The following is a 113,327-nucleotide window of genomic DNA, read 5'->3' on the forward strand; positions in this document are numbered from 1 at the left end:
TACATCACAAAACTCATACAACACATACAACACTCAAAGTGTACCATGGTTATTTTCCACACGTAGGATATTACAGGACTTCTCGTTGATTTATGTATTAATGATTTGATATGTGTTAGTATTTGATGTCTGCATTTGCTAACATAACTATAAGAGGAAAAAAGATAATAAAATACAGGTGTTCAATAAACCAATTGCTTCCCCATGTTCTCTCCCACTGCTTCCCCTTCTGTTTCCTGGAGTCCAACCAAACAACATTCTCAGATTTTCTCACCAGGCTGGTGTATTAGTCACATTGTAGTAAGCTGTTTAACATAGAGACTCCCAAAAACAACACTGTAGAAGATATTTGTGTCTCTCCCACAACAACCTCTCCCTAGACAATTCGGAGGATCGGTAGCTCTGCTCCATGAAATCATCCAGGCACCCACATTTCTTTTCTATTCTTGTCCCTCTGTGTCCAAGGGTGCTGCCCTCATCTCCATTTTTAGAGCTGACTAACCTCACCATGGTCTGCAAGAAGGAGAAAGTCGAATAGCACATGTGACTTCTGTTCACATCCCTTCGGCCACAGGTTGGAGAACGTAGTCCCTACTTGGGCAGCCACTGTACCTACTGAAATTCGAGGATTCTTTAACTGAAGGAAGGAGAACTGATGGAGGGAATAGATACGGGGTGGGGAACAATTAGCAGCAGTCGATGCCAAATCCAGTTCAGACTTAGGCTTAGAGAATGCCAGGTTCACCCAGTCTAGGCACAAACATAACAGCATTTCTCACACCAGATCCTCGACAAACCCCTGCTACTGGTGCCATGTTGATACTGTCAACTGGAATCTTTTTAGGTCTCAAGCATTGTGCTGAATAATCTACATATATGCACTCATTTAACCCTCACAGCAAACAAATGAAGTGGCTACGTAGTCTTCATTTTAGAGAAAAGGGGAACTTAATTTAGAGAAATAAAGCAACTTTCCCAAGCTCAGAGAGCTAAGTGTCAGAATCCGAAGGACAGGGTAGAGGGAGGTGGTCACATGACTTCCACGTAAAGTTGAAGTAAACTAGACCATTGCACAAAGCTCTGAGCTAACAGAGATGAGATTTAAAGCTAGGTTCCCAGGAGGAACTAGAGTGAAGACGGAACCAGAAGGAGGGCAAGAAGGCTGTTTCGGACTGGACGATGCCAGAGTTGAATAGACGAGCCATGACCTCTGCTCACCAAGACACTAAGCGAAGAGTTTGTTCTCCCTGGGGCCCACCAAATCCTGAGTGTAGAGGTAACCTGCCATTTTCTGTCCCTCCTCACTGGAGGGGGATCTCCTGCACACTGCCATAATCAGTGTCTATGCTTTAGGGCTTGGAAGGGTCTCTGTCCATATTCAGTCACTAGCCACATACATTGTATACCATCATTTCGTCAGAAACCTCCTAGGCACTGGGAATATAGAGATGAACAGAAAATCATCCCTTCTCTTACAGAACACAAAGTCTAGCAGGGAAAACAGACATTAGATATTGTGCTCATAATAATGGGTAACAAATGTTGTAGTAGGGAAAGTACTGGCTGCTGAGGACCATGGTCAGCCTGATATAAAGAGGGAAAGGAGCCATTCACAACCAGGAGGGAGGGAGGAGCCCCATCATAACCAGGAGGAAAGGGCCCATTCTGCCCAGAGAAGTATCTCCATGTACACTATGGTACACAAGTATTGCTACTTTAAGCCTCTTTCTCATGGTTGCAAAAAGGTGGCATAAGAATTATAGAGAAAAGATAAGAAAAAAATAGAATCAGCTTATTTTATCAATGACTTTCTTCTCAGATTCTCATTTCCAAATACTGACTCTTATTTTTATTTTTTTTTTTAATGTTTATTTATTTTTAAGAGAGAGAGACACAGAGTGAGAGCAGAGGAGAGGCAGAGAGAGAGGGAGACACAGAATCTGAAGTAGGCTCCAGGCTCTGTGCTGTAGGCACAGAGCCCGATGCGGGGCTCGAACCCACGAACCATGAGATCATGACCTGAGCCAAAATCCGACTTGTAACCAACTGAGCCACCCAGGCGCCCAGGCGCCCCTCCTGACACTTATGTTAATTTGATCTTTATCAAGGACTATCTTTTCCGGGGGAGCCCCTTGCCTCCCTGGAATAGCAGTTCCCCCTTATCCGTAGGGGATACACGCCAAGAACCCACAGCGGATATCTGAAATGGGGGTAGTACCAAACCCTATATACACCGTTTTTTCCTATACATATATACCTGTGATAAAGTTTCATTTATAAATTAGGCGCAGTAAGAGATTAACAATAACACTAACACAAATTTCTCATCTGACTTCACAATTTCACGGAGATTTGTTCTTACCTTTGATCTTTGCAGCCTCAGCATTCGATGGTTTTTCTTTCCTTACGAAATTGAAAACTTTCACCTTTCCACTTAAGAGAGCTTTGTGGCTTCTCTCTGGCATATCCTAATTGCCACCATCACCGTTCTTGTGCCTTGGGACCATCACTGAGTAAAATGAAGGTTACTTGAACACAGGCACTACAATACTGGAGCAGTAGATCTGAAAACACAGGCGGGCGGGCAGCGTACACAGCTCGAACGCGCTGCAGGCAGAGGGACGATTCACTTCCCGGGCAGGATAGAGCAGATAGCGCGAGATTTCCACACGCTACTCAGAGCCACGCGCGCGTAATTTCAAACTTATGAATTGTTTAATTCCGGAATTTCCCATGTAATATTTTCGGACCATGGGTCACTGAAGCCACGGAAAACAAAACCGCAGACGAGTGGGGACTACTGTGTTAATGCTTTCATTAATCCTTTCAACTACACCCTTCTGACTCCCCTATCCTAAAGCTTTTCCCTGGGTATTTATGACGGACAACATCGTACAATAACCAGTTGCCACCAAATGTTAGTTACAGTCACTACTACTAATGAAAATAAAACGCCAGAATACTTGTATCACCAACCCAAATAGCGCACCCCTTAAACTCTTATAAGCTAAGGTACCTTTGGCAAGTGTTCATAGGATCAGAAACGTATACTATCATAAAAGAGAATGTGACTGATAATGAACAGTCCTGCTGTCATTATTCACACAAGCCAAGACTGGAACTCTTAGGTAAAGAATAGGGAAGGCTGAAAAAAAAAAAAAAAAAGAAGAAAGAAAGAAAGAGAGAGAGAGAGGAAGGAAGGAAGGAAGGAAGGAAGGAAGGAAGGAAGGAAGGAAGGAAGGAAAGAGAAAAGAAGGAAGGAAGGAAGGAAGGAAGGAAGGAAGGAAGGAAGGAAGGAAGGAAGGAAGGAAGGAAGAATAGGGAAGGCTGCTGAGTAGTTGTCCCTATAGTATAGACCCTCATGATTGATTAGATCCATAATTAATTCAGCTCAGAGCAACTATAAAAGGTAAATAACCCATTGGCATGGAATAAGAAAGAGTAAAGAATTCAGGAAGTAATGCTGGCATCTTCAGAGGGGTATGGTCTCCTTTTTTTGAGGTACATTGCATCCAGGATTGTGTTGCTGTATAAATCACAAATACTTCAGTCATTCCCCCAAATATTTATTGTGTGTGCTAAGTACTAAAAATGTCCAGTAAGACACAGTCCTTGCCATATGAATCAATGGACATACAAATAAAGCTGTGATTATAAACTGCTATAAATGTTATGGAGCAAAGTTAAAAGAGTTTGATGAACATTTTGAGAGGAGAGTAATTTAAATTAAGGGGCCAAGGAAAGTATTGCTAAAGAAGATATTTAAGTCCAAAACGAATAGGAATAGGCCATTAAAATGGCAGGAGATGAGAATGGCAACAGACGCTGAATGCAGAGGAGGATGGGATTTGAGAATCAAAGCCATATAAGTGGAAATCAATGCTCCTGTGTAAGCAGGGGCAGTGAAGTTACCTGTGTTCTGCAGTACCCCAGCTCCCCTGGCTAAGGCATGCTAAGAGCGTCATAAGATCTCTACCTCTCAACCTGGGTCATTAGACTCTTGGTGTTAGGTTGTCTTCTGTCTTTAGGATCAAGAAAGAACAGAAGTCGCAAACAGTTTGAACTCTGACTACTGAAGTTGTCACTGTGTCAATCCTTGAGCTTTCCAGGTAAAATTAATCACGGGCTCACATACTTTAACCACACTTTACAGGTTCACTGTTGCTGTATTATAATTAAATATATTACAACTTACAATTTTTGTAATTTTATGTAAATTGTAATATTTACAATTTTTCTCTCCTTCTAGCTTGTGAGATTATAGTGCACAGAAATGTTATATTTTTGTTTATATTACTAAAATCTAGCACACTGCCTAGAAAAGGGTAACTCCTCTATATATGTATATTTAAAAAATACGTGAAAAACATAAGTCAATTGATCAATCAGTCATTAGGTTCTGTAGGATTCTGTTGTAACTTAAGGAGATATGGGTTTATATACATTATGTATTTTTATATAGAAGCCTCTAAAAATAGTAATTGATAAGAAATAGTTTCTTTGTTTCATTGCATGATTCTCAAAATCTTAGTGAAAGAAAATAGGTGGAAAAATATGCTGACCCAGACATTAAGTATGCAACTATTTATTTTCTTATGAAAATGTCTGGGGCGCCTGGGTGGCTCAGCTGGTTAGGCGACCGACTGGCTCAGGTCATGATCTCGTGGTCTGTGAGTTCTAGCTCCGCATCGGGCTCTGTGCTGACAGCTCAGAGCCTGGAGCCTACTTCAGATTCTGTGTCTCCTCCTCTCTCTACCCCACCCCTGCTCGCGCTCTGTGTCTCTCTGTCTCTCAATAATAAATAAACGTTAAAAAAAAATTTGTTTTAAGAAAAAAAATGTCAATGCATTATGAAGGCTAGTTAGATGAAGATACAAAGCCTTCTACATCACTACTTGCTTGACTTCAAAAATGAATGCATTCATCCTCAAAAAAATGAGTCAGCACTGGGTTATTTTGTGCTCTCATTGAAAATGTGATGTTTTCGACTAAAAAAAGACTTATATTCCAAACTAATGTTATATGAATGCAATTATTCTCAAAATGTCTTATTTGGAATCACTACATCTTGTATAATAATGCCAAGCACCCAAAGTTGCTGAGAATCTTTCACCACTGACAATGGCTAGGTATCAAGTATAATAGGACCAGACGCAGCAAACAAATTAAAATGTGTGTCTTTGTCAAATGACACTGTTTCGAGGAGTGTAAGTGACATGGCAATTAATGTCTGTGAACAGCTGGTTTTAAAGATTAAAGAAAGTGATTATTTTGCCCTGCCAGTGGACAGATCCACCTAAATGTGCTGAAATGTTAGCATTTTAAGATACATTTCCCTGAAACACTATGGATAAGTTGTCCAGAAAAATTTAACCCAGTCTTACAACAGGAGAAGACCATTTTGAAGTATTTCAAGGGTAACCCAGAATTTCAATATATGAACCAGGAACTTTATGTTGCTGTTTCTATGGTCAAAACCGAATCATAGACTTATCAAAGTAGGAAATGATTTGATTACAAAGAATGATTCAGATTCTTCCTGGATATGCTGCCTCTTTTATTCCCATAATATTGGTCTTTAAAAAAATTTTTTTAAATATTTATTTATTTTTGAAAGAGAGAGACAGAGCATGAGCAGGTGAGGGGCAGAGAGAGAGGGAGACACAGAATCTGAAGCAGGCTCCAGGCTCTGAGCCGTCTATGGGGCTCAAAGTCATGAATCATGAGATCATGACCTGAGCAGAAGCTTAACCGACTGAGCCACCCAGGTGCCCCATATTGGTCTTTTAAAAAGAGGGGCAAAGGGAGAACATGTTTCCATGTATTTGGAGAACTATCATGAGTTTTAACAGGAATGTTCCTCAAAATGGCTATACAATCAGGAAGTCCCAAGGCCATGAAGACAAAGTGTTTATAAAGCCCAAGCATCATTTTTTCTTTAAGCCAAAATATCACCACTGGCTGATTGCCATGCTGAACACTAATTACCAAACCCAACACAGTAGAGGCTTGACATCCATATGGGATGTGTCCTGTGACCTTCCAGATCTTAAGAATATTCAGGAATAGTAAACACAGAACTGGCAATAGACTGTGTTTTGAAGGATATTTTCACAAAGTAACAACACTCTTATCACTCCAAGAGAGTCATTCCTTGGATGAAGCCAATTCATTCACATAGCAAATGTTTATCGAGGTCTTTCTTTCATAGCTCAGAAACCTCCAAATTAGTTTCACAATGTCCTTGACTTCCATTCTCACTTTAGCAAATCTACAAGTTGAGGAGTTACTTGCACATAGTCCATATAAAAATGTTAAATCTGCCAGTGCAAATATTATAATTTATTTAATATACACAACATTTTTATAAGATTTTTTTAAAGAGGTGATGACATACTCTAAACTTTCCTGAATTTTATTCCTTAATTGGGAAAAGATGACAAATACATTGCCTTGAGGCCCATCAAGACCAAATCTCAGACAGTGCGTCTCACTTTAACTCCCTAGTTAAGGGAGTTGTCCCTAGGACAACTGCTTTTTTTAGTTTCTAAAACAAATCAACTTTGCTTCTTCTCTTTCTACAGACACGTTTATCCTAGTATCTCAGAAGCCCAATAATAAATCCAAAACTTTCTTCAACACATCCCACAGGAGACTTAGGCTCCTTATGGAAATAAGTTTTCTTCTATTTACACAGTTATGTCAGATTTTGTAAGGTACACTTGTGAATGAGGCCCCACCCATGACCCTTGTTGCATAGGAAATTCATAAAAAACGCAAGTAAGTAATAAGTCATATTAAGTATTATGAACTATTTTTTTAATGTTTATTTATTTATTTTGAGAGAGAGTGCATGAGCAAGGAAAGGGCAGAAAGAGAGAGAGGGAGAAGAGAATCCCAAGCAGGCTCCACACCATCAGTGTCGATCCCGATGCGGGGCTTCACCTCATGAACTATGAGATCATGACCTGAGCTGAAACCAAGAGTCTGAGACTTAACCGACTGAGCCACCCAGGTGCCCCGACCTATTTTTTTTTTTTTAATTACTTATGTGAAGTGAATTAGTTAGGAATTAGGTCTTTGAGACAAAGTTATGACCTGGATCCTGAGGACAGTGTTGTAATACCTTGAAAAAAAGTAGGAACAAGCACCTCTTTATTGTAAGGCTCACCTGGAAAGGAGAGGCTGTGACTGAGAAGTGGCATGAATAGGTGGAGAGAAGACAAGATGGTTCCTACCCCTTTGTTTTAAGCAAAGGAATTTAGATTTGATTTGGCAGGTACACTTTTTTTTTAAGTTTATTTATTTTGAAAAAGAGAGTGCACAGGTGTGTGCACATAAGTGCAGGAAAGGCAGAGAGAGTGGGAGAGAGAGAATCCCACGCCAGGGTGCTCAACACAGGACTCGATCCCATGAACAAAACTGTGAAACCATGACCTGAGCCGAAATCAAGAGTCAGATGCTTAACCAACTGAGGAGAAGAATAGCAGACTAGTAATTATCTGGGAAAATGTGTCCTTTTAAAAATTGGTAGAAAATAAGTCAGAAAGAAACTGAGCTACCAGATTGTCTCAATAATTCAAATTATTGAATAATTATATTCAATGATGAGGGACAGGATGAGGTCCAGCTGTAGAAGCAATGAAAAAGAACCCAATTTAAGAGGCCCTGTAGATGGTGAATGATAAGGACCAGAGACTGATCAGACAGGAACCTGAAGCAGAATCTAGCATCAAAATAGCTCCAAAATGGTGAGCCTGGCAACATCTAATTGTGAAATGCTATTTAATTAATGAAGTCAACATATATTAATTGAGCAGCTATTTATATGACAGGCACTATTCTGGGTACTTGGAAACCAAAGAGACAAAACTCCTTGTCCTTAAGGAGTTTACATTCTACTGAGGTAAACACGAGGAGCTGTGAAATTAGATACAAAAGGAGGTTGAACCAGATAATCGCTAAGGTCCATTCCAACTCTTACTTTTGTGATTCCAAAAAAGATGGAAGAGGACCTCACATTTTTAAGAAACATGTAGGTCATCAAACTTCCTTCATTCTAAAAGTACTTACTGGGCACAAACTATATACAAGGCATTGTCCAAAGCCCTGAAAACACAATAGCAAACAAGACAGCTCCTTGTCTGATTGGGCCTGTATCTAAAGAGGATACATGCAAAAAAGTCACTGAAGGGCTTAAACTGAGATTGATCTGATCCAATTTATGTTTTAAGAAGGTCACTTTGCTGTCCTACAGAAAATGAGTTGAAGGGGATCATAGGCTAAAGAGGAAAGTTTTCTTCAAAGACAGATGGGAAGATGAAGGTGGTCTCATTGGACATGTAAAGGAGTTAATGTTAAGATATCCGATAGGGATATGACTGGACTGGATATGTGGTGAGGATAATGGTGGCATCATGGATACTGTTATGTTTCTGGTTTAAGCAATAAGAAGTCTGCGATGCCTTTTATTGTGACATGGGAAATTGGCAGGAGGAATAGAAATTAAAGGGAAAAAACAAACCTCTTAAGGAAAACTTTATTAGGGAATTTCTGACTGGGGGTGTAAGCAAGAAAAGGTATCTCAAATGTCAAGTAATAGAACTTCATCAGAGATTCCAGATGTATGGAATCCACCAGTGTAGGGTGGATATGAATATTTAGGGCTTTGATCTATTGGCTTTTTTTTGCATCCAAGTGCAAGTTTTAGGGGTTTCAGTGGGCAGGGAGAGAGCAAAGCTTGCAGACTGAAGCTGAGTAGATTCTTTGATATACACGCCAGAAAAAAACATTACAAAATATTTACCCATCATCAAGTAGCTTATTAGCACTGTTACACCACATATCACTGACAGTGAAGAGTCTAGGCAGGGATATTCTTTACCATCTTAGTGCCACAGGCAAGACTGAAAGGCAAACAGAAATGCTTTGTGGGGGAAAATTAAATGACTTCCCTGTAATAAATGAGACTGAATGGCAAAGTCAACATCCTGTCCCATAGCTCAGGTAATATAAAACCTTTATTTACAATGCTGGTCTCTGTTACTGTATTAATTGGTATCTAAAAGTCACCATCTCTGCCTTAATCCTTATTTAGAAACATCCAGTTGTGAAATACATTGGTGGTACCCAGAAGCAGCTAATCAATACTGCAGGGATTCTTTCTGACATGGAAAATCAGAACTTGGCAGGTAAATGGACTTTCTGTCCTGGCTCTCAAATCAATAGGTCAATTGGTTCTGGCTCCAAGTATTCAATATATATTTAACCTAAAAATAATAGACTCTTTTGAGCCAGTTCTATGAATCTCTATTAGTAAGTTATAGGTTATTGGGAAAAGACTTAAAAATAATTGACAGGATAATTCAATAGTGAAAAGGTAGGGAATCACTTTTGTATGGGATCTTAGTGATATCTCTGGTTCATTGTTTTTCTCTAAGAGCTACCCCTATAAGATTCTACCCCTATAAGAGCTCTCAGATCTTTCCCCTCCTCTCTTCTTACCCACTCTCATGATCTCACCCTCCAATGCTATTTAATTAATGTAGTCAACATATATTAATTGAGCAGCTATTTATATGGCATGCACTATTCTGGGTACTTGCGAACCAAACTTGCGAACCAAACAGACAAAAATCTTTGTCCTTAAGGAGTTTAAATTCTCCTGAGGTAAACACACAAACAAGAAACATGTATGTAAACAAATTATATAGTATGGTAGCAGGCGGTAAATGCTATGAAAAAAAAAAAAAAACAAAAAGACAAGGCAAAGTAAAGTAAGGAGGAATCAATATGGTAATAAGACAGGGATATCTGGTGAGGAAGTCGTCATGGAGAAGGTAAAATCTGAACAGACATTTGCCTGGTGAAGGAGGAGGAGCTGGTGAGGCAGGATCTGTGGGGAAACTGTTCCAGGCAGAGGAAACAGCCAGAGCAAGAGCCCAAGGCCAAAAATGCAAGGAGCCCTAGTTAGCTAAAATGGGTGAAGCAAGTGGTAGAAGTGACATTGGGTTCTTTTCTCTTCTCCTCAGCAGCAGGACTCAAGTCAGAAATGTAGGAGTTACCACAGACTTCTCTTCTCTTCCCATGGCCATCAACGCCATCATGGTATCATGTGGCTTTTCCCTCATAAATACCCCTCCAGTGTCTCTTCTGACTTATTTTACACTGTCATCATTCCTTATAGAGATAGATGAAGTAGGCCTTAGCTATCTTCCAATCCACTGGTTTTCAAACTGCATACCTGTGAGTATCAGGAATGCCTCAGAAGTGACCCAGGTTGTTCACTTCAGGAAAGTGGGGAGGACCCATTATCTCACTGATGATAAAGATATATCCAAGAATGTTTTCTAAAATGTTAACTGGGATTATCTCTGGGTGATAGGATTTTAAATGTTCTTTACCGTTTTGTTTTGTTTTGTTTTTTTTTTTTTTCGAGAGAGAGAGAGAGAGAGAGCATGAGCAGGGGGAGAGGGACTGAGGGAGAGAGAGAGAGAGAGAGAGAGAGAGACAGAGAGAGACAGAGAGAGAGAGAGAGAGAGAGAGAGAGAGAATCCCAAGCAGGCTCCACCCTCAGTTCAGAGCCCAAAGTGGGTCTCAATCGCACAACCCTAAAACCATGACCCTGAGCCAAAATCAAGAGTGGGATGCTCAACAGACTGAGCCACACAGGTGCCCCTGGTATTTACTTCTTTTTAGAACTTTTTGTATTACTTACTTTTTCTTTGGAAAAGTATATATTACATTTATAATAAATTTTTAAAAAATTTTAATGTTTATTCTTATTTTTGAGAGAGAGAGAGAGAGAGAGCCAGTGGGGCCGGGGCAGAGAGAGAGGGAGACACAGAATCTGAAGCAGACTCCAGGCTCTGAGCTGTCAGCATAGAGCCCGACATGGGGCTCGAACTCACCAACCGTGAGATCATGACTTGGGTCGAAGTCAGATGCTTAACCAACTGAGCCACCCAGACGCCCCAATAATATAAAAATTTTTAATAAAAATGTTAATAATAGGGGCACCTTGGTGGCTCAGTCAGTTGAACGTCCAACTTCAGCTCAGGTCATGATCTCACAGCTCATGAGTTCGAGCCTGGAGTCAGGTTCTGTGCTGACAGCTCGGAGCCTGGAGCCTAATTCGGATTCTGTGTCTCCCTTTCTCTCTGCCCCTCCCCTACTCATGCTCTGTCTCTCTCTCTCTCTCTCTCTCCCAAAAATAAATAAACATTAAAAAAAATTTTTTTTAATGTTAATAATAAACTCCTTCTGGGGATTATCTTATTTATTGACATGGGGAAATACATTGTTGAGTAAAAGTCAATATATAAGATGATACTGTAAAAAAGAGAGAGGCAAACCAAGAAGCTGACTGTTAACTATAGAGAGCCAAATGATAGTTACCAGAGGGGAGGTGGGTGGGAGAATGGGTTAAATTGGTGATGGGGATTAAGTATTTCATGGAAGTACTGAATAACTACATTGTACACCTGTAACTAATATTACACTGTATGTTAACTCGAATTTTTAAAAAATTTTTAAATGCCTATTTATTTTTGAGAGAGAAAGAGAGACAGAGTGCAAGCAGGGGAGGGGTGGAGAGAAAGGGAGACACATAATCCCAACCAAGCTCCAGGCTCTGAGCTGTCAGCACAGAGCCCGTCAAATTCACAAACAGCGAGGTTATGACCTGAGCCAAAGTTGGCCACTCAACCAAGTCACCCAGGTGCCCGAAAGAACTGTAATTTAAATAAAAATAAAATACAAATAAAATGCAAAATAAAATGAAATAAAGTAAAATAAAATAAAATAAAATAATAAAATAAAATAAAATAAAATAAAATAAAATAAAATAAAATAAAATAAATAAAAGGATACTGTGTCTCTGTCTTTACAGAATGGAGACTACGAGATACATGCCAGCATGTTAGTGATGGTTTTCTCTGAACACTGATGACAGGTGACTTTCCCTTTGTGTGTTTCTATACTGGTACATGTTTTACGCATTGAATAAATATACATTACATTTATAATTTTTTTAAATGACAATGTTGTTTTTATTCATTCCATACATTTTAGAAAAACTAGTATCTAGAAACTTGATTGTATATCATATTTACATTGAAAGTACTTTTGTTAATGCTAATTAAATCTCTTACCCATTATCACCTCTTGATGTGTATACTACTACCCTACTGACTTACTGCCACCTCTAGAAACCCAGGAAAAGAAGACGATGTTCATGCAATTGTTTCTCTTTGTGCGGCCCTAAGATAAGGGGAAATGACAGACAAATGGCTTTGGAGAGACTGCATAGGAAGACCTGCAGTTCTTCTAAACAGCAAATGGATAAGGGCTGGGACTATAAACACCAACCTGGGAATCCTCATCACATTTGTCTCCAGATTCCCACAACAATAATATTGTGTATTTATCTCGGTTGTTTAATCCCTGTCCTTTAACTTATATTTCGCAGATCTGAAAGCCCATTTTTTTCTCATGCTGAAATATGTGCAATATCATTTGAATCTCTCCCCTTCAGAACTGCATTCTCTTGGTCACATTCCAATCAGAAAGGGTTAAACTTATAGACCTTACATTACACTTGTTCCTAGAAATCCTGACCAGAAAAGCTCTCCTCAGTGAGCCCTCAGTGTCTTTATTTTATATATTTTATATCTAAGCCATCTTCCCAGTCAATGAACCTCCCTAAAAGATTAATGTAGTTTGAACTTTTATAGAGGAATATCATTTGTGTGCTGTCATATTTAGCACAAATGGTGCTTCAGTCACAGCTCAGTAATATTCCAGCATATTATTTCCATGGCATTTGAGAGTTTAAAGAATTATTGAAGGGCACGCTGTACTCATTTGGTAATAAGGCAGAGACCACTGCCGTCTACATATGATTTCAACAAATGGAATCACTACTAATTTCATTGCACGTAGCAAAATAGTTGTGATAATAATCCAGGTAAAATATCCCACTGGAGGAAATAGAGGAGATAGAGTCTTCTATAAGACCTCCAAGAAGCACTGAAGAGGAAGTCCTAGGAGTTGAGGGCAAAATGTGGAGAAATCATCTTCCCTCATGAATACATACCTTTGATGTTGTGGTTTTATCAGCCCTGGGTGTGAGGCCACGGACTTCACTGGCCGTTATTTTTCTGCAGAAGCTGCCACAGACAATATGCAGCATGATGGGAATGTTGGAGCCACTGAAGGGGAATGAAGGGGTTAATGTCTTTCAGGGGGAAATCCTAACCACACCAAAGCTCAGGTATTTGGTGAGAAAATTCCCTGATTTTTGGAGCTTTGCAAAGCACATAGGTGAGACTAGTTTGATCTTTTTTTTTTTTTAACATTTGAATTGACAGCTAAGTTTTAAGGAAAGGTCTTGCTTACTGTCAGGTGTCAGCAGAGTAGTTTAAAGGTTTCTGTATCTATGCTAAATCAGAAATAGAAAGAGAAACCTGCTGTCATGAAAGATCCTTTTCATATATACTATTCCAACCCTATTTGAGGTACTGACCTTTTTTTATTGAATTATCCTTTCCAAGCAACAACAGTATTTAAATCTCCAACCTGTGAGAATCCTGAGATCAGAGACAGACCTCATCTTCCATTCCCATACCAAGAAAGGGATAACTTTGCCATTTGGAGAACTGGCGTATTCACAACACAGTATAGTTTCTTCTGCCTATTAACAGTTATTCTTGGGACGCCTGGGTGGCTCAGTCAGTGAAGTGTCCGACTCCAGCTCAGGTCTCGTGGTTCGGATCGTGAGTTCAAGCCCCGCATTGGGCTCTGTGCTGACAGCTGGGAGCCTGGAGCCTGCTTGGGATTCTGTCTCTCTCTCTCTCTCTCTCTCTCTGCCCCTCCCCCGCTCATGCCCGCGTGCGTGTGTGTGCGCTCTCTCTCAAAAATAAACATTTTTTTAAAATGTCATTCTCTGCAATTAGCATTAACTTAATGAGACATTTTGAGAATACTGTTATTTGTATTAGTTTGAAAAAATCCAACTGTGAATTTAGACAAAAAATGGCTCCCCCTCCAGTTTTCTCCCATTGCTTCCCAGTCCCTCCTTTCCACCTGCCATGTCTTTAAGGAGTTTAAGCCTTTTAGGAAAATGCTCTTGGACTACCCTGAGGGCAGCATCTACCCATTATTTATTAAGGGAGTGTGAAATTATTTCAACAACCTTTTCGTATCTCTCAACCGTTGGGAATTATACTATCTATAAACTAGATAAAAACCATAAAAAATACACAATGCCAATAAATGGTACATCCAAATATAGCTAGAGTGACCGCATATATGCCAAAATTTTTTAAAATATAAAAAGAAGGTTTTTACAGATTTCCTCAAAACACAGATTGTAGGACACCTGGGTAACTCAGTCCTTAAGCATCTGACTTGGGCTCAGGTCATGATCTCATGGTTCATGAGTTCGAGTCCCACATTGGATGAGCTTGAGCCCCACTTTGGGTGAACACAAGCCCTGCTTAGGGTAAGCCCACTTCCCCCACTCCCCCCCTGCCCCTGGCTCACTTGTGCCCTTTTTCTCTCTCTCTAAAAAAATAACAAAAAACAAAACCAAAAACCAAACAAAAAACAGAGATTGTATTCACATAGCATTTGGTATCTTGCACATAATATCAGGATTTGTTTCCAAGCATCTTACTCCTCTCCAGGTATCCTATCTTGACGACAACACACCAATACGTTCCATTTCTCTATGTCACTGATCAGCAGTGGCCACGGACGTTACCCACATCCAGTACACATGGAATTCAGCATGTTGGCTCAGACCAGCTCTTTCTCCTACTGGATGTGAATGGTAACAGCACACTGTACTGAGTTGTTGCAAGTCACCTTAGAACCACGAGGGGGCATCAGACCTGGCATAAAGATCACGTATTAGCAGGTAAAGCGGAAAGGAAAAAACTGGCCCTTAATAACATTATTAAGCTCCAAATGAAGTCCCCAAGCCTGGATTACCCAATATTTTTCAGTGACAAAAAAAAAAAAAAATCAACCTCTTTTAATTTTAAGGGGGTTTGAGACAAATTTTCAGTTAGCCACAACAATAAAACAAGTACTGAAAAAAATGAATTATATTTATTAAAAATCTAAATCAGGAAGCACCAGGTCAAAAACTAAAGTGTTTTGGTCTAGAACTTTATACAATATTCATCACCAGGCCACCCAGGAGCTGTGACAAATGAGCAAGTGTGATCAGTTAGAATAAGACACCATACCATTTCTCAGTTCCTGCCTACAAAAGACGTCTTTTACTTTTTATTTTATTTTATTTTATTTTATTTTATTTTATTTTATTTTATTTTATTTATTTATTTATTTATTTATTGGTCTCTGAATAAAACTGGAATTGAAGATTAGATACAATTTTCTTTTTCATTCAAGGCCCAGATGGCAGCCTGCAAACACTTGATTTCTGGTCTGTTGGTAGAAATTTTAGGACCATCAGCTCTTAAGATTTTAAGTAATTCAGTCAAGTGACTACAGGCACTGTATGTTTGGGAGTTTTGCTGTCTTCAGTTTTGTTGTTTTGTTTTGTTTTTAGTAAGTGTAACATATCTTAATATTCATAACCCATCCTCAGAGAAACCCTGCAGGGTGCCTCCTGTGTCTGACAACATGGATTGTTTACAGGCCAAGGATCCACAAGGAGCAAGTTTTGAGCAGCTAGAGCTTCTGAGGACTCCGATGCAATGGAGTTCAGTGAGCATTTGGGAACATTTGGGAATTGCACCATGAGATGTTGCCTTGAGATAGGGTTGAAAATAGAACAATGACATGTGATAGTCAGACTGGGACAGAAAGAAATTGAGGTTGCCCATGGTACTCTGCAGAAGGCAGAGTTTATGGAGGGGAGGAGCGAGTGTAGGTAGGACCCTATGTGGCCCCCAAGATGCCCTGCCTCTTCCCTTCACCCCCACACCCACCCTGCATAATCTTCAGTACTATGAATCTGATGGCTTTTACTCCTGTGATTAGATTATGGTATATGACACAGGTGACTGTAAGAAAAGAGTATTATCAAGATGTCCATAACTTAATGACCTGAAACCTTTAAAAGCTTGGAGTTTTCTCCAGCTGGCAGCAGAAGAGGAAATCAGAGATTTGGAGTATGAGAACGATTCAACTCACTATTGCTGGCCTGAAGACAGAGGGACAATATGGGTGGGATATAGTTGCTAAAAGCAGGTGCCAGCTGACATCCAGCAAGTAGGCAGAAATAGTTTTTTTTAATGTTTATTTATTTTTGAGAGAGAGAGACAGAATGTGAAGAGGGGAGGGGCAGAGAGAAAGGGAGACAAAGAATCTGAAGCAGGCTCCAGGCCCCGAGCTGTCAGCACAGACCTTGTTCCAGGGCCCCAACTAACGTGAACCACAAGACCATGACCTGAGCTGAAGTGGGATGCTTAACTAAATGAGCCACCCAGGCACCCCAGATAGGCAGAAATCTTAGCCCTGCAACTGCAAATATCTGAATTCTGCCAACAATAAGCATGAACTTAGAAGCTGATTTTTTTCAGGGTGCCAGAGTTGCTCAGTCGGTTAAGCATCAGACTTTGGCTCAGATCATGATCTCACAGTTCCTTGGTTTGAGCCCTGCATTGGGCTCTGGGCTGACAGCTCAGAGCCTGGAGCCTGCTTTGGATTCTGTGGCTCCCTTTCTCTCTGCCCCTACCCCGCTTCTGCTCTGCCTCTCAAAAATAAATAAATAAACATTAAAAAAAAAAAAAAAAGTTGATTTTTCCCGGAGTCTCCAGACAAGAACTCAGTCCAGCTGACACTTTGATTTTAGCTTTGAGTTCACCCCAAACAGAGAACCCAGCTCCACTGTGTTGGACTTCTGACCTATAAAACTGTGGGTTAATTGGGGCATCTGGGTGGCTCAGTCAGTTAAGTGTCCGACTTTGGCTCAGGTCATGATCTCACGGCTCAGGTCATGATCTACCAGTTCACAGGTTCAAGTCCCATGTTGGGCTCTGTGCTGACAGCTCAGAGCCTGGAGCCTGCTTCAGATTCTGTGTCTCCCTCTCTCTGTACCCCCTCCCCACTCGCACTCTGTCTCTCTCCCAAAAATAAACATTAAAAAAATTTTTTTAACTGTGGGTTAATAAATCAGTGCTTTTTGAAGCACATTTTGAAATTTGTGATATTTTGTTACACAGTAGTAGATAACAAGTACATTTGTCAAATCAATTGGTAAGCAGAGAAAATTATTTTGGCAGGAACAGTGAAGAAAGAATGTAAGGAGGTGGAGCTGAAAGGAGGAATCCTACTGAAGAAAAGACTATTCACATACTAAGAGCAAGTGGCAAACAGTAACTGAGATTTGGGTAAGACAGATTATCAACACAGAAGATACACGAAAATCACATAGGAATGGACATAGACTTTATAACGTCTAAAACCCAGTCCTTCTGGAACACTGATAGCAACATTTGGCAATGAATAACTGTAGTGTATAATTACATTTATAACTCAGCTAAGTGAGTATGAATTTATAGGCAACGTATACGATTATGATATATATTTACATGGGACAAATATGTAAGGAGAACCTTATGACTTACTGCCAGAGCCTAGCAGAGCCCTAGCTCAGCAAATGGTCCAATACACGTGGGTTAAGAAATCTGAAATTGTAGGATAAGCTAAGTTTTATGTTTCCTGGTTTTCACACTAACCTGTATACCAATTGTTCAATATTTTTTAATTTTCATTGAGTGATTTTGAACTATTCTAACAACTAGGGAATTGACAGATTAAATGACAGATAGAGGTAGCTTTGTCATTTACTAAGAGTTGTATCTGCTTATGTACAACTTAATATGTGTGAATAGTGAAGTCCTTATATTAAAGAATAATGTGATTTTTTTTTTAAGGGGTGGGGGTTCCTGGCTGGTTCAGTTGGTAGAACATGTGACTCTTAATCTCAGGGTCATGAATTCAAGGCCCATGTTGGGCCTAGAGCTTACAGGAAAGAGAAAGAGAGGAAGGGAAGGGAAGGGAAGGGAAGACAAAAGAGAAGGGAACAGAAGGAAGCGTAGGAAGGAAGGGGAAGGAGGAAGGGAGGGAGGGAAGAAGGGAGGGAGGAGAGAGAGGAAGGGGGGAGGGGGGAGGGAGGGAGGGAGAAAGGGAGGGAGGAAGAAAGAAAGGAAGAGAGAGAGAGGGAGGGAGCAAAGGAGGAAAAAAGAAAGAAAGAAAGATGTGAAGCTATCACTTACAAAAGGTGTTTTTTAATAAACTTTATTTTTTAAGGCAGTTTTGGGTACACAGCAAAATTAAGTAGAAGGTACAGAGTTCCATACTCCCTTTCCTGGTATATACATAGCCTCTCCGACTATCAACATCCCCCACAAGAGTGACACATGTGTTACAATTGAAGAATCTACATTGACACATCATTATCACCCAAAGACCATAGTTATATTAGGGTTCATCCCCTGTTGGTATTGTACATTTTATGGGTTTGGACAAATGTAGTTTCTCTGTGTTCTGCTCATTATCTCACCTCCGCAAACCCCTGGCAACCTCTGATCTTTTTACTGTCTGCATAGTTTTGATTTTTCCAGAATGTCACATGGTTGGAACCATACAATATGCAGCTTTTTTAGACTGACTACTTTCACTTAGTGATACGCATTTTTAAGTTTCCTCCATGTCTTTTCATAGCTTGATAGCTCATTTCTTTTTAGTGCTGAATAACAGTCCACTGTCTGGTTGTACCACAACATATTTATTCATTCATCTACTGAAGGACATCTTGGTTGCTTCCAAATTTTGACAATTATGAATACAAGTGTTACAAACATCCATGTTCAGGTTTTTGTATGGACATACGTTTTCAACTCCTTTGGGTATATACCAAAGAGTATAATTACTGGATCATATGGTAAGAGTATGTTTAATTTTGCAAGAAACCACCAAACTGTCTTCTAAAGTGGCTGTACCGTGTTGCATTCCTACCAGTAATGAGACTTCCTATTAACTCCACATTCTCACCATCATTTACTGTTGTTGGTGTACTGGATTTGGGGCGTTCTAATAGGTATGTAGTGGTATCTTATTGTTGTGTTAACTTGCATTCCTGTGATGGCATATGATATGGAGCATCTTTTCATATGCATCATTGCCATCTGTATATCTTCTTTGCTGGGGTGTTTATTAAGGCCTCTGGCCAATTTTTAATTGGGTTATTTGTTCTCCTATTGTTGAGTTTTAAGTGTTCTCTGTATGTTTTGGACAACAGTCTTTGCAAATACTTCCTCCCAGTCTGTGGCTTTTTTTTTTTTCTTGACACTGTCTTTTGCAGAGCAGAAATTTTTAATTTTAATGAAATCCAGCTTATCAATTCTTCCATTCATTGATCATGCCTTCAGTGCTTTTATCTATAAAGTCATCACCCAAGGTCATCTAGATTTTTCTCCTATGTTATGTTCTAGGAGTTTAATAGTTTTACATTTCACATTTAGGTCCACAGTCCATTTTGAGTTACTTTTATGATGGATACAAGATCTGTATCTTTATTCATTTTTTAAACATCTGGATGCCCAGTTTTTTCTGCACCATTGATTGAAACACAAATAGTTTTATTCCCTTACAAACTAAAAAAAAATTTTTTTTTAACATTTATTCATTTTTGAGAGATGGAGAAACAGAGGATGAGTTGGGGAGGGGCAGAGAGAGAGGGAGACACAGAATCAGAAGAAGGCTCTAGGCTCTGAGCTGTCAGCACAGAGCCTGACACGGGGCTCAAATCAGCAGACTAGCAGATCATGACCTGAGCTGAAGTTGGACACTTAACTGACTGAGCCACCCAGGCACTCCATTCCCTACCAACTTTTAGTGAATGGTGCCTGGTAGTATGTTAATGTACATTTGTTTGTGACCATAATAATAAGTCTTGCTAAAAATCTAGGATGCAGGCATTTCATATAAAGACCCAACAATACTGTTGCTTTTATTCATTTCTCTCACAACTGCTCTGTGAGCTGGATTACTGGCATGACCTCATTTTACAGACAGAAAGGATGACATAGAGAGATAGCAGGAAAGCTGACTTACTTGCCCTAAGAAGCCCACAGCAGAGTGAGAATTCACATTGACTGTCTCTAGCTGTGTCCTGCTCACCAGAGTACCTGATGCATGAGCATTGCTCATTTTTACTCTGTCCTTCGTAAAGCAATAAAGAAGATGCACACTGGATTCTCTAAGGAATTCTTTAAGGAGACACCTAAGGGTAACATTTTTCAGAAATGATCTTTCTCTCACATTATAAGATAAATGTGAGGAGAAACCCTGAGTCACCCAATCCGAAGGACTATGAAAACCCCTTCTGATCAGGAAAGGAGGCATCTCACAGTTTCAGTCCTTTTACTACAAAAGTAAAAAATATTAAAACTTGTTCCCTTTCTTCTCTTTGGTAGTAATGCTAACAACAAAAAAACAATTTCCCAATTGTGAGCCTGAGTTATGGGTGAAGGGAAACATGAGGAGCCTGCCTTAAAATGTTATGCTCATTTCTCTGCAAATGATTCTTCAGAAAAGTTGTAACAAAATATAATTTGGGGATGTTGGGAAGTTGTGAGGACCAGAACACATCCGAATAATTTCAGAAGCAGAAAGAAGACGCTTATGTCAATCTCCAGCAGTCCTACCTGAAATATTACCCTTCCTAACTGAGCATTGCTACTGATTTTTGTGGTTACTTCACGTGTGAATGGCTGGCGGAAAGAAGTTATATGACAAATTCATTAGTTCCTCACATGAATACTCCAGAATTTTGTGAAACTTTGCACAGACCTTTTTTTCACTTTAGGGTCTAGCCTTCTTATTGACTTGCTTCATTTGCTGGCTGTTCCTGTTGCTCTGAATCAATGCTGCTGTCACAAGAAGATCCCATACTTCTGTCTGACATGCCTCGGGACAACTGTCCATGTGGTCACCAAGCACTTGTGTTTTTCGGAGTTGTTCAGATGTTGACTCTAACAACTGAATTTGAGAAACTATGACTCAGAAAAAGGACTCTTAAAAAAAAAAGGCAGTGTTTTTAACACATAGAAAGATTTTTTTTTTAATGTTTATTTTTGAGAGAGAGACAGAGACAGAGACAGAGACAGAGCACGAGTCGGGGAGGGGCAGAGAGAGAGGGAGACACAGAATCTGAAGCAGTCTCCAGGCTCTGAGCTGTCAGCACAGAGCCCGATGTGGGGCTTGAACTCACAGACCACGAGATCATGACCTGAGCCGAAGTCAGATGCTCAACCAACTGAGCCACCCAGGCGCCCCTATAGAAAGATTTTAATTAAAATCCAGATAACTGGATCTCCTGACATAATGTATTTTTTACGTGTGATATTACTTTTCCCCTTGTTCCTGATTAAGACTCAGTTTCTAATATCTCTATTGTTCTCCTTGCTGGTGGCATTCACTCCTCTTAGGACTTAAACTTCTTTTGCTCAATTGTACACTTTGCTTCTGCCCTAACTCATCGATCTCATACTATGTCAACATCTACATCTTTAGCTACACCCTGAAAAGACAAAAATGGGGTACCCTGGGAGTTAGGAAGATAACCTGTTGTAGTGGGGAGGCTATGGTCTATGGAGACAGTCTTATTTTTGTCACATATGAGCTGAGGGACTTTGGACAAGTTCATTCACACTAATGCCTACCCTATAGGTTCTGAGGGAGGATTAAATGAGACACTGCATGTAAAACACACAGTACTGTGCAAAGAACAGGAGTGGAATTAATAAGTGTCTATTTCAGTCAAGCCATTTAACTTCTTTGTCTCTGCTTTTTCATCTTTAAAATGGTAGTGGTAATACATAGAGTAGCAATAAAATGGAAGTAAGATAAAGCATGCAGAGTATGTGGGAAGCAGAGAGCACTCTGGGAATGTCAACCTCCCACCCATGATCAATACGGAAAAGACCATCTGGATGGAAGCTCCATGATTCTGTGACTTAAAATATATACTTTTAAATGGACTCTCTAGGTTAGGAAATACTGTGGCCATTGTTTTTCCTGTGAATTGATGCATCATATGTATGTTTATGATAATTGCAGAGATCCCCACACATAAACTGGTACTTTCTAAATGAGGCAAATGCCATTATTACCTCTGTTTTTCTAGATCAGTGTTTTCTCGGGTGTGTCCTGGAAAGCATTCATGGCACAGCATATTTAATTAAAAGTACATGATGAGGCAGTTCAATGGTCAAGTAAGTTTGGAAAACATGGGTGAAAAAGAGTTAAGCAGTTTCTTTTAATCTAGGAAAATCTAGATATTTTTTTAAAAAAACTTTTAAGTTTATTTATTTGTTTTGAGAGACAGCAGATGCGAGCTAGGGAGGGGTAGGGAGAGAGGGAAGAGCGAGAATCCCAAGCAGGCTCCACACTGCCAGCCCAGAACCCAACGTGGGGCTTGAACTCACAAACCTGTGAGATCATGACCTGAGCCAAAGTCAGGCAGTTAACCCACTAAGCCATTCAGGTGCCCCAACTTAGAGCTTTTAATGTGCAAATATCCATCATGACCCTCCAAAAAAGTAATGTACTATGCATTGTTTTGCAAAGGTCATCAAACTGGTGTGGGCGTACCATGCTAGAGAACATGTGTTCTCAGGAATACACATTAAAAATGCTGCTCACAGTACGATCACTAGTATGTTGCCCATTTAGGACTGAGTAGTTTTAAGCGCTAACACATAAGCAATGTTCAACATTTTGGGACACCATAGACTTAAGACGTAGATTCCCAGACCTACCCCAGACCTACTGAGTCAAAATCTCCAAGGATGGGGCACTGGCATCAGTATCTGTAAAAAGCTCCATTAAAGGATGCAATGCCTGTTCAATATTGCAAAGACCTGTTGTGAAGGTTTGCATGGATCCTGAACACTGGATTTTGACAGGTGGCTTGACATGTAAATTCCCACCTCACAATAAACGGAGTCATATCGTCCTCTGAAGCCCTACACACTCATGAGTCCAAGGCCTTGCTAACCCCAGGAGGTCTTACTGTGACCCCTGTGAGGTCTGACCTGGGGCCCAGCATAGAGCACAATGCTTAGCAGTCACTGACACCCAATACAAGTTTTTTGAGTGAATGACACTTTTATTTTTAGTTTTATGTTTTTTAAATATTTTTAATGTTTATTTATTTCTGAGACAGAGAGAGACAGAGCATGAGCAGGGGAGGGGCAGAGAGAGAGGGAGACACAGAATCGGAAGCAGGCTCCAGGCTCTGAGCTGTCAGCACAGAGCCTGACGCAGGGCTCAAACTCACGAACCATGAGATCATGACCTGAGCCGAAGTCGGTCGCTCAACCGACTGAGCCACCCAGGCGCCCCAGTGAATGACAGTTGTAAACTCAATGAATTGGTTAAAGATAACTCTATAGCCATCTCATATATTACTGGAATTCTGATACTAACTACACTGTAATTAACAAGATCATCTCCATGCCTCCTTCCTACTTCACCCTTTTGTACTACTAGAAGTAGTGTTGTCTGGAATTGAGCCAAAAAATACATCCAGATGGATTTTCACTTCACTCCGCTAAGTGGTCTTAGAAACCTGTTAAAAGCAGTAACCCAACTGTACTGGTTCCCGATTGCTATTACAGCAAAGTACCACAAATGAAGTGGCTTACAACAACATATTTATTTATTGTCTTACAGTTCTGAAGGTCAGGAGTCTAAAATCAAAGTGGACACAGGGCTTCATTCCTTCTGGAGACTTCAGGGGAGAATTTATTTCCTTGACATTTTCAGCTTGTAGAAACTCCCACATTCCTTGACTTATGGCTCCTTCATGCCACTCCAACCCCTTTCTTCCATCATCAGTTTCCTGCTACTGACCCTATTCCTCCTGCCTCCCTCTTACAAAGGCCCTTATGATTACATTGGCCCACCTGGTAGATCCAGGATAACCTCCCTGTCTCAAAATTCTTTTTTCTTTTTTTTTTAATGTTTACTTACTTTTGAGAGAGAGAGAGAGAGAGAGAGAGAAAGAGAGAGAGAGAGGGTGAGTGGGGGAGAGGCAGAAAGAGAGGGAGACAGAGGATCCCAAATGGGCTCTGCACTGACAGCCAGAGAGCCCAATGTAGGGCTCGAACTCACAAACCCCGAGATCATGACCTTAGCCAAAGTGAAGTTGGACACCAACCAACTGAGCCACACCCAAGAGCCCCTCAAAATTCTTAATCACCTCTGCAAGCCCCTTTTACTTTCTAAGGTGACATATTCACAGGTTCCAAGGATTGGGATTTAAACATCTTTGGGACAAACATTGTTCTGCCCTACTGCACCAACAATTTCTCAATTCATCTACAGTGTATATTGACACACACAATGTCTAAAAAGTATAGGGCATTCCTGGGTGCTATCAGGGATCCCAAAGGTAATCGACCAAGTCCCCAGTCTTAGGATCCTATTAAGGACCTAATAAGGCAAATAAAATAAATTTATAAATGATTTTCAGTTCAAAGATTTGTAAAAGCAAACGAAAAGGACAGAACAATATGGTCTCTCAGAGCCAAACACAGGAAATTAAGTAGGACACTAAATTCAGAAAGTGCCAAAAGTTAAGGTTGTCATGGCAACATGAACTCAGTAACACAGCAAAACCTGTTTTTCAAAAGTATACACTTAACAGCTTTGCACAATTATGATCTGCTGAAAGAGCAGCTTTCATTCAATGATCCAGAACCTTTACAACTACAGATTAGCTCTTGTTCTGTAGCTATAAGACAAGAATGGCTTGCCTCACCAAATTCAACTTCACAAACATTTAGATGTCATCCACTATGTGTAAGACATATAAGACATTGAGTAAGTGCTGAGGGGATACAAATATGCATAAGACAGGGACGTTGGGGCTCAGTCGGTTAAGCGTCCAACTCTTGATTTCAGCTCACGATTCATGAGTTCAGGCCCCGCATCAGGCTCCATGGAGCCTGCTTGGGATTCTCTCTCTCCCCCTCTGTCTCTCCCCTATCCCACTCACACTCTGTCTCTTTCAAAATAAAAAATAAACATTAAAAAAAGAAGAAGATGCTAAGGTGGGAACGCCCTAGGGAAAGCTCAGAAGCTGGAAAGAGCAGAGTGTTTAGAGGAACAGTAATTAACAGTCTGGCTGAAATAAAGATTACATGAAAATGGTCTTATAGAGCCAGGGCTGGGAATGATAGGCAATAATGTGGTTAGCAAATATCGGTATTTTCAATAAGTATATTCCACAGATTTAAAAAGTCAAAGGTCTCTTTCAGAACAGCCCTTATCTGATTTTCTCAAACTTCTTACTGATCAAATAAAAATTAAAAAAAAAAACTTCTTACTGATCACGCTGTTCTGTGGCCACCTGCCTTGAAATATGTTGTTCCCCTGCACCTGAAATACAAGGCAGAAATGGTATCAGTTTTCTAGATAAGGAGGTTGAGAATCAGGAAGTGGTGAAAGAGGGGTTTAAATGTTGTCTATTTGATTTCAAAGACCAAGTGATTTACTTACTTTGATTACTGATTATTTGATGTCTCTGTTCCCAGTGAGACTCCAAATATCTTATGGATAAGGTTCACGTCTCATTCAATTTTGTATCCTCAGAATCTAGTTCAATGACAGACACACAGTGGGGCCTATGTAATTTCTGTTGAATGAGTGAATAAATAAATTTTAGGCAAGCAGTTATTGAGGCAAGGTGTTCCTTTCCCTGTGGAGGTGAAATGTTTTTCCACGTAGCAGTGATGTTCATTGCATGCCCTGTCACAGCAAATATTTGGTGGACTTTATTCATCAACTGGTTATTTATAATAATTTTTAAAAATAGGCATGAGCTTCATGGATGTCCCTTCCCTCATCCTAATTTATGCTTGCACCTTTCCCTTCTCCTGTTCCATCCAAAACTTATTCCCAGGAGTATTGAAAAACACAATCTCCAACCCACAAACGTATGGCCAACTAATCTTTGACAAAGCAGGAAAGAGTATCCAATGGAATAAAGACAGTCTCTTCAGCAAATGGTGCCAGGAAAACTGGACAGCGACATGCAGAATGAACCTGGACCACTTTCTTACACCATACACAACTCATACACAAACACATACACATACGTAAACTCAAAATGGATGAAAGACCTCAATGTAAGACAGGAAGCCATCAAAATCTTCGAGGAGAAAGCAGGCAAAAACCTCTCTGATCTTGCCCGCAGCAACTTCTTACTGAACACATCTCCGGAGGCAAAGGAAACCAAAGCAAAAATGAACTACTGGGACCTCATCAAAATAAAAAGCTTTTGCAAAGTGAAGGAAACCATCAGCAAAACTAAAAGGCAACCGACAGAATGGGAGAAGATATTTGCAAACAATATATCAGATAAAGGGTTAGTATCCAAAATCTACAAAGAACTTATCAAAGTCAACACCCAAAAAACAAATAATCCAGTGAAGAAATGGGCAAAAGACATGAATAGACACTTCTCCAAAGAAGACATCCAGATAGCCAACCGACACATGAAAAAATGCTCAATATCACTCATCATCAGGGAAATACAAATCAAAACCACAATGAGATACCACCTCACACCTGTCAGAATGGCTAACATTAACAACTCAGGCAAAATAGATGTTGGGGAGGATGCAGAGAAAGAGGATCTCTTTTGCATTGTTGGTGGGAATGCAAGCTGGTGGAGCCACTCGGGAAAACAGTATGGAGGGTCCTCAAAAAACTAAAACTAGAACTACCCTACGATCCAGCAATTGCACTACTAGGCATTTATCCACGGGATACAGGTGTGCTGTTTCGAAGGGACACATGCACCCCCATGCTTATAGCAGCACTATCAACAATAGCCAAAGTATGGAAAGAGCCCAAATGTCCATCAATGGATGAATGGATAAAGAAGATGTGGCATATACATACAATGGAGTATTACTCAGCAATCAAAAAGAATGAAATCTTGCCACTTGCAACTACGTGGATGGAACTAGAGGGTATTATGCTAAACGAAATTAGTCAGAGAAAGACAAATATCATATGACTTCACTCATATGAGGACATTAAGACACAGAACAGATGAACATAAGGGAAAGGAAGCAAAAATAATATAAAAACAGGGAGGGGGACAAAACATAAGAGACTCTTAAACATAAGAGACTCTTAAATAACAGAGGGTTACTGGAGGGGTTGTGGTGGTGGTGGGGGGCGCTAAATGGATAAGGGGCATCAAGGAATCTAATACTGAAATCATTGTTGCACTATATGCTAACTAATTTGGGTGTAAATTAAAAAAATAAAATTTACAAATAAATAAATAAATAAAATGAATAAATAAATAAATAAATAGAAAAACACCATCTCCAATCCTTGAAGATGATATTCTAGCATCCTTGCCAATTGGGTTTCTATCTCCCACGGTCCAGAGACCCCACCTAAAACCACTATATAATTTGTGATGTTACAGGGCTTCTCAGAGTCCTATTTGAATTGGCTTCCAGCAGAGTTTGCCTATTTTCTCTTTCTCCTCTCCTAGACTCCTAGAGCTTTTTTTTTTTTTATTTTATTATTTTTTTTTTTTTAAAGAGAAAAAGCATGTGCAAGCTGGGGAGGGGCAGATGGAGAGGGAGAGAGAGCATCTCAAGCAGGTTCCACACCCAGTGGGGAGCCCAACTTAGGCTCGATCTCATAACCCTGAAACCATGACCTGAGCCAAAATCAAGAGTCAGACTCTTAACCGACTGAGCCACCCAGGAGCCCCATCCTGGAGCTTTTTATCATCTAAAAGCATTTTGGTGATCCTTTCTTTCCTTTTTCTAATTACAATAAGAGAAGATCATTTGCTCTTTGCCTATTATTTCACCTAAACTTGGTAAACCCCCAGTCTACTTTGACCCTGTATTTTCCTCCTCTGACTTTATATACTTTGCCTCCTACTCTTTCTACAAGGTCTGTTCCATTAAACGTTTCTCAAAAGACACGTTATTTACTCTTCACTCATGACCCTTCCCTTGTTCTAATTTCCAAGTATTAGAAAAACTGCTAACATCTCTTTAAAACTACAAACCAGGAAACTTGGAGAAGTACTGAATTTATCTTCTATCCCATACTCTCAACACTAAATCACCAAATTTTGCCAATGTCTTCTGTACCAAAATGTTATGACATGCCTTCCCTTCTATTTCTTACTCACTACAGGCTTGTTGAATTTATTATAATTTTCTCAACATTCTTTGCCTTTATATTATCGATATTACTACTGACAAAGGTATTTTTGGTGTGTTTTGCTTTAAATGGGACAATTTCACTCTCTAAGCCATAACACAGTCTCACAGGCCTTTGGATCCTGTCAGAAGTCTTCACTGTATACTTGATCAAGACGCTATGAATTAGCTGAATTCTTTAGCTTCCTTCTGTGTTTCAAAGTCTCCCCTTCTTGCCAGGCTTATCTCCTTAATGATCTCTCCCTACTCTGACCTTCCAGTTTCTTCTTCTGTTTCTCCATTTATTCAAATAGTTTCAGAAATTCTCCCTTCCCATGGAGGCTTATTAGTTAGATCCCATACTATCGGGAAATCCTGTCAGCATGACCCTCAAAATATATACAGAATCTCCATGTTCAGTGCCACTGACTGGGGTGGGCCAGCACCCCATTTTCTAAGATTGGGGCAGTCACCTCCAGGATCTCAGCTGTCCCATTGCACTCTGTTCTCAACCAGGAGTTCCTCTGATCCTTTAAAAAATATAATCAAATGGGGTGCCTGGGTGGCTCAGTCGGTTAATTGTCCGACTTCAGCTCAGGTCATGATCTCACAGTTCATGAGTTCAAGCCCCACATTGGGCTCTGTGCTGTCAGTGTGGAGCCCGCTTAGGAGTCTCTGTCTCCCTCTCTCTCTGCCTTTTCCCCACTCACACTCGCTCCCTCTCTCTCCAAAATAAAAATAAACATTTATAAATAAATAAATAAAAATAAAAATATAATCAAATCACTTCTCTCCTCTGTTTAAAACCCTAAGCAGCTCCCCAAGTCACTCATAGTAAAAGCAAAGTCCTCCGGAGCCTAGACTACAGTCTGCCCTCTTCCCTCTCTAACTTCACATCATATTCTCCCCCCCTTGCTGAGTGCTCTCCAGCCATATATTCGCAAGGTTGGCTACTGCTTTGGAGTGTCAGCATGTGCTAACCCTCCTGCTTGGAGCCCTCTTTCCCCATTTATCCTTTCCTTCAAGTCATTGTTCAAAGGCCATCTTATTCATCCGATTAGCAAGGCATATCCTGACTTAAAAACACAACTCATTCCCTTTTCCTATTTTTTTTTTCTCCTTGGCACTGATCACTGTCTAATATACTAAGACTGGTTTATTTGCTTATTAGCTGTCTCTAAAAATCCAGTACCTGAGGGCACCTGGGTGGCTCAATTGGTTAGGCATCCCACTTCAGCTTAGGTCATGATCTCACAGCTCATGGGTTCGAGCCCTGCATGGGCTCTGTGCTGACAGCTCAGAGCCTGGATCCTGCTTCGGATTCTGTATCTTCCTCTCTCTGCTCCTCCCCCTCTCACACTGTGTCTCTCTCTCTCTCAAAAATAAATAACTAAACATTAAAAAAATTTTGGGGGGCGCCTGGGTGGCTCAGTAGGTTGAGTATCCAACTTGGGCTCAGGTCATGATCTCACAGCTCATGAGTTTGAGCCCTACATCGGGCTCTGTGCTGAAAGCTCGGAGCCTGGAACCTGCCTTGGATTCCGTGTCTCCCTCTCTCTCTGCCCCTAACCCACTTGCATTCTGTCTCTGTCTCTCTCAAAAATAAATAAATATTCAAAAAAAATTTAATTCAGTACCCTGAGGGCAAGAACTTTCGTCTATTTTTTTCACAAAACAGTGACAAGAACGGTGTGCCTGGCCCATAGCAGGCACTCAAAGCAAACTTGTTGAATGAATGAAGTCAAAGCATTAATTCACAGAGATACAGGATATATAAAACACAGGCTGTATGGAGCAGAAGTACACCTTCATGGGTTTTTTGCCTTGTTTTTTTTTTTAAGGTTTATCTATTTTTGAAAGAGAGAGACAGAGCATGAACAGGGGAGGGGCAGAGAGTGAGGAAAGACCCAGACTCTGAAGCAGGCTCCAGGTTCCATGCTGACACAGAACCCAACGCAGGGCTCTGGTTCACAAACTGTGAGATCACGACCTGAGCCAAAGTCGGACGGTCAACCGACCGAGCCACCCAGGCACCCCGTTGCCTTTTTCATGTTTCACTCATAAGCAGCAGAGCTGCGCTATTTTGTTTGTAAAGTCACAAACAGCAATGTATTCAGGGCATTCATAACCTAAAAGGGACTCTGAGACACCAGACACACAGTGAGCAGTCCAGAGTATAGAACGAGACACAGTTCAAAAGTGGAACAAGAAGATGAGTTATTGTGCAAGAATAATGACAAGATGCTGCCTTACATGCTAAGAAAAAGTTGTTTCTAACGATCTTACTTGCAAATCTTAGAATCGTCTGGTGTCAAGGTCTTTTTCCCCCGTTCATAAGAAACCAGATTTTTTTTTAAGGCCCTAGATCCTCAGCTTATGAAACTAGTGAGATAAACGATTCAATAAATAATAAAAATAACAATCAGACTTGAAAAAGAGTTCCGAATTTGAAATGTTAAACATCAGCATCTTCGATTTTAGTTCCTACCATTTGTATACAATGTTGATCAAACGCCACGTGGAATAAATAAGAGTCTGGATCCTTTGGCAGAGAACCCCTATTGTAAGACTGTCTTTGCCAGCATTAGCCCCTCCGTGTGAAGAGGCAAAGATGACAAGAGGATGCTGCTACTCCCCGGGCTGGTGGGTGAGGGGAGCCACCATAAGGCGACCACTCAGAAACATGCCTGAGTAAACAGATGGGTCTTCCGCTGTACCCTGAAGGCAAACAGACCCGGCTTTGCTGGACCTCGGGAGGGGGTGCATTCCAGGGTCCTGTCTCTCTCCTTGAGAATACCCTGCCCCTGGGTTCCCAGACTTCAAGCCTTCAGCATCTTGATCTCTGGCACCATGGAGGAATCACAGAAAGGACGGTTCCTGGGGAGAGCACATTTCAGTTTTACCTGGCTGTCTAGATAAAAGCCAGCACCTGCTCCACTAGTTACACGGGGAACCTGCAATGTCAGGGCGGCACAGGTGTAAAGACATTCCAAGGAAAGAGGAGGGCTTTTATAAATATCACTGCTATATAGTACATTTAAAAACTTGGGAAAGCACCTCTTCTGTCCTTTGCTGCCAATGTTCAAGCATGGGCTTCACCTTAAAATTTAAAAAAAGAGGAGACCTTATCAACCTGTTCCTATGTCTATTGCACAGGCTCTGCCCATTCTGGCTACAAGGTAGCTGTAGGATTTTATTACTAATTTCAAAGGTGGTGTTCCAGTTTTGAAAATGTTGTTTGGCCAAAAGTTTAGATTTTAAGGACACAAAGATAAACATATAACATTGTCATTGTAGCAACAAGAATAACATGGAAAACAACATTCATCAATTGAGGTAGTTTAAGAAATTACAGGGGCACCTGGGTGGCTCAGTCGGTTAAGCTCAGGTCATGACCTCACAAAACTGTGAGTTCAAGCCCTGCATCGGGCTCTGTGCTGACAGCTCAGAGCCTGGAACCTGCTTCCAATTCTGTCTCCCTCTCTCCTGCCCCTCCTCTTCTCATGCTCTGTCTCTCAAAAATAAGTAAACATTAAAAATTTTTTTAAAAAAATTACATCACCAACATACTTTTGGAATGATATATAGCCTATAAAAATTCAACATAGAAAGATGTCCATGATAAAGTAAATGTAAAGTGGAAGCTGCAAAACAGTACCAGTGCTGCACAATCTCATTTCATTAAAAATTTTCATTAAAAATGTTTGCTTATACGTGAAGAAATACCTAGGAGGATATTAACAAACCACCTGAGGGGATTATGGGAGACTTCATTTTCTACGTCACATATTCTCATATGTTTTAAAAGTTTGCAGCAAGCATTTATTATTACTACGAACAAAAACCACATTCATAAGTATGTGTGTGTATGCACGTGTACATGTAGTTAAGTTCTCCAAGCTTTGGACATAATAAAATCCAAAGTAATAAATGGTACAGGGTAATAACAATTAATTTGTTATTAATCACGCCTATAGAACAGATTCACATTATGCCTTTTATCACTTCATAAGAAATACGTGATCTTAGAATGAGAAAACAGAGGTCATTCACAGGAAAACAATTTGTTTCCTTCTGACTCAAAAGCCCCTGCAACCATCTATTGCTAACTCCAATTACCCACTCAAACAAATAAGTGAAAACAAAGCCAGTAATGTAAACATAAATTTAGTTGAAAGCTGCAGCCTAGATGGAAATACCTTCTTCCCGCAAAGTACTCTCTCTCTTCATGCCCTACCCACACAATACCCACCAAGATAAGTTCAGGCCCCAAGACCCGAAAGCCACGTTCTTTCATTGTCTTGCTTGCTCTAATGACAGTGGGTTGTTAATCACCACAAGGAACACAGCAAGATTCCAAAGTATATTGTTCCCAGATTTCCTGAGATTACTTCAGAGAATGCTGTGACAGAAACACATCGTCCAGCATGTTGACTGCACCACTTTCAGACCTGACACTGCAAAAGATGGCGAGCATGGTGAACAACTTTAAGATGAATAAAGAAAAGAAAATCCTCAGTATTTCTCTCATAAAAAAACCTGAGAAGTCATTTGGCTGGCTACTCTATGCTCAGAAAGAACCACATGACAAAGGTTAGTCTATTTTTTGTTAAAGTGAACTTAGAACAACCTTTCTGTGGATGATAAATTTAAATGAACATTTCTCTGCTGCCATCTTGTGGATTACTGAGGTAATTCAGTCAAAGCTCAGGAACAGGCAAATCTAAAGTCCTTCCCCCAAAGTTATGCCGGATATGAACTTATCGATTGTTTAAGGCCATTTATTTGACAGGACAAATATAATTTATATGGCATACTAGTTCTAACATATTATATTAAACATCTAAGAGTCAGATTTATTTTTAAGTTTAAGATCATTTAGCTTTCAAACGTTACCTTGTAGGGAAACAAATGCTTTTGTCACTGCTTAGGCAACAGTTAGTATAAAAGAAATTATAAATATCCTATATTAAGGCATTGGTCACTTAAAAAAACTAATTTTTTAATATACACCATTGGCATCATCTCTACCACCTTACACTAAAATTTAGAAAGGAAAGTTAAAATCCCAGGCTGCCTGGCTGGCTCAGTAAGTGGCACATGAGACTCTTGATCTCGTGGTTATGAGTTCGAGCCCCACACGGGGTGTAGAGATTATTTAAATAAATTAAATTCACTACAAAAAAAGGAGAGAGAGAGAGAAATTTAAAATCCCCTTTCTAAAAGATAATATACATGGCATTTTGGCCTCACTCCAAACCCAGTCCCTCCACTGGGAAATTGTAGTTGGGGCACAGAGGTACAAGAGCACCTGGTCCTGGGGATAGAAACAGACCAGGTTCAGTCACTCACCACTGACAAAATCCAAAGACAGAGAAATGAGTGGTGGTGAAAGAAGACAGGAATTTCAGTGAGGCCAACACAGAAGACAGTGGACTATCATTTCAAAGACTGTCTCCAAAGTGCCAAAAATACTTCCAGGTTTCTATAAGGAAAATGTGGGACAAAGGTGGGTGGGTACCTTCAGGTAGGCAGTGAAGATCAAATAGATCACTGTCTTGGAGTCGATCACAGGCAGGGTGTCCTTACTGCTTGGGTTCCCATCAACGGATGCCTTGCCCTCAAGGTCTTCCGCCTGAGCTCACCTGGCGATGTGACTATGCAGTAGAGATAGGAACACCCACTGCAAGAACCGCCAGCCTGATTTTGACTAGGTCAACTAGGAGTAGGATAACTTCAGAGGTTTTCCACTTCACAAAACTGGGAGCAAGGAAAGGAGGAAACAGGGAAAGGAGAAATGGGAATATGATATTGTCATTATAAGAAATATATACATGGTCTTTGTCTCCATTCCCATCACAAGAGTTCCTAAACCTCTTAGAATTTCCTAAATGATGAAAGCAATAAAGGTATCTTTTGTTATTAATGAAGTGACATTGGGTTTCAATAGCCAATGCTTTATTCAACCATGCCTGTGTAAAGAACCCTCCTTAAAAACCCAAAAAGAGAAGCACCTCAGTGGCTCAGTCAGTTGAGCATCAGACTCTTAATTTAGGCTTAGGTTGTGATCTTCGGGTCGTGGGATCCAGCCCCACATCAGGCTCCACACTGAGCATGGAGCCTGCTTAAGATTCTCCCTCTGTGCCTCTCCCCTACTCATGCTCTCTCTCTCTAACACACACACACACACACACACACACACACACACACACACACACACACACAGATAGAGAGGGTTCAGACAGTTTCCAAGTGAACACATGGAGATTCAGGGAGAGTGGCAACTGTGCAGCGTTGGTGGTTTAGTGGTGAGCTGCCTTTCAGGGAGAGTGGCAACCCTGGAAAGGGCATGGAAGCCCCACACCCTCTTCCTATACCTTGCCCTGTGCAACGCTTCCATCTAATTGTTCATGAGTTACATCCTTTTATAATAAACCAGTAATCTAGTTATTAAAATGTTTATCTGGGTCCTAGGGGCCACTCTAGCAAATCAATCGCACCCAAGGAAGGGGTCCTTAGAACCTCCAATCTATAGCTGGTCAGTCAGAAACACTAGTGACAACCTGGACTTGGGAGTTGTCATCTGAACTATGTGGAGGGGGCAGTCTTGTGGGACTGAGCCCTTAGTGTGTGGTAGGAGGCACTATCTCCAGGTAGTGTCAGAACTGAGTTGAATTGTAGGACTCCCAACTGGTGCCAGAGAATTGCTTGGTGATGTTGGAAAACACACATAATGGAATTGGTGTCGGGACCGTGCATACCATTCCTCGTCAGATTCTGAGTGCAGTCCTAGAGGGTGAATGCTAATGTGATATGTGGGGATACATTTCTTATATGGCTGCCAAACCCACTGTCACGTGTTGTTATTGGTTCGTGCTGCAATGTCTCGGACCATTTCTGGACTTGCAGGCATTCCTTGGAGTGCCCAAGTTGTAGGGTCAGCAATAAATCCAGAAAGGGATATAGGGGAAAAAATAGAGATACAGGGGAAAAAAATAGAAATTCTTGTTAGTTATAATGTATATATTGGAGAACTGAAGAAACTGGAAAAAATTCTGCTGCCTGGCCCTCCCCAACTTCATTCCCCAGTAAACCTGAGAAAGTATAGCATTTTCCCACTTGAGAACTTAAAAGAATGTATTAGGAGAACGTTTATGAGACCCTTCAAATTTGTGTTTTAGAATCCCATGAACAAAGAGGAGGACTTGTATTTCTACACTCATTGTCAGATCACCACCTTGCAGCAGGTTGGTACTTTGGGCATAATAAATATAGTAAATCAGTTTTAAAGAAAGGTGGGAGAGCAGGTACTAATATGTGTTCTCAGTTGCTATTTTTTACCTCTGGTTGTAATTTAGATAATTCCATAAAAAGATAAAGGTTCTGACCGGACAGGTCATATCTTCTGAGTGTGATCCTGGCTCTAAAATGCCACTTCTCCATTAGGTTCTATGGAATCCATACTTGGGAACTTCAAGATAGAATATTATATTGACCAGGATGAGAGTCTGGGTTGCTAAATTTAGGAAAGAAAATTTAAAAAGGACACCCAGTTAAATTAAAATTTCAGATTTAAAAAAGGAATTGGGACATATTTATGTTAAAAACTTATTCATTGTTTACCTGAAATTCAAATTCCCAACTGGCATCCTGAATTTTATCTAGCAACCCTAATCTTCCCCTTCCCCAAAAGGAATATTAAAGAAAATTGACATCTCAACTAGGAAAAAAGAAACTAATTCCTCTTTAATATAAAGCTAATGTTTTTAATTATTAAGATAAAGTAGCATAAGATTACACTGAGTAACAGGTTTTCCAAATGTAAGGGGATAAAAAGTAAAGCAAATTACATAAAGGTTCTAATTTAAGGTAGACTTGAAGGTCACATAGAATTATTCAGTTCCGTAGTTCGGATGCTTAGTACATACCCCTGAATGCAGGCACCATGCTTGACATTGGGAAAAGCAAGATTAACAAGACACAGCTCCTGTTCCCAAACAACTCATGGTCTAGTAGAAGGAAGAGAAAGCAGAGTTGAAACACATGTGAATGTAGAAAGGAATCTAGAGGACTTGCAGATTTCACCTTCTCTTCTGCCCTCGGTAGAACCTGGTCTCATCACTAAAGAAGTGTGACCAACAGGTGAAGAGATTTATTTTAAACAAATGGAGCAGAACTGATTCTTGGTTAATATCAAAACCTACACATTGTCAGATGATAAAATGTCAAAGCTGGAAATAACCTTAGAGATCTCATCCAGCGTGTCTATTTGACAAAACGAGTCTACATACAGCCCCGTATCTGTGGCCATCAGAGCAGCTGCCCCCTAACCAGCAGACTTTGTCCAGAGTCTTGTCCTGGTCGCTGCTTTTTCAGGTGAGGTCTGGCCATGAGGAAAGACTGATCCATATCTCAGGTTCCAAATGACAAATAAATTTGTGCTTCCAGACACCAAAGCTGTCAAAGCAGAGAGAATTTTAAAAAGAATTACAAGATGGCCTGCTGTCACACTGTAATAATACTCCAATTAGAACAAAGTGCACGGTGGGTTTAGGAAGGAAAACAGAAAGAGTTATTAAAGTCAAATGTGACGCGTCCAGCTAATTCAGCAGATAAAATCCACTCATTCCATTCTTTGTCCTCATGAGGATGAGTCAAAGGGCTTATCTCTGGACTTAACTGAAACAAACTGGTTAGGAAAATTCACGCTGTGTTGACAACTGTTCACAGAGCAGATAGAGTATAGAAATTGACTTATTAATTGCTGATGTTAGTTATTTATTGCCTTCTTTCCTCTGCTTGTCACTTTAACTTAGAAAAGTAAGGAGGGGGAAGAAGGAGAAAGAAGAATAGAGCTGAGATTCCGTCTCTAAGAGAGAAGGGTAAAATGACATCAGCATGGTGGGAGTACTTGTCTTCCTCTTCCTCTAACTTCTCTTTCTTCAAATACTCCTTTATTTAGGGCATCTTCCTCTCAGAAGTCCTTGATGTGGTGTGGGGAAGTTTTGTCTCCATCTTCCTAGAAATAGTCTATGTTCCTATATATGTGAGTATAGGGTGATCTCTTCTAGAAATAGGAAAACTGATTAGGACATTTCCCATTAAAATGTAAATGATTACTGTTTCTAATCTTCCCAATCCACCCAATATTTCCCTGTTCCTACAAAATTGATGAAACTTCAGGCATAAACACAGAGATATTTTTACTCACTATGGTTTTCTTTCTCTGCCCCCTCCCCCCAACCTGTAACAGTGGGACATAAATATCTCTAGACAGATACTCTGTATGCTACATACTAGCCAGTCCTTGGCTTACTGCCCTCCATTTCAGTAAAATGCCCAACACTCATCTACCTTTGCCCCCACATATTCAAAACTTCTGTATTTTTCCAAACCATGTGATTGCAAAAAATAGTTGTTATATTTTGTGCCTAGGACCCCTCTTCCTTGTGGTTACCCCATTTTGCTCTGTTGATCTATACCTCACTACACTGAGCTCTCACGTCTCAAATGCGTTTGAGTTCAATCCACAATCTAGGCCTATAATCTATGGTCAGACAGACCATGTGGGAGAAAGATGGCTATAGCTCCCCTAGTGCAAAATTCCTAGGTTCTGCTCCTATAGCCATTGGAGTATGTTTAGGAATGTGCCCAGTCAGAACCAGTGAGGTACCATGAGACAACTACTGGGTGTCATGGAAAGAGAACTCCTAGGAACTCCAGGAAAGAGGCCCTCACTCATTCTCATGCAACTTTAACTTAAGTAGGCTGAGCTGCTGCTGTCTCTCTCTACCATAACCGAAGACTCTGAGAATGGAAATAGAATAAACAAAGGTAAGGTTTAGAAAGATATAAACCAGGTGCTGGTGTTACCATGTAAGCCATAGAAAACTCAACTGCACCCGAAGTCAGCGTTACTGCCAACATTTCAGTTTTGTGAGCAGTAAGTTAGCTCCTTCCTTATGCAGCTTAGATTTTCTATCACTTTTAATCAAAAGAACTGAAAGTAATTAGTACACTTAGGAATATCTGAAACAATAAATAAGGGACGCTACTTTTTAAAAAAAAGGGACATAGAACCAGAAAGTCTTAAAAATCAAAAATAAGATATCTTAGGGGCGCCTGGGTGGCTCAGTCGGTTAAGCAGCCGACTTCAGCTCAGGTCATGATCTCATGGTCCGTGAGTTCGAGCCCCACGTCAGGCTCTGTGCTGACAGCTCAGAGCCTGGAGCCTGTTTTCAGATTCTGTGTCTCCCTTTCTCTGACCCTCCCCCGTTCATGCTCTGTGTCTCTCTCTCTCAAAAATAAATAAACGTTAAAAATTAAAAAAAAAAAAAAAAGATATCTTAAATAAAATTTTCAATAAAAGGCCTAGAAGTCAAAGTTGAGAAAATTCCACAATGCAAACCAAAAACTAAGTAGTGAAAAATATGAGAAAAAGGTTGCAGAATGGAGAATCAATTGAGGAAGTCCAATATTAGTCAAATAGGAGTGGGGGTAGGAGAGAGACAATTAAAAGAAAAAAATTCCTAGAGCTGAAAAGACAAAAGTCTACAGGATGAAATGCCATGCAAGATAAATAAAAATGATTGACACCAAGGTATAGATCTATATATATACCAAGGTATACATTATGCCAAGGTATATTCTCATAAAACTGCAGAATTTTAAGGAGAAAGTAAGACCATAAAGCTTGTAGAGAGAAAAAACAAGTTCCCCACAAAAAAAAAATGGGATTCAAAGTAATATTAAACTTGTCAACAGAGTGCCCAAATGATATAGTATCTTAAAAATTTGGAAGAAAAAAATGGTATGGATCTATAATTCTAGCCTACATAGTACCAGACATCCTGGTCAAGGAAATAAGGTAAGAAAAAGATAAGGATTGGAAGGAAAAAAGATAAAACTGATTATCAGTCAACTCCTAGAAATAATGAGTTGAGCAAATTTCCCAGGTAAAAGATTAACTTATGAGTAGCATTATTCTACACTCACCAATTAGAAAATATAATTGAAATTAAGATACCATTCTGAGCAGGAACAAAGCCAAGTGTGAAGAAAAATAAAAAATTTTATATATATGCAAGGACTCCTTGGACACACCCTTCTGGAAAAAACTTCTGTAGAATCTGAAAACAATGAAATTAACCCAGATTACTATGAAAAGAAATCCAATGATAACAGCTATGTGGCTAAAACAAGACATTAGAAGGTGTAAAGAAAAAATGTCTTCAAACAGAATGTTGGAATGGATTTTATTCAGCAAATCATATGAGTAAGAGCCTCAAAGAACTTACTGATATGGCAAAGAACCGTATATTTTTTTCTCTCAACAAAAACTTAAAAGTCAACTTTGGAATCCCTGAGAAAAGTTTTAGAAAACTGCAAAAAAAAAAAAAAAAAAAAAAAAAAAAAAAAATCATGGGCCAAATAGGAAGCATCCTCTTTCAAGTGGCAAAGATTTGATTTGGTGGGTGTATGATTCTTTCTTTATTGGCCCAATTCTACTAGCTCTGTGTTAAATAATATTACATGTACCACTCACAAAAATTAACTCAAAATGGATTAAAGACTTAAATGTAAGATCTAAAATTATCATACTCCTAGAAGAAAACACAGGGGAACACCTGCTTGACATTGGTCTGGGCAATGACTTTTTTTGGATATGACATCAAAAGTACAAGCAACAAAAGCAAAAATAAACAAATGAGACTATATCAAAGTAAAAAGCTTTTATGCAGCAAAAGGAGAAAGCAAAATGAAAAGGCAATGGAATGGAATGGAATGGAAGAAAATATTTGCAAGCCATATATATGATAAGGGTTTCATATCCAAAATATATAAGGAACTCATACAACTCAATAGCAACAAAAATTAAAAATAAATCCTATTTAAAAGTGGGCAAAGGGGGCACCTGGCTGGCTCAGTTGGAAAAGCATGTGACTCTTGATCTCAGGGTTGTGAGATCAAGCCCCACACTGGGTGCAGAGATTACTTTAAAATAAATAAATAAATAAATAAATAAATAAATAACTTGAAATAAATAAATAAATAAATAAATAAATAATTAAATATTAAAAAGTGGGCAAAGGACTTGAAAAGACATTTTCCAAAGAAAATACACAAATGGCCAACAGGTACATTAAAAGGTGCTCAACATCACTAACCATCAGGGAAGTCCAAATCAAAACCACAGTGAGATACTACCTCAAACCTGTTAGGATGGCTGTTATCAAAATGATGAAAATAATAAGTACTGGTGAGGCTGCTGAGAAAAGGGAACACTGACACACTGTTAGTGGGAATGTAAATTGGTACAGTCGCTATGGAAAATAGTACGGACGTTCCTCAGAAACTTAAAAATAGAAATACCATATGATCCAGCAATTCCCCTCTTGGGTATGTATCCAGAGGAAATGAAATCACTATCTTGAAGAGATATGCTGAAGAGATATCCCCATGTTCATTGCAGCATTATTCACAATAGCCAAGACATGGAAACAACCTGAGTGTGCACTGTTGGATGAATGGATAAAGAAAATGTGGTGTAATGCTTCTTGGCCTTTTGGCTAAGATCAAGTGAAGAAAATGTGGTGTATATATGCAATGGTATGTTATTCAGCCATGAAAAGGAAGGAAATCCTGCCATTTGTGACAACATGAACGGACCTTTAGGGCATTATGCTATGTGACAAAAGAGAGACAAATACTATATGATCTCACTTATATATGAAATCTTAAAAAACTGAACTGTAAAGTCAAAAACTGAACTGGTAAAGTCAACTGGTGGTTACCAGGACCACGGGTTAGTGGGGGATATGGATGAATGTGGTGAAACGGCACAAATTTCCAGTTGTATGATGTATAAATTCTGGAGGTATAATATACAGCATGGTGACTATAGCTAACAACGCTGTTTTGAATACTTGAAAGTTGCTAAGGGAGTAAATCTTAAAAGCTCTTACTCTAAAAAAAAAAAAAAAAGGTAATTATGTGAGGTGATGGATGTGTTAACAAAACTTATTGTGGTGAGGGCGCCTGGGTGGCTCAGTCGGTTAGGTGTCTGACTTTGGCTCAGGTCATGATTGCACCATTTGTGAGTTTGAGCCCCGCATCAGGCTCTGTGCTGACAGCTCAGAGCCTAGAGCCTACTTGAGATTTTGTGCCTCCCTCTCTCTCTTCCCCTCCCTCACTTGCACTCTGTCTTTCTCTCAAAAAATAAAATAAACATTAAAAAAAAACTTTATTGTGGTAATCATTTATATATATAAAATTATCATATTGTACTCCTTAAACTTACACAATATTGTATGTCAATTATTACCTCAATAAAAACTGGAAAAAATAATAAAAAATAAAATGAAGCCTAAAATAATTATATTACAGGGGCATCTGGGTGTTAGTTAAGTGTCTGACTCTTGGTTTCAGGTCATGTCATGATCTCACATCTTCAGGGGTTTGAACCCCACATCAGGCTCTGTGCTAGCAGCCTACACAGAGCCTGTTCGGGATTCTCTCTCTCTGCCTCTCCCTCACTCGTGCTGTCTCTGTCTCTCTCAAAATAAATAAATAAACTTAGAAAAATTAATAACAATTATATTACATGATTTATAATAAGATTATATATTCATATTTCATAACTATAATAATTTACATCCTATTTTTATTTCTAATTTTAGAACTGACACAAAGCATGAATGATTACATTTTGTGATCATAGTTAAAAACCAATGTAAATATAATAAACCATGTAATGAATTAATGACAAAAGTAGTGAAATAGATGACAGAATTTGGAAGATAAATGAAGGGGTTAGGAAAAGGGTGAAGGTTACTCTGAAAGAGAAAATGACATCATCCTACCTACAAGGTATGTAACATCAGTTACCTATTGCTACATAAGAAACATCCCCCCCAAATTTAGTGGCCTAAAGGCCAATACACATTTCTTATCTCAGAATGTCTATGGGCAAATTAGTTGAGTGGTTCTGACTTAGGTTTCTCATGAGGTTGTGGTCAAGAAGTTGGTTTCAAGCTGCAGTCATCTAAAGGCTTGACTAAGGCTGGATGATCTGCTTTCAAGATGGCTCATTCACATGGCTGGCAAATTTGGTGCTGACTTTTGTCAGGAAGTCTCAGTTCTTTGCCACATGCACTTCTACTTAAGGCTGCTTGCATGTCCTCATGACAGGACAACTGACTTCCCCCAGAGCAAATGATCAAAAAGACAGTAAGGCAGAAGTTGCAACATCTACGCTGACCTAATCTTGGGAGTCACACACCATTTTTTGGCAATGGTTACACAGATCAACCCTATTCAATGTCAGAAAGTCCATGAATACAAGGAGGTGAGAATCACTAGGAGCAAGGAATGGCTGGTTCCATAGGGTATTAATGGATACTTTCTAACTAAGGTTGTTGGAATAAAGAATAGATGTTTAAGTATATTATTTAAAGTTCTAAAAGTAACCACCTCCAAAAGAACACAAAATCATATAACTAAGAAACTCAAGGGGAGAGGTGGGAATGGGGAGAAGGGGGGGAGTCATCTTCCCCATGAGGACATTGATTAACATAGCCTAAAGTTGATACATCAAGAAACAGAGAAGAGGTGCCTGGGTGACTCAGTCAGTTGAGTCACTCAGACCCTTGATTTCAGCTCAGGTAATGATCCCACGCTTCGTGGGATTGCTGGGCTCTGTGCTGACAGCATGGAGCCTGCTTGAGATTCTCTCTCTCCTTTTCTCTCTCTGCCCCTTGCCTGCTTATGCGCACTCTCTCTCTTTCAAAAATAAATAAACACTTTTAAAAATGGAGAAATATGAATATTATTTACTCTGGTGATAGCCATCCTTAGAATGAAAAATAGGAGCATGTGGGTGGCTCAGTTGGTTGGGTGTCTGACTTCAGCCCAGGTGGTGATCTCACAGTTCATGAGTTGGAGCCCTGTGTCAGGCTCTGTGCTGACAGCTCAGAGCTTGGAGCCTGATTCAGATTCTGTGTCTCCCTCCCTCTCTGCCCTTCCCCCGCTTGCATACTCTCTCTCAGAATAAATAAATAAACATTAAAAAAAAAAGCATTAAAAATAGAACAGTTAAGAAGCAACTGCCTCAAAAAAGTGATACTAAGAATAGCATGGGAGATTTTTTTTTTTAAACGGTATGATACCAATCTATTTCTTAAAACTATGTGTATGTTTATTTAATAATAATGACTTAAAAAGTATAATTTTATCTTCAGGACGTAAGCATGTTTTTTCTATGGTACACATGCTAGGATTAACCCAGAAACAGTATGCTGAGGTCCAAGAATCTGTTAAAATACTTCCCCTGCCCCATAGCTAAATGGTCACACTGACATATGCTTAATACAGCTTTTAATGCTGTAAAATAAAACACTGTGCAAACAGTAAACTTGTTTGGACTTTTTTATGCTCTAGGGTAAAACAACTCTTACAACGATTTGTTTCAGAACTTAAGAATTTGCTTACTTCCCCCAAATGCACACTCACTTTCTTTAAGAAATGTCCTTTTTCATGTTTTGCAAGTCCTAAAATGCAGTTGAAAATAAAAACTTTTAGTGAAAGATTATATTCTTAAACTTGTGGTGCTAGGGGCTATTGACCATTTTAGGACCCGAATAAGAAATAGAAACTAGTTTATTGCAGAAAACCAATGAAAGTATATCGCCCAATAGAAATTTCTCTGTCAAACATATCTTTAACTAAAATTAACCTGGTGAGGGGCGCCTGGGTGGCTCAGTCGATTAAGTGTCCAACTTCAGCTCAGGTCATGATCTCACGGTCTGTGAGTTCGAGCCTCGCATTGGGCTCTGTGCCAGCAGCTCAGAGCCTGGAGCCTGGTTCGGATTCTGTCTCCCCCTCTCTGCCCCTTCCCCACTCACACTCTGTATCTCTCTCTCTCAAAAATAAAATAAAAACATTTAATAAAATAAAAATAAAATAATTAAATGAACCTGGTGAGTTGATTTCTTGGGTGGGAGAAGAGTGGATGGGATGATAGAGTAGCCAGCTTACTGGACCTCACCCCAGAGAGAACAGCCCAGCACTGACATGTAGGTATAACAGGGAAGCAGTTGCTTCCAAAATTTAGGATGGGAAAGTAGACACCTGGGAAATATTTTCCATACAATATTTGACCCAATGTGGACAGTAGGAATTACCCAAGCTGCCACAAAGTGTCAGACAAAACAGAAGAAAACTGAGTTAGCCTAACAAGTCTGTTAGGGCCCTAGGATCAATCTGGCATTAAGTCCCAAACAGAGTTAACCATCTAGAGAATGGTTGCTTTTACTCAGGCTTCTTTATGGATTGTAAGCCTGTCACATTCCACTCGTTTCATGAGCATCATCTACAAGCCGCACTAAAAATTAATTAGCAAAACAGATTCATCACTGCGATTATAGGACACAGAGAGTCTAGAGTCGGGAATGTAATGTCTGCCATAGAGCTTTCTGGCTAGAAAGGCCAGAAAGACAGGAGTGCCTGACCATAATGGGATGATTAATCAAAGTGGCCTGAGCAACTCTTCCATGGTAAGCCCACAGTAAAAGAGGAAGAGCTGCAAGGCATAGTCACAGTAAAGCACAGCTCCAAACAACGTGATAAAACTGTAGAAACAAGGGTAGAGAGGCCAATCTGATACATCAATCAGAAATGGAGCAGCTAATTTTAAACACATGAAAATTTTATAGGCTAAGAGCTTCAACGGCAGACATTGACAGGGCCTAAAAATCTCACATGTTATTCCAAACTAAAGGACACTGTTAGACACAAATTGAGGCAGCTGCCAGTGATCACCCAGGGTCACGTCTGCTCTCCACGGCTCTCTTAACAGCTCTGGCCTCCCGCTGGCCCCAGAGGTAGCACGGAGCTGGCTTACTCACATAGTTCCTCTCCCACCCTGGCCATGATGCTGGTCCAGGGTTGGACACTGGCCAAACCTGTAGCTGGGATGCAGACTTCATATTGCCTCTCAGAGTGGCGAGGGGAGGATTCTGGAGTGGCTTGAGCTTTGTTCCCTGCCATTCAGGGAAAGGACTTCCGAGGCAGTCTGCAGAGGCAAAAATGAAGTCAGTGTGTACACAGGTTCCAATGGCATTCAAATCCCCAGATGCAGCCGGACCTGCGGCTGACTCTATATGAACCGATGCATTCTTTTAGCTTTAACTAAAGTTGGGTTTTTGTCGCTTGAAAGAGGCTTACTGTCGATCATCTGTGTAAAATAGTTTATTGAAGAAACACAGCTCTTAAGGGGAATAAATGTAAAACAATTTTTTTTAAGTATCGCCTGAAGCTATACTACTTTTAGTCTCTCTCTCTCTCTCATCTTTTAAAGATACGCACAAATTAAATTCCTTTCAGTTTTTATGGGAGTCAGCAAACTTTTTCTGAAAAGAACCAGATAGTAAATATTTTAGGCTTTGTGGGTCACATGTGATCTCTGTTACATATTCTTGTGTATTTTGCAATCTTTTAGAAAAATGTCAAAACCATGGACTGGAGTTGGATTTGACCCATGGATTATTAAAACAGTTCAGTTTTGAGCTTCAGTCTCATTTTGGGAGAGGCACGTGCCTGCCGAGTGTGCTGGACCACCAGTATGTGTGCTCTGACACTGAGCAAATTCTGAAGCTACTCACATAGACAATTAAGTAAGTCGAGGTAGTCCAGCATGACTACCAAAGCCAGGACCAGGGTGAGGAAAGCAAGGTGCCCAGGACACAAAAGTTAAGGGGGTTCTCGTGCTTAGGTGCTAATCCTGCATTTGTACAAACCTAGCACTGAGTGCTTCCCTAAATTTTGCACCATGATGCCATCCCTTGCCTCATCCTTCTCCCGCCCAGACTACCACCATCTAACTGCTCAGTCTTAAGAAGAGGGGAACTGGCTGGCTTGCTCTTTTCTATGTTTGTTGTTTGCTCAGAAAGCACTGGGCTCTTGGCCCTGGCTTCTCCTGGAGCATAACCCACTCTATATATTCATATTATCTCAGTCCATGAATCACCCCTACCCCGAATGGGACCTGGGGGCAAAGGGAAACCAGCCAATATGCTGAGGCTCATGCTTTTACTGTGTGGTGAGTAACATATGCAATTTTTTGACCCAGGAGTCTAATGTCTTCTGCCATCAGACACGAAGGCTAACCTGTTAACTTGCAAGGTAAAATCAGACCCTCCATAGTTCTTAACATTCATATCTGATGCAAAACCCCATTTTTGCATCCCTACCCCTAAATCCATCTCAATCATGGGCTGGATGGCAACTCCAGAACTCGTAACAGTATCGTCTGTCTTTGTGATACTCTCTCCCTTTCCTTCTTTAAGTCTGGTGTTGGGGGCAAGGAGGAAGAATGAGGGAGGTAGAAATGTATAACTGCTTGCCTGGTGGTGGTGATAGGAAGGGTCCCTCATTTCTATTGACTGGACTTCGTTCTGTCTCATGCTGGTGGTCTTCTTGGGCTACTGTCAGCTTCACCTCAGCCCCTTAAGGGAGGAGGAGCTTGTCCCTTTGACCCATATGTGATAAATGTCCTCAAAGCCCCTCTTGAGGTGGGTTGTCTTCTCATTTGACCTAGGTAATTGTACAGTTCCTGTCCTTCCTTTAACTTCCAAGTTCCTTCTCAAGGAGCCCAAAGAATCTCTAGAGAACTCTTCCATAGCCTGAGGGCTGTGCAAACCTAGAGCAGCGTGGCGGCTCCAACCCTCTTCTATGTAGGCACTCGCTCCACATCCACATCAAGGTCCTTTCATACTCTGCTGACACAGGCTTCTCTTGCCGACCTCTTGCCTTCAGAGACCTGTAGACAGAAGCAGATAGTAGTTTCTACGTACACAGACTGCTCCAAATTCTATGGGATGTATTTCCTGCTCTCTCTAGGCTTTGTTCATGCTCCACTGAAGTGATAATAACAGAAGGACCTGTTAGGACTTTTGGTTTCAGACTGATTGTCTTGAAGCCACCAATCCCACTCCCCAGGCTTGGAAGAAACCACTAGAAGGAGAGGAAGAAGTCCTCTGCTACACTGCTTTCCCTTAAGGTCAAAATTTCACTCCCCCTTCCTCAGACTTCTTTTTACATAAACTTGTGGGTGAAGGAAGTGGTTAATACAATAAATTCAGAATTTGGCAGTGTTGGACAGTAGAATATGGGAGAATTTAGTACCCTTTGCTCTCAGCTTTGGGCCTTGCCAGCAATTCTTGAATAACAGGAAAATTCCTATTGAATATCACACCCACATTCATGGACATGATTAAAGACATGGGTCTTTTTAAAGCAATCTCTACACCCAACATGGGGCTGGAACTTACAACCCCAAGATGGAGTCACATGCTCTACTGACTGAGCCAGCCAAGAACCCCCTAGGGTATGGATCTTTTAAACACACTGGAAACGATCATATGTGACAACTTTGCAACATTGTTAGGTTCCATTCTAAAATAAATCCCACAATGGGAAACTTTGTACTATTTTCATAGGCTTTAGTATATATGATGATAGCACAAACAAAAGCTGGTCTCAAATTTAAGGCAAACTTTTTTTCAAGAGAAATTTATAATACATTCAAACATATTAAACAGAAAAGACAACTTCAGAAATTGGGAAAACAAAAATTTCCTTACTAGAATTATAAAACTGTTTTCTGACTTAATAGAGTGCTTATAGTTACTTCAGTATTCAAATTACTTTATTGTCCTGTGCATCAAAGGTGATACTACCAAAAATATCATTTTATGTAGTTTTAGGGTTGGCCTCAGAAGGGTCTAGATCGTTATAGCAGTGGTTCTTAAAGTTCAGCCTGCATGCATCAGAGTCCCCTGGTGGGCTTATTAAAACCCTAATTGCTGGACCCTAGCTAGCCCATTTCTGACCCAGTAGCTCCTGTTGGGTGGTGTCAGCATCTGCATTGCTAACAAGTCTCCAGTGACGTCAATATTGCTGGTCTGGGAATCAAACTTAAAGAACCACTGCCTAGCGCATCATTTTCTAGCTCAGGGCAGCCCAGGGGCCCAATCCGTCCTTTCTTTATACAGTTTTATTATAACACAGACACACTCATTTGTCTACAGATTGTCTATGGGTGCTTTGTTGATACAATTACAGAGCTGTGTAGCTGCAACAAACTTTATGGCCTGCAAAGCCTTTTTCTGGTCCCTTGCAGAATATTCACTCTTGGTGAATTTGGTCCTTTATAGGAAAAGTTTGCTGATCTCTGGTCTAGAGTATCATCTACGAGTGCATAGCCAACTCTGCCACGTAGCCTCCTGGATTGGGCAAAGGATTATAGAGGATAACCATACAAGGCTGCTGCCATGACTAGGGCTTATTTCATTAATTATACAATTTGATTAAATTGTACAATTGCCTTGACTTTGTATGGGTCACTTGTAGCTATCTACAAACTTTAAAATATTTGCTCAAAACCTTGCTTTATATTCAGGTCATTATTTTAATTCCTTTAATGAAAAAAAAAAATGTAATGTCTCCATACACCTTGGAGGATAAAAAAATGTTGCAATTACCTATGTTATCCAGTAACAGAGGGACACTGGAAGGATGCAACATGTACTATAGCGGAGTTTACTTCTCATACAGAAATGTACATACTAGGAAAAAAAACATCATAAAGTCAAAATTATGCTTGGAAATCTAAGTCACCTTTAAAATACAGTATACAACATTTACAGACCATGTTGGAGGCAGACTCTCAATATGTCCAACACAGCCAATTTTTCCTTCAGCATTCAAACAGATGGCTCATTCTTTGGGTGAGCAGCAGATGAAGTAGTTGGCTTGTATTTGAGGCCATCTTGTATAAAAAAACTTATCTTTAAACACTAGAATCACACCCTGCACAGTGAGAAGCTCACACTGTAAGGCAGAGAATCTATGACCAATTGAGGGAGCTATAGATTAACATCTCCCTTTTAACACTCAGTCTAGGGGAATACTCGAGAGAAATGGTAGACGGAAGTGACTACATGACTTAAATTCTCATTATTCTCTATTATTCCTCTCTGGCCCAGCACTCCAGTTGGAGTCATAAAATTTGAATGTATGGGACTCCCCTATGTTCATGAAGATTCTGATAATGAAATAAAGGTGTTGAAATGGTGGCTCATATCCCACTCCTGGTACCAATTTCTGTTATTGATTGGCTCAGAATAAGAAACATCCTAGGTAAACTTAAAGGACAAAGATTTAAGATATATCAGCATCAATAATGGCACTAGTGGGGCGCCTGGGTGGCGCAGTCGGTTAAGCGTCCGACTTCAGCCAGGTCACGATCTCGCAGTCCGTGAGTTCGAGCCCCGCGTCAGGCTCTGGGCTGATGGCTCGGAGCCTGGAGCCTGTTTCCGATTCTGTGTCTCCCTCTCTCTCTGCCTCTCCCCCGTTCATGCTCTGTCTCTCTCTGTCCCAAAAATAAATAAAAAACGTTGAAAAAAAAAATTAAAAAAAAAAAATAATAATGGCACTAGTACTTTGATATTTTTATCTCTGTTTATGTCAGGGCTTGTTAGCTCCAAAAAATCCAAGCTGAAAGTTGACTGGGTCATTTCATCACCATCCATCATCTCTGACCCCCAAAGAGTCATGGCCATGGCTGAGTAAAAACCATGGCAAAATGAAAAAAAAAAAAAAAGAAGAAGAAGAAGAAAGAAAAGAAAAGAAAAGAAAAAGAAAAAGAAAAAGAAAAAGAAAAAGAAAAAACCATGGCAAAATGAACACTCCTATTCCACATAGACAAAGCTGCCTTGGGCTACTTTCCTCTGACAAAGGCAACTTACAGGCTGTCACTTTAAGGCTCCATCCTTATTTAGTACAAATACCAAATACCAAGCACTTCCAAATGATCACAAAGATTATTTGAAGGCATTATTCACTTTTCATGGTAAGTTCACATGAAGTTGTTTTTAGAAAAACAATAAATCCTTGGTTAAAAAATTTTTAAAGATTCTTAAGTCCAAGTTTAATAAAATTAAAATGCTACCTAAGCTGAGCCTCACACAAATCACGTGAAGATAGATATTAACCTTATCTTGCATATGAGAAACTGAAGAGCACAGTTAAGTCACACAGGTTTTAAGCTAGAGCTGGACCCTAAACCGAGATCTCCTGGTACTCTAAGAAGCTGAATTGATAGGTAAGTCAACAGCTAATGTTGGTGTAATCATAATGGGAACATGAAAAGAATATAAATTAATTACTTTACAATTACTTTAACTGTTGGATGTGTAAGTCCAAAATAGGATAAGGTAAAACAGTCTGTGACTGGAGCAGCCTCCAGCCTCAGGAAATGTAAATTTTACAGTTTCAACAATTCATGTTACAGGGCTAGTGAAAATGAGGAAGCCATCTCTATCTTGCTAAAATAGGATAACGAAAGTTTAGAAGGTTCTTGTACCTAGTAACACTACCTTTCCCTTAGCATATTATTCATCTACGGTCAAGTGAACCAACTGAATTGTACCCTTTTCTTGTTTTTGTATAAAAAATCAGAAATAAAGTTTAAGGCAACTTGGGTTCATTAGAAAAATGGATGGCTTAAAATTTTCAAAATTAATGTAAAGAATTCAGTATACTTACTCATAAGTCATTATTCATTTGATTCAGTTTAATAAAATGTAATTGTTTCTTAAATTTAGTGCTTATGGGTGGAGATTGTTTAGACTGACCAATCCATCTTCCATTAGAACATCTGTCAATGATTAAAGAAACATCTCCCCATTAATGATGTAGGACTTCATTATTTTCTAATGGCTACCAGAATTTTGCTTTGAAAGTTAATGAACATATAACATAAAAAATCTTCTGCCCCAATTTGTTTTAAAATCTGAGCCCACTACTGATTCACACTAAAAAAAGTTGTGAAATATCTGATCTAAATTTACATATTTTATGAGTCAGCATAAAAAAGTATGTACTATTGCTTGTATGCATTCAATATATTTATTATCTGTGTTTCTCTACTTGCAGTTTGGACAGAACAACTGTCAACATTTGGGACTGTCCTGAGCACTGGAGGACATGTGGCATCTTTGGCTCCAGTACACTAAATGCCAATAGTTCCCTGCATTTCTATAACCAAAGCAGTGTGGGGGCACAATCCATGAATGTGTCCCCAGATGCTGTGAAAACACTACCTACCACTCCCTTCATCCCTTTCGAGAACCACTGTGACAGACATTATAGTAGACGTGGACAAATCTGGCAAAGAGCCAGTTCTTTGGAAAAGGTCTTTAGGAGACTAGACAGGTTCAATGCAAGCTTTAGCTTACTTTTGCTGACTTCTTTATTATTGAGCTGCATTTGATTCTCGAATAATACATCCATATGATATTATGAATAATGAACACTGTTTATTCTAGTAGATACTTGTGTTCATCTAAGCCAAAGAAGGTTCTGAGTCAGAACTCTAAACTCAGGAATTGTACCCCTCTCTTCCTATCGTGGCTGCTACCTACCCCTAAGCACCACGTAGGATTTGGTCCTCTTTTTAACCTGAAAGAATAAAATACAATGGAAAATCAGGTTATCTCTATTTATAAATTTCACATATCATCCAAGATTTTTCTTTAAAGCAATTCAGATTTATTAATATTATTGATTTTATAGAGCACATTTATGTATCAATTTCAGACTTACTTTTGTTATGCCTGTACATATCACAAAGATATTACACTACAGAGCCTTTGCACAATTATGTATATGAACTCCAAACCAGAAAGCCTTAACTGAATTAAGACCGCATGGAGGCAACTTTATTACGACGCATGTGAATCTGAAATCTAAAAAGTGGGTACAGAATCAATCTGCTTTCACACTTTTTCTTCAAAAATTCATCTGCCAAAAAAAAAAGGGAAGGGAGGAAAAATTTCATTAAAAAATTTTCAAGTCTTCAAATCGAAACCACTCCTTAGCACACAGCCATAGAATCTGTTTTATATAAGCTTGTATCGAAAATAATCCAAAATATCCATTACATTTGTGTATTTGTTACAAATTGCCATGTACATTATAGATCCCTGTGTCTACATATGCACATAAACTGGCTATATTTACTGTAATAATGAGAATGCCTCTATAGAGTAAATGATACAATAAATGTTCAACTATTTTGAATGGTTGCTATTTCTATTTTATGGTCAGTGATATGTCTTCATTGTTTTGAAAATGTAGACAACTGAAATTAAGTTGTCAATACCATTCTTCTACAGTAAGCACTAATAGGTGTGTTATACATGAATACACCCTATGCATTTCTTTGAATCAGGGGAAGAAAAATAATAGCTATAACTTGCTAAAAAAAAAAAAAAAAGTCATAAAATACCTGCCATTCTTGCTTCTAGTTTTTGATTAATACTTTTAATTTGGAGAATTTAGAAATATATAGGAAATGTGTGATACCCATTAACCAAGACCCATAGACAAACATAATCCCATGTCTATATAATAATTGGAGTTGTAATTTATAACAGATACCAAATACAATGCAAGCTTGTTACAAGTATCAAAAGCTTCCTCATCCTAAAACATTTATGTTTTGAATAGTTGCTAGCTCTAAAATTTTTATATCCATTGTAAGTATTCATTTGCTTAAATTTAAGCTTTCTGTCCATCAGTGCCTTGAGAAATTTTTAAACTATATTCTTGACTTTTTAATATCTTTTTACTTTGATCATGGTCTAGATTGTAGATACCTGGAAAATCCAAACATTTGGGGGTATATGTGTTATTGAAATATTTCAGAACAGGTGACACTATTTGGAGCTAAAATAAATAAAATTTCAAGGTTAAGAAACTCCAAATCTATAAAGAATATTTGCCATCAAATAGGTGGCATGATGCTTGATGCTATTTAGGGAGGCCAGAGTACCCCAACGATTAAAACAGGAAACACACGAGACATAAGTGCAAGGGGAAAATGAGCACACTAAAAAACATAAAAAGCCACGTAACTAGTAAAATAGCAAAGATATTCAACTAACAACTAAGATTTTTGTATGTAAGCTTTCACTGTCAATTTCAGTGTGTGCAGTTTCTGAAACCAATTGGAGAAAGAGGGCTTTCCTAAACTGAGCAAAAGCTTAAGATAACAGCTCTCACAAGTTCTTCAGATCTTAAAAGTACAAGAATGAAGTCCTGATTGTCAGCCTTGAGTGCGTATTAGCATTACTACAAAGTTGTTTAAACAGACAAACAACTCCCCTCCCCCAAATAAATCCCCACCCATGCCCTTGCCCTATCCCCAGAGACTCTGGTTCAAGTGTTTGGAGTGGGGACACAAACAATGCTATTTATTACAAGCATGCAGGTGATCCTAATGTACCGACAGGGCTCAGACCCACTGAACTAGAGCAAAAATCAAATGAAAGGATGAGAGAAAGCTGATGGTGATCTTGGAGTCTGATCATCTGTCATGGAAATAGACTCATCCACGACAATACAAAAAATACAATTGACTAGATTAATAAGACTGAGCACATTCTCATTCCGATTTAATTTTAAATAGACAAGAGAAAATCATTCCCCCTGCCTTTTTAATCCACGAGGAACGTAAGAAGAGTAATAGAAGAAATGTCTTAATGGGTCAGTCCAGTAAGCTTCATTCAGCTGTACAGAAGGACCCAGAGGGGTTCATCTATCAAAGGCCAGTCCTTCCACCCCTACTCTGGATTCTACTTGCTTCTGAACCTATTCTACATTGAATGCTCTCTCTTCCATATCTCATCTCTCTCTCTTGAATCCACCCCACTAATATTTAAACATTTTAGACTCTCCTGTCTTAAAACACACGTGACTGGATCCCTGACATCCTTGCCCATGAATGCATCAGCACAGCTCCTCAAAGCAGCTGCTAACAGTCCTGGGCATCCCCTCTCATTATGAAATCACCAAGTTCTTCTTTGATACTGCCTAAAAAAGTCTCTCAAACAGGTCACCTCTCTCCATGCCTACTGCCACTTACCCAATTCCAAGCCACCATTGCCCCTGTACTGCAAGTATGGAGATAGCCTTGTAATCTGGTATTCTTAGATTCACTTTTCTCCTCCCAGGTCCCTTCTCCACATTGTAGCCGAAGTAAGCTCACTTTGGCAAATTACCAAACCCAAGCTTCAGTTTCCTCAAATGTAACGTCCTCCCCGCCCTCCCAGACTTTATAAGATTATTGTAAAGATCAAATGAATACTAGACAAAAGCAGTTGGCAACTGCAAGCCATAAATGGTAGCTATTATATTTATGAATGTACAAATACTTAATAGCAACTAAACTACTTACATCAGGATATGAAATATAATATTCAGGGACTAAATCAAAAGGCCTACAGAGTCTTGTTTAATCTTGCCCCCACCAACATTCCAGGCTCATCTTAGACCCCACACACCAGCCTCATAAAGTTGTTTCCTTTGTCTGGAATGCTCTCCTTGCCCCACTTGGCCAACTAACTCCTGCTCATCATTCAAGTTCTGACTTAAACCTTAATTTCTCCAAGAAACCTACCCTGATTCCCCCACCTCCCTTCCCCACGAGTATCAGGTCTCCCAAACCTTCTGTACTACTTCCTGATACATCACATTTGCCATTATCTGTTCCATGCCCTTCCTTCCCACTAGCCTGTGTGCCTCATGAAGGATTATGTCTGTAATCCTTCTAACAAGCACCGTGACTGGGAGAATATAGGTTTTCAAATACTTAGTAACGGACTTTAATGACATAACTGGAAAACACCCCCAAGTGCTCCAAGCTGTGGCTCCCTTCAGCAGGAGTGGGTGATTGCTGGCATTCACTTTGTCTCTTGAGCCTCACCAACCAGAAATACTACACCATGAAGAGTAAGGAACATACCTTCATTTTTTTATTTCTAACATAACTTTTTGAATATAAAAGTTAGATGTCTAACGTGACTTCTGTGGAGGTTAACAGCAGCTCCTTGGCTTATTTTGCTACTACAGTATTAGGAAATCATGTACTGAAGAAAAAACACTGATCTGCTTTCCTATCCTGGATTATTACTAATAGCTTGGTGATCAGGGTCTTAATTTGGAATACATTTTAACTCATTACTTTACACCAGTTTACACTTGTTACTTACTATCCAGTCACAGGGGGAGAAGATTCCCATAGACTGTCATCTCCAAGAATTTTACTACATATTGCTTCCACAAGAAGTTAGTAAGACTAGTAGTCCCTGTGTCAAGCACTATAAATATCTTCACATGTGTCTTTAAACATTGCTTTTTTGTGCTTAAGCTAGTTTTCTACTGAATTTAACTTAAACTAGTTCTCTTATCTCAGTGGGACCAGAAACACTTGGTTTTGTTCCCATTAGATACACCTTGCTTTAATGCTACGGGTCACATGAATCTAATTTTCAAAAAACACATTTTTGTTGCCTGGAGGAACGTGATAAATTAAAAAAATAAAATCAAAACTAAAAGTGTAGGTGCCTATGCAAATAGCTTGTTTTACAAACTTATGTTTTTACATACAAATTTTCTTAAAACACTATACTTTTCCTCTGATGTTCTGCACTGAGAGGTAATGATTCCTTTTTCCTTTGAAGTTGCTCTCTTAAAACGGAGTCCTGATTTCTGGCTCAACACTTCCACAGGATGCCTTAGGGTTTTCATCTACATTTGCTCTAACCCTATTATTTTATTCACTGGTAAGGTCAGTATGGCTGATTTTCCATGTATTTCCTCCCTTCTTCCATCTTCATTCATTTCATACTATCATTTTTAACTCATTTGATGGTACTTTCTTACCGATCAGTCTTCTAATTCACTTATCTTAAGCTAAAATTTCCCTTTTTTTCTTACCAATCGCAAAAATCACTTTTTCCTCTGAAAGTATATTTTGTATTGTCCAACTTTCTTCTACTGGATAACTCAAAATATTTGTTTGCACAGACTACACACTGAGTATTGTGTCCTAATAAATGATCTTCCTATCTGAAATATTTAAACATGGAAAAAATGGGTACCTACACAACTTACATTTTAACATCAAACTCCTTATCAGCAGAGAACAGGTTAGAAAAGGGCTTTTGAGGGGCACCTGGGTGGCTCAGTCAGTTAAGCGTCCTGACTTATGCTCAGGTCATGATCTCACGGTTCATGAGTTCGAGCCCGATATTGGACTCTCTGCGTCAATACAAAGCCCGCTTTGGATCCTCTGTCCTCCTCTCTCTCTCTGCCTCTCCCCCATTCTCTCTCAAAAAACAAAAACAAAAACTTAAAACAGAAAAGGGCTTCTGGGCCCATTAAAGGGCTGGAAAGAACCTCAGCAAACAGGCTGGTCCCAAAGCCAGCAGTAATGAGGAGACTTGGTTGGCCTTCAGTTTGGGCTTAAGTAAGGGGCAGTGCAAAAGAGGAAGCCTGGGTTTTGAAAGCGATCTCTGCTGTCATAATATACAAAATGAACACATTTGGGAATGAAGAGACAAATGATACAATGAGTGGTCAAGTGTACAGGAGACATCTTAAATGCTGAAAGAATTTAAAGAACTGGGAGACAGAATGGCAAGGGTCAAAATGGACAAAGAGGGCTCCATGGAATAGCTGGTTCTAGAAAACTAGAATCTGGTAAATTTAAGAAGAGAATGCAGTCCAGATGAGGACAAATTCACAATGCACTGACTGAAGACTAAAAATGTGAAACTGAACTAAAAGCGTCGGGTCCATCAGAAGGGTAGGACCGGTTACAGAGAATCTTGAAAACAAGAATAATTTGGTTTTGACACAATAAAAGTCACTAAAGATTTATAACTAGAAGAGTAGAAAATAAAAATATCTAACAGTTATTCAGGCAACTATTTGGTCACTAAGAAGGAAAATCCCAACCCTGATGCTCATCAATTGTATCTGACTCCACCGATCTATTTTCTCTTGTAAAATGACTATGAAACACCCTAGCTCACTGGACCACTGTGATGATCAAAGATAACACAAGTAAAGGACCCGGTGCTGACGGAGCCTGAAACACAGTAAGTGCTCAAGTAATGTTAAATGTTACTAACAAGGAGGTAGCAGTAATCTAGATGTGCAATAATGAAGATCCAGACAAGATCTGAACCAAAGTACCAAATACCCATCCCTTCAACATAGAAATACTACTGTAATCGCTCCACCACCACAACTCATTCGTAAACACTCCCCAAATGCTCGGCACACACAGCATTATGCTGTGTAGTGTGGCAATTACTAAAACATGAGACAGACTCCCTCCCCTTAAGGATCTTGATCTCAGTAGGAATATACTTTGGGAAAGTAATGGACCATAAAAGACAGATCCCAAATAAAAAGTGACATAGCAGTTAAGAGGAAGAAGGAGGGGCACCTGGGTGGCTCAATCTGTTAAGCATCTTTCATTTTTTAATTTTTCTTAATGGTTATTTTTGAGACAGAGTGCAAGCAGGGGAGGGGCAGAGAGAGAGGGAGACACAGAATCTGAAGCAGGCTCCAGGCTCTGAGCTGTTAACACAGAGCCTGATGCAGGGCTGAAACCCACGAACGAGATCATGAACCTGAGCCGAAGTTGGACAAAGGATCTGACTCTTGATTTCAGCTCAGGTCATGATAGCATGGTTTGTGAGATTGAGCCCTGCATCCAGCTCTGCACTGACAGTGCAGAGCTTGCTTGGGATTCTCGCTCTCTCAAAATAAAAATAAATGAGCATTTTTTAAGAAGAGGAAGAAGGAATCATGGGGTGAAAACTGTTCACAGGATTTGTATAAGAAATGTTGGGAAATGCTGTTACAATGTGTGAACTGCAAATATTTTTATTAAACAAATGGACAAATCTCTTTAGTATGTTAATGGCCTTCTATAAATCAGGTAAGAAAACTCAAATCTCCCCTCTCCTCTGCCAAAAATGAAAAAAGGACAGTTCACAGAAAAAATACTCAAACAGCTCTTATATATATATAAAAGCTCTTATTCAGAAGATATCCCTTTTTTTAGACAAAGGGCTAAATGTAGGATAATACACTTGGAGAGGCTGAAGAGAACAGAATTCTCATATCATTCTGATGAGAGAAGATACTAGAATAATCTCTAAGGAGGTAGGAACTATCAAAATTAAAGGCACTCTACAGGCTTTAACGTAGCAATTCTACATCTAGAAATCCACTCTACAGATACACTAAATACAGCACTATCTGTAATAGCAAAGGATTACAATCAAACCACTGGTTAAATAAATGGTGTAACATTAATACTGTGAAGCTGTGAAAACAGAAAGCTGCTTCACGCAAGGATATAGAATAATTTCTAAGATAATACTTCAAATGAAAAATCTAAGGTGCATGGCATTTTATTACATGTATGGGGAAAAAAATGAAAAAGTTGGTAAATTTATAGAATATCCTTGATGGGCACACAGAATTAGTAACAATGGCTAACCCTGGTGAGAACTAGGTGACAGTGGTTCAAAGAGAATCACTTTTCACTGTATACCTATTTTGAACACTTAAAAAATTTTAAGTGTTGGGGCATCTGAGTTGCTCACTAGGTTGAGCGTCCAACTTCAGCTCAGATCATGATCTCACAATGGGAGTTCGAGCCCCACCCTGGATTCTGTGCTGACAGTTCAGAGCCCAGAGCCTTCCAATTCTGTGCCTCCCTCTCTCTCTGTCCCTCCATGGCTCATGCTCAGTCTCTCAAAAATAAATAAACATTAAAAAAAGTTTAAAGTGTTGGGGCGCCTGGGTGGCTCAGTCAGTTGAGCAACCAACTTTGGCTCAGGTCATAATCTCACAGTTCATGAGTTCAAGCCCCACATCGGGCTCGCCATTGTCAGCCTGGAGCCTGCTTGGGATCCTTAGTTTGCCCACCCCACCCAAAATAAATAAACAACAAAAAATTTAAAAATTAAAAAAATAAAACTTTAAAGTGTAGTAGTTCCTGGTTGGCTCAGTTGGTAGAACATGTAACTCCTTATCTCAGGGTCATGAGTTCAAGCCCTATGCTGGGCATAGAGCTTACAAAAAAAAAAAAAAAAAAAAAAAAGAGATGAAAATTCAAGTGTATACTTCTTACTAACTGAAATGGATTAAAAGAAAACAAATGAGATAAATCAAAATGTTTAGTTATTGATATTATTTGTGTTGTAGGATGACAGAGGACTTGTTTTCTTTATGCATTTCTTTATGTATAGTGAGCTTTTTCATAATAAAATATTTTAAAGGAGATGATAGTATAAAGGAGGAAATTCCATGGGGCGCCTGGGTGGCTCGGTTGGGTAAGCGTCCAACTCCTGGTTTTCGTTCAGGTCATGATCTCACAGTTCGTGAGTTTGAGCCCCACATGGGGCTCTGTGCTGACAAAGCCTGCTTGGGATTCTCTCTCTTGCTCTCTCTCTGTCCCTCCCCAGCTTGTGCTATCTCTGTCTCTCTCAAAATTAGTAAAAATAAAAAAAAAATAAAAAAAAAAAGAAAAGAAATAAAGGAGGAAATTCCAGATAAGAAAGAATCTGAGCAAAGATCTAGAGGGTAGGATGAATACAAAATACTTAGGTTACAATAAATAGATAAGACTAACTAAAGCAGACCTTCTCTAACAGAATAACAACTATGCCTTACATATAGAAAAATCTGTAATAATGCTATAGAATGTATGAAAGACTAGGTTGGTAGCTAAATTCTCATGGCATTTTTGGTGCTAGCCAAGCAGTCTAAACTAAGCCATGAGCCTTTGTTGACATCACAGCAGAAAATGACAAAAATACTGTTAAGATTAATCTGATAGATTAGAATGTGGCTACTCTAGAAGTAGCCAATTTCTGGCCCAAACATGTTTTATGTGGAACAGGTAGTATTTTAGAGGTCTGGAACAGCCACAAAGTCCAGAAGCTCGGCATTATTAAAAGCCCACAATCCACATGACAAAAATAGTTTCCCTCTTTAGACAGACCCGCTGCTCTACATGTATTTTCCTTTGTTGTGGCCTAACCAGACTTCTTTCTTTCATGTACCTAACTTTCCTAGTGTCCAGAGTTTCTGATTGCTAACAGACATCCGAGTTAAGTCACTTGACATGATTCAGGCACAAGCGTCTGGATGGGAATGACGGTGGTAGAACAGGAGAGGCACAGCAGCAGGACCCAAGATGCAGGCTGCCCTGCGACAGTGCAGACTCGGCAGCCAGACTGCCTCAGTTGGAGTCCTGGCTTCACCATTTGCCAGCTCTGTCACCTGGGACTAATGAGCTACTTACTATTTCTCTGCCTCACTTTCCCTATCTGTAACATGAACACACCAAAGTACCTACCTCATAGTTGTTCAGGGTTAGAGGACTAAGTATCTGTAAAGCACTTAGCACGGTGGCGGACACAGAATTAGTTTTTAAGTCTACTCCATGCCTACCATGAGCTTGGTTCTAAGACAAAGAAAAATTCACAGACTTTACATCTGATAGGGATAGTAAAGGAAAGGGGAGCTATCAAAGATGATGATACAATGGAGACTCAGAAATTATCAACACAAAGGTAACTGAAATCCTGACAACAGATGAATTCTTCAAGGGACATTCAGAAAAAAATCACGTAGCAGTGAACTAACTCTCAAACATTACCCTCTGATTGGACAGAGAAAGATGAGGAGCCCCACTTGGAATTCAGGACAAGAATAGAATCGTGTCAAACTTCTAGAAACAATAATTCCATCTTACAATTTTAAGATTTTAGTTTCATTACTCATGATGATCTCACTGCATTCAAATAATGACCCCATAAAGTAGAATTATCTCCATTCCATCAATGAAAAAAAAAAACCTCACAGATAAATTATTACCTAAAATTACAGTCAGTAAGTTATAAAACAGGAAATCAAAACAATAAATAAATAAATAAATAAATATTCTCCTATGACAATTCTATAAGAATTAGGATACTATAAATTAATCTTAACTTCATTCAACAGAGCATGTATTATGCTTCTCTCCTACTTTTTTGAAAAATGAAAAACAAATGACAAATGAAGAAACTTGCTAATAATAACCAATAAATCAGAAACAAACATGCCATGAAAAAAAAAAAAGAAAAAAAGAAAGAAACAACCTGACATTTTTCCTATCTGACCACCAAGTTAATCACTATCTTTCATTTATTTTTACAGATTCAAAAAAAAATCTTGTTCATCCTCCTAAAAAAATATTTGAGCACTTACTACTAGCCACATACAGCTACAGACTTTCTCGGTTCTCAAAGAGTTAAGCTGGGGAGAAAGACTGGTAAATATAATTTCAATCTAATATGATAAATGCTACAATGAATGCATGTACAGGAGCGGCTGATCCAAACCCAGGGAGAGGCAGGTGTGGGGCTGGGAAGGAGCTGAACGAAGATGCATGGGAATTAGTTGGGTAACGCACCTGCAGGGAGCTAGGAGAAGGTGCCAGGCAGTGTGAATACAAACAGGCTCAAGAGTAACAATAATGTTTCCATCACAAAAATACAATATCCATTCAATTTTAATTGTGTTACCTTTTATTATTTTACAATATATTTCAAAAAAATGCCGTTACAGTTGCCTTAACTGCTCTATAAGACCTGGAATAAAAGAACACTTAGAACACACAGACATCAAGCTGTTAATACCTACTTGTACTGAACCATTGCTACCAAGAGATGTAGTTTTTTAAACAGGCAGATGTGTGGCAATGCAAAATAAAACACAAACTTGTTAGAACAGTAAACTTTGTTTTAATGGCTATAGAAAGGAGGTGGTTTTGTTTTCATTTTTCAACACATCTGGTTCTGGCAGCAAGCTGTATTATGCATTTAAAGCAATCCATGCCCTGAAAGCTTCTATTTGCAGTTGTGTATGTCATCTGAATCAGAGCCCAGACACATGAAAAATATCATTCCAATACCCTCAATACCCCTCCCTCCAGAAGGTCGTGAACTCAAGATTCTTGTTGGTGAAGTATTTTACAAGAATTTTTTTTTACAGTGACACTGGATGCTTTTAATTTTCTCTAAAAGAGAAGCAATGAAAATGCAAGGAAACCCTCCAGGGTCCAACTTTCACTTCACATTCTCCCCAAGTAGTAAAACAGCAGCTCTACATGTTGATGAAAAAGAATTTCAATTTCTCCATATTAGTTTCTTCTTAATCATATTAGCACTAAAATTTATCCGGATTTAGCTGGATTTCCAAAAGGAAAATTTTATGTGCCAAATATTTCAGGAATTTAATAAAGCATTACATATATGTAATTAGCTCTTATCTACCAAAAAATATATATGTATATATATTTATATTTATTTCTCTTACCTTCACTGAAGTTCTTTTTTTTCTGGCTGGATATGAGAAACAAGATTAAGTGGACCAATGCTGGCTTTATTTCTTCATAAGCAATAATTTGAGTCTTTTTTTCATTCAGTACGACTGGATGTTCATAATAAATTCACAAAAGGCAATACAAGGAAATACCTACTGAAAAGGCATCTGCCAAGCAATTCACGTTTCAAGGTTAGACTCTATCTACCAAGTGGCACTATGGCATTATATAGGCATTCGACTTTTGTTTTCTTTTTCAAGTTTGTCAGTTCTTTACTATTTTTTTTCTAGCAAGGATGGTATATAATCACAAAGTCAGGCCTAGAGACCATTTATAGTTGCTCCCAATATTACGTTGGACGGAAATCTTAAGAGCTGATATAAACCAAACTAAAGAGTAGTCAACTGGAACCACATCTGGTCACAATCAAATAGTCTCCAATAGTACTTTGCTAATATACAGGTTTCCTTCTTCTTGACTGATTTTGTGTTAGTCTTATTAAAATTACAACAAATAAGATTGCAAAGTTTTTGTCAGCTTGTATTTTTAGAGAACTCCTACGTTCATATGAATATACTGTAATTCACAAAATGTCTTTATAGTAATGTTCTTTCTATAAACATGGTTGGCAAAATAAAAAAGGCACAAGAGGGGGATAATGACAAATGTTTTCAACTTTCAGTGAAGAGTACCCAAGCAAGTATCTTTCATGAAGAAAAGCAGAGAAAAATGTTCAGTAATTCATGCACAACTTGAGCCAAAACAAACAAACAAAAACTTCTCTTCAGATAGGTCCTGAGGCTTGAGGAGAAAACAAGTTTTCCTAATCACGTGCTCCATGTAAAATAAAATGTAAAGCTGCACATATATGTGTTTGGTTTAACAGTGGACCCATGTTTTTTAAAAAGTGAGGCAATTAAAGGAAAACAAAACCAAAATACCTTCATAAACAAAGGAACTCCACCTGTAGCCTCTGTCCTTTTTACCACTGAGCAGGGCTAAACGTCCAATAAAATGTAAAATGCAGCATACGCAATCATGTAATCTAAAAACTTTTCATGATAACTTATTGCAAATTGCACTTGACAGTTCACCACAACAATGGAAAACTGGCCCCTTGTTAGTTCACACAGTCCTTGAGACCCAAAGTGAAGTCACCAGTAGAACGATCTGGATAAAAAGTTTGCCGCTGTGCTCAGCCAGCTAGCTCCACCCTCTGGGTGTGAGCCGACCCGGGACACTGCTTTATCCTGTTCTTTTGTGGGACTCTCATCCTCAGGCAGGTAGTCGGGCAGTTCTGTGTTCTGTTCTACTTCCACAGGCGTATCTTGGAATGGGACCAGCATCTGACATAGACAACATGTTAAGAGTTATTACAAAATCAACCCAAACGACACAGGTAAATTAAGTCCTAAATTAAAGGTCAACTATACACCTCACTCTAATCACCGTATTTATTCTCAGTGACAATAGTCACTTAAAAATTTTCCTCTTACGTGAAGGTAGGCCCAACTGCTGAGCACTGCATTAGGCAGAAAGACACATGAAAAGTAAGGTGCTTTTCTCCTGAGGCTCCAGAAATAAATGTGCAACCTCTCTGCATTTAAAGAAAACAAAAGCAAGTACCTGGCTACTGTGGGCCCCGAAGGGCCACTGAACCTTTCTATGGGGACACAAATAAGTTAAGGGGATGTAGATTTGTTTTCCCTATCACAAAGCTGGTGGCAAAAGTAGTAAGAGGCAAAGCTTTTCATTGTACTTACCTACCCAATTGTGGGAATAGAGCTTTATTATTTGGATTGACAAAAACTAACTAAGGTTAGAAAGAAGTATTTAAAAATCAACACAGGGGTGCCTGGGTGGCTCAGTCGGTTGAGCATCTGACTCTTGATTTCAGCTCAGGTCATGATCCCAGGGTCTTGGGATCAAGCCCTGTATCAGGCTATGCGCTAAGCATGGAAACTACTTAAGATTCTCTCTGCCCCTCTACCCTTCTCACTCTCTCTAAAATAACATAACATACATAAAATAAAACCAACACAAGGAACCTATATATCCTTTATTTCCATGTAAAATTAGAAAGACATCTCCACTGAGAAAAAGAATAGACTCTGAAATCCACAAAATTTAAGAACAGACCCTGAAATCTACAATAGATCTCTCTAGAAAAGAGCTGTTAGCCAAGAAACAAGATAATCTGACCCAACCACACTCCTATATATTTGGCAACTAACAGCCTGAAAATACTAGCAATCTGCCAGCCATAAAGAATAATCAAAAGTCAGGTATAAAGAAAACTAAATTAAAAAGCATTTACCTCTTCTCCACTTTCACTTTTCACAACTTGCTGAGCCTTCATAACCTTGGTTGATGCTATTGCTGATGCCAAAGCCTAGGCCAGGATAAAAAGGGAAATTTGAACACTGATTTGTTTACCTATAACCTCAAGCATATTCAGCCATTTAAAATACTAACCTCTGCTTTCAAATCTGAACGGATCCGCACCACACATCTTTGAACAGCCATTTGAAAAGTAAAGCTAATAACACCTTTAATTTTTAACAAAGCCTCTTCACAGAGATTTCTCCGAGACTGAAAAGGTAAAAGCAAATTATTATTACAATTGACAAAATGTTAAACAAGTCAACTCAAACCACACTGAATTAGTCATTATATGGATGGTGGGGGGGTGGGGTGGGGTTGGGGGGAGGGAGCAAATGTCCCTATTTCAGTTCTACCATCTCATACATGAGGGCATACTGGGGGTGCTATTTAGTCAAGCTTACTAAATTTTATAAGATCAACAGAACAGTAATTTCTTCTGGATCTTTTCAAGCTTCATTACTAATACTTAGTTTTAATCCTTTTTATCAGAAATAAGTTAGCCAGTGTTGATTTATATCTCAATGCAAATGGAATGAAGAATAATACAGAAAAAAATGCTGAAAAGCAGAGGTTCCTCTAGCTCAAAGGTAAGCAAATTATAGTCTGCCAGCTGTTTTTATAAATAAAGTTTTACTGGAACACAGCTACACACATTTGTTTACATAATGACTGAGGCTAGTTTCATACTATAGCAGAGTTAGTAGTTAGAATAGACTATATGCCCTTCCAAATCTAAAATATTTACTATCTGACCCTTTAACAAAAACATCTGCTGAACCCTGCTCTTAAAAATCTCTAAGGTTAAATTGTGATGTCACAATTAGTATTCAGTATCTGAGTCACTTTTTTTAATTTTTTTTAACGTTTATTTATTATTGAGAGACAGAGAGACAGAGCATGAGGAGGGTAGGGGCAGAGAGAGAGGGAGACACAGAATCTGAAGCAAGCTCCAGGCTCTGAGCTGTCAGCACAGAGCCCAACACGGGGCTCAAATTCAAAAACCGCGAGATCATGACCTGAGCCGAAGTCAGATGCCTAACCAACTGAGCCACCCAGGTGCCCCGAGTCACTATATTTCTTAACGCACTTGGTATTTATAAACATCACTGTACCCTTTATTTATGGCATTCTCAGTGGTTACCACTGCATTCTCAAGGGTTATTAATACCCTCTTTTTAGTTCTCATTTTCCTCTGATAACACAATATAACATATCCTTCAATGTCTCTTTAATACACTATTAATAATACACTAATAACACACTACTTAGACACTGATTATTCCATCTCTGTCTCATCTTACCTCCAAGGTCCAGTGCCTTAAACTAAGTTATTTTCTTTCTACTTCATCTCTCAGTAGACTATTCTCATCACTTTAGTCATCATTACCATGGAGAAAAGGGACATACATCTCTAGTATGACTTTATTTTCATTTGTTATCAGATATATCCACTTGGATATCAAGTGGTCATCTCAAACACAAGATCCAAAGCAAAAATGGATTAAAAAGTAACTAGTTTCACCATATCCTTCCTTCCACCTCTCGCTCACATATTATCACCATCCCTATATTTTCCTGTGTCTGTATTGAGACCAGGTTCTGTCTGATTCAGTACTTCTTAGGAGACAAGAATTTGCAATTGACCCAAAGTCTCTGGATCACGCTGAGAAACACTATCTTCAAATTATTTGATTCACTCTTTTCTTCCATTGAATATTATGAGTCTTCAAACTCGTTCCCACAATCCTTCAAACGAACTCTTATCATTGCTTATCTCCCTCCTAGCATTATAGGAGGGTGCTAAAGTCAACTTGCTAATATTGTATTTTAGATTTCAGCAATCATTTCCATACAATATATCAGCCTATATTTTTGTGTGTGCTGTGCTGAGTTTTATTATTTGGTTTCAGCTAGCTTTCAAAAGCAACTATATTATCCTTATTCATTAAAGTTAAACAGATGGTGGGGCACCTGGGTGGCTCAGTCAGTTAAGTGTCTGACTTCAGCCCAGGTCCTGATCTCACAGGTCCTGAGTTCAAGCCCCACGTCTGGCTCTGCACAGACAGCTCGGAGCCTGCTTCAGATTCTGTGTCTCCCTCTCTCTGCCCCTCCCCAACTTGTGTTCTCTCTCTCAAAAATAAAGAAATGAATCTTTTAAAAAGTAATAAAATTAAATAGATGGCATTGGTGGTATTTTATGTATCTTAGTATCTTACATTTAATCAATTTACATTTACTGAGCTTGCTTTCTAGAAACTTTTCAGGATCTTGTGGCCCCAGTTGCAGTAAGATAGTTGTGAACTATCTTATTTGGCAATGTCATGGATGATATGCATATGAAAAACTCCCCCCCCACCCTTATTTACTGAATCCTAAATCCTGAGGCCTAAATGCTGCAACAGCACAACCAGAAAAAGCTGTGGATAATCTAATGTAACCTACTAGGCATAGCTAAAGAGATAAGTGGTAATTTACCAGTTGCTACCACTAAATATGTAAAGTTATATGACTTATCACTGCTCAAAATAACTTCAGGGAGACTCTAAATCCAGTCAAGATGGAGAAATTGGGACTGGAATTAGCCTTCAGGCTTAAACAACTACAAAGAGACAAAATAAAATGAATAAAACAACGATTTCCAAACAGTGGAAAACAAACATCCCTGAAAGAAGGAAAATACACTTGATCTTAGCCAAAAGGCCGAGAAGCGATGAAAGAAGGAAAATAAAGTGAGCTCCACAAGGTCATCAACATATTGCCTAGAAAGTTTCCAGGCTAGGGGCGCCTGGGTGGCGCAGTCGGTTAAGCGTCCGACTTCAGCCAGGTCACGATCTCACGGTCCGTGAGTTCGAGCCCCGCGTCAGGCTCTGGGCTGATGGCTCAGAGCCTGGAGCCTGTTTCCAATTCTGTGTCTCCCTCTCTCTCTGTCCCTCCCCCGTTCATGCTCTGTCTCTCTCTGTCCCAAAAATAAAATAAGCGTTGAAAAAAAAAAAAAAAAAAAAAAATTAAAAAAAAAAAAAAAAAAAAAAAAGAAAGTTTCCAGGCTATAACTTAGGAAAGGAAAACTCAAGGGGAACCTGCAGTCTCCTTCAATTAAGGACACAGCTGAAAATTCAGGGAGGTCAAGGCAACTATAATTCGCAGGACAAAGCACAGGAGAGGGCAGAGCTGTGCAGAGAGGGTCCACAGAGACAAAGCATGTACTAGAGATCTGCAATGAGATCCCCTCAGGTTTTCAGCTGAATGATGATCTATCTGTACATGCATGTGAACAAAGAACCTGAGGCTGGATGAATAACCAGACTGGAAGGGAATAGAAGGAACAGTTCTGCAGGCTCAAACCATGCTGAAAATACTTCATGTTCCCATCAGACAGAGTACAAAAACTTTTATAAACATGGGGTATGAGCAAAGAACCCAGAAGAGTATTGCCTCAGTAGCGTAGCAAAATTATCCCTAGGATAAAGGGTGCTATGGTTCTGCCTAACAAAGCTTAAAAGCAAGCCTCAAAAAGATCTGTTAGTAAGTAACTGTGATCTAAAACAAATCTCAAGAGAGGCGCCTGGGTGGCTCAGTCGGTTAAGCGTCCAACTTAGGCTCAGGTCATGATCTCGCGGTCCGTGGGTTCATGCCCCGTGTCAGGCTCTGTGCTGACAGCTCAGAGCCTGGAGCCTGTTTCAGATTCTGTGTCTCCCTCTTTCTCTGACCCTCCCCTGTTCATGCTCTCTCTCTCTGTCTCAAAAATAAATAAATGTTAAAAAAAAAATTTTTTTTTAATCTCAAGAATATTTTTAAAGGATGTACATACAAATAAATACGTGCTGTACCCAACAAAGTAAAATTTGCAATGCCTGGCATCTAATCAAAAATTACCAAGAATGCAAAGAAGCAAAAAAAAAAAAAAAAATGCAACCAGTAATTATAAAAGTCAATCTGTAATTACAAAAATCAATCTATAGAAACATACTCAAAAGGCAGAGATAATTAAATTAGTACATAAAGACATTATGGTTATTCCACCCCTCTTTTTTTATGTTCCAGTAGATCCATGCTACGGAAATATGAAAAAGACCCAAATCAAACTTCTAGAAATGAAATAAAATAATGTCTATGTTAAAAAAAAATACACTGAATGAGATTAACAGGAAATAAATGCCTACAAAAGAAAACTTCAACAAATATAGCAACAGGAACTATCCAAAATGAAACAGAGGGGGAAAAAAAGGAATTGAAAACAAAATGAGCAGAGTATCAGTGAGCTGTGAGACTTTACACGGCTGAATATGTATAACAGGAATCCTTGAAAGACCCAGGGGAAAGGGGGACGGAAAAAATATTTGAAGAAATAATGGAGAAACCTGTCCAAATTTGCTGCATACGATAAACCCAGAGATCCAAGAAGCTGAATGAACATGAATAAAATTATACCAAGGCACATTATAAACAGCTCAAAAACAGTGATAAAAGAGAAACTCTTAGAAGCAGGAAGAGTGGGAAAAATAAGATCTATTAAGAAGAACACAAATAATAGAATCCTAAACAGAAACAATGCAAGGAAGAAGAGAGTGGACCAATGCCTTGAAGTATGGTTAAAGAAAGAAAGAAAAGAAATCCTGTCACCTAGAATTTCACATGCACTGAAAATATCTTTCAAAAAAAATAAAATAAGGACTCTCACAGACATACAAAATTGAAGGAGTTACACTTCAAGATCTGACTTTCAAAAATGAAAGAATAGCTGGAGCACCTGGGTGGCTCAGTCGGTTAAGCAACTGACTCTTGTCTTCATTTTGGTTCAGGTCATGATTTCACATTTCGTGGGATCGAGCCCTGTATCAGGTTCTGTGCTGACAACAGAGCCTGCTTGGTATTCTGTCTCTCCCTCTCTCTCTCTGCCACTTCCTCCTCTAGCTCTCTCTCAAATAAATAAATCTTAAAAAAAAACTGAACAGCATAGCTGGACAGATGAGCAAGGAAAAGAGGATTTAATCAACAGTATAAACCAATTAATAGTAATAAACACTTAGAATACTCCCAACAACAGTATATACATTCTCAGGTGCATATGGAACATTCCCCAAGACAGACCATGAAACAAGCCTCAGTAAATAGAAAATGATTGAAATCACACAATATTGTCAAATCACATGAAACGAAATTAGAAATTTGTAACAAGGAAATTTGGAAAATTCAGAAATACATGGAAATTAAACAACAAACTCCTAAATTACCAATGTATCAAAAAAAGAAATCACACACAAAAAATACTTGGAGATGAATAAAATGAGAATATATCAAATCTTATGGGATATAGAGAAAAGAATGACTGAACAAAAATTTCTAGCTGTAGTAACTATATTAAATAGAAGAAAATCTCAAATCAGTAACCTATATTTCCATTCTAAGAAAGCCCAAAGCAAGCAGATGGAAAGAAACAATAAAGATTAGAGCAGGGAAAAGAAAAATAGAGAAAAGGGGGAAATATAGAAAAAAAACTAATGAAGCTAAAAATTGGTTCTCTGAAAAAAAATCAACAAAACTGATAAACCTTTTAGCTAGAATGACCATGAAAAAGAGAAAGAAAACTCAAATTACTAAAATCAGGAATAAGACAGGACATTATGACCAATCTGAAACAAAAGGATTATAAGCAAATACTATGAACAACTGTATGCCAACACATTAGATAACCTCAATGAAATGGGAAAATTCCTAGAAAAATAAAATTACCAAAAGTGACTCAAGAAAATAATGGGAGTTTGAACAGACATACAGTAATTAAAGAGATTAAATCAATTATCAGGAAATAACCTACAAAGAAAAGCTCAGGACCAAATGGTTTCACTGGTTAACACTACCAATGTTTAATGAAGAATCAATAGCAATCTTTCAACAAAGTCATCAAAACACTTCCCAATTCATTTTATTTATTAAGTATTTTTTTAATGTTAATTTATTCTGAGAGAGAAAGAGAGAGCACACAAGCAAGGGAGGAGCACAGAAAGAGAGAGAGAAAGAATCCCAAGCAGGCTCAGCACAGAGCCTGACTTGGGTCTCAATCTCAAGAACCATGAGATCATGACCTGAGCCAAAACCAAGAGTCAGAGGCTTAACCAACCGAGCCACCCAGGTGCCCCATCCCAACTCATTTTATGAAGCCAGTATTACCCGGATACCAATATCAGAAAAATACATCACATGAAAGAAAATTATAAATAAAACTGTAAAATATCCTGTATGAATACATATGCAAAATGCTTCAGCAGAATCCCAGCAAACTGAATCCAGCAGCATATTAAAAAGATTATACACCATGACGAATTGGGATTTATCGTAGGAATGAAAGGTTGGTTCAAAGTATGAAAATCATCAATGTAATACATGGTATTAACAGAACTCAACTCAATAATGAAAAGAAAAATAATAAGCAATTTAAAAGCAGACAATGAAGGGGGACCCAGGTGGCTGTGGGTGCCTGGGTGGTTCACTCGGTTAAGTGTCCGACTCTTGTTTTTGGCTCAGATCATGATCTCACAGCTCATGAGTTTGAGCCCTACATCGGGCTCTGTGCTCACAGCCCTAAACTTGATTGGAATTCTCTCTCTGCCTCTTTCTCTGACCCTGCCCTGCTCATTTGTTCTCTTAAAATAAATAAACTTAAAAAAGAAATTTTTTTAAATAGACAATGAATAGGATTTTCTCCAAAAGAGATATCTGTGATAAAGATATATACAATAAATCCTGTATCAACCACTGAAAAATGGCCAAAAGCAGATGAAAAGATACTCAACACCGTTAATCACTAGGGAAATGCAAATTAAAACCACAATATGATACCATTTCACACCAGTACTAAACAAAAACAGATGGCACAAGAACAGATACCCAGATCAATGGAATAGAGAACCCAGAAATGGACCCACAAACGTATGGGCAACTAATCTTTGACAAAGCAGGAAAGAATCTCCAATGGAATAAAGACAGTCTCTTCAGCAAGTGGTGCTGGGAAAACTGGACAGCGACATGCAGAAGAATTAACCTGGACCACTTTCTTACATACACCATACACAAAAATAAACTCAAAATGGATGAAAGACCTCAATGTAAGACAGGAAGCCATCAAAATCCTCGAGGAGAAAGCAGGCAAAAACCTCTCTGATTTTGGCCCCAGCAATTTCTTACTCAAAACGTCTCCAGAGGCAGGGGAAACAAAAGCAAAAATGAACTACTGGGACCTCATCAAAATAAAAAGCTTTTGCAAAGCGAAGGAAACCATCAGCAAAACTAAAAGGCAACCGACAGAATGGGAGAAGATATTTGCAAACAACATGTCAGATAAAGGGTTAGTATCCAAAATCTATAAAGAACTTCTCAAAGTCAACACCCAAAAAACAAATAATCCAGTGAAGAAATGGGCAAAAGACATGAATAGACACTTCTCCAAAGAAGACATCCAGATGGCCAACCGACACATGAAAAAATACTCAACATCACTCATCATCAGGGAAATACAAATCAAAACCACAATGAGATACCACCTCACACCTGTCAAAATGGCTAACATTAACAACTCAGGCCACAACAGATGTTGGCGAGCATGCAGAGAAAGAGGATCTCTTTTGCATTGTTGGTGGGAATGCAAGCTGGTGCAGCCACTCGGGAAAACAGTATGGAGGTTCCTCAAAAAACTAAAAATAGAACTACCCTACGACCCAGCAATTGCACTACTAGGCATTTATCCAAGGGATACAGGTGTGCTGTTTCGAAGGGACACATGCACCCCCATGTTTATAGCAGCACCATCAACAATAGCCAAAGTATGGAAAGAGCCCAAATGTCCATCAATGGATGAATGGATAAAGAAGTGGTATATATATATACAATGGAGTATTACTCGGCAATCATTTCAGGAGTATCAAATCATTTCAGGCAATCAAAAAGAATGAAATCTTGCCATTTGCAACTACATGGATGGAAGTGGAGGGTATTATGCCAAGTGAAATTAGTCAGTCAGAGAAAGACAAAAATCATATGACTTCACTCATATGAGAACTTTAAGAGACAAAACAGATGAACATAAGGGAAGGGAAACAAAAATAATATAAAAACAGGGAGGGAGACAAAACAAAAGAGACTCATAAATATGGAGAACAAACAGGGTTGCTGGAGGGGTTGTGGGAGGGGGGATGGGCTAAATGGGTAAGGGGCATTGAGGAATCTACTCCTGAAATCATTGCTTCACTATATACTATCTAATTTGGATGTAAATTTTAAAAAATAAAAAATAAAGTTAAATTATAAAAACAAACAAACAAACACACAAACAACAACAGAAATGTATGTTGACAATGCTGTGGAGAAACCAGACCCCACATCTGCTGCTGATGGAATATAAAATGATGCAGCCACTGTAGAAAACACTCTAGCAGTTGCTCAAAAAGCTAAACAAAGTTACTGTATCACCCAGCAGCTCTACCCCTAGTAACATATCCGAAAGAACGGAGAACATACATCCACACAAAAACTTATACACAAATCTTCACAGAATTATACATAATAGCCAAAAAGTGGAAACAACCCAAATGTCCATCAACTGATAAATGAATAAACAAATATAGTAAATCCATACAATGGAATATTATAAAGAGTAATGATGTACTGATACACACTACAATAGGGATGAACTATGAAAACGTTATACAAAGTGAAAGCTAGACATGAAAGGTAACATATCCTATGATTCCATTTATGTGTAATGTCCAGAAGAGGCAAATCCACATACAGTAAATTAGTGGTTGTCACGGGCAACCCATTAGTGAGTGCTAATGGGTATGAGGCTTCCTTTTGGGGTGATGAAATGTTCAGGAATTAGACAATGGTGATGGCTGCACAACCCTATAAATATACTAAAAGCACTGAATTGAACACTTTAAAATGGCAAATTTATAGTATGTGAATTCTATTTAAATTAAAAAAAAAAAAAAAAAACCTGAAAGAATTCAACTTCAGCAGACTTGTACTGCTATAACAAAACGTTAACAGAAGTCCTTGAGACGGGGGCGCCTGGGTGGCTCAGTCGGTTGGGTGTCCAACTTCAGCTCAGGTCATGATATCACGGCTCCTGGGTTTGAGCCCCATGTCGGGCTCTGTGCTGACAGCTCAGAGCATGGAGCCTGTTTCAGATTCTGTGTCTCCCTCTCTCTCTGCGCTCCTCCCCTGCTCGCACTCTGTCTCTATCTCTCTCAAAAATAAACAGTAAAAAAATTTAAAAACGAAAAAAAAAAAGAAGTCCTTGAGACAGAAGGAAAATAGTATCAGATGAAAAATACAGTATTTACACAAAGGAAAAAGAGCCCTGGAAATGGCAAAAATGTAAATAGACAGAAAATACTTTTTTTATTTTTAAATGTCTTAAAAGAAACTGACTTTTCAAAATCATAGAGACAGAAAGTAAAACAGTGGTTGCCAGGGGCTGGGGGAAAGGAAGAAAGCAGAGTGACTGTTTAATGAGTACAGAGTTTCAGTTTTACAAAACAAAAAAGCTGTACATTCATAAGAAGTATAGAGGTGATGGTTACACAACATTATGAATGTATTTAATACCACCAAACTATATACCTAACGATGGTTAAGACCGTAAATTTGGGGGCACCTGGGTGACTCAGTTGGTTGAGCGTCTGACTTTGGCTGAGGTCATGATGTCACAGTTCGTGGGTTCAAGCCCCGCGTCGGGTTCTGTGCTGACAGCTCAGAGCCTGGAGCCTGCTCCAAGTTCTGTGTCTCCCTCACTCTCTGCCCCTATCCCGCTCATGTGCTCTCTCTGGCTCTCTCTCTCTCTCTCTCAAAAATAAACATCAAAAAAATTTTAAAAAATTTTTAAAAAGACAGTAAATTTCATGCTATGTGTATTTTACCACAATAAAAAAAATAAAGACTATTTAAAGTAATAACAATGTATTTGGGGTTTATGACATATGGGGAAGCAAAACATGTTAACAACTGCATAGAGGCAGAGAAAGGAGAAATGGAAGTATAATGTTTTAAGTGTCCTATACTATGCATGAAGTGATATATTAATTGAAGCTGCACTATAGTAAGTTAAAGATATATAAAATAGGGGCAGCGCCTGGGTGGCTCAGTCAGGTAGGCATCTGACTTCCGCTCAGGTCATGATCTAGCCTGACCTGATCGAACTTGTTCGATCCCTATGTTCAAGCCCTATGTCGGGCTCTGTACTGACAGCTCAGAGCCTGCAACCTGCTTCAGATTCTGTTGTCTCCCTCTCCCTCTCTCTCTCTCATGCTCTGCTGGTGCTCTGTCTCTCTCTCCAAAATAAATAAAAACATTAAAAAAAAAAAAAAAAGGATACATAAAATAAACCCTACATCAACCAACAAAAAGAAAGGAAGAACTGTACCTAATAAGCCAACAAAGTAAATAAAATGAAATCATAAAAAACATCCAGTAGTCCAAAAGGCAGGAAAAGGGAACAAAGAACTGATTGGACAAATAGTAATTTGCAAGGGCACGGTGCCTGGCTAGTTCAGTCACAAGAGTGTCCAAACGATCTCAGGGTCGTGAGTTCAAACCCCAAGCTGGATGCAGAGATTACTTAAATAAATAAACTTAAAAAAAAAAAAAGAAAGAAAGAAAGGAATTAGCAAGATGGTTGTTTTAAACACAACCATACAAATAATCATATTAAAGATAACTCCAACACTCCAGTTAAAAAGCAGAAATTTTCAGAATGGATAAACAGGCAAGGCCCTACTATATGGTGCCTGTAAGAAATCTACTTGAAATACAGACACAAACAGAAGACACACTAATCAGAAGCAAGCAGAAGTAGCTAATATTAAAAGCAGACAATGTAGAATGAGTTCAGAAGAAACTACCCTGTAGGAGTATTACAGTATTCTATTATTAAAATAGTCTATATTAGAATACATTGAATATATTCACCAGTGAAGCTATCTAGGACAGAAGTTTTCTTTATGGAAAGGTTTTTAATTACAAATTCAATTTCTTTAATACATATTGAGCTATTCATGTTATCCATTTCTTCTTGAATAAACCTTGGCAATCTGTGTTTTTAAAAACATTTTCCTGTTTCATCTACGTTATCAAATTTATTGGCATAAAGTTATTTAAAATATTCATTTATTTTCTTTTTAAATTTTTTATTTTTTTATTTTAATGTTTATTTAGTTTTGAGAGTGTGTGTGAGCAGGAGAAGGGCAGAGAGAGGAGACACAGAATCGGCGGCAGGCTCCAGGCTCTGAGCTGTCATCACAGAGCCCAATGTGGGGCTCAAACTCAGGATCCATGAGATCATGACCTGAGCTGAAGTCAGACACTTAACCAACTGAGCCAGCCAGGTGCGCCTCTTTTTAGATTTTTTTTAAAGTCTCTTTATTTATTTTGAGAGAGAGAGACAGCAAGCAGGGGAGGGGGTAAAAAGTGAGAAAGAGAGAGAGAATCCCAAGCAGGTTCCACACCAGCAGCACAGAGTCCAATAGGGGGCTTGAACTCTCAAACCCAGAGATCATGGCCTGAGCCAAAATCAAGAGTAGGATGCTTAATTGACTGAGCCACCCAGGCGCTCCCATTTATTTTCTTTTTAGTGTCTACAGGATCTATAGCGATGTTTTCTCTCTCTTATTTCTGGTATCAATAATTTGTGACTTCTTTTATTCATGATCAGTTTGGCTACAAATTTATCAATTTTATTGATCATGTCAAAGAATCAGCTTTTGATTTCATTAGTTTTTCTCCATTTTTCATTTCACTGATTTGTTCATTCACTCTTCTGCTTAAGTTAGATTTAATTTGCTTTTTCTTTTTTTTATCTAGTTTCTTAAGGTAGAAACTTAAGTCACTGAGACCTTATCTCTCTTATATATAAATAATTAGACGTTTGGTGCTAATGAATTACCCTCTAAACACTGCTTTGGTGGCTTCCCACAAATTTTGATACTACATTTTCCTTTTTATTCAATTCAAAATGTTTATCATTTCTCTTCTGATTTCCTCATTGACTTAGGGATTATTTTTTTTAATTTGTTTAATGTTTATTTTTGAGAGAGAGAGAGTGAGCGAGCGAGTGAGCATGAGCAGGGCAGGGGCGGAGAGAGAGGGAGACCCAGAATCCGAAGCAGGCTCCAGGCTCCAAGTTGTCAGTGCAGAGCCTGATGTGGGACTTGAACTCATGGAACTGTGAGATCATGACCTGAGCTGAAATCAAGAGGCGGACGCTTAACTGACAGAACCACCCAGGCGCCCCATGACTCAGGGATTATTTTAGAAATAAATTATTTAGTTTCCAAAATATTTGGGGGATTTTCCAAATACCTGTTATTGATTTCTAACTTGCTTTTCATTGTGCTCAGAGAACATACTTTGCATAGTTCTTTTAAATTTATTAAGACTTGTTTTATGACCCACAATAAGGTCTACCTTGGTAAATGTTCCATGTGTATGTGAAAAGAATGGATACTACCTTGTGGCTGGAGGGTGTTCCATAAATGCCGATGAGGTTAAGGTGGTTGTTAGTACTATTTGAGTCTTCTATATCCTTAACTGATTTTCTGTATACTTGTTCTATTAATTGAGAGTGGTGTTGAAATCTCCAGCTCTACTTGTGGATGTGTCTATTTCTTCTTGTTACATCCTCTGATTAACTGACACCTTTAGAACAAAATGCCCCTCTGGAATTTATTCTTCAAGACTGCTGAAAAAATATATAAATAAATAAAAATAAAAAGATCGCTGGTGGGATGCCTGGGTGGCTCAGTCAGTTGAGCGTCCGACTTCGGCTCAGGTCATGACCTCGCGGTCTGGGAGTTCGAGCCCCGTGTCGGGCTCTGTGCTGACAGCTCGGAGCCTGGAGCCTGCTTCCGATTCTGTGTCTCCTTCTCTCTCTGCCCCTTCCCCACTCATGCTCTGTCTCTGTCTCTCAAAAATGAATAAACATTAAAAAAAATTAAAAAAAAAAAAAAAGATCACTGGTGTCAGTGAAGAAACTATTTACAGTAGTTCCCCACCCCACCCATACCTTATCCATAGGAGATCTGTTCCAAGGCCCCCAGGGGATGCCTGAAACTGCAGAAAGTACCCAAACCTATACATACTATGTTCTTTTCCTGCACATTCATATGATAAGTTTACTTATAAATTAGACACAGGGGTGCTGGGCAGCTCAGTCAGTTGAATGTCCAACTTCAGCTCAAGTCATGATCTTGTGGTTCATGAGTTCGGGCCCCACACTGGGGTATCTGCTGTCAGTGCAGAGACCACTTCAGATCCTCTGTCCCCTCCCCTACTCATGGTCACTCACTCTCTCTCTCTCTAAAATAAACATTTAAAAAATAAATAAATTAGGCAGAGTAAGAGATAAATAATAGAACAATTGTAACAATACATTGTAACAAGTTATATAAATGTGATCTCTCTCAAAATATCATACTATATTCACCTTCTTCTTGGATGATATGAGGTTATAAAATGTCTATGTGATGAGATGAAGTAAAGTAAATGACATAGGGATTGTTACATAGCCTTAGGCTACTACAACCTTCTGATGATATGTCAGAAGGATCATCTGCTTCCTGACCCTACCTTATGAACCACGTGTTTATAAAAGTCTTACCGTATCATCAAGACCATCTATGTGCAAAACCACTGTTTTGGCACGTTTGTTTGTAGTTCCCAGGAAAAACTGAGCTTTCCTTCTACGTGAATTCATTTCATTGTAACTATCACCATCTGCCATACTGGAAGACTGGAGAATGTCATAAATTTCAGAAGCCAGCAGTTTTGTTTCTCCTGGAGTTGTAGACCTTGAAAAGAAACACATATAAATTAATAAACTAGTCCGGTCACCTCTATTGATTCTGTAATTTTATTCAACTTTGCAGAGCCTTGTTTTCTTCATTCTGATGTTTCATTCAATTTAAAGGAAATACCTAGAATAACCAACATTGAAAAAGCAGTTAGTTGATAATAAGGTCTTCTAATTTTAAAACCATGGTTTACTGAGATTCAAAACTCATCACTATAATAGTATAAAACCACATTCAGGGGCACCTGGGTGGCTCAGTCAGTTGACCATCCAACTTCAGCTCAGGTCATGATCTCAGAGTTTGTGAGTTTGAGCCCCACGGCAAGCTCTGTGCTGACAGCTCAGAGCCTGGAGCCTGATTCAGATTCTGTGTCTCCTCTCTCTGCCCCTCCCCCGCTAATATTCAGTCTCTCTCAAAAATAAATAAATGTTAAAAAAAATAATAAAAACTTAAAGTTTTTTAATAAAAAAATAAATAAAAGCACATTTAATCAAAATCATTAAACAGGAAATCAACTAAAAAGATTAGATTAGAACCTGTCCTTGGATTAACATTAATATAATTTGAAGGCCCCTGACCTTCAAGAAAGTACAACACATAAAAAACCAAAAGGAGAAAACAAATTAGGAGAGGATCATTCATATTAGAATCATTATAAAAAAGAGATTTCTTAATAAATTCAAATTGTTTCTTAATTTACATTTTTTACTTATCTTTTACAAAGCATGAATATATTATAAAACCACAACTGGGGCACCTGGGTGGCTCAGCTGGTTAAGTGTCTGACTTCAGCTCAGGTCATTATCTCACGGCTCGTGAGTTCGGGCACGCATTGGGCTCTGTGCTGACAGCTCGGAGCCTGGAGCCTGCTTCAGATTCTGTGTCTCTCCTTCTCTCTGCCCCTCCCCCACTCACACCCTCTCTCTCTCTCTCCCTCAAGAATAAATTAACATTAAAAACAAAATTCTTTAAAAAAAACACACAACTAAAAACAAAAGTTTTCATTCTTAAACTTTTTTTAATTTTTAATGTTTATTTTTGAAAGAGAGAGAGTGCAGGCACACAGGGGAGGGGAAGCAGGGTGGAGGGGGGCACAGAGTGCACAGAGCCCGATGATGGGGGGCTCGAACTCACAAATCGTGACCTGAGCCAAAGTCAGATGCTTAACCCACTGAGCCACCCAGGAGCTCCTCCATTCTTGAACTCTTAAATCCTACTATAGGTCCTCAAATAAACATCTGGTGCCATGCTGTCCAAAACACTTTCTGCACTGATAGAAATGTTTGATAGCTGCACTGTCCACTCACCACATGAGGCTACTGACCAACCACAATTAAAAAAATGATTATTTACTTTGAATTAAATTTAAATCGCCACGTGTGGCAAGTGTATACCATACTGGACAGCACAGATCTAACACTTATTAGTTGAATAAACAGTAAATATACATAACTATAAAAAATAACCCTCATTTCACTTACAGATAAGTTTAATTAATCCAAACCTTATAACACACATTCAAGGCTTTTAAATCTGTCCCCATTCAGCTCTGCCAACATCAGCTCATTTTGTCTTTTTATGAACACCTTTTACAGATGCCTTTTCCTCAACCAAAAGACATAAGCTTTTTAACTCTTCCTCCTTCCTTGAAGGTTCAACCTCAACCACCATCTTCTTTGTGAAGCTTTCCCACCCCAACAATCCATTCCACCCTCTACATTTAAAGTACTATGATTGTACTTATACTATTGATCATAATTTTCTTTTTTTCTTTTGAAGAATGGATATGTGTTCTCTCTTTACCTTCCACAAAGCCTCACAAAACTTTTTGCCATCCGTTTATTGAATGAGCAAGAACACTTCAATTTCTGATATTCAGACTATAAACCTTCTAAGCTATACAGAGCTTCAGTTCCAGGGGTACTAATCTGGCAATTTTCCAAGCACTCAATTTACTATACCAGGTGCTTTTCTGGGCTACCGTTGACCACAGAGATCAATTACTTTGAATGATTTTGACTGTGTATTGCAAGAAGCTATCAAAAAGACTATTTTCAGGTGGGGGGTTGAAATGTCTCAGCACTCTTCTGATAGCTGTTTCACAGTACTGAAAAGGTCACTGCAGTTCTGAGATTTTTTTTTAATTTTTTTTTAACGTTTATCAGCGCGTGCATGCATGAGCGGGGAAGGGGCAAAGAGAGAGGGAGACACAGAATCCGAAGCAGGCTCCAGGCTCTGAGCTGTCAGCACAGAGCCCGATGCGGGGCTCGAACTCACAGACAGCACAATCATGACCTGAGCCGAAGTCAGACGCTCAACCGACTGAGCCACCCAGGAGCCCCCTTTTATTTTTTTTAGTTCTGAGATATTTTAAATACTAGCCAACCAAAAGTTGTAGAATATGAGGACAGTGGTTACAGATTACTCATGAATTTAAAAGAGAAAAAAACCAGTGTCTTTGCTACCCCTCTTCACCACCAATATTGTTTTCAAGTGTTTGCATCAAATTAAAAAATCATCAAATAGAAGATTCAACTAATGAGCTTCCTATAAAATTTTTGAAATGCACATACACTATTTCAAAAACTTTGTTTCCAGATGAAGCAGTAGGGACATAAAATATTAAAACACAGTAACATCAAATAATTATCTTCCTATTCTGCAGAATAACAACTGTAAGAGTAGTTCTAAACCATACAGGGTTACTAACCCCTTGACAATCTGGTGTAAAATTAGAGAATGTTTCACAAAAAATGCAAATATAAAAATTTTCTACATTTTCAGTGAGTTTATGTACCCACCCAAGCCATCCATCTTATGTCAACCTCAAAGAACAGAGATGGTTTAACATTTTTTTTAAACTGATCTAGAATTGGAGAGAGTAGAATAGAACAGCAATGTAGTGATCCATCCAATGTTTGAGAATTTTCAATAAAATGTAAACTACTGGTAAGAATATAATTGGTAATACTGGAATAATATTGTTTTCCAAATACTCTTTGACTCTGTAATTCCTCTACTGGAACTTGTTAAGAAAATAATCTATGAAATGAAAGTAATCCAAAACAGGGGCACCTGGGCGGCTTCAGTCAGTTCGGCTCAGGTCATGATCTCATGGTCCATGAGTTCGAGCCCCGCATCCAGCTCTGTGCAGACAGTTCAGAGCCTGGAGCCTGCTTTGGATTCTGTGTCTTCCCCTCTCTCTGCCCCTCTGCCACCCGTGCTCTGTCTCTCTCAAAAACTAAACAAACATTTAAAAAATTAAAAAAAAAAAAAAAAAAGTAATCCAAAACATAAGAATAGCCTTTTAAACAGTTAGGCAAGGAAGTTTTAGGGATACCTGGGTGGCTCAGCTGGTTGAGGGTCTGACTCTTGATCCTGAATCAGGTCATGATCCCAGAGCTATGGGATGGAACCTCCATGCTAAGAGTGGACCCGGGGCGCCTGGGTGGCGCAGTCGGTTAAGCGTCCGACTTCAGCCAGGTCACGATCTCGCGGTCCGTGAGTTCGAGCCCCGCGTCAGGCTCTGGGCTGATGGCTCGGAGCCTGGAGCCTGTTTCCGATTCTGTGTCTCCCTCTCTCTCTGCCCCTCCCCCGTTCATGCTCTGTCTCTCTCTGTCCCAAAAAACATAAATAAAAAACGTTGAAAAAAAAAATTTACAAAAAAAAAAAAAAGAGTGGACCCTGCTTGGGATTCTCTCTCTCCCTCCCCCCACCCCCCGCCTTGTGCTTGCTCACTCTCTCTACAATAAAAAATAAATTTTTTTAAATAAATTTAAAAAATATTTATTTTGAGAGAAAGAAAGCATTAGGGAGGGGCAGAGAAAGAATCCCAAGCAGGTTCCCTGCTGTAAGCACAGAGGCCGATGCAGGGCTAGAACCCACAAACCGTGAGATCATGACCTGAGCTGAAATCAAGAGTGAGAGGTTTGGGAGCCTGGGTGGTTCAGTCAGTTAAGCACCCGACTTCAGCTCAGGTCATGATCTCATGCTCCATGAGTTTGAGCCCCTGTCAAGCTATGTGCTGAGAGCTCAGAGCCTGGATCCTGCTTCAGATTCTGTGTCTCCCTCTCTCTCCGCCCCACCCCCACTTGCACTCTTGTCTCTCTCTCTCAAAAATGAATAAATGTTAAAAAAAAAAAAAAAAATTAAAAAAAAAAAAAGAGAGATGTTTAACCAACCGAGCCACCCAGGTGCCCCTAAATAAAAATTTAAAAAAGAAGTTTTGTGACTCCTGGGTAGCTCAGTCGGTTAAGCATTGGACTTCGGCTCAGGTCATGATCTCACGGTTCATGAGCTTGTGCCCCAATTTGAAGTGAGCTTGAGCCCCACTTTGGGCGAACACAAGCTTTGCATTGAGTGAGCCCTGGTTCTCTCTTTCCCTGCCCTCACTCATTTGTGCCCTCTCTCTAAAAAAAAAAAAAAAAAAAAAAAACCCAAAAAGTGTTAGGACAGTACTGACCAACATAACTTTCTGAAATGATGGAAATGTAGTAAACTAGTCACATGAATATTAAATACTTGGAATAAGGTTGGTACAAGTGAAAAATTGGTTTTTAAATTTAATTTTAATTTAAATTTAAATTGCCACATGTGGCTAACAACTACCATACGAGACAGAATTTTTAGAAAAAAAGGGAAGATCACCTCTGCTGTTAACTTCTTTAAGTTAACCTTCCTTTTCCTGATTATTACTCCCATACGTCTGACAAACCATTTCTCTAACACGTTTTCTGACTAAGGTCCTGCAAAAGAAATTAGCTCTACAAAAACTATAAGTGACAATTTTCTTAATTCTCCAAAGGATGGTATAGAGTTAAAACCATTCTAGATTCACAGGAGAGAAGATAATCTGTACATCTATTGGATTCCTTAGGGCTCTGGGGCTTAATTCTCTCATACACCTGTATTACCAGTTTCCACATTAGTAGCAACAGAGTGAGGGAAGAGAATTCCATTTATTCATAAGAACAATTTGCAAAGGTGATACGTGTGCATTTACAATTGCCTGTGCTGCTACAGAGGCTACTCGCACTAACTTTCATTTAGGAAATTAAGGATTTGGGGCACCCGGCTGGCTTAGGCAGTAGAGCACACAATTCCTGATCTTAGTATTTGTGAGTTCGACTCCCACATGGGGTGTAAAGATTGCTTAAAAATAAAATCTTAAAAAAAAAAAAATTACAGATTTACCAAAAAACAGAAAAAAAGAAAATTAAGGATTTACAACAAAACTATACTTATAGTCACACATCTTATGTTTGCTTAAACAAAGCAATTACAGATAATTAGAAAAATGGTTCTATGAAATAAATACTCCTATGACCACCATTTTTAACTTGTTTCATAATTCCAAAATCTCATCATTTTCACACAGTAATAAATTCCCTTCTGGAAGATTTTCAATTTCTACCTACTTAAAACCAAAAGATTTTAAAAGAATAACATAATCAAATCAACATGATGGCCTCACTGTTAAGTATGGTTTTCAGGTGTACCTCATAGGACTAATTTTATTGCTACCCTTCCTATGAAACGGTTAAGGGATCTATTTACAGGCCCAGATCCCTCTCAAAACTAAGTAAAATTTTGTCTTAGGCAAAATTAAATTTACAAAAGCATATAAGCAAATTTAATTACAGTTACTTCGTGATCAGGGCACTATGAAGTACCCGTTCAACAAATCAATTATACCTTTTTTTTTCCCAACAAATCAATTATAAATAATTATTTCCTTACTTTTAAAAAATGCTTTTAAAACCAAAAAGAAAAATCCAAGACCATCTACAGATGTGGAAGCTAGTCTTTAAAAAAAAAAAAAATTACTGTTCAAATACTATCATTCAAAACATTCAAAAAGAAAAAGTCTAGAGTTTTATGGTATATTTGGCCATAAATATGAGAGACTGTATAATTAAACAAGAATTAATTGCCCTCATCTTCTTAGGCAATTGCAAATTGAAAGAGCTGATTAATGCCCTGGATTTAGTTCAGTCTTTAAAATGTGACATCAGAAAAAAAGACTATCTTGAAAATTTCTTTCATCTAAGTAATTGGAATTTTGTTCTCAGTAATTCACTATTAAATAATGAAGTATATTGATTCCTCACCACTTTTTCTAATTAGTTATCCATACTGAAAAGGTTCATGTTATTCATAAAACACAACTACAAGAAACTTGACCTTTATTATATATCAAAAATAATCTTAATTCTGAATATATATCCTTATTGGTCATAAACACCAATTCACTCTAATTCTAGATGCCGCTATAAACATTTCATATTGCTCATAAAGGCCAGTTAAAACCTCCACATACTACATAAAATCAATGAATATATCATTTTACTGTTGAAGACTTGCTATCTATCATCTTGAAAAACCTCTTAAATTTTCCTTTAGGAGTTGCTTTTGCTTTTCTTTTCGGTGTTGTTTGCTAAGAAGTGTTCTGGTAACATTTATGCAACCCAGAAAATTATCCCTCATTTTTCAATGCAAAAAACAGTCCTAAATTAAAAAGGGTTCTAAGAAGGAAGTCAACAGCTCTGTTTAGGTAACAATGAAATCCAAGGCAGGGAACCTATGATCCTTGAGCCAAAGCCTATTCATTTATATATTAACCATGGCTGTTTTGAACCACCAGGGTAGTTGCAACGGGGACTGTTATGTCTAGCAAAGCCTAAAACATTTACTGGCTTTTCACAGAAAAAAATTTGCCAACCTCTGTTCTAAATAATTACAAAAAAGACACTTAAAAAAAACTACAAAGTATGTGGAATGTAACCACAGCCATTAAGAATGATATTGCAAGGGACACCTGGGTGGCTCAGTCGGTTAAGCATCTGACTTCGGCTCAGGTCACAATCTTACGGTTCGGGAGTCCAAGCCCCACATCAGGCTCTGTGCTGCTAGCTCAGAGCCCGGAGCCTGCTTTGGATTCTGTGTCTCCCTCTCTCTCTGCCCCTCCCCTGCTCATGCTCTTGTCTCTCTCTCTTTCTCTCTCTCTCATAAAAAATAAACATGATAAAAAAAAAGAATGATATTGCAGGTAAATGGTTATATGGAAGAGTGCTCCTGATAATATATATTAACTACCACTACTGCCCTTACCTTTTATAAAATATATTGGCATCGGATTTCTCAAAAAAAAAAGAGAATAAAAATCAAGGCAAAGCAGAGCAACATTTTCAAGAATCTCAAGAAAACAAAAGGTGAGCCATGGATCCAGTCCAGCTGTCCTTTAAGTATTAAAGTTACAGAAAAAGGGTTTTAAACATGAAAGAAGTCAAGGAATATTTGAGCCTTTCTTGAGCAATCTACTAGACAATGAGCTTAAACCAAGAGATGACCAGAAAAGTTTTGCAAAAGGACAATGAGCATTTTCTATATTTAACTGTGGATCTAAGTTTAAAACAAAGGTGGGAAAGAGAATGAAAGAACACATCAATGTTTGACAAAGCAGGAATAATCCAACTTCAAAAAAAAAAAGGAGTCACCTGAAACTAATGTAACATTATGTGTTAAATATACTCAAACAATTTTTTTAAAAAAGGACAAGGGAGAAGAAAAGACTAAAGTAGAAAAAGTTTAGTGACTATGGAACACATAACAGGTGGGAATCAAAAAATTACCATTAAAACTAACAATCAAGATAGTGGAAGTTTAAATAAGAAAACAGACAACTTAGAATATTTTTTAAAAGTATAAGTACAAGAGCAACCACTGTTAACAGTAAAACAAACCATTTTAAGTATGAGAAGAAATTTTCAAAGTAAGGATCACCTGGGTGGCTTAGTCAGTTAAGCTTCTGATTCTTGATTTCAGCTTTGGTCATGGTCTCATGGCGTGTGAGATCGAGCCCTGCATTGGACTCCATGCTGAACGTGGAGCCTGTTTGGGATTCTCTCTCTCCCTCTCTCTCTGTCCCTTCTCTACTTGTGTGCTCTCTCTCAAAATAAATAAATAAACTCTAAATAAAAAAAAAAAAGAAATTTTCAAAGTAAAAGAAAACCTCATGCAGAGAAAAAAACACAACTACTGCAACACAACATACACAGTAACTATCACAAAAATGAATGAAGATTAAATATATCAATCACTCAATATAAATGGACTTAGTTCACCAAGTAAAACAAAAAGATTTTCCATTTGGCTCAAAAAAACAAAACACAACTAAAACAAAGTGATTCAGAAATAAAGGAATGGGCAAATGTTGACCAGGCAAATAGAAACAATGAGAACAGGGCTTGCATACTGATCAAACAAAGTAAGGGGTGCCTACGTGGCTCAGTTAGTTGAGCATCTGACTCTTGATTTCAGCTCAGGTCATGGGATCAAGCCCTGCACTACGCTCCGTGCTGAGCATGGAACCTGCTTAAGACTCCCTCGCGTGCTCTCTCTCTCTCTCTCTCTCTCCCCCCCACTTGTGCTCTCTAAAATAAAATGAACATTAAATAAATAAATGAAATGAAAAATTTTAACTACTTTTTAAAAAGAACACAGAAACAAGAAGCAAAAACCACATAAGGAAATAAAGAACACAAAGCAATAAAGCACAAACTTTTCACCCAAGATTTTAGCAAGAAGAATAGACCATTGTTTATTATGGCACTGTTTCAAAATCTAGGATTTTAGGAAGTTCTCCAGATGAAATGAGATATTTTAAAGTTGAGATGCCACATTTTATTGAAGCAGCTTTTACTTATAGTATATTTCATACTAGATATTCACAAGCACTTTTATAAAATGCATCTTATAGCAGAACTATTACTCCTAAAATACAAATTACAATGTCCTATAAATACCAATACAAATTGTCTTAACCTGATTTAGATGTTCTCCTGAGTCAACATTTTGAAAATTGTCTCCAAAAAAGGAATCCAAAACTAAAAAATAAAATGTAAAAAGGTTCTAACCTCTAATGAAATGTTATTTATGGAAGAGATTAAAATTAAACATAATGCCAGATTTATTCTCAATGACAGAGAACTGAAAGTAATAGTGACTTTGGAGTCAATTCAACTATCAATCCATAAGCATCAATAAACACAAGGAAACCTGCTGTTAAATAAATGTTAAAATCTCAGCAAAATTCTGTAACAAAACATAAGACAGTGATTAAGGCTCAAAATTTTAGTATGCAGAATTTCTCCTAGTTTATAAAACATTTTTCTCAGCTTCCCGTGTGAAGAATAATGTCCACTTTCCACACCTACTTTTGAGGTTTGGTTTCCCTTTCAATCACTGCCAAGTGAAAGGTTTCCCTTCAGTCAATAGAGCAGCATATTATGTTCCATGGGTCTTTCTGGAATATGGGGAGATTTTTACACTTCCTTAGTTGCAGAGTTCCATAGAATCATAGCTAAAACTCTCCCTAACTCAGTACTCCCAAATAGAAATACTGATTGGAATCACATCCTAACTGGCTGGCTTTCATGGGACAACCATATCAAAGAAAGCAGTTAGGGTATATAATATAAATCTCTTGTGCTATGGCTTACCAAAGTGATCTATATAATAATGGGATGCCAATTCGTTCATAAACTAGTTAAGTTAGGATATCAATAGATCAGACATCTGTATATAGTAACACACATGACACAATGCAAAATGTCTAAAGAACACACATTTACCAAAGCAGTTATGCATATAAAACTCACCCTACCATATATGAGAATTTTTCATTCTGATTTAAAAAAAAATTTTTTTTTAATGTTTATTTATTTTTGAGAGACAGAGAGTGCGAGTGGGGGAGGGGCAGAGAGCGAGAAGGAGACACAGAATCTGAAACAGGCTCCAGGTTCTGAGCTGTCAGCATAGAGCCTGACACGGGGCTCGAACCCACAGACCGCAAGATCATGGCCTCAGCCAAAGTCAGACGCTTAACTGACTGAGCCACCCAGGTGCCCCACGTTCTGATTTTTAATAAAGGTACCCAAAAGAACCAAGTAGATGAAAAGATAAGAAAAATGCCTGACCAACCTAATTTCCTAAAAGAAAATCAAGTCCATGCCATGAGACAGTTCATAAGTTAAACATGCTGAGCCAAAACCTGATTCCAATACTTCTCTAATACTTCACAGTCTTAATGTTTACGAGCCAAAACTCCGTTTTTATTAACCTTCTAAAAACATTCAAATATAGCAATAAATTTCTAAGATGATCACCACACTGTCCGAAAAAAACACACTTTGAGTTATAAAACTAAGTCACTGTGGCAGCCAAGGAGATACACTGCATGGATCTCCCTTTAAGAAAGAAGCTTGCTTGGGGCTCCTGGGTGGCTCAATTGGTTAAGCTAAGTGTCTGACTTCAGCTCAGGTCACGATCTCACGGTTTGTGGGTTTGAGCCCCGCATCAGGCTCTGTGCCGACAGCTCAGAGCTTGGATCCTGCTTCAGATTCTGTGTCTCCCTCTCTCTCTGACCCTCCCTGGCTCGCACTCTCTCTCTCTCTCTCTCTCAAAAATGAATAAACATTAAATAAAAAGAAAAGAAAAGAAAAGAGAAAAGAAAAGAAAAGAAAAGAAGCTTGCTTGCCCTTTGGGTGCAGAAAGTGGAGTAGCAGCTGTCATTGCTTTGAGATCCATCACACCATTCAAGCTTTTATACCAAGGCCTGGCTCTTCACAGGCAGTCCCCAGCCAATGACTGAGCAGTGGGGACACTAGGTGGCCATTTCTGCCCAGTGCAAGTCTCATTCACAGGGCAATCCTTGCTGTGAGCTCCCCTTTGAGTTGACTATCAGATCTGCACTGCAATCTGAGACTCTCCTTGCCTCACTCGGTTTCCTCTCCATTATCCTTTTACAGATGACAGATCCGCACTGAAGTCTAAAGACTGGAGTCTAATCCTGCTTCATCCTCCTCTATCTTTACAGGCCTTACCCCACAACAAACCTCTTCCATTTCTAACTCCATTTCAAGATCTCTTTTCCAGATGATAAGCCAAGATAATGACCTGAATGGACACACCACTTCTCTTACAAAAATATAAGTAGTCTCCCTACTATTTTATAAATGTCTCTCTCACATACACACACACACACATATACACATATCTACCAGAACATTAGCCAATCAAAAAACATTGTTTTACAGGTTTAATCTATGCAACGTCTAAAACTTGCTCTAAATCTTTAAAGTTCAGATTTAAAGTACATTTTAACATATTAACATTAAATTTTTTCATGGAATTTCTTACATTTAAATAATTTTTACCACATAAATTTTCAACTTCAATAACTATACCTGTTAAAGGACAACACAATCTTAAGTTCATCATATGAATAAAACTGCACTACAGAAGCATCCATGCTATGCTTTCCAAAAGAGCTAATATGCCAGTAAAAATAGTTAATTTATATGGGGGTGCCTGGGTGACTCAGTCAGTTTTGTGTCTGAGACTGGCTCAGGTCATGATCTTGTGGTTCAAGAGTTGAAGCCCTCCATTGTGCTCGATGCTGACAGCAGGGAGCCCGCTTCGCATTCTCTGTTCCCCTCTCTCTGCCCCTCTCCCGCTTGGCTCTTGCTCTCTCTTGCTCTCCCTCTCTCTCTCTCAAAAGTAAACATTTAACAAAATTGTTACCTATATGGCATTGAAGCATACTAGAAACAATAATGAAACCTTTTATTTTATACAACTTTTTAGGATATACAAAACGTTTCTACATATATTATCCATTAGATCATTAGATCCTCAATCACTTTGCAGGTGTTACTATAGGCTTTAGATAAGGAAACTTAGGGTCAAAGAGATTGTCTCAAGTAAGAACTAGAATCCAGATTTTTGCTGGTGGAATTGACCTCAAATCATAGAGATAATTAACACAATTGATACAGTTAATACTTTCTATTACTTATTCCTAACTGATCACTTCAATAAAAACAAGAAAAAAACTTCAGCCTCTATCTGGTCATTATCAAAGATCAAGGCACCACAGAACTATCCTATCAGGCAGCTGACCCCATAAGAACAAATATTTTAGAGATTTCTGAAAAATAAGATTAATAAAATAAAGTTTATCCAGAAGCTAAGAACACCAAGAAAAAAAGCACACTGTCTTGGAAGTCAGTTTCGATGATTCTTCACTGATATAATTTAACCATTTAGCATTTGGGAATTACAGAACTTTTGTGAGCACTCGAGCCAAAGAAACTCCAAGATTTCTTTCTTGTGGTCACTTACAGTGGATATTTATTATTCTTGACCCTTTTATGCCCTAGAATGCTGTGGGGGTTTCCATGGTGAATCTATGCATAAGCTAAACCATCAGATGTGTCAAAGATGCAATGTGAGATTAGGTTTGCACTAGAACTGTGATGTGAACAGGACACTTACAACTAATGAATTCTTTCAAGGTGAGGTGGAAGGTTGTAAATGGAGACTTCATATCCCACCCTTGCAGCTCAGAAGCTAGCTGTGACTGAGACTGATGTGGGGAGCTGCATCAGACCTTGCAAGAAACTAAAGGTGAATACAGACTCTGAAATGGCACCCAAAACCTTTTAAAATAAATAGAAAATTTTTAAGAAGTATGAAAAAAAGACGCAGTTGGGCAGGTGGGTGGGGAGCAAGGGTTTAAAGAGTAACAACTTCTGTATTGTTGTAAATACCTCATCTGTATACCTTGTACTGGGACACTTTATTTCTCAGTACTGCATGGCAGGAAATGGAATGCCAATAGAAGACAGTTGTGTTGGTGATTACTCACTTTAAATCAGATAAATTAAATGGTTACCCTTCATAGTTTTAAAGGCAGGCATGTCTAGTAGAAGATCAAAATACAAAGTAAACTAAGATTAAGCCTCAGAAGCATAGCTTTTTTGCTTTCAGACAAAGTGGAAATATCAAAACACTTAATCTTCAGTTCCTAGTCTTCTAACAGGAAATTGGCAAAGACTAAGAAAGGAACAAAACCAGACACTCCCAGGGGCAAGAGAGCTGAAGGACTACAGATAAGTAACATGGACTCTTTGTATCTTCCTCACCCATAAAACTGTTATCTGCCAAATCTATCTCAAAAAGTTTTAAGTAACATAAAAAGATAATGGATGTGAAAACCATAGTAAGCTGAAAGGTGCAATTAAAAACCACCCATTTGCTAAAATTCAAATACCTCTAAGTCTCTGAGAAATGTCTTAATAATGCTCAGAAAATCTTATCAAAAGCCCTTTTTTGCCATGATACTGACAAAGTTGTTTTTTTTTTTTTATTTAAATTTTAGTTAACATACAGTATTGTTTTCAGGAGAATTTAGTGATTCATCACTTACATACAACACCCAGGGCTCATCACAACAAGTGCCCTCCTTAATACCCATCACCCTTCTAGCATATCCTGCACCCACCTGCTTCCATCAACCCTGTTTGTTCTCTATAGTTAAGTCTCTTATGGTTTGTTTCCCTCCCCCCTTTTTCCCCACCTTCCCACATGAGTAAAATCATATGGTATCTGTCTTTCTGATTGACTTATTTCACTTACATATTTTAGCTTCATTCACGCTGTTGCAAATGGCACGATTTCATTCTTTTTGATGGCTGAGTAATATTCCCTTATATGTATATATATGCCTATATATACATATATACACATACATATACATATATACATACATATACATATATACTTATTATATATATATACACACACACACACACATCTTTGTCTATTCCTGATGGTTCTTTTGAGTAAGACAGGGATGAAGTAACAAAAGAACTTTGTAAGGTACTATAATACTGCTTACTTTCAAATGTGATTAGTAACCTATGTTGCTTTGTTTACATATACCTCACAAAACTTAAAGGTAGGATTTTCTCTTTTTAAAAATATGATTCATAAGAACCATGTTTATCGACATTTTAAATAAAATTTGAGCATTTTCATAAATAGTATTAATATCAATGTTTAAGAATAATCAGAAGACTGACAATCAGAACACTCCTAGACATAAAACCCATAAAAGTATGCCTTCATATTAGAATAAAAATTTCAGTGAAATGATGTATTACATTTCACTGTATATTACAACATACATTTAACAGGAAGACCCATTTTTCCACTGCCTTAGGAGACACCATCTATTGTACTTACTTCTGTATAACATTTTGCAAGCTTAACATCATCCCCAGTTCTCCTTTCATCTTCTCTCTGTTAGCTCGGCATTCTGCCAAGTACCGAAGAGCCTACAGCAAAAACAGTGACAGGTTAATTTACAACTCCAGACTATTCAAAACTAAACTCATTACTAACTTACTGCAAGAGGAAAAAGATGAAAAATAAGGTTTTGTTTTTAGAATCAATTGGTTTTGAAGTATTTAGAAACTCTTCTTTAAATGCGATGATCACAGCAGACCCCTAGGGAAGAAATGATCCTTTTAGCTAAAGTATCTGAATCTGCTCTTTGAAACAATGGTCCCTAACTTATCTGTAAGGTCAAAATTAGGTTGTTCTGGCTTTATTTTCACCACTTCATCTTGACAGAGATATATGAAACCACATTCCATTTATTAATTTTAGGGAGTAGTCTCAATAGCTACCATTTCCCCCTAGATGTTTTTTACATATTAATTAAAATAAACTGCTGAGCGAGACAAAACATAAAAATACCTTTACAGAATGAACTGCTTCTAATTTTACAATTCACCTTTAAAGTGTCCTTTTTTATTGAAAAACAAAAGATGAATTCACAGATTTCTACTTTGTCAAGTTTTACTTTTCTAGGGTGCTTTTCTCTTAAAATTTAAAGTATATTTTGGGGGCACCTGGGTGGCTCAGTTGGTTAAGCGTCCAACTTCGGCTTAGGTCATGATCTCGCGATTTGTGAGTTCAAGCCCCATGTCGGGCTCTGTGCTGACAGCTCAGAGCCTGGAGCCTGCTTCAGATTCTGTGTCTCCCTCTCTCTCTGTCCCTCCCCTGCTCTCGCTCTCTGTCTCTCAATAATAAATAAACATTAAAAAAAAAGTATAGTTTTCAAGTATTTCACATGCTGGTTCTCTAAGGATTTCATTTAGCTGTTCTACAGACCTCCTAATCTCTCATCACTTACCGAATACTTTGGTACCAGATTTTTAGGAATACATCTGTGATCTGTGAACTACACCATCCACAACTCTGCCATCTCAGCCTGCTGACCTTCACATTTGCTACTGGTCCTCTGTACTACATTTCCCAAGTGCCTGGTGATTACTGAAAATGGTACTATCTACGAAATCTCCTATTCTTTCTGCAACTCCTCCCAACCTTGACATTCACTTCAGTCTATAAAGAATTAACTGCCATGGGAACTGACCTCCATCCACAAAAAGCCAATAGGACAACATATATTAAACACACTGAACAAGAGGTGGCATAGGACTGTAACCCCTGAGAGAAGAGAAATATGAGGGGGGCCCGGTAAGTGCCCCACCTTACTGCTTTGGAGGCAGTTTTCAGACTAGCACAGGGAGGGGGAACCCAAATGGAGCCCAGGGGTCTTGCTGGGTTAAGGATGCAGATATCAGAGGCGGGGAGGTTAGGATGGTGCAGCATAATAACAATCAATATTTGGTCTTTGTCCAGTCCCTGGTGCAGAGCTCCTAAAAACCCCTGGAATTTTCTGAATGATAGCAGTTTCTTTTGTTATTCCTAAAGCAGCCCTTTTGATCACACCTGGGTTTATGTAAAAGAAGTGAGGTAGGCTGAGGCCCCAAGATAGCCTCAGAATGGGGCTGGTCACTAGTAAGACCAAGAGATTAGAGGCTGAACTTTCAGCCCCACCCACTGACTGGGAGTAGGAAGGTGCTGAAGATTAAGCTCTTGAACAGGGGCACCTGAGTGGCTCAGTTGGTTGAGCGTTTGACTCTTGATTTTTCTGCTCAGGTCATGATGTCAGTTTCATGAGTTTCAGCCCTGCATAGGGTCTGTGCTGATAGCATAGTGCCTGCCTGAGATTCGCCCCCTCTCTCTGCCCCTCCCCTGCTCACACACTCTCTCTCAAAATAAGTAAACTTAAAAAAAAAATTTTAACTCTTGAACAAGGAGATTCAGAATTTCTGAATTGGTGAATACAACCGTCTGCCAGGAACATCCCAACTCCACAGGGACAAACGTTACCGCCCTCAGGACCCTTCCGGACCTTGCCCCATGTACCTATTCATTTGTACCCTTTACAATAAGCTGGTAAATGTAAGCCAAGTGGCTTCTGGAGCTCTGGAGCCATTCTAGTAAATTATCAAACCTGAGGAGGGGGACACCGGAACACCTAATTTATAGCTGTTCAGTCAGAAATACAGGTGACCTGATACTGGCAACTGGCCTTTGAAGTGAATGTAGTCTTGTGGGAGTGAGCCATAAATTGAGGGAGTTTGACATTTAACTCCAACTGGGTAGTTTCAGAATTGAATTGAACTGAATTGAATTGCTGGACACCGAGCTGGTGTCCGCACGGAAATAGAATTGGCTGGTGTCAGAAAACACCCCAGGTGGCTAGAATTTGCAGAACAGAATAGGAGAGAAGAGGGATCTGACCAGGATGGGGGAAAAAAATCAATAGAAAAAGACCAAGATGTGACAGAGATGGAATTAGAAAATAAGGGCATTAAAACAGCTATTGTAAATATGCTCCATATGCTCAAGGATGAGTAGGAAAACATGAGTGTGATGAGGAAAGAAATGGAAGATATTAAAAATCCCCAAATGTAACTTCTAGAGGACAAAAACATAATACCTGAAATGAAAACAACCCTGAATGGGTTAAGAGATTAGACACTACAGAAAAAAAGATCAGTGAACTTAAAATACAGCGATAGAGGGGCGCCTGGGTGGCTCAGTAGGTTAAGCGTCCGACTTCGGCTCAGGTCATGATCTCACGTTCTGTGAGTTCGAGCCCCGCGTCGGGCTCTGTGCTGACGGCTCAGAGCCTGGGGCCTGTTTCAGATTCTGTGTCTCCCTCTCTCTGACCCTCCCCCGTTCATCCTCTGTCTCTGTCTCAAAAATAAATAAACGTTAAAAAATTAAAAAATATATATATATAGCAATAGAAACTATCCAAAATGAAGCACAGAGAGGGAAAAGACTTAAAAGGAAAAAAAAAAAAAACCCAGCAGCGCAACAATGACCTGTAGGACAACATGAAGTACCTAACATACGGAATGAGGAGGCATTAAAAAAACCCTGAAATTACAATGGATGAGAATTTCCCCAAATTAATAAAAACTATAAAACCACAGACCCAACCAAGCAACTCAACAAATCCCACAAGAACAAAACCAAGACACAAAGGCGACCATCCATATCAAGCACATCATAATCATTTGCTGAAAAACAGTAATAAAGTCACCAAAAAAAGCCAGAAAAAAGAATTATGTAGAGGAACAAAGAATCATAGCAGTGTTATTAGAAATCATATGAAACAAGAGTATAGCTAATAAGCCAATAGTGAAGATAAAATTTAAAAACCACCACACCTGCTCTTCAACTTCAGTGGGAACTTGCACCCATGTATCCCCCCTCCTACTTTCTCTCTAGCTCTGTCCCTCCATGACTTGACTTCCCTTCCTGTTCAGCCTGGCATCTACAGTCTATCATTTCAACCACTCTCTTGCCAAAATCCTAAACTCCCTTTGCTAGCCTTCTGTGTAACTTACCTGGCCAAAAATCAACCCCGAACAAATCTGACTCTTTGGCTCTCAGGGCCTGTAGTGGCCTGAAGGAGGTGAAAAGGGATTTTGTGAGCTGTAAGCATCTTACCAATCCAGTGTCACCAAACTAGTCAGGACCTCAAAACTGCTGAACAATCCCACCTTTCTCCTCAGTCAGCAACCTGTCCCATTTTCTGTAGCAACTCTCAGGGCCTCCTCTTCAAACCTCTTCCACTCTGGCAGCCCCTAGCCTCCTTCTTCTTTTTTAGCCCCCAGCCTTCCAAATTTAAATAGGTCTAAGTCTAGTCCACCAAAAAAAAACAAAACAAAAAAAAAAACACTTCTTCCTTCTACCCCAAGTCCCTATCTGGAGACCTATCCCAAGACCTATCTGGTGTTGGTCTTATCCTTATTGCTCTCTCTTATCCTTATTGCTATTCATATTGAAATAAAACCAATCTAGGGACCATGCAAACTTTCCCATTTGTTACTAATGTTCACTTGTCAATGTCTGTCTTGCCTATTAAACTTCACTCTATGAAGGTAAAACAGAAAATCTGTATTATGAAGTTTGATTTTTGAAAGGGAAAATGCATATATTATTGCTCTGTACGAACTTGTGAAATTAGACTAAATGGGTCTCTAGGTAAAGGGCAAGGAGTTTGTGGGGCACCTGGGGGGCTCAATCGGTTAAGCATCTGACTCTTGGTTTCAGCTCAGGTCATGATCTCACAGTTGGTGAGTTCCAGCCCCATGTTGGGCTCTGCATTGACAGCGTGGTCCTGCCTGGGATTTGTCTCCCTCTCTCTCTGCTCCTCCCCTGCTCACTCTCTATCTCTCTCTCAGAAAAAAAGGGGAGGAGGGCAAGGAGTTTAAGATTTATTTTACAATAATCTTCTTTTTTAAACACTTTTGTTATGATTTTTTAAAAAAAAATTTTTAAGTCTATATTTATTTTGAGAGAGAGAGAGCAAGCAGGGGAGGGGGAGAGAGAGATACAGAATCCCGAGTCAGCTCCGCACTGTCATATGTTTATGGTTGATTTGTTCAAATCAGAATCTAAAAATCAGGTCCACATATTACCCTTGGCTGATCTGTCTCTTCAGTCACTTAAAAAAAAAAAAGTTTGTTTATTTATTTATTTTGAGAGAGAAAGAGAGAGCATGAGTGGGGGAGGAGCAGAGAGGAGAGAGAGAATCCTAAGCGTGGCTCCATCCCACAAATAGTGAGATCGTGACCTGAGCCGAAACCAAGAGTTGGACATTTAACTGACTAGCCACCCAGGCTAAATCACTTTTAATCTTTAACAGTTACCGCTATTCCTCTCCTCCAGCCAACTGCCTTTCTTTTTAATGCCATTTACTGTTCACACAACCAGATTATCTGTCCTCGAGAAATGATCACATTCTGGACTTGCCTGATTGCAATGTTCTTTCACATTTCTCTAGCTCCTGCATTTCTCATAACACAGTAGTTCCTTCTACGCTATCAGCCATGATCCTATATGTTTTTCTCTGGTCTTCCCCTTTCCTTACCTTTCCCTCCCATCTTATGCTAAAATAAGTGCTATGTCCATCGACTGAGAAGCAGATAAGGAGAATGTGGCATTCCCCTACAATGGAGTATTATTTGGCCAGTACTATTATATGCTACAATGTAGATGAACCTTGGGAACAGTGAAAGAAGCCAGTCACAAAACCCACATATTCTATGATTCCATTTATGTAAAAAATATATAGGCATTTTTGCCCAAATAGGCAAATATATATACAGTAGCTACTTAGGAAAGGGCTTGGGGGGCGGGGAGCAATAGGTAGAGGAGTTTCTTTCTGAGGTGATGAAAATGTTGTAAAACGGGACTATAGTGATGGCTGTGCAACTCTGTGAATACATTAAAAACCAATGAATGGTACACTTTAAATAAGTGACTTGTATGGCATGTGATTCAGACCTTAATAAAGGTATTACAAGACAAAAAAAACCCCAAACAGTAAGTTTCCTCTTCATGTGTCTATCCATACTGATATAATCCTCAAGATTTCTTGTTAAGTGAAAGAAGGAAGTTGCAGAACATTTCATGCATATGATATGCTACCATTTGTGTCAAAGGTACATACATGTTTGCGTATATAGAAATACAGACTTACTATTTGCTCTATAGTCAATTTTAAGTTTTTTACCACATCATCTAACATTTTCAAGTTCTCCTGAATTGCAAAATTGTAACACCAAGACTGAAATTACTACAGGCAACTTACCAGCAAAGCCGAGTGGACAACAGGGGGGTTGGGATGGTCCATAAATAAAATAAGGCCAGGCAGACATCCCTGATCCTGAACAATGGCTCTTCTATTTAATGGATCTGCTGCTAGATCCCGTAGCTGGTTAACTACCGAGAGAGCATCAGGTTCTTCATTCATGGTGGAGGAGGAAGAATTCATCTTCTATGCCGTACACATGAACAAAATCTTCTTAAATTCTGTAGAAATGGTTTGCAAAATTAGCTCAAGGCTGCTGAGGTATATTATGGCATTTGTTAAATAATCAAGATCACAACACCCTTAGAAAGAAACAGATGAATCTAAATCACACAAAAACTTGAGAATTGGCAATCCCACAGTTTAAGTAAAATGAACATAAGAAGCTAACTAAAAAAAAAAAAAAATCAAGTTATTTATGTGTGCACAATGTTTAAAGAACATATGTCATCTTCAATATTCCAATAAATTCCGTTTAGCAATACATATTTTAACACTAAAGTCACAATAAACAAGATCTTTACAGTTCAAGCTCACGACCTTCACTATACTTCTCCAATCATACCACTGCTAGCGCTATTTTCCTCTAGAACATTTCTGGAGCCTAAAACAAGTGCCTCAGGGAAAGGTGGCTAGCTGAAAGCTTTTTTTCTTATTTATCTATGAACAAAACCCAGCATACTGGATTTACAAAAGATAAAATCCCCTAGGAAAAAGGAGTCAAAGAAACCTGTGAACAAAAAAGCCTCACCCTGTGTCTGAGGCCCCAGGAGTTGGGGAGACCATGGTGAAGCTGAACTGAATCTAAGCACACCTGTGCCACACTTGGAAGAATGACACAGAATTTGAGGTACTTCACTTGACAGATAAGGAAACAGTCACAGAGAAGTTAAATAATTTGCCCCAGGTGACAAAAGTACAGAAGTGGGCTAAAATCTTATCTCCTAAACTAATCAGGTCTTTCCACTTTCCATACAGTTCTTTTAAATTCAAAAACTTTTTCCCACAAAAATAAACAGAGTATTTTAGAAAATACAACATGCTAAACGTACAAAAGTCAAAGAAAAAAATATCAAGAAATAATAGTCATATATGCAGAAAGTTAAAAATAACTTCCATTAAGCAAGTTACACAGTATATTCCTTATCAGTAAGAATATAAAGGTGTAAATACTTTCCACAAATCAATCAGTATGTTTATTTTTTTTTTTAATATCTATTTTTGAGAGGGAGAGCTAAAGCAGGGGAGAGGCAGACAGCAGAAAGCCCAATGGGGGGCTTGAACCCATGAATCACAAGATTGTGACGTGAGCTGAAGTCAGATGCTTAACCAACTGAGCCACCCATACGTCCCAATCAGTATGTTTAATTCCAATTTCAAAAACAGTAACAAGTAGGGCGGGAGAGGAGGGATAAAATTTTTCTCTAATTCCAAAAAGGCTATTAAAGATTATTTGGGGGGGGGGGGGAAGGTAATAAAGCAGAGTTAGCCTTACCATTTGTTGAAATATACAAAGCTATAAATAAAGGGGGGGGGGGGGGGCACAGAGCAGTAGAGAGATACTTCTCCCAGGAAAGCTACTTATATACATTCAGTATAAGAAAGTGGGCTCTCAGAGAGTCAGACCAAGGCTCCACTACTTGGTAAACCTGATTTCTGGCAAATCCTTTATTCTGTCTCAGTTTCTTCATCTATAAAATAGGGCTAATCATAGCAGCTACCAAATGGTGTACTATCTAAATAAAATAATACACAGAAAAGGGTTTAGACTGGTGCCTGACACTGTGAATGCTCAATAAGTAACAGTTTTAAGTTACGTGGAGCCAAAAAAATCCATCAAAAATAGTAAGATTACTCAATAAATGGTGTTGGAATGACTTCTGAGCAATTTAAAACCACTGCTAAGCAAGCTTTAATTCATACCACATGGCAAAAAGAAATCACTAAATATACATTAAATTTTTTAAGTATGCAAGCAAATGCAAAATTAAAGGACTCAGAAAATAGGGCTTTAGCAAAATAGTATTTGGCAGGTTATTTTCAAAAAATGAAAGTATTATTGTTACTATGGCAATTAAAAAAGGATTCAGAAAAAAAGCAATAGACTGAACACACAGATAAGACTAACACGTTTGGGGGCATGTTGCCTCTTAGGTGCCTCTATAGAGATTGGCATCCTGAATATCCCTGTTTATAAACCAGCTCACCATTGAGCTTTATGTGCTGTTACCAGCATGAATCTTATCCAAAACTGGAACCTGAAGAACCAATTACTGGCTGAAAGGCCTAAGACCCAATCCCATTTAAGAACCAAATACTCTGGATGAGGTCCCTTTGCAGGACCTTAGAACAGGAGAGCTCCATTCTTATTTAAGAAGTTGTTTGAGGGGTGCCTGGGTGTCTTAGTCGGTTAAGCAGATGACTTCCGCTCAGGTCATGATTTCACAGTTCCTGGGTTCAAGCCCCGTATCGGGCTCTGTGCTGACAGTTCAGAGCCTGGAGCCTGCTTCAGATTCTGTGACCCCTTTCTCTCTGCTCTTCCACTACTTGCTTTCTGTCTGTCTCTCTCTCTCTCTCTCTCTCAAAAATAAACATTAAAAAAAAAAAAAAGGCATTAGTTAACTATTTAGTGGGAATGATTCTGAAAAAGTTATGGCCTTTCCTGTTCCTGAGAGATGAATAAAAGTCAAAACATTTGAAACTTTCAATCTTCAGAGCCCACAGACCAGGAGAGCGCTCAAATCAGGATCAGCCAAGGAAAGGATCAGGAATACCACAAGGCACCAAAAATCCAGACATAACAGAGGCAGAAATTGTAGTCAAGCACTGCATTTCTTATGGCACTTAACTGAAGGGAAGAAAGGTAGACAGAGCTATGATTTCTCCCCCAACTTAGAAGGGTTTTTATAAAACTTCAAGAGAGAATTCCTCAGGGTTAAAGTTCATTTTTCTTTCCTTATTTAATATTGCCAATATCAAGTTACTCTGAGAATTGCCTGAATCCTGCTAAATGATCAATATTTTTGTGTATTGCAGAATTCACATAGCAGCTTTTGCAAGATAGCTATGAACAGCTAAGAAAATGGAAACAGATAAGTTAGAACTTTAACCCCAATTCATGTATTAGATACATTTAGTTTTTCTATATTAACTGTATCATTTTCACACAGGCTGTTTGATAAAAATGTTAGCCTTCATAGGCTGGAAAGTGTTTTTTAAAGGATATATTTTGGTATTCATTCTATCCTACCCTCTCTTATTCCCAAATTTGGCAGATCTCAAAATAATTTTTAAATAACCCTTTAAATATACTGATCTGAACAATTTTATAGCAACCTATGACCCATAATGTAAGTTAAAAATTCTCTTCCTTTCTTCTACAAAGAGTACCGTATTAAGTTCAAAAGAAAATAAGCTTGCTTTCTAGTTGCATTTTTCATTTAAAATACCAATGCCAAGAAATGTGGACCCCGGATAGCCTACATCAGAATAAACTGGGATTATCATTAAGATGCAGATTCCAAGGCCCGTACCCAGCCCTCACCAGGAATCCTTGGAGGCAGGACCCAAAAGCATCATTCCAGGTGATTCCTGGTACAAATAAAAGCAATTAACACTTTACAGTGGTTGATAAGTACATGTCTTTTTAATATGGCTAGAGACATCTAAATGAAACCTTAAACATTAAAATTCTACATACTTTAATTCCTGTGCAACATACAGTAATCCCTGTAAGTGATTTGGGGACTATGTTTCAGTTTTATTGCCAAAGATAACCAAATGAATAAACTAAAAAAACTACTAGCGGTAGCCAACCTACAGGCTCCTTCCAAAGAAAATGACCGAAAAGTTCCTGATCAAAGGAACAAAATTGTGGAGGGAATTATGGTGGGGAATTTGTGTACTGATGATGTGTGAGTAAACAGAAAGTTCTTGAGACTGTATTAGCAGTAGTATTTAACATCTTTCTTGTCTCATTTTATTTTTTAGACCAGTACCTGACACCTTACAAGTTAGTTTTTAATTGATTTTTAAACATTCTTTTCTAAGTAAGCTAAACTTGACAACACAGACATACTTAAAGAAAAATCAAAGTCTCACTAGTAAATGAGAAAAATGTGGAACTTTTTCCTAGTCCATTAGAATAAAAATGGATGGGGTGCCCGGATGGCTCAGTTGGTCAAGCATCCGACTTCAGCTCAGGTCATGTATCTCGCAGTTGAGTTGGAGCCCCGTATCCAGCTCTATGCTGACAGCGCAGAGCCTGGAGACTGATTCAGATTCTGTGACTCCCTCTCTCTGCCCCTCTACCGCTCATACTCTGTCTCTCGAAAAATAAATGTTAATATATATATATATATGTATATATATATACATACATATATATATAAACACAAATGGATACAATACATACCTTTTTTTCCCTCTTTTGTTTAGTTCAATTTGGACAAACAGATCATTCTAAGATAATACTGCATGCTCCCCAAACTTTAAGGAACTCTGATTACCCAAGGGATCTTGTTAAAAAAAATTTGATTCAGTAGATGGAGGGAGGCCTGAGATTCTACATTTCCAGCAAGCTCCCAGATGAGGCCTATCTTGCTGGAACTGGGAACTTAGGTGATAGACGTGAGACTATAATTAGGCAGATGCCTGAAAGATTTTTTCTTTTGCCAAAGCTTACCATTGAACTCAAAGAATGGTTTAGGTCTCTTAACAACTATGAGCTGCAGAGGGTACACACCCACAACCTAAATCCATATTCAGTTAAGCAAGTTTTTAAAAATATCATAAGCATGGAGTTCCTATCTGGCTTTCCCTTAATTAGCAATCAACTCTTTCAGAAGCTAGTTACCTCACTTGAGCCTCAGTTTCCTCTCGTAATAACCTTGAGTGATAGGATCAAAAACAAAACAAAAAATATATATATAAAACTTGAAACGATACAACAGAGCACCAGCAATTACCAAACAAGAACAGAACTTAATCTTGTGGGTACTTATATTCCACCAGCTATTGGGGTATATTCTGCCCTAATACATCAGTACACTATCACGAAAGGAGCTGCAAACTGCACGAAGGTCTCCCAAGAACTTAGGAAAATACAGAGATGTGAATGCTGGTCTCTCTTGAATGGAGACAAACACAACGATGCCCTTCCATTCTTAGCAGACATGCAGGTGCACAAAAGATAAAAGTTACCAAAGAACAAGCTGGAGAGGTGAAGATGACATCTATTAATACCACGGTTTGTAAAAATCAGACATGTGGGGGACGGAGAGGAACTGAACAAAGCTAACATTTTCACAGGGCACATTGGAGCCTGGCGCTATAAAGCGCTTGGTGGGACGCGCTGCTGGGTCGGGAGAAGGCCAGCGGAGCGCCTCGGCCCAGGCCGAGTTGCGGACTTGGTGCAGGGGCCGCTTTCCGCGGCCTTCCGGGCTCCACCGCTTTGTCTGCCGCCCCTGGATCCTTACATACCACGCCAGAGCTTTAGGAGTCCGGAGCCGTCCGCACCATCAGGGCCACACCAACGAATGGAGCACAGGGACCCGGGAGGCGCAAAGACGGTCCCTCCGTTCGCAGCCGCCGGCCTCAGCGACGGCAAACGACCAGGTTAACTCTAGAAGCCAAAGAGCGAGGACGCTGGCGGGGAAAGGCTCTACAGACTCTCCCCCACGACCCTGGAACATCCGTCAGTTCTGCCCTCTCATTGGCTGAAACCATTCCAACGTGAGGATAAGACATCCAGTACGTGAAGGCCTTTTTAGACTAAAGCGTTCATTGGTGACCTAGGGAAATGCACTCAGTATTGAACGGAAGAGTCCAATGAGAGTCCAGGAACACTTGAATTGGACCAAACGACTCTCCGTTCGCTAAGCATTAGGCACGGAAAGAACCTTGGTTCCGGCCGAGAAACCGTCGTGGTTTCCCAACTACAATTTCCAGCTTTCCGGCGCTGAGGGGAATCTCTCTCTGCTCCTGCGTTCGGAGATTCAAATCGTACTTTTCGTTCTGGCAATTCTTTCAGTTCTAATAAAGGATTTTCATGTATTTCATTCGTTTTTGTGACCCTTAATTCATAATCTTTAAAGTTTCTTGGCGTTTTTGGTAAGAACATATTAGCACATTAGGCGTTTCGTTCATTTCTTGTTAGTGTCCACTGTCTTCCCAACACCGGGAAAGCTGCAAAGTACAGTTTTTTGTTTTAAATAATAACGTCTTTTCTGAAGGATTTTTTTTTTTTTTTTTTTTTTTTTTTTGGTAAGGGAAAGGGACTTCTAATTAGAACGTTCTCAAATTTGTCATGAAGTTTTTTTTTAAATACTGTCTTCTATTTAGTTTATCATTGTAAAGATTTATATACCTTTAACGATGACAGGCACCGGTTTTGTTTAGGTATAAATCTTGGGTTTTGAGGCTTTTTCTAAATATAAGTGTAATCTAAATTATATAGGTCAGTCTGAGAATAATGCATCCATTGCACGCAATAACTTCACTGAAAGGAATCTAGATTCTTTCGGTTTGATTTTGCCACATAGCTCATGTATTAAAGTGTCAAGGAATTTAAGAGGCCTCTAATAGGGAAAGTGTGGTTAAGAATAAATGTCGCCGGGCGGGGCGCCTGGGTGGTTCAGTCGGTTAAGCCTCCAACTTCAACTCAGGCCATGATCTCAGGGCTCAGGGTTCGTGGACTGGAGACCCTCATGGGCTCTGTGCTGACAGCTCAGAGCCTGGAACCTGCCTGGGATTCTGTGTCTTCCTCTCTCTCTCTCTCTGCACCTCCCTGGGGTGCCTGGCTGTCTCAGTGGGTAGAGCCTGCTACTCTTGATCTCCACGTCCTGAGTTCAAGCCCCAGGTTAAGTAAGCATAGAGCTTACTTTAAACAAACACCTCAGACTGTGTTCTACGCAATTGTCCCCAATACTTTGATTCCTAAGTGAATTCAAAATCCAGTTACTTCTCAAATTACTTTGCCCTTTCTTATTCTTAATTTCCTCTTTCTTCTAACAAGCTCAAGAAGAAAACAGGAGCAAAGTAGAATAGAAAAATGTCCCTTTCACACCATTTGACCTATAGCAAAAACAAGTGAGAAATGATGCATAATGTCCAGCAGTAGAAGCACCAGCCTCATTTTAAATAATCAACCAGACCAACCAACTGCTGGAACTGAGGGGGAAAAAGGAAAAGTTAAAAAGGAGATTGTGATACATTTACAGTAAGAAAAAAGGGTGTAAAAAAGTAAATATAGGAAGTCCAAAGGGCACAGACAGGTTAAACATAATCCATTTGATTGAGTAAATGAAATTTTGTTCAGTATTGTTATTAAAAACAATGAAATAGCCCAGGAAAGTAAACTTGCTATTTTTTCTAAAATCAATTTATCAAAAAGAGAGAAGACAATTGGGATTTTCCCAACTAATAATTGATGACATAGATTTTTGGCAGTGGTCAGAATATATATTACATAGAGTCTTTCTTAGAAGTTCAAAATCTAAAGTTAAATATAATCATACTTCTGACATTAAAGTAGTGAGAAGACTAATCCTTCGCAAACTGCCATTACAGAGTTAGATGACTGGCATTTAAAAACAGGATGTAGTCACAAAAAATAATTAACAATTTCATAAGCACTTATGGACTACAAGCCCCAGGAAGTTTAAGATTTTAAGAATTTATATTCCTATGTTAAAAATCTAGGAACTTGACACCAGTAAAGTTATACTATCTGCCATTATGAGTCATTGCTAGTTCTGAGCCTCAGATATCTTTCCACAGGACACAGCTGGAATGTTAAGTTTCTCAATAGCTGTGTTGCTGAAGACCCAGGAATCAGATAAAGGTAGTTTCATTTATTCAATTATTTAATTAATTATTTTATTTATTTATTTAATAATTTTAAAGTGTTTATTTTAAAGTGCTTGAGAGTGAGAGAGAACATATGCACATGCAGGCAGTGGCAGAGAGAGAGGAAGAGAGAGAATCCCAAGCAAGCCCCATGTTGTCAACACAGAGCACGATGTGGGGCTCTATTTCACTAAACCGTAAGATTATGACCTGAACCAAAACCAAGAGTCAGACACGTAACCAACTGAGCCATCTACGCACCCCATTCACTTATTTTAAAACTATTTTCAGAACACATTCAATGTGCTAGAGACAGTCTTAGCGATGGATTCAAAAATACAAGAAAACATAATCACTGCCCTCAAGTTTATGGTCTAGTGTTATGGTTTCCAAAACTTATTGATCAAGTACTTCTTTCAGTTTAAAAAAATGTTTTGAGCACGCAGCTTGGTTATATGTATATTATTTATTCATAAACTCTATACACATACTATAAAACTAATATGTAGACTTAAAACATATCAAAATAGAAAATTTTAAAGGATGAGAAATAATTATAAATGTATTTGTATGTATCTGAATGAAAATAAAATTGCGTCCATATACATTATATACCAAAAAACTGATATTCCAGATGGATTAAAAACACAAGTATAAAAAATAAAATATTGAAAACCCTTTAAGAAAATCTTGGTGACTACATATAACAATATAGAAGTAGAGGAGACCTTAGACAAGACTAGAAACTCAAAAGTTAAAAAAGAAAGAAATTAGCGGCGCCTGGGTGGCTCAGTTGGTTGAGTGTCTGACTTCGGCTCAGGTCATGATCTCCCAGTCTGAGAGTTCGAGCCCCATGTCAGGCTCTGTGCTGACAGCTCAGAGCCTGGAACCTGCTTTGGATTCTGTGTCTCCCTCTCTCTGCCTTCCCCCACTCACGCTCTGTCTCTCTCTCTCTCTCTCTCTCTGTCTCAAAACTAAATAAACATTAAAAAAATAATAATAATAAAAAAGAATCCAGCAAAATCTATTTTTTTTATTTTTTTAAATGTTTATTTAGTTTTGAAAGAGAGAGAGAGAGGGACAGCATGAGTAGGGGAGGGACAAAGAGAGGGAAATACAGAATCTGAAGCAGGCTCCAGGCTCTGACCTGTCAGTACAGAGTCCTATGCAGGGCTCAAACCCAGGAACCACGAAATCATGACCTAAGCCGAAGTCAGATGCTTAACAGACTGAGACACCCAGGCGCCCCCCAGCAAAATGTATTCTAAAAAATAATGTATTTTTTGACCCAGCAAATCCTCAAGAATCTAAAACATAAAAAGCATCAGTATATAAAGACGTAAGAACAAAGAGGTTTGTTGCAATATTGTTCACATAGGCAAAAAAAAAAAAAAAAAAAAAAAAAAAGCCAATGAAAAAAACCCCAACATCAAATGAATACATATCAATAGTGGAATGTTTTAGTAAATGATGGTATATCTACAGGCCATGGACCATTATGAAAAATATATTAGAAAGAAACATTGAGGAATTTCCACATTGTTGACAAAAGTTGAAGTATATATATATATATATATATATATATATATATATATATATAATACACAGACACACAGTATGATCTTATTTTTGGAAGCAATAACAAATAATATCCTACACGTTTATATAAATGTGTACCATTATACATTATTCTATGAGCATGGAAAACATAGAGAAAGATACACTCTAAGTTTTCAGCATATATTACCTGAATGGGCGGGATAGGATCTTGGAGACTAGGTGCTCATCACATGCAAAAAAGTTAAAAATAAATTAGCTTTACTGGGGGTGTGTGTAAATCTAGTTCTATACATAATTTAATAAATGTTCATTAAGTAAAACCATATGTAAATGAAATGAAATGTAATCAACAAAAATCTAGGTGGTATTTTGTAGTTTCAAGGAATTTCTTCTGCAAGTAGTAGAGTGATAAACTTGGGGTCACCAAACAGTTACATCTGAGGAGGATACATTGTAAGAAATAAGACAGGAGACTGGTAAAGTTACCAATAAGCCTTACCCAGTGACTCAGTGTCTGTAGGACCTCATTCAGAAAAGCTACCTGGTGCCATTTGGGTCAAACAAATCAACTTTGACCACATGCTGGCTCTATGACTTTGTACTAATCACCTGGCTATGAGGACATCAATCTCCTCTAAAAAACAGATCATAGAACCTGCCTTCCACGACTGCCATAGAAATCAACAATTAAATAGTGTGAGAACACCTAGCCCACTGTCTAGAAGATGTTTCATAAATGTACATTTAGTCCCACTTCTCTCTGTATAAAAACCTGCTCTCCAGAAAAGATCTGATAAGAGCTAATTTGTAATGGTAAAATTCTTGAGTGCTTACTGATACTAGAAAAAATTAAAAAAAAAGAAACATCACTCGTCACTTTCAGAGAATTTGAAGGAACCAACTCATTTTTCTGAAAACTGGTAATGATGAGAATCAAACAAAGCATTAAACCTGCCTTTCTTGTATGTATTATATTTCAGGGTAACAAAATAGTTGATGTGTGATAATTATTCTGAAAACTCGCAAATATTAAGAAACAAGCATTCAACTTGCTTTTCTTTACAAATGTGCCTCAAGGTGACCAGCTAGCTAATAAATGACACATACAGCCTCACTTTGTCTTAAAATCCCCCTTACATGGGCACTTCACTGTCCTACCCAATGGTCTTTTGCCAGTTAGGTTTTTCTGGATTCTAACTCAGAACCTTCTAAGGCACATTTCAATGTGTTTTATTTTCTATAGACAGGCAATCAGAGCTAGAGAAAATGCAGAACTAGCGAGAGTCTTGATTTTCAGGGAAGATACTGTTTAAAACTTGCAGATTATTCAACCTATGTCATCAAATGGTATTGTCATTAGACCTAATATGAGATAGGCTGATGGATATATTTTGACATTTGTCTGTCCCCTACTTTACTAGTCACTGGATCACAAACACACAGCTGACTGTCATTCAGGGGTATCATTTATTGGGCCCTTGTGATAAACCAGACATTACCCTTAGTATTTTACAAATATTACACAATTGGTCCTCAGGGCCACTCTGTCATGTGGCTATTTTCCTTTCCCACTGTGCGGGTCAGGAAATTGAGACCTAGGGAGGCTAACTTGCCCAGGGCCACACAGCTGATAAGTGGCAGAGGATATTTTGAAGATGGGTCTGTCTCACTTGGAAGCCCACATTCCTTCTACAAGAGAAGTCAGCCTCACCATCTACCAATGTGAACAAATGGGAATCTGACCTCTTGTTAAATTTCTCCAAGGAATCTGGCCCACAACTAGCCCTGGTCACCTTTCTCTGGCTGAAAACACACTTAATAATGGATAAATCTCTGCCTAGACAATGGCGTTATAATCCTTTAATCTGTTAGGAATCTGAAGGCATAGAAAGGTCGAGGGACTTTTTCAAGTCTGCACAGTGAGTAAGAGAGAGCACCAATTCTTTCTCCTCCAATCAATCAATCAATCAATCAACCAATCTGCCAGACAAAGTTTAAATTATTCTGGATTTTGCCCAGGGAGCTGAGGCATTTATTTGGGTAAAGAACTCCAGGATCAGACACACTAAAAAGAAAAGTCCATTTTCTTCTAAAATTCTCAAATAGATTGTCCTGTAACTTTCTACATTAGTTTCTGAACTTAGCTATGCAAAATAATTACCTAAAATTCTGGGAAGGGGCCTGGACATATGCCCTAAGGTGAAATTTAAGAACCCTCAATCTTGCTGAGATAGAAATTGTATTATTTATTGCTTTCAAACAAATCACTTCAAAACTTAGCAGTTTAACACAATAATCATTTATTATCTCATAGTTTCTTTGCATGCAGAATCCAAGTGTGGCTTAGTTTAGGGTGTCTAGCTCAGGGTCTCTCACAAGGTTGCAATCAAGGTGTCAGTGGGGTTCCAGTCATCTCAAGGCTCAACTGGGAAAGGATCTTTTACCAAATTCACTCACATGGCCATTAGCAGGATTCAGTTTCTCAAGGGTGATGAAAAGAGGGCCTCAGTTTCTTGCTGGCTGATGGCCAGAGGCCTCGCTCAGTTTCTTGCCACATAGGCCTCTCCATAAAGCAGCTCACAATATGGCAGTTGGCTTCTCTCAGAGACAGTAAAAGAAAGACCAATAGAAAGCAAGCAAGATGGAAGCCACACTCTTTTTTAGCCTAATCTTGGAACTGCCACCCTATCTATCTTGTATTCTATTCATTAGAAGGAGGACTTTAGGTCAAACCCACCCTCATCAAGAGGGGATTACACAAGGCTGTGAATATCAGGAGGCAGGGATCACTGGGGGCCATTTTAGAGGTTACCTATCACAGAGATGTAAATAAAGAATTAAAAAACAAGGAGGTGGGAGCCTGGGTGGTTCAGTCAGTTAAGCGTCCAACTTAGGCTCAGGTCATGATCTCATGGTTCGTGAGTTCGAGCCCCACATGGGGCTCTGTGCTGACAGCTCGGAGCCTGGAGCCTGCTTTGGCTTCTGTGTCTCCCTCTCTTACCCCTTGCCTGTTCACACTCTGTCTCTCAAACATAAATAAACATTAAAAAAATTTAAAACAAACAAAAACAACACACAAAAACAAAAAATATATTTCCTAGCTCTGTCCACTAAGCGAGGTTAGATTCAATGATACCCCAGTAGCCACAAGTATACCCAGTGCCCAGATCTTGGCTTCTAAGTATCATTCCAGTGCTCCTTGGAGAAATGGCTGACTCTAATGCTGGGGCAGGAAAAATACAAGATTAGCTTGGAGCCTTTTATAGTTCAAGAAAACAGAAGATAACCAAAAACCAAAAAAAACCACAGGAATCAACCGAAAAGAGCTCCCAGTGGCTAAAGCTGGAACAACTTGAGCAAAAAAAAAAAATCATAATATAAAATATAAACAAAATATAAATATACATGATTCTTTATAAACAAATGATTGAGTATAAATAAATAATAAATCTTACTTAGAGAAGAACTCTAAATTACATAGCTATTCCACTCCAGGAGATGAAGCTTAATCTCTTATGACCCTTTAGGGTGGGTAGGATTTAGTGACTTGCTTCCAAAGAAGAGAGTATGGAAAGAAGGTAAAAAATGCAACTTTACAGTGGAGAAACTAGTAAATACTAACCTGGTCAGGTGATCACAGTTAACATCAGCAGAAATAAATCATGCTAATATCATGTACCCTCATGATGTGATGAGAAGGGCATCTCAACGTGTGGTATTTCCCTCAAACCTTATAACCCCAGTCTAATTCTGAGAAAAACAGCAGACCAATTCAAATCAAGGTAAATTGTATACTATATCTGACCACACTCCTCAAAACTGTCATAGCCATATCAAGATTCTGAAAAACAAGGAAAAATGGAGAAACCATCACAGACCAGGAGTCTAAGTAAGAAGGTATGCTGACTGAATGCAAAGTAGCATCTTGGATTGGATCCTGGAACAGAAAAAGGACATAAATAAAACCTGAATAAAGCCTGGAGTGTAGTAAATAGTGAGGTACCTATGTTGGCTCCTTAATTTTATACATGCATCATGCTAATATAAAATGTTAGCATTAGGGGAAACTGGGTGAGGGGTAGGGACTTCTTAACTATCTTTGCAATTTTTCTGTAAATCTAAAATTATTCTAAAATAAAGTTTATTAAAAGCAAAAAGTGAAACAACGTGCTCATAATTTCAGGTGTGATGACTGGAAGATTTTCCTCTACTTTCTGGCTCAGCACATTTTGCATCCTTTCTCCTCCACCAGCCACATACTTCTGGTGCCAGGTGCCATGAGACATAATCATAGGCCCTTTGTGAGTGAGATGGCATATAATATGGCTACATTACAACACCATGAAAGTTAGCAATAACTTATCACAGAGGTAGCCTAGCTCAACTCCTCCCCTCACGCAGATCCCCCAAATGCCCACGTCACTAATGGGCACATAGCATGCAGAGAAGTGTGAAGAGAAGGAAGCTGGAACGGAGAAAATGTAGGTCTTAACCAGTCTCTGTTTGAAGGGTTCTTTAAGACATCTTATTACAGAGTAGAAAACAACAGATAACCATGTGAACTCAGCGCTAGCATCCCTCCTTGGGTCTTAGAAAGGGCTGGTCCAAGTCAAGGGGCCTGAGCACAAACTTTATTAGATTCTCAGTAAATCTACCCTTTAAAGATCTCACAAGAAACAATTAAACTTTGCCAGAAACACCAGTATCCTTTGCCTCCACTCCTTTAGCTCAGGAGCATCAACTTTCATCAAGCCTCAGCTGAAGCACACATCTGGAATGTGTTTCTTGAGCCCCTGAGCTGGCTTAGGCAGGTCTCCCAGGCTCCCTACATTCCTCCATTATAGCATTAGGCTAAAAAAGTTTGTGTTTCTATCTTTCTGTTAGGCTGTAGGCTCACCAAGGGCATGGTTCAAGGCTTTTAAAGACTTTGTACTGTCATAATGGGCCCCCAACAAGCCCTTGTTGACTAAACGAATTAACACCCTTGCTGAAGTTGGGAAGCCCTGGCCAGGAAGGGACTTGGGCACCAGGGCTAAAACCATCATAGCTCTGGTGCCTGCCCAGTGACCTGTGGAATCTATTACAGAGGGAGGGTGAGAGAGACAGCCAATCAGCAACAGCCTTTTGAAAGGCCATACAGAAACAAGATTTTTACTCTACATATGAATTTCTTACGGGGCCTACACACGTTACCATGCTGAATTTATTCTTAGCTATAATGTAATGATAATTTCATGGCAGAATTTGAAATCTAGTGTCACAGAATATTCAACTGTTAAAAAGCA

At 38.9% G+C, this 113,327-nt stretch overlaps 1 protein-coding gene and 2 long non-coding RNA genes across 3 annotated transcripts; 1 reads left to right on the forward strand and 2 right to left on the reverse strand.

Moving 5' to 3' along the window:
• The first annotated feature begins 16,913 nt into the window (after positions 1-16,913).
• LOC128775309 (uncharacterized) lies at positions 16,914-38,528 on the forward strand. The gene is made up of 2 exons (XR_008419942.1): positions 16,914-16,969; positions 38,395-38,528. It is a non-coding gene; the product is annotated as an uncharacterized LOC128775309 (long non-coding RNA).
• On the reverse strand, positions 35,978-46,269 carry LOC128775308 (uncharacterized). The gene is made up of 2 exons (XR_008419941.1): positions 45,137-46,269; positions 35,978-36,689 (listed from the first exon to the last, which is right to left on the reverse strand). It is a non-coding gene; the product is annotated as an uncharacterized LOC128775308 (long non-coding RNA).
• A 15,437-nt stretch (positions 46,270-61,706) lies between these two features.
• Positions 61,707-104,229, reverse strand: ARMC1 (armadillo repeat containing 1). Its single transcript, XM_019421238.2, has 7 exons — positions 104,116-104,229; positions 98,635-98,855; positions 92,850-92,941; positions 78,569-78,758; positions 65,011-65,127; positions 64,853-64,927; positions 61,707-63,881 (listed from the first exon to the last, which is right to left on the reverse strand). Exons 2-7 carry the CDS (start codon positions 98,815-98,817, stop codon positions 63,690-63,692), a joined length of 849 nt encoding a protein of 282 aa, XP_019276783.1. The 5' UTR covers positions 98,818-98,855; positions 104,116-104,229; the 3' UTR covers positions 61,707-63,689.
• Between the last annotated feature and the right edge of the window lie 9,098 nt (positions 104,230-113,327).

The sequence above is a fragment of the Panthera pardus genome, unplaced genomic scaffold, assembly GCF_024362965.1.
Source record: "Panthera pardus isolate Hobbes unplaced genomic scaffold, ASM2436296v1 HiC_scaffold_7, whole genome shotgun sequence".
Lineage (NCBI taxonomy): Eukaryota > Metazoa > Chordata > Mammalia > Carnivora > Felidae > Panthera > Panthera pardus.

Excerpts from the sequence above, each read along its gene's own strand:
- ARMC1 (XM_019421238.2), bottom strand. The coding sequence starts at position 98,817 with ATGAATTCTTCCTCCTCCACCATGAATGAAGAACCTGATGCTCTCTCG. Across the intron at positions 78,759-92,849 it reads TTGCAAAATGTTATACAGAA|GTCTACAACTCCAGGAGAAA; the intron begins GTAAGTACAATA and ends TTTCTTTTCAAG. Across the intron at positions 64,928-65,010 it reads GTTCAGATTTGAAAGCAGAG|GCTTTGGCATCAGCAATAGC; the intron begins GTTAGTATTTTA and ends ATCCTGGCCTAG.